This window comes from Eubalaena glacialis, chromosome 7, assembly GCF_028564815.1.
Source record: "Eubalaena glacialis isolate mEubGla1 chromosome 7, mEubGla1.1.hap2.+ XY, whole genome shotgun sequence".
Lineage (NCBI taxonomy): Eukaryota > Metazoa > Chordata > Mammalia > Artiodactyla > Balaenidae > Eubalaena > Eubalaena glacialis.
The window spans coordinates 23,513,859-23,654,594 of NC_083722.1; the positions used below are offsets into that span (position 1 = coordinate 23,513,859).

General features: G+C 48.2%; 4 protein-coding genes, 1 long non-coding RNA gene and 1 pseudogene across 13 annotated transcripts; 4 read left to right on the plus strand and 2 right to left on the minus strand.

Moving 5' to 3' along the window:
* Nucleotides 1-4,522: 4,522 nt before the first annotated feature.
* On the minus strand, nt 4,523-74,162 carry LOC133095087 (uncharacterized). Its single transcript, XR_009701548.1, has 4 exons — nt 74,081-74,162; nt 71,097-71,140; nt 51,876-51,952; nt 4,523-4,580 (listed from the first exon to the last, which is right to left on the minus strand). It is a non-coding gene; the product is annotated as an uncharacterized LOC133095087 (long non-coding RNA).
* On the plus strand, nt 5,869-8,601 carry LOC133094887 (NADH dehydrogenase [ubiquinone] 1 beta subcomplex subunit 9-like; annotated as a pseudogene).
* On the plus strand, nt 73,409-88,898 carry DDR1 (discoidin domain receptor tyrosine kinase 1). Of its 6 annotated transcripts, none has more exons than XM_061195944.1 (19): nt 73,409-73,461; nt 74,967-75,135; nt 77,892-78,027; nt 78,118-78,220; nt 78,421-78,649; nt 79,978-80,125; nt 80,385-80,493; nt 80,986-81,172; nt 81,282-81,528; nt 82,075-82,170; nt 82,288-82,439; nt 83,326-83,491; nt 84,211-84,321; nt 85,398-85,642; nt 85,811-85,938; nt 86,152-86,367; nt 86,834-87,068; nt 87,643-87,792; nt 87,905-88,898. In XM_061195944.1, exons 3-19 carry the CDS (start codon nt 77,934-77,936, stop codon nt 88,043-88,045), a joined length of 2,757 nt encoding a protein of 918 aa, XP_061051927.1. In that variant the 5' UTR covers nt 73,409-73,461; nt 74,967-75,135; nt 77,892-77,933; the 3' UTR covers nt 88,046-88,898. The 6 variants fall into 6 exon arrangements, with proteins under 6 accessions (XP_061051927.1, XP_061051931.1, XP_061051926.1 ...); XM_061195943.1 differs by lacking the exon at nt 73,409-73,461 and adding an exon at nt 73,557-73,728; XM_061195946.1 differs by lacking the exon at nt 73,409-73,461 and adding an exon at nt 73,784-73,808.
* A 4,638-nt stretch (nt 88,899-93,536) lies between these two features.
* Nucleotides 93,537-99,121, plus strand: GTF2H4 (general transcription factor IIH subunit 4). 2 transcript variants are annotated; one of them, XM_061195953.1, is made up of 14 exons: nt 93,537-93,766; nt 94,401-94,543; nt 94,799-94,903; nt 95,263-95,394; nt 95,668-95,764; nt 95,861-95,949; nt 96,164-96,275; nt 96,425-96,493; nt 96,683-96,766; nt 97,005-97,137; nt 97,318-97,448; nt 98,068-98,115; nt 98,289-98,367; nt 98,837-99,121. In XM_061195953.1, exons 2-14 carry the CDS (start codon nt 94,404-94,406, stop codon nt 99,007-99,009), a joined length of 1,392 nt encoding a protein of 463 aa, XP_061051936.1. In that variant the 5' UTR covers nt 93,537-93,766; nt 94,401-94,403; the 3' UTR covers nt 99,010-99,121. The 2 variants fall into 2 exon arrangements, with proteins under 2 accessions (XP_061051936.1, XP_061051937.1); XM_061195954.1 differs by having other exon boundaries at nt 96,470-96,493.
* A 150-nt stretch (nt 99,122-99,271) lies between these two features.
* VARS2 (valyl-tRNA synthetase 2, mitochondrial) lies at nt 99,272-111,757 on the plus strand. 3 transcript variants are annotated; one of them, XM_061195950.1, is made up of 30 exons: nt 99,273-99,398; nt 99,872-100,099; nt 100,234-100,315; nt 100,432-100,532; nt 100,824-100,945; nt 101,309-101,375; nt 101,468-101,565; nt 102,110-102,191; nt 102,362-102,481; nt 102,939-103,050; nt 103,764-103,852; nt 104,368-104,458; nt 104,602-104,729; nt 104,847-104,950; nt 105,137-105,218; nt 105,537-105,613; nt 105,694-105,769; nt 106,059-106,164; nt 106,431-106,501; nt 106,630-106,755; nt 106,974-107,078; nt 107,236-107,304; nt 107,429-107,507; nt 107,628-107,755; nt 107,888-108,040; nt 108,817-109,023; nt 109,712-109,823; nt 109,969-110,144; nt 110,306-110,434; nt 110,551-111,757. In XM_061195950.1, the coding sequence occupies exons 2-30, from the start codon at nt 99,899-99,901 to the stop codon at nt 110,644-110,646; spliced, it is 3,189 nt and encodes a 1,062-aa protein (XP_061051933.1). In that variant the 5' UTR covers nt 99,273-99,398; nt 99,872-99,898; the 3' UTR covers nt 110,647-111,757. The 3 variants fall into 3 exon arrangements, with proteins under 3 accessions (XP_061051934.1, XP_061051933.1, XP_061051935.1); XM_061195951.1 differs by lacking the exons at nt 105,537-105,613; nt 105,694-105,769 and having other exon boundaries at nt 99,272-99,398; XM_061195952.1 differs by lacking the exons at nt 109,712-109,823; nt 109,969-110,144; nt 110,306-110,434; nt 110,551-111,757 and having other exon boundaries at nt 108,682-108,910.
* Nucleotides 111,758-114,821: 3,064 nt separating this feature from the next.
* On the minus strand, nt 114,822-116,090 carry SFTA2 (surfactant associated 2). The gene is made up of 3 exons (XM_061195955.1): nt 115,703-116,090; nt 115,366-115,454; nt 114,822-115,227 (listed from the first exon to the last, which is right to left on the minus strand). The coding sequence occupies exons 1-3, from the start codon at nt 115,761-115,763 to the stop codon at nt 115,141-115,143; spliced, it is 237 nt and encodes a 78-aa protein (XP_061051938.1). The 5' UTR covers nt 115,764-116,090; the 3' UTR covers nt 114,822-115,140.
* Between the last annotated feature and the right edge of the window lie 24,646 nt (nt 116,091-140,736).

The following is a 140,736-nucleotide window of genomic DNA, read 5'->3' on the forward strand; positions in this document are numbered from 1 at the left end:
CTTGACTTGTAGGTGGCCACCATCTCCCTGTGTGCTCATATGGCCTCTTTCTTCTCTGTGCACACATGGGCAGAGAGAGCTCTCTTATGTCTTTTATAAGGACACCCATCCCATCAGTTTAGGGCCCCACCCTTAGGACCTCATTTAACCTTAATTACCTCCTAGAGACCCTATCTCCAAATATAGTCACATTGGGGTTTAGGGCTTCAACATATGAATTTTGAGGAGCACAATTCAGTCCATAGCATATGGCCTACCAGGTCTTTCTTGATTAGCCCATCTCACCAGCATCCTCTAAGCCCCACTCTTCTCTCTGCCCCCATGCTTCTGTAACTTGAATTTCTCTTGGTTCCTCAAACTTGTCCAGATCTCTTGCAAATCTAACCCCTCTATCACCTTCCTTTCGTCCTCTGCCTGCCCCACTGTTATTGGGTCTTTGTAAGAAAAAAATCTATCTAGCTTTAGAATAAGCAGACATGGTTTTGCCCCCTTTTGACCCGAGTCCATCGAGGCATCACAGTACCTGTCTTGGACCTCTTTGAGAATCACCTACTCTTTTGAGAACTGAGAACTGAAGATGGTAGAGTGTACAACCCCCTTTGTGAGCCAGAGACCAGAACTCAATTCCTGCTTTATTGGTGAGCTTCCTCCTTTTGGATCTATATTTTGGCCTTTCAGTTTCTTCTTAGGGAGACCCACTGGACTCATTTCTTGAGGGACATGGCTCTCCCTTGCCTGTTAAGCAATAAACTCAGCTTCCCCTCCCCCAGCCCTGATGTCTTTCTATTTTGGTTTGTCACTTGCAAGTCTCAGTTTAAAGGTCTGTCTCCAAGGGAGGTCTTCCCTGATACCCCATCCTGTGTTTAGTTCTCTGGCTCTGCATTCCTATGGCAGCCTGTACTCTCCCTTTTTTAAGAGTTACCACCTCGTTTCTATATGTTTCATGTCTGTCCTTCTGAGCTCTGTAGGGCAGGAAGCATCTCCATCTGGTTGGTTGTGGTATCCTGAGGGCTAGTACGGTGCCTGGCACCTAGTAGGCTATCAGCAAATATTACCTTTTATTAGTAGATGCTCCATAAGTATCCATTGGCCTGCATTGTCCTCAAAGAGTTTCTCAGATAGTGTATGCATTTTGTTTTCTAAAGTGGACTAAAATTTCTCAGAAGAATCTTCTTTTCCTTTCTTTAAATCTCCCACACTATGACCATTATGGGTTTCTTCATCCAAGAAACATTTCATCAATGATTATTAATTGATCTCCCTATAATAACTTTCCCAACAGGCATCATATTTGAAGAAATAAGAAAATTTAAACAATATGTTATATAGCAGGACCATTTATTATGAATTTATTGTAACAATAATCTATTGAGAATTAACAAGGAATAAAGGAATTCTTCTCTTCCTCTTCTGCGTAGTCAGGACTTTGTGTCCTTGAAGTTGTGGGTTTCCTGACCCTTGAGCGGTTTGGCTTTTTTGTGTGTTTTAGAAAGAAAGGTAAGAATCAGACTGGGTGGGGGTTTATAGGAAGCCCACACCAACGTAGGCCTTGGTTTTGGAAGGTGCTGGATGTCTGGTCTGAAAGGGAAGGATGAAGAGGCAGGCAGTAACCTACCTCTTGGATGGCGGTTGGACCTCTGGGGACTCAGAGAAAAAAGAGGGGATCCAGTTTCTCCAGGACATGTGGAGAGCTGGGCCTTTTCAAGAGCAGCCTCTCGGATGGGGTTGGCTGCCAGCATCCGTGAGAACTGCGCCCAGGTGCTCTGTACTGGGTATTTTCAGAACTTCAACAACTGCCCCCAGGTAAGGCCAGATCAAGATTATAGAGAAAAACAGAAAATGTTATGTTGCCTCCCCAGTGTAATTAAAAATAAAAGAACTACATAAAACCAAAAACAGCTTTAAGGATGTACTATAGATTTGTGATTTTTCCTAGATGCCTGACTACTTTGATGCCCTCCTGCTCTCTCCATCTCCTCCTCCTCTTTCTTCTTCTTCTTGAACATCAAATTTCCAAAGTTGATGTTTTTTTTCCCTCTCTCCTAGCTTTGCTGATGCTATGCTTGGGCGATTAGGAATTGCCCACGCCAGCCTAGTGGTCTGTTTCTGTTGGACCCCCGAGGCCTGGATGAGGAGCAAGGCAATGCTGACCAGGTGGTCAAAGGAGCAGACTCTCATCTGTTTCTTCAGGACTGCAGAAGCCTCGACTTCCTTGTTTGATCCAAGGGAGGGAGTCTGAAAACTGTCAGACAATAGAATACCATCAGTGATGGGCAGGGTGGAAGCCAGATTTGATACGAGTGATTCTGTAGAGAAACAGGACATTACATGTGCCCCAAGAGCTGTGGATCAATTTATTCATATCTATTACATATATAGGGATATACATGCTTATTTACACATAAATGTTTCTAGATAGACAGAGAAGGAACTAGTTACAATTATGGCTTCTGGGAAATAAGGTGGGGTCTACTTTTTTTTTTTGAGACAGTTTTTTTTTAAACAGTGAACAAATGTTATTTTTACAATAAAAATGTACTTCAAAAATTAAAATGACTCATCAGATTGCTAATATCTACAAATTTCAAACTACAGGACAGCTGGAGACTCTGCTTTCCAGGAGGGAGATCTTGTGACCCAGGCCTGGGTTGTGAAGGGGGACTAGTGATGCCTTCCAGCTCTGGCGTGTCCATAGGCAGCCGGAGAGGTAGCTAAATATAGACTAGCCTGCAAAGTGTGCCAAGATGAATCAGGGCTGGAGCAAGAACACTCCTTCACTGTGTCCATGAGCACGCACCTCGTACCTAAGATCCAGGCACTGAGAGTGTAGGAGTGAACAAAGCAGATGGGGCTCCTTGGCCCCCGGATTTGGAGTCTAATCACAACTACAATCAAGATATAGAACAGGTCTACTGCCCCCAAGACTCCCCTATGCTATTCCTCTGTATTCACATCTTCCCTCCCGCCCCCCCCCCACCAAACCTCTTGCTATTTTGATCTATTCTCTGTCACTTTAGCCTTGTCTTTTTAAAATGTCACATAAATGGAATCATATAGCATGTAACATTTTTGAGACCAGATTTTTTCACTCAGCATAATGCCTTTGAGATTCATCCAAGCTGTTGCATGAATAATTTGTTTCTTTTTGTTTGTGTGGATTGTGTGCCATGGCATGGATAAGCCAAGTAATGCGTTTACCCATTTTAACTAGTTTTTGGTAATTACAAATGCCGGCTGCTATGAGCATACAGTGTATAGGTTTTTGTGTGAACATGTTTTTATTTCTCTCAGGTAAATACCTAGGGGATTATTGACTTGTACGTAAATGTATTAACTTTATAAGAAATTGCCAAACTATGTTCCAGAGGATGATTTTGCATTTCACCAGTAATGAACGAGAGTTCCTGTTGCTGCCTTTTTGCCAACACTTGGTAGCACTGTCAACATTTAAAAAATTTTTTTGCTACTCTAACAGATTTGTAGTGGTAATTCGTCCTGTTTTTATTTAAAATAAATTTATTTATTTATTTACTTATGGCTGCGTTGGGTCTTCGTTGCTGCTCGCCGGGCTTTCTCTAGTTGCGGCAAGCGGGGGCTACTCTTTGTTGCGGTGCGTGGGCTGCTCATTGTGGTGGCTTCTCTTTGCTATGGAGCACGGTCTCTAGGCACTCGGGTTTCAGTAGTTGTGACTCGCGGGCTCTAGAGCGCAGTCTCAGTAGTTGTCGCGCATTGGCTTAGTTGCTCCGTGGCATCTCCCCGGACCAGGGCTCGAACCCGTGTGCCCTGCGTTGGCAGGCAGATTCTTAACCATTGCGCCACCAAGGAAGTCCCTTATGCTGGTTTTAATTTGCATTTCCCTAATGGCCAATAACGTTGAACAACTTTTTGTATGCTTATTTGCTTTCCTTTTATCCTCTTTGGTGAAGTGTCCCTTCAAGTCTTTTGCCTACTTTTTAAATTGGGTTGTCTGTTTACTTGCTGTTGAGTTTTGAGAGTTCTTTATATATTCTGGATACATATCCATTGTTGAATACATAACTTGCAAATATTTTCTCGCACTCGGTACCTTGTCTTTTCATCCTCTTAATAGGATCTTTGGCACAGTAAATATTTTTATTTTGATGAAGAATATTTCTTTTTATTACTCATTTTTATTGAGATATAAATGACATATAGCAAAGTGTACAAATCTTAAGTGTACAGCTTGATAAATTTTTGCGTTTGTATTCACCCATTTAACCACCATCCAGATCGAGATAGTATCACCCCAGAAGGTTCCTTTAAACATCTATCTAGTCAATATGCAAAAGCCCTTTCTTGCCCACCTCTGAAATAACCGCTATTCTGACTTCTATCACCACAGATAATTTTGTCTAGAAGGTTTCTAATGATTGTGCTCCAAGTTTTGTGACCTACCTGGTTTTGTCTTGGAAATTAGAAGTCTCCCAAACCCCACCTTGGGGAGAGACTCCAACGCCCCTCACCAGATGTGATGCAGAAGTTGGTGAGCAAAGCTGGGCTTCTTACCATCTTGCCTCTGGCATACCAGCAAACCAGTCTTCACAGCAGAGTCCAAAACCCTGGTAGAAAAGGGTAGACAAGGCTTAGGCATCCTAAAACTCCAGTGAAGTGACAAGGGCACTGTCCCAGGAATCAAAAGGCATGGGTTCAGCTCCCCCTACCCCTGACACTTACTGCATGTCCTTGAACAAACTACATAACCTTCTTGTGCCTCAGCTACCTCATCTGTAAAATGGGAACAGTAATATCTACCATGGTTATCAGACCTGTTCACCAATATTTGAGTCTCTCTTTCCTTCCAGATACCTAGGAAGATTGTACTTTGCCACCTCATTTAACTCCTACCAATTAACCCAGAAGTGGCTATGTGACTTATTTTGACCAATTAAAACGTGTCTCTTCTACATGGAAGTGTTAAAAGCCAGTGTGTGCTGTGCTTTTTCACATTCTCTCTTTCTTCTACTATGGCAAATGGCGATGTTCTAGGTAGTGACTGCTCTGTCAACCTAGGTCCTGAGGTTAGGACAATGATGGTTCAGAGCAAAGCCTCAGTCAACCCACCATTGATAAGTGGCAGGGGTAATAAATAAATCTTTGCTGCATAAAGCCCCTGAGATTTTGAGGTTGTTTGTTACAGAAGCATAACCTAGCTTGCTTGGATGATATACCATACTATAAGTTTATTACTAAGATTATATGAAATAAAATGTATGGAACTTCTGGACACATAATAAGGATTGATTTCCTGCCTTTCAAAATCTCCTTCTTTTTTTCTGAGGAGTCATGAACCCAGGGGTACTCTAACCACCTAAAACCCTTGATAAGAGGAGGCAAGAGAACAGACAACCACCACTCAAGCACAAAAGAAGGATGAAAGGAAAAGGATACAAAGCAACAAAGGGTATAGCAATATGACACAGAGCAAGGAAGAGAAACAAAGTTTTAAGGAAGGAGAGAAAAAAGCATAAGAGCAGGGAAAAGAGAGAGGAACAGAGGATGCCTGAGACACAGACAGAGGTGATTCTGAGGAAAACAATGGCTGAGGCAAATGGAAACTGTATCTGTTTTGAGATGTTCATCCCAATCCCAGGCAAACAACATCATCTGTTAAAGTAGCTGAACAAGGGAATTCCCTGGAGGTCCAGTGGTTAGGACTCCACGCTCCCACTGCCAAGGGCCCGGGTTTAATCCCTCGTCAGGGAACTAAGATCCCACAAGCCACACGGCGTGGCCAAAACAAGCTAGGGCTCTATTAGTTCCTGGTCATCCACTCATCAGTCTTTCCACTCAACCATTACTGATCACCTACTGTGTGCCTGGCACTGTGCTCGTGCTGAGTTTACCGAGATGCGCAAGACCCAGTGCTGGCCTTTCCCTTCAAGGATCCCCCAGTCTGGTGTGAAGCAGTCAGCTGAACAGCTAGGATACAGTTTGGCCTGTGCAATGATGGAGGTGCCCACAAGGGATATAGGAGAGGGGAACCAGGTTCTGCTCAGGGGAGTCAGAAAGTGCTTTCTGGGAGACATGAGTCTAAGGGTCCTGAAGGGTATTAGGAGTTAGCAAAGGCAGGGTTGGTGAGGGCATGCTGGGCAGAGGGGCAGCAGGAGCCAGCTGGTGCAGGTGAGAAGCGACAGGCAGTTTGGTGTTGCTGGAGCCTTGATGAGAGGCAGTGGGCATCAGGAGAGGCTGGAGAGGGACTCAAGGGCCTATCACAGGGGTTTGATGTCTTTACCTGGGGGTGGGAGTGGGACTGGGGCAGATTTGGGTGGTTAAGCAGAGAAGTGACATGGTCAGATTTTAGCTAAATAGCTCTGCCTGCTGTGTGGACTGTGGGTGGGGGCAGGATCTGTCTTTTTTTTTTTTTTTTTTTGGGTTGTGCCGCGTGGCTTGCAGGATCTTGGTTCCCCGAACTGGGCCCTTGGCAATGAAAACATGGAGTCCTAACCACTGGACCGCCAGGGAATTCCCAGAATCTCTTTTCACGAGATCTCTTGGGATTGGGCTGAATGCCCAGCCCAGGGCCTGCAGGTGTACAAGATGGCCTTGGGAATAATCATCCCAGCCAAGTCTTAGTAAGTGCTGCCACGAGCCGGGCAGTGTTCTATGTGCTCCAAGTGGAGTAACTACTTCACCCTCCCGAGAACCCTGTGATGAGGATGGTATTCTTATCATCCCCCACTATGACCGCGAGGTGACTGGGCACAGAGAGGTTAAGTTATGTGTCCCAGCTGCACATTCCGGTGCAGGCTGCCTGGCTCCAGGATCAGCCTGTAATCACCCTCCATCTTGCCTCCTCCAGGTCCACTGCCCTCTGGAAGGCTCTCACAGAGGCAGAATATTGTATTGTCATCCTGCTTCAAGTTTATGAAATCTTTCACATGAATGACCTCATTCCAGCATGCAACAGTAGCTTCTGTGAGTAGGTATTATTACTCATAGCTAAGGAAACCAACCAAAGTGATGTTAAAGGTTAGGATTTAGGTGGCAGAGACCCAGACTTGTGTCTTCTGACCCCGAGTCTAGTGTCGGGTCTTACGTTCATTTGTCAGTTGATGCCACGGCCAGACTCATGGTCAGCCTCCCGGTCAACATGCCATGTGGTTCAAAGGCCAGGGCATTTTCCACTCCTACCCAACTGCCTCCTGTCGAGGAAAATGCTTCTCTGAACTGAGTAAGAGAGTCATAGAGAAGTGCGTTGCTGGCATCAATTTCCTCTGATTGGGCAATGGCTTCCGCCATCTGCACCAGGTGACGTCAGCCATCTGGATTTCCGCCAGTGTTCTCCCACCCAGGAAACTGACTTCCGGCCAGGCTCCCAGCAGTCTCTGGCCTCCTTGAAAGGCAGACCTTTCAGTTTGCAAGGTGAGAGACTTTAAATTAGATCTCAGGGAGGGTTTTGCTATAGGGAAGGAGGTAAAAATGGGGAAGAGGAGTTCAGAGGACACCGGCTAGGAATGAGCAGGAGCCCCTCTGTGTGGGGTCTGGGGTCTTTCTTGGGGCAAGATGGGGAGGATCCAGGGCTACAACTGGGAGGTTTAAAATTTTGTGACTAATAGACTTAAGTAAATTGAGGGGCAGTGGGGGAGAAAGGTAAGCAAAGCTGAGGAAATCTGGAAAAAGTTACACATAAAAACACAAACACAGGTCAAACATAAGCCAAGAAGAGAATGTGGTTCTCAATCCTCATGCACTTTTCTGTGGACACTAAGTCTCAATAAATCAGTAACACAGGAATAAGTAGCTCTTTACTGCTTTACTTTTTGAATTATAAAGATATACCAGTTTTTAAATCTAAACAATAGATAAATAAATTAAAGTAGAAAGTTTGTGTCCCTCCCCCATCCTGAACCCCACTCTCCAGGCCTGGTTCATAAATGATGTTGTTTACTTTAGCTATTCCATTAGCCAAAATTCATCTCATTTAACCTTCACAATGACCCTATGAGGTAAGAGCTATTATGCTTTTATTTTTTTTAATTGTGGTAAAATATACATAACATAGGATTTACCATTTTAGGGAGCCCTGGTGGCCGCCAGAGGTGAGTGGGCCACCATGGAGCTCTGGCCCACCTGACCCACCAGCAGGAGTGTTGCAGCTTTATAAGCAGGTGCTGTGCTACCTTGAGTTAGGGTGCATCACAGGGACAAACACTGGTCCTGTACTTGTTTGATAAAAGCCCCATTTGAAGAACATAAGAATAAAAGGATTTGGTAAAGGTCGCCCAGCTGCTGAAGGAGGTAGAGGAAGAATTCTGCCACAATCAGTGTCCACGGCTGTTGATCTTCCCTGACTCTAGTGGGGACACCTCTTAGGAGAGATATGAGTGTTACAAGGTTCCTGCATGGTGCTTAGATGACTGGCATCCTTTTGAGAAGGCGATGTATCCTAATTTCTTTGCTGAGAGAGAGCAGTTGGAAGAAACTGCAGAGGGAAAGCTGGGAGTGAGAGGTTAAGTGGCTACAGGGGGACACCCGCTTGGTGGTCCTTAGACTGAAGCTTTGCTCCCTGCCTGAAAGGAGGGTGACTTGCCCCCACTGTGGTGGCATATTGTGACCAGACCCTGGGAGCAGCCCAGGTAGAGAAAGAGAGAGGAAGATCCCTTACCATTCGCACTTGCAAGGAAATAAGTTACAGAACATACATACACCTGGTCTCATGAAAATAACTAGATAAGGGGAAATTTTACCATTTTAACCATTTTAAGTATCCAGTTCAGTGGTATCAAGTACATTCACACTGTTGTACAGCCACCACCACCATCCATCTCCAGAGCTTTTACATCTTCCCCAACTGAAACTCTGTATGCAGTAAGCAGTATCTTCCCATTCACCCCTCCCACCACCCCCTGGCAACCACCATTCTGCTTCGTTTCTATGAATTTAACTACTCTAGGTACCTCATATAAGTAGAATCATTTAGTATTTATCATTTTGTGACTGGCTTTTATTTCACTTAGCATAATGTCTTTGAGGTTCATTCATGTTGTAGCAGGTGTCAGAATTTTCTTCCTTTTTAAGGCTGAATAATATTCCATTGTATGTATATACCACACTTTGTTTATCCATTCATCCATCGATGGACACTTGGGTTGCTTTTACCTTTTGGCTATTGTGAATAATGTTGCTATGAATGTGTATGTATACATATCTGTTCAAGTTATGCCTTTATTTTTAATAATAGCTGTATTGAGATATAATTCATATATCATACAATTCACCATTTTAAAGTAAACAGCTGAATGGTTTTTAGCATGTTCATGGAGTTGTGTAACCAACACTACAATAGATTTTAGAACATTTTCATCACCGCCAAAAGAAATCCCAAAGCCACTAATAGTCACTCCCAATTTCCCCTCAATTCCTCCCCTCTTCAGTCCTAGACAACCACTAATCAACTTTTTATCTCTATAGATTGGTCTCATCTGGACGCTTCATGTAAGTGAAATCATACAATATGTGGCCTTTTGTATCTGGCTTCTTTCACTTAGCATAATGTTTTCGAGGTTCATCCACATTGTAGCAAGTATCAGCAGTCTGTTTTTCTTTATTGCCTAATGCTATTCCATTGTGTGGATATATGTAGAACAATTTATTTATTCATTCATCAGCTGATGGACATTCGCGTTGTTTCTGTTTTGGCTATTATGAATAATGCTGGTAGGAATATTTATGAACAAGGATGTGTGTGGATATATGTTTTCATTTCTCTTGGATATGTATCTAGGACTGGAATTTCTCATCATATGGAAACTCTGTTTAAACTTTTGAGGAACTGCCAAGGCTGTTTTTTAAAGTGACTACACCATTGACATTCCCACCAGCAGTGTATGAGGGTTCCAATTTCTCTGATCTGTTTTTTGATTCTAACCATTTTAGTGGGTATGAAGTGGTATTTCATTGTGGTTTATATACGCATTTCTCTGATGGCTAATGATGTTGAGAATCTTTTTATGTGCTTATTGGCCATTTGTATATCTTTGGAGAAATGTTTATACAGATCCTTTGCCTATTTTTAAATTGGTTTGTCTTTTTATTACTGAGTTGTAAGAATTCTTTGTATATTCTACTAGATACAAGCCCCTTAACAGGTTAATGACTTACCAGTATTTCATCCCATTCTGAGGGTCATCTTTTCACTTTTTTTTAAAGGTTATACTCCATTTATAGTTATTATAAAATATTGGCTATGTGCCCTGTGCTGTACAATATATCTTTGTAGCTTATTTTATACATAATAGTGTGTACCTCTTAATCCCCTACCCCTATATTGCCTCTCCCCACTTCCTCTCCCAATGGGTAACCACTAGTTTGTTCTCTATATCTGTGAGTCTGCTTCTTTTTTTGTTATAGTCACTAGTTTGTTGTATTTTTTAGATTTCACATGTGATATTGTACAGTATTTGTCTTTCTCTGTCTGACTTATTTCACTTAGCATAATGCCCTCCAAGTCCATCCATGTTGCTGTAAATGGCAAAATTTCACTCTTTTTATGGCTGAGTAATATTCCATTGCATATATATACCATATCTTCTTTATCCATTCATCTGTTGATGGACACTTAGGTTGCTTCCATATCTTGGCATCTTTTCACTTTCTTTCTTTTTTTTAATATTTATTTGTTTATTTATTTATTTATTTGGCTGTGTTGCAGCATGCGGGATCTTCACTGCCGTGTGTGGGATCTTCATTGTGGCATGCGGGATCTTTAGTTGCGGCATGCGGGATCTTTAGTTGCGGCATGTGGGATCTTTAGTTGCGGCATGCAGGATCTAGTTCCCTGACCAGGGATTGAACCTGGGCCCCCTGCAATGGGACCATGGAGTCTCAACCACTGGACCACCAGGGAGGTCCCTCTTTTCACTTTCTTGATGGTGTCCTTCGAAGCACAAAAGTTTTAAATTTTGATGAAGTCCAATTTATCTATTTTTTCTTTTGTTACTTATGAGTTTGGTTTCATAGCCAAGAAACCATTACCTAATCCACAGTCACAAAGATTTGAGCCTGTTTTCTTCCAGGAACTTAATAGATTTGGTTTCACATTTAGGTCTTTCATCCATTCTGAGTTAATTTTCTTATATGGTGTGAGATAGGGATCCAACTTCATTCTTTTGCATGTGGATATCCAGTTGTCCCAGCATTAGTATGTCTTTTGTGTTTTGTTTTGTTTTGTTTGGCCGAGCTGCGTGGCTTGTGGGATCTTAATTCCCTGACCAGGGATTGAATCTGGGTCCTCAGCAGTGAGAGCACAGAGTCCTAACCACTGGACAGCCAGGGAATTCCCAGTATGCCTTTTTACAGATGAATAAATTGCAAGCTCCATGAGAAAAAGGACAGTGCCTGGTTTTGGCCACCATTGTCTCCTCAGGATTCACTTAACCCCATACCTGATACATACAAGATGCTCAATAAATAATACGCTGAGTGAATAAATATATGAGTGATTGAATCTCAGAGAGGTTAAATAACTTGTATAGGTCGGTCAGCTGGAAAGTGGCCACACACTGTTCAAACCCAAGGCTTTTCATTCATTTCAAATGAAGCGATTTCGTTTGTCTAAGTTTCTGAAACTTTCTCAGGTTACCAAAAGCTCTTTATCACAAGAAACCAGATTTTCTCAAAGTTTCCTTTGCTGCCTCTCCCTGTAGCATTCCAATAATTCCACTGTTTGTGAGCAGCCAAACTTCTCAAATCTAGCAAGCTTCATGTCCCTTCTGCCTCTGCCTCCCTTCCCCCAGCCACAGAGCCAAAGACTCCACTTCCTTCTACAGTCGTTTTTCTAGATATCTAACTACAGCCTCCTGCTGCACAGTGTTAACATAAATCCTCATGAGTGATTGGTTAATTGTATATTATGGGACCTGCTTTGATGTGGGAGGCATGTTGGGTGCGCGGGAAGCTTTGAGTGCTCTGGACTGTGCGAAGCACAGCCTTAGGGAAGCCCAGTGTCCTTGTTCTGGTCCTGACATGGCGCCCCCTTTGTGGAATGTGGTTTCTGATTCTGGGTGTAGCTTGCCGTCTTAGAGGAGAATGAAGCCAGGCGGCATAAGCACCAGTTATGGAACATTTAGATGGACTCATATCTTTTGGGATGGGGACAAGGGAGAGCCCTAAAGAGAGAGAAAGAGCTGTGCCCTTCAAAGTTTCCGAAGTTTAGCTCTAAACTGGGATGAGAGTTGGGTTGAATTACCAGCGCCCACCCTGACAGTGTTGAGTTTGAGCTCCCCCTGTTGGACCCTTTGAAAAATAATTATTTGAACTAGTACAGGAAAAATTAAGACAAAGATGGGGGGGCAAAAGAAAGGACATTTATCGAGACTTGCTATATACTAAGCATTTTATTTAGGCATTTCATTTCACCCTCAAAGCAATCCTACAGGTAGGTTTTATCAATCCTAATTTGCAGAGTTGGAAGCTGAAACTTGCCCAAAGTCACACAAGGATTCGAACCCAGACGTCTCCTGACTCCCTAAAGTCATACTCTTTCCAGGGCTCTGAGCCAAGGGAGCCAGTGGGTAGAGATGGCACACGAGGGCCCCTCTCTCCCTTCACTTCACTTTGTCAAGATATCGTAGGGGCCCAGAGACGCTCTGGGAATCCTCCTGAATTGGTGTTATGCTGGAGCCAGCTCAGACTGGCTAGTGAGAGTAATTGTTAAATATTTAGGAATTTTCCAAGCTGGTTGTGAAACTGTTGATAGTTGGAAATCAGTCATGGTAGGAGAGAGCGTTTACACTGTGGAAACTGGTAACCCCTACAAATCAGGGATTTCCCCCCCACCCCAAGCCCGCCATACGGATTTACCAGCACACCAATGTAACCGAACTCTCCTCTCCCTAACAGAGCATTAACTTTGAGGCCCAGACTGAGGGCTGAGGACAACAGGGTCTGCCCTCAGTGGTCACAAATTTCAGGGGCAGATTGAGGAAGGATTGACGATGGGTTGGAAAATGAGGAAGTGTGGGCACATGGGAGAGAGAAATATCTGTATTTATAGAATATTGGTAGAATATTGTAGAATATTGGTTATTCACATGTGAGCAAAGTACCACTTTTTTTTTTTTAACTGAAGCTGTAACTTTACTTTTATTTATTTATTTTTTATTTATTATACTTTTAAAAAATGAAGTATAATTGACTTACAACATTATATTAATTTCAGGTGAACCAACATAGGGATTCAATATTTTTATACATTACAAAATGATCACCACAAAGTACCACTGTTTATAGTCACATGGATTTGGGGGGAGGGGTTGTAGCTTGTCATTAAGAGTCATTTTCTTTCAGAGCAGTGGAAGAGGAGATCCATTTCATCCAGAAACTAGAAAAGGGCCTTGGATTGAGAGTGGGGGTGCTCTACACAACACAGAGGAGGGGAGATCTCTTCTGTGGAAGGAAAGATGACTTTGAGCCTTGAGATGAGGCCTTGGGTAGGAGGCAATTGATGAACTATATTCCTGACCATGAGACTACAGTGGGATCATTTTGCCTGCCCAGCAGTGACCTTCCTCTGGCAGGCCCCCCAGATTACCCAGGGTTACAGAGATCTGTGATGAGCAGAATATCACTAAGCACCAGGGAACTGTATCTCCAGCGCCCGCTCTGGGTGCTTTGGGCTACTATTTGAGGACTCTCTCCATGTGAGGGCTCGAGTCAGGGGACTTCCTCAGCTGGTTCAGATGCTGCAAAGAAACAGCCACCTCCCGTAATAAGATGAGGTACATCCTCTGAGGGGAGGCAGTGGAAGGGAGCAACTCCATGGGGAGAGGAAGGGAATTCCCAGCCCTGCCACATCCCAGAGGTCCCCCTGTCCCTGTCCCTTTATATGCTTATGAACAACCACAGCTGAAGTAATCAGCACTGCAGAGACCTGGAACAATTAAATAGGACTCCCCTAAAGGCTTAGAGTTAAGTAAGAGAAGGGAAAGCAAAGAATTGAGCAGAAGGTAACCCGATAATCTGGTTGACAAGACAGATGCAGCTGATTTATCTTCAGCCCACAACCGATGGCAGGGATTGCTCCTTCCTGGCTCCTGACTTGCTGCCTCCCTCTCAAAGAAATTCCCTGAGTCTTGAGAGAAACATGGAAGTTCCCACCCCTGCCTGCTCAAGTCTCCCTTTCTGAGTTCCAAGTCCCACTCTGAGGCCCCCCTCACCTATGCCTGCCTGATGCCAGAATGTCTATCTCTTTTAGAGACCACGTTACTGCCAGGTGTGTAACCTGATCCTACAGGGCACAGAAAGCCACGGTCTCGAAGAAAAACTACAATCCTGCAGCCCATGGAACAAAAACCACATTCACAGAAAGATAGGCAAGATGAAAAGGCAGAGGGCTATATACCAGATGAAGGAACAAGAAAAAACCTCAGAAAAACAACTAAATGAAGTGGAGATAGGCAAACTTCCAGAAAAAGAATTCAGAATAATGATAGTGAAGATGATTCAGGACCTCAGAATAAGAATGGAGGCAAAGATCGAGAAGATGGAAGAAATGATTAACAAAGACCTAGAAGAATTAAAGAACAAACAAACAGAGATGACCAATACAATAACTGAAATGAAAACTACACTAGAAGGAATCAATAGCAGAATAACTGAGGCAGAAGAACGGATAAGTGACCTGGAAGACAGAATGGTGGAATTCACTGCTGCGGGACAGACTAAAGAAAAAAGAATGAAAAGAAATGAAGACAGCCTAAGAGACCTCTGGGACAACATTAAACACAAAAACATTCGCATTATAGGGGTCCCAGAAGGAGAAGAGAGAAAGGACCAGAGAAAATATTTGAAGAGATTATAGTCGAAAACTTCCCTAACATGGGAAAGGAAATAGCCACCCAAGTCCAGGAAGCACAGAGAGTCACATACAGGATAAACCCAAGGAGAAACACGCCTAGACACATAGTAATCAAATTGGCAAAAATTAAAGACAGAAAAATTATTGAAAGCAGCAAGGGCAAAACGACAAATAACATACAAGGGAACTCCCATAAGGTTAACAGCTGATTTCTCAGCAGAAACTCTACAAGCCAGAAGGGAGTGGCATGATATACTTAAAGTGATGAAAGGGAAGAACCTACAACCAAGATTACTCTACCCGGCAAGGATCTCATTTAGATTTGATGGAGAAATCAAAAGCTTTACAGACAAGCAAAAGCTAAGAGAATTCAGCACCACCAAACCAGCTCTACAACAAATGCTAAAGGAACTTCTCTAAGTGGGAAACACAAGAGAAGAGAAGGACCTACAAAAACAAACCCAAAACAATTAAGAAAATGGTCATAGGAACATACATATCGATAATTACCTTAAACGTGAATGGATTAAATGCTCCAACCAAAAGACACAGGCTTGCTGAATGGATACAAAAACAAGACCCATATATATGGTGTCTACAAGAGACCCACTTTAGACCTAGGGACACATACAGACTGAAAGTGAGAGGATGGAAAAAGATATTCCATGCAAATGGAAATCAAAAGAAAGCTGGAGTAGCTATACTCATATCAGATAAAATAGACTTTAAAATAAAGAATGTTACAAGAGACAAGGAAGGACACTACATAATGATCAAGGGATCAATCCAAGAAGAAGATATAACAATTATAATATATATGCACCCAACATAGGAGCACCTCAATACATAAGGCAACTGCTAACAGCTATAAAAGAGGAAATCGACAGTAACACAATAATAGTGGGGGACTTTAACACCTCACTTACACCAATGGACAGATCATCCAAAATGAAAATAAATAAGGAAACAGAAGCTTTAAATGACACAATAGACCAGATAGATTTAATTGATATTTATAGGACATTTCATCCAAAAAGAGCAGATTACACTTTCTTCTCAAGTGTGTATGGAACATTCTCCAGGATAGATCACATCTTGGGTCACAAATCAAGCCTCAGTAAATTTAAGAAAATTGAAATCATATCAAGCATCTTTTCTGACCACAACGCTATGAGATTAGAAATGAATTACAGGGAAAAAAACATAAAAAACACAAACACATGGAGGCTAAACAATACGTTACTAAATAACCAAGAGATCGCTGAAGAAATCAAAGAGGAAATCAAAAAATACCTAGAGACAAATGACAATGCAAACACGACGACCCAAAACCTATGGGATGCAGCAAAAGCAGTTCTAAGAGGGAAGTTTATAGCTATACAAGCCTACCTAAAGAAACAAGAAAAATCTCAAGTAAACAGTCTAACCTTACACCTAAAGAAACTAGAGAAAGAAGAACAAACAAAACCCAAAGTTAGCAGAAGGAAAGAAATCATAAAGATAAGAGCGGAAATAAATGAAATAGAAACAAAGAAAACAATAGCAAAGATCAATAAAACTAAAAGCTGGTTCTTTGAGAAGATAAACAAAATTGATAAGCCATTAGCCAGACTCATCAAGAAAAAGAGGGAGAGGACTCAAATCAATAAAATCAGAAATGAAAAAGGAGAAGTTACAACAGACACCGCAGAAATACAAAGCATCCTAAGAGACTACTACAAACAACTCTATGCCATAAAATGGACAACCTCGAAGAAATGGACAAATTCTTAGAAAGGTATAAACTTCCAAGACTGAACCAGGAAGAAACAGAAAATATGAACAGACCAATCACAAGTAATGAAATTGAAACTGTGATTAAAAATCTTCCAACAAACAAAAGTCCAGGACCAGATGGCTTCACAGGTGAATTCTATCAAACATTTGGAGAAGAGCTAACACCCATCCTTCTCAAACTCTTCCAAAAAATTGCAGAGGAAGGAACACTCCCAAACTCATTCTATGAGGCCACCATCACCCTGATACCAAAACCAGACAAGGATACTACAAAAAAAGAAAATTACAGACCAATATCACTGATGAATATAGATGCAAAAATCCTCAACAAAATACTAGCAAACAGAATCCAACAACACATTAAAAGGATCATACACCATGATCAAGTGGGATTTATCCCAGGGATGCAAGGATTCTTCAATATACGCAAATCAATCAATGTGATACACCATATTAACAAACTGAAGAATAAAAACCATATGATCATCTCAATAGATGCAGAAAACGCTTTTGACAAAATTCAACACCCATTTATGATAAAAACTCTCCAGAAAGTGGGCATAGAGGGAACCTACCTCTACATAATAAAGGCCATATACGACAAACCCACAGCAAACATCATTCTCAACGGTGAAAAACTGAAAGCATTTCCTCTAAGATCAGGAACGAGACAATGATGTCCACTCTCACCACTATTGTTCAACATAGTTTTGGAAGTCCTAGCCACGGCAATCAGAGAAGAAAAAGAAATAAAAGGAATACAAATTGGAACAGAAGAAGTAAAACTGTCACTGTTTGCAGATGACACGATACTATACATAGAGAATCCTAAAACTGCCATCAGAAAACTACTAGAGCTAATTAATGAATTTGGTAAAGTTGCAGGATACAAAATTAATGCACAGAAATCTCTTGCATTCCTATACACTAATAATGAAAAATCTAAAAGAGAAACTATGGAAACACTCCCATTTACCATTGCAACAAAAAGAATAAAATACCTAGGAATAAACCTACCTAGGGAGACAAAAGACCTGTATGCAGAAAACTATAAGACACTGATGAAAGAAATTAAAGATGATACCAACAGATGGACAGATATACCATGTTCTTGGATTGGAAGAATCAATATTGTGAAAATGACTATACTACCCAAAGCGATCTACAGATTCAATGCAATCCCTATCAAATTACCAATGGCATTTTTTACGGAACTAGAACAAATCATCTTAAAATTTGTATGGAGACACAAAAGACCCCAAATAGCCAAAGCAGTCTTGAGGGAAAAAAACGGAGCTGGAAGAATCAGACTCCCTGACTTCAGACTATACTACAAAGCTACAGTAATCAAGACAATATGGTACTGGCACAAAAACAGAAACATAGATCAATGGAACAAGATAGAAAGCCCAGAGATAAACCCACGCACCTATGGTCAACTAATCTATGACAAAGGAGGCAAAGATATACAATGGAGAAAGACAGTCTCTTCAATAAGTGGTGCTGGGAAAACTGGACAGCTACATGTAAAAGAATGAAATTAGAATACTCCCTAACACCATACACAAAAATAAACTCAAAATGGATTAGAGACCTAAATGTAAGACTGGACACTATAAAACTCTTAGAGGAAAACATAGGAAGAACACTCTTTGACATAAATCACAGCAAGATCTTTTTTGATCCACCTCCTAGAGTAATGGAAATAAAAACAAAAATAAACAAATGGGACCTAATGAAACTGCAAAGCTTTTGCACAGCAAAGGAAACCATAAACAAGACGAAAAGACAACCCTCAGAATGGGAGAAAATATTTGCAAACAAATCAACGGACAAAGGATTAATCTCCAAAATATATAAACAGCTCATGCAGCTCAATATTAAAGAAACAAACAACCCAATTCAAAAATGGGCAGAAGACCTAAATAGACATTTCTCCAAAGAAGACATACAGACGGCCAAGAAGCACATGAAAAGATGCTCAACATCACTAATTATTAGAGAAATGCAAATCAAAACTACAATGAGGTATCACCTCACACCAGTTAGAATGGGCATCATCAGAAAATCTACAAACAACAAATGCTGGAGAGGGTGTGGAGAAAAGGGAACCCTCTTGCACTGTTGGTGGGAATGTAAATTGATACAGCCACTATGGAGAACAATATGGAAGTTCCTTAAAAAACTAAAAATAGAATTACCATATGACCCAGCAATCCCACTACTGGGCATATACCCAGAGAAAACCGTAATTCAAAAAGACACATGCACCCCAATGTTCATTGCAGCACTATTTACAATAGCCAGGTCATGGAAGCAACCTAAATGCCCATCGACAGACGAATGGATAAAGAAGGTGTGGTACATATATACAATGGAATATTACTCAGCCATAAAAAGGAACGAAATTGAGTCATTTGTTGAGACGTGGATGGATCTAGAGACTGTCATACAGAGTGAAGTAAGTCAGAAAGAGAAAAACAAATATCGTATATTAACGCATGTATGTGGAACCTAGAAAAATGGTACAGATGAACGGGGTTGCAGGGCAGAAGTTGAGACACAGATGTAGAGAACAAACGTATGGACACCAAGGGGGGAAAACTGCAGTGGGGTGGGGATGGTGGTGTGCTGAATTGGGCGATTGGGATTGACATGTATACAGTGATGTGTATAAAATTGATGACTGATTAATATTAAAAAAAATCCAAAAAAAGAAAGCCACGGTCTCCAGGTAATCCCCACATAGCCAGGGGTGGAGTGAGGGTGTAGTCATTCATTCCAGGTGTTGTTGACTCTCTTGAGGTTCAACCCAGGACTAGAGATTGTGATCAAAGGGACACACAGATTGGATGGGTGTGCACAGGGCAAGAGCTGTGAGACCGACGTGACAGTTAGGATTAATTAGTCCTTTCTGCAGGACAGGCTTCCACCTGCTGGTACAGCTCCCAGGCAAGGCGGGCCTGGGCAGACCTCACTGGCAAGGTGGACACCGGAACGGGTGTGCGTTGGGAGGGAGACTACTAGTTTCTGTTAAGGAGAGGTTGGCACCCATGGAAACTGATAGTCAGCTAACTATTGGCTGGTGCACCACCTTCCCTAACCTCTGAGAGAGCCTGCTCCCACTGCTTGTTCACATCCATTCATTCAACAAATATTTACTAAGTTTCTCTTAGGTGCCCAGTGCTACTGGATAGAGCAGGAACAGGACAGCCATCTCGCCCCCATGGAGGTCACAGGACAGAGGGATGAAAGACAGTGAACAAGTAATTAAAGGGAGACAGGTGTTATGAAGGAAAAGTCCAGGAAAAGTACCATGAGGTACCTAATTAAGTCTGGGGTGACAAGGGATGCCTACTGAAGAGGATATCATTTAAGATATACCTGAGGAATTAGTAGGACTGAAAATGGAAGCTCCAGAGGGCAGGGACCATGCCTGACTTGTGTACTAGTGCCCGTGTCTGGCATGGAATAGGCATGGATACCTTTGGTTGAGAGGATGAAGGAATCTAACTGAATAAAGGGAGTGTGTGTGTGTATGTGTGTGTGTGTGTGTATGTGTAGTTAACCCTGCTTTAGCTCAGCTTAGAAAACAGCTTTTATAAAACTGCTGATGCTCTGTCTGATTAATGATAGGTCAGAGAGGGATACTAATGAGATGCACCATTAGAGGCAACTTAATAATAGAACAAGCCCTGACATAGATTCCTTGCCACTTGAGTTTGAACCCTGAATCTACCACTTACTAGCTATGACAACATGAACTAGTTGCCCGCCACTCTGGTGCCTTGTTTTATGTAAATTCTATCTTCCAACATTGTGAGGATAAAAGATGATGTATATGAATTGGAATGTTATAGTATATTATAACATTAATACTATATAACTGTTACTATAGTATAACTATTATAGATATTATACTATAGATCATATATAGTATATTATATATATTATAGTATAGTATATATTTTATATATAGTATGGTATAATGACAACTATTAATATAATAACTATAATACTTGGTAGTCACTGTTATTATTTATATACACCAAGCTCATATCCAAAGGGACTTTGATAGTTATGAGACATAAACATGATAAATCTGGATATCGTTAAACAAGAGTAAAATAATAAATCAAGTAGGAAGGGAAGGGAGGATGGGTATGGAGTGCTAGATAATATCTGTGTAGAAAGAGGATGAGCCCTTGGAAGATAAATCAGAAGCCTGTCCTACTGGGGAGGGGCTGCTACGCTAGGCATGCTGGCTGCTTCACCAACCTCCCTCCCCACAAGACAATCTTGTTTCAGGGAGTTCATAATTTTTCAACCTCCAAGGCACATTTGTAGCAAGTTTTGGGTGAGGGATACTGAAATGAAAGGGAGATTGATGTGTATTCATCCATTGGCCATGCTTACACAAAGGAGAGCAGACCCTTTTGGACTTTACAGAGATCTTTGTGTATCTCCAAATTAGATGATCCATAAGTATTTATCCAGATTTTCTGGGACTTTCTTAATCATATTTACGTGGAGAGGCTGCTGCTTCCTGCTATATTCTCTTACCACAAGTTAACCACTGTTCTTACTTTCACTTTGTATCTTAACTCTGTGAGAAATTTTTGAGCTTCCTGAAAACATTTCCTGAAATGGTTTCTCAAGTCTCTTTTCAAAGAGCCACATTTATTGTGGATTAAGAAAGCTGAACCGCCATCAAGATCAAAACACCCATCTTTAATTTACCACAAATTACAATTCCTAAAAACCATTACTTTTCCACAACTCTTCACATTTTCATTACGTCCATCACCAGTGTTAATGACTGGATTTCTCTTGCGGGGGGGTGGAGGCAATTTATGCAAAGAAACAAAGTTTTTTGTTTTGTTTTTGTTTTTCTATTTTGTTTGTTTGGTTTTTGGCCGCACCTCGCAGCATGTGGGATCTTAGTTCCCCAACCAGGGATTGAACCCAGGTCCCTGGCAGTGAGAGCGCCAAGTCCTAACCACTGGACTGCCAGGGAATTCCCAGAAACCGAGTTTTTAGAACAGTTTTTTTTCTGGTAGGTTTCTGCCTACTCGACCGCTTGCTGAGAAACACAAAGCTGCTTTGGGAAGCTGGGTGGTCAGCTCTCATCTCCCACCCTGAGCTGGGCAGCACCATTCTTGCCCGTGCCTCAGCAAAACTGTGTGTTCCCACACATCAGGGGTCTTCACCGACAACTGAAGCAGCCGGAATGTCAAATTTGCAGATGCCACGTGTTTACTGGGCTGAATGTCCATATCGAGGAAACACAAACAAGTAATAAAGCCAAGTGCTCCATTATTGCTTCATTGATTCACTGAAATAATTCTAGATATGATTAGTTGTATTATAGCTACAGAGTTAAGCCCTATTGTTAATTATGTTCTGGTGGTTTTGGGGGGACAAATTAATAGGAACACAATTCAAATGTTGCTCCTTCACTGAGGAGAGACAGAACCCATGTAACATACTGTGCATCTTTGCCTCTTGTGTAAATTCCTCTCCCTTTTCTGTCATTATCATTATGTCATTATTGAATCTTCAGGGCATGACCCTTGTTAGGAAATGATGGAAAAAAATGCAATGGCTCTATAATCACCAATTACATTGTGACTTCTTGCATGTAAATGCACCCAACTTTCAGTCTCATTTACTTATGATAAAACTGTAAGAGGTCCAACAGCCTTTGTTCAGCTGGATTTCCTGGAAAAGGATCCAAAATAGTGGATGGCCAGATGACTCGCTGTGAAGGGAGCAATGGCTTTCCATTGCTCACGTCAAAGACAAAGCCCTGACTGGAAGAGCTTGGCATTTTTTGGACATTTTTTGCAAAGATGACAAATTTCTTTAGATAGGCCTCTGTTTAAACATTGCATGGAAGAAGCTTTGTTGATTGTGTCATGGAGGTCTTTCGCCCTCCAGTGACCTCAGACCCCCCAAGTTGAACTGAGACTGCCCCTCCAGCATCTTTGCTACACGTATGAAACTGCAGCTATTCCATATAACTGCCAGTTGTTGAAATAGGAAATAGGCAAGAGATGTATGTGTTCCTGAGAAGAGGGAGTGAGGTTGCCCTTGAGAGCAGGAGGTTGAGAGCATTACCTATTAGGTTTTTGAGCATATGAAAAGGGATGATGCATGAAAAGGACCTAGCCCAGAGTTGCCATATGATCCAGCAATCCCACTGCTGGCCATATATCCAGACAAAACTATAATTTGAAAAGACACATGCACCCTAGTGTTCGTAGTGGCACTATTTACAATAGCCAAGACATGGAAACAACCTACATGTCCATCGACAGAGGAATGGATAAAGACGATGTGGTATATGTACACAATGGAATATTACTCAGCTGTAAGAAAGAATGAAATAATGCCATTTGCAGCAACATGGATGAACCTAGAGATTATCATACTAAGCGAAGTAAGTCAGAAAGAGAAAGACAAATACCATATGATATCACTTATATTTGGAATCTAAAATATGACACAAATGAATATATCTATGAGACAGAAACAGACTCACAGATATAGAGAACAGACTTGTGGTTGCCAGGGGTTGGGGGGAGGGAGAGGGAAGGACTGGGAGTTTGGGATTAGCAGAAGCAAACTATTATATATAGGATGGATAAACAACAAGGTCCTACTGTATAGCACAAGGAACTATATTCAATATCCTGTGATAAACCATAATGGAAAAGAATATGAAAAAAGAATATATATATATATTCAGTTGTATATATATCACTGAATCATGTTGCTGTACAGAAGAAATTAACACATTATAAATCAACTATACTTCAATAAAATTTTTTTAAAAAGAGAAAAGGACCTAGTCCAGCACATGGCAGGTAGTAAGAACTCAATAAATATTAAATTATTATTATCTACTTAGCAGTTGTAGCACTGTTGGCTTCATGTGTCAGCAACACTTCCTGACTTGTTCATTTCTTGCCCTTCTTGGTGTCCTTTTGTTTATCTTAAAAGTTCTTCTCTCCCCTGAAATAATGAGTGTCCTCTCCACATCACATCTAGGGTTAAAGAGCTCGGAGCTGAAGGACCTCAAGTGTAGGTGTAGTAATAGATAGGGATAGTGGCTAATTCCCAGGTCTTTTGACTTAAGAACATTCAGGCCCTGGGGACAGGGTTTACCTTTTTCGAAATGGAATCCCATATTGCATAGTTTCCAGTTACTCCCGTCCGTGGTGTGGCTGGTGGTGGTATTTGATGGAGCATCACAACCACCTCCCTTCCCAAATCGCAGGCCCAGTTGGGATCAGGGACATCAACTCACTGCACACAAGCAGAACTCGTTCGTTTGGCACATCCTGAATGATGTCAAAAGCTGTGCTCCAGATGGGCAAGAGCCTGAATGAGAAGCACCTCAACAAAATCGCCTGCCTGGAGCCTCATTCTGAGTAGCTGAATGTTCTACCCTCTGCGGTGGGTTGGCCTGGGAGCAGGGAAGTCTGCGGGGCTGGGAGAGAATGGGAGAGGTGGCCTTGTCCGTTAGACTCTTCTGACACATAAAGAGCCAACTGGAGGAGTTGTCCCAACCCCGTGGTTCTGGGCTCTGAAGTGGTTTTTACTTATAATAGCAGCAATGCCCAGGCTCAGGCCAGTGGGAAAATAGCCTGGAATCTAGGAGCCTCAGATTTTTTTTTCAGATTCCCTCAAGTGTCTCATATCCTTTTTATGAGTTTACTTTTTCTGAATCAGGATTAAAATAAAGTCCATACATTATATTGGTCGATATTTTTTTCTTATGTTTCTTTTAACGTGGAGGTTCTCTTTCCCATTCCACTTTTCTTTTCCCCTTGAAATGTATTTGTTGAGGAAACTGTGTGTGCGCATGTGTGTAGGGCGTGGTTTCCTGTAGAGTCTCCCACAGTCTGGCTTTGGTTGATTATATGCTTGAGGTGCTATGTAACACGCTCCTCTGTCCAACGAATTCCCTGTAAATTGGTAATTTCATTGGTAATTTCCTGGTTCAGTGTTTATATTTGCAGGACTCCTTCTCAGAGAGTGCTGTGAACTTCCAACAGAATGTGCATAATGTCTGCTTGTCTCTCTTTTGGTGATGTTATCAGTCCTTAGTCATTATTGACTAATCCATGATTTCATTAGGGGTTGCAAAATGGTGATATTGAAATTCTATCATTCTGCTCATTTACTACTGGATTACTTCTGTAAGAGAAATTCCCTCATCAACCACATGGTCAGGTATGGTTCCTACAGGAAAGGCAGGATAAATGTTGATTTCTCTTTATTAGCAGTTTTCAAATTATTGAGTTCGCTACCTAGAACCCTCCAAAAGTGACCAATTAAAAAAAATCATTATAAAGTCACGGGTTTAAACATATTTGATGTACTTTAGTTCACTGTAGTCCGTTGTAGTTATTATTCTTATGAATGCTTAAATTGTCCCATCTTTGGCAACATCACCTCCTTTTGATGTAGTCTTAAGAGCTTTTGATAGTCTCTGAATTTCTGATATGACGAGATATCCAAGCACACCTTGTACATTTCCTTTTCCAGGCTGAGAACCAAACATTTCTTCAAGGTTTCTATTGATCGGAATGCCAATTAGAGACTATAGTCAGGGTGCTAGAGATGTTCATTGTTACTGGGTTAGTCCTTGTTTCTACAGCCTTCTAATGGAAAGGAATATATACACATATATTTAAAGATATCATCCTTTGTTTATACTAATACTTTCAATTCCAAATAGAGACTCTCAGTGTTTTATGTAACTTCATATATCTTACATCTGTTCTTTCTCCCAACCAAATATCTCAGTCCCCAAACACACCAACATTTGTTTTATGTCTCAGTATTGTCACCATTAGTTGATTACGTATATCTCACTATGGATATACAGTCAAGTTACTGTGGTTTAAAGTTGTTTGAAATAGTTCTCTCTGTGATTATACCACTAAATCACTGTGCAGATAGATTCTTTTGTTTTATCTTGCTTTTGATTTTTAGGAAATGCTTTTCCAAGTTAATTTTGTTTGTACTTCTGTAAAATATTTACATAGTTCTAAATTCATATCTACAAAACAAGGTGTATCAGAGAAACCTAGTTTCTATCCCTATCTCCTCCACCCTATTTCCTCCTTTTCCCATGGGTAGCTATTTAAAAATCTTTTTGGCTTATCCTTCCATTGTTAAAAAATATATATGTATTTATTTGTTCTTGGATACATAGTAGCGTACTATGTGGTTCCTCCCATTTTTCATTTTTAAATGTATTTTTTAAGTTGAGATATTTACATACAGTTTCACTTTGCTTTTTCTACTTCAAAATGTATGCTGGCGGGGCTTCCCTAGTGGCGCAGTGGTTGAGAATCTGCCTGCCAATGCCGGGGACATGGGTTCGAGCCCTGGTCTGGGAAGATCCCACATGCCGCAGAGCGGCTGGGCCCATGAGCCACAACTACTGAGCCTGCGCGTCTGGAGCCTGTGCTCCGCAATGGGAGAGGCCGCGGCAGTGAGAGGCCCGCGCACCGCGATGAAGAGTGGCCCCCGCTCGCCAGAACTGGAGAAAGCCCTCACACAGAAACGAAGACCCAACACAGCCAAAAATAAATAAATAAATAAATTTATTAAAAAAAAAAAAAAAGTATGCTGGTCATCACTCCATGGCAGTATATAGCGATATTTTTTCATTCTTTTTTTTTTTTTTTTATGCTCCATAGTGCTTCATATTTAATTTAACCAGCCTCTTATTGTTGGACATTTGGGTGTTTCTAGTCTTTTGCCATTACAAACAGGGCTGCAATAAATAACCTTATGCAAACACTTTTCCATATTTTTGTCAGTGATTTTTTGGGATAGCTTCCAAGAAGTGACATTGCTGGATCAAAAAGGAAATGTATATGTAACTTTGCTAGTTATTGCCAACCAAATTCCCTTCCATAGTGGTTCTCATTTTGCATTCCCACTAACAGTGTACTTGAATGCCTGTTTCCCCACAGCTTTGCCAACAAAGTGTGTTGACAAGCTTTTGGATTTTTGCCAATCTGAGAGGTAAAAAATTACTACCTTAGTACAGTTTTGATTTATATTTTTCTTTTTTTTATTATTATTTATTTTTGGCTGCGTTGGGTCTTTGTTGCTGCGTGCGGGCTTTTCTCTAGTTGTGGCGAGCGGGGCCTACTCTTCATTGCGGTGCACGGGCTTCTCACTGCGGTGGCTTCTCTTGCTGCGGAGCACGGGCTCTAGGCGCACGGGCTTCAGTAGTTGTGGCTCGCGGGCTCTAGAGTGCAGGCTCAGTAGTTGTGGCACACGGGCTTAGTTGCTCCGCGGCATGTGGGATCTTCCTGGACCAGGGCTTGAACCCGCGTCCCCTGCATTGGCAGGCGGATTCTCAACCACTGCGCCACCAGGGAAGCCCTGATTTATATTTTTCTTACTAGATGCAAGGTTGAACATCTTTTTATACATTATGGAGTCCTTTACATTTCTTTCTGGAACTGTTTGTTCATGTCTCTTGCAGTTTTTAAGTTGAGTTTGTGGGAGTGGAAAAAAATTTCCCTTCTAGGCTCTTTGGCTGGTCTAATAGTTAAATTGACATAAGACAGAGTAACAAGGGGAAAAAATTTTTGGACATATAAGAGCCCCATAAAAATAAGAAACTCAAAGGCAGTCATGCAATTGAGGTTTATATGCCATCCGGAGCTAAGGAATGAGATAGGGGCCTGGGGCTTGAAGGGGAGGTGTGTAATTCACAGGAGGATGAGAAGAGCAGATGTTTGGTGATTAGATGTTTGCCTGCCAAGCAGGTAAGTCAGATGAAACAGCTGTCTCTGGTTATAGCTCTCTCTCTGGGCCCGGCCCCCTACCTAAATTATTTAGGCAGTTAAGGGAGAGGTAAAAACCTGTTCCTGAGCCTGCTGGATCTTGATTGCCTTCAGCTCAATGGTCCATATGCCAAAGTGGCACATTTTGGGGTGGCCTATTTTGCTCCCCTTCAAGTTGTTGGTTCTTTTCCCTCTACTTTTAGAAGCTCTTTATATATTAAGGATGTTAGCCATCCGTATGTGATATGTTTGTCATTTTACTTTGCTTATGATAATGTTTTTTCTTGTAAAAGTTTTTGCTTTTAAATTTTTATGTGGTCAAATGTATCAATCTTTTCCCTCAATGGCAGCTGGATTTTTAGTCATAGTTATGAAAGTATTCTCCACTCCCAAGTAATAGAAAATTCACTCATTCCACCCCACACCCCATACTTATATGGTTTCACTTAAAAAAAATTCTATATGGAATTTATCCTTTTGTATGATAAATGAACACAATTTTTTTTTTCATATAGAGTTTCAAATCTGATATTATTAGGTCCTTCCCCCAGCCTCCCTTCAGCTTGTCTTTTCCTGGACATTTTATTCTTTTCGAGGTTTTCCAAAACTGGACATGGATCAAAATAAACGTCTTTTCAACTCCCTGCATTTGTTTTCATTTTGCTGTCTGTTTTTCTTTCCTGGACTCTGTGATTTCTGCACAGTGTTTTTCCAGCAATTCAAGGAAGTTATGACCTTTCGGGCTTCAGGAAGAGTGGACTAAAGACCTGTCCAGAGAGTGATTCAAGCTGGAGCAGGTTGTGCAGACACCCAGGAGGGCCTCCTCTGCTTGGGGGTGGGGTAGAAAATGGTTTCATGGAGTGGGGGCTGGGTGGAGGGGTGCTCGCAGGTGTGAAGCACGTGGTAGCTCAGTTTTTGTTGATGATCCATGTTTCTTGTTTCCACCATCTTTGGTCTTTTCTTTTCCATCTCCCCCGCTTCCTTACCTACTTTCAGACAGCTCCTTGCTTTCCCCCTACTTTTCTTTGCAACAGCTTCGTATCCCAACCATTCAGCATACGAGAGGGTGCAAACTGACGGACTGCTGCCTGAATATCTGCAGAAACGTGTAATTTGCTAACGGAATGTTTATAAAAACTATTGAATGCATTCCAAACATTTTAAAATGGGAGATTACACATAAAAATCCAGATTTCTAGATTTTAAAAATTCAGACTATCTGGTATCAAGGGGCCCACAGTCATTGTTGGTAACAATGGAGCTGGATGGTAGCTGCCCCTCTCAGGTCACTAGAGTCTACTCGGTCGGTGTCTCCTGGCTTCCCTAACACTGAGGGAAAATGTCAATTGGCATTTATCATTTAGCTTGAGCAGCTGTTTTTCCTCTAGCAGAAAAATTTTAGTCCCTACCCACATGTTTACTCCAAAGTTGGAACACAAAGAAACAGCAAGAGCCTTGTTTTTCTCACCCGCCACGTGCTATGACGTCATTCACATTTCCTGCTCTGACCCTGTGGGGGCTGAGTTTATAACCTTTGCTAGAGACAAAGGCTCAGGTCTCCCTCCCGCTTTCTCTCCCTCTCACCCCTTCTTTCTCCCTCCTCCCACCTTTTGTTCATATGAAGATTAGTATTTAATGCACTGCTGTAAGGTTAAATAACTTCAGGACCACTACTGAAACTGTAGTCTTCAGAAACAGTCTGTGGAAAGTCACATTTTTGCAATAGTATTTCGTGTGTGTATGTAGAAGATGAGAGAAGTTACTTTATCAAGAATCTGTCTGGCACAACATTGTAAATCAAGTATACTTCAAAAAAAAAAAAAAAAGAATCTATCACTTGTCTTGCTGTTTGTGTCATCAGCTAACAACCTATTCATATGGATGAAATCTGAGAAACTCATGGAGCCTGGCCAAACACAGCTTTCTTTCAGGGTCATTATCATCAGCTGGGGGATGGCATTCAGAAGGTAGTATTAGAAACCTGAAAAACAGTGACATAAACAAATTAAGGGTTCAATTTTTCTGCATTTAAAATAACTCTCAAGGTGAGAACAGGGCTCCTAATGGCTCCCTCTAGCCTCCTGAGCCATCATCTATAGGGCTGACTCTGTCCTGCATCTAGTACCTCATTAATTTATTTTCCTCCTTGACATTTACCACATTCTGACATACTATGTATCTATTTGTTTATGATCTGTAAGCTCCTTGAGCTAGGGATCATTGTCTGTTTTCTTCACCCTGAATCCCCAGCATGGAAAATAGCACGTATTTGTTGAGTAAATGAATCAATGCTCTCAGGGTGACTGCTAGAACTCAGACTACCATGTTTATGTTTCTGGCAGGAAGAAATGGGATAGTGAAGGGCAAAAGGGGACCCAAGCCCAGAGAGTTGGCTCCAGAAAAGAACTCTTCTGCAAGTCTATTTAGTGACTTAGGCAGACACCCCCTTAGCCAGAACTGTGTCATGCTGTCACTCCTACCTGGACGGGATGTTGAGAAAAAAAATTTGTTTAAAGCAGAGGAATATGGATAAGTGAAATAAAACTGGGGCTCTGTTAGAAGGAGGAATGGGAGAATGCATATCAGGTCTCTGCAAGCTGCCCTCTCTGAATGCCTGGAGCTCCAGAGATCATCCACGGGGCTCTCCACCGTGACCCTAGGCCCCGGACTTTCTACTTTATTTACTCTTATGAGTAACATCAGCTTCCTTGAACTTCACCACACTGTGATTCCTTAATTCTATACTTACTGATTATTTGTTGGGTTTCTAAGACGTAATTACACATAATTCCAGGAACTGTGAGTAGTAAGAACCCCCTCCCCCAAATCTGTCAACTATTCTATTTTTTAGGCACCATTATTCTTACTGAAACATTCAGTGGCTTAAGCGCTACCCTACAGGTCCCTGACTGCATACGTGTGCACAAGTGTGCATGTGTGTGTACATGAACCTGTGTCCACACATCACAAAAAAGAAGAGGGTGGCAGCCTCTCCACACCCCTTCCTCCTCCCTTCCAAGGCTGCTGATGTCTGGAACTGAAAATGCTTTCATGTGTAGAATGCAGGCTTATGCACCCCAACAGGTAACTGGAGGAGCAGGGAGAGTTGGCACCTAGGGCCCTGCCTATGAGCTCACAAAGGTGATGAGGAGGGCTGAATTCCAGTTTGTGCTCAGCTCCCTTGGCCTCTCACCACGGCATAGTGCCAGGGCTGTTTGCCCAGAGGAAGGGGGCTTTTTTTTCTAGTTTATGAAAAATGTGCTCTTCGTTGCCAAGCGTGTATGCTTATCATCTGCTTGTGCCCAGAGGAAGTGCCTTTTCCTATTTAATTCACTCAGAGGAGGAGTCTTTAAAATGCACCCTAAGGCTCCCTCTGGGCTGGCTTCAGCATCCTCTCCTGTATGGAGGTCAGTAGATTTTGCCCCTGCTTATTCTGAAAGCCAGAGATCTGTGACCACTGCCGTCACCCCCTTCCTTCTTTCCTCCATCCAGTCAATGTCGGACTACTGAATGAAGGTAATCTGAAGACAGACACATTCTATTCTTCTCTTCAGACCAACACCTTCTGTTAAAAAACCATCTCCCCGTGTGCTGCCATGAGTGAGATCCAGCTGAGCTCACATGGGGTACAGCCTATGCTGTGCTCCATTGAGTGGTGAGGAATATCCCAGCCTAGTTCACACTCATTTCCAAATCGCCTCTGCAGGTGTCTGACCTCAGCCTCCCTCATCTTAGTTCTGTTTTAGAGAGTGGCATCTTCTGATGCTAGCACCAAACTGGGATGAGATGTTTCTGGAGCCCCTGTGTACCGGCCACAACTTCCAACTTGGAGAACCTGTGAATGTATGAAATAATCTGATCGTAAAATGCTCAATAAATAAGGAAAGTACAGAATAGTTATAGAGCAGACTGGTTTTTAAAAAAATGACAGGTTAACCTGTGTATCAAATTAAGTCTCATAGAGAAGCTCGCTGTATAACAAAAACGTGAAGGCGGAGCTTCTCTGGGTGAAGAGGGTGAAGGAGATGAGCCCTCCGCACAGTGCACCCGCCCAGATCCTCGTCAGAGCCCCTCAGGTGCCTCTGTGGCTCTCCAAGGATCTGTTGAGCATGATTTGCAAATGTATAGGTAGTGGAAAGAACCCAGGCTTGGAGTTAGGAAATGGCATGAGTTCTTGCTTTGTGGCCTAGGGTAAGTGAAACAGCCCAGTCTCTCATGTCAGCCTCATGTGACCCACGGGAACAGAACAAGTCATGCAGGTGCCTGAAGCTCAAATGGAGAATTACTCAGAAATACCTCCTCCTCGTCTAAGTCTACTCGGAACGTCCTTTCTCAGCAGCTTCCTCCATCTCATCATTTGGCCGTGGATCTTGACATACTCTGCGAGGCAGAGCTGATTGCCGCTTCAAACTCCATTATCCCCCTCTCCCCCAGCAATGGAACCTCAATCTGGTCTGGGTGTCTGTCCTGTGGGAGTCTGATGACAACTGGAGTTGATCCCTGATTATTAGGCTGTCCCTTTAGTTGCATCTGTATATACTTTGGCGCTTGTGGGGTATGGAGTCCGAGGTAAGGGGTGCCCAAGAGTCTGCTGTGGGTTTTTGAAGCTGAGGAGGTGGGAGGAGGAGACGTGAGAGCGGTTATGACAAGAGGGAACTGAGAAAAGTAAGAACATTCAGTGCTTGTTTTGTGCTTCTGTACACTTTTGACCCTGGAGAATTTTAAAGGACTTTTTCTAATATTTATCTTAGATGGATGGAGTCATTTGATAAGTATCCCAGGCACTATGTAGGGGTTGGGAATAAACAGTAAATGCTACAGAGTTCCAGCCTTCAGGGAGTTTTTTTGTTTGTTTCTGTTTTAAATTTTTTTTTTTATTTGGCCGCACTGCGCAGCATTTGGGATCTTAGTTCCCCGACCAGGGACCGAACCTGGGCCCCAGCAGTGAAAGCACCGAGTCCTAATCACTAGACCGCAGGGAATTCCCCTTCAAGGAGCTTTCTAAGTTTGTTTTTTAGCCCCACAAGGACAAGGTGGAAAACCCAGGAAGGTGTTTTGACTGAGGCCCCAGAACACCCAATGCCCAGATGTGTGGACAGAGACACAACTCCCAGCAAAAGCAGAAATCCTTTAGAACGCTGCTGATTGTGAGGAATAAGTCAAAATGGCAAACCTGCAGGATAACATCCTGGCTCATTTCTTTCTTTTTCTTTTTCTTTTTAAATTTTAGCCACGCCACACGGCTTGTGGGATCTCAGATCCCCGACCAGGGATTGAACCTGGGCCATAGCAGTGAAAGCACCAGATCCTAACTGCTAGACCACCAGGGAACTCCCATTGGCTCATTTCTAAATTTATTTATTTATTTATTTATTTTTGGCCGTGTTGGGGCTTCGTTTCTGTGGGAGGGCTTTCTCTAGTTGTGGCAAGCGGGGGCCACTCTTCATCGCGGTGCGCGGTCCTCTCACTGTCGCGGCCTCTCTTGTTACGGAGCACAGGCTCCAGACGCGCAGGCTCAGTAGTTGTGGCTCACGGGCCTAGTTGCTCCGCGGCATGTGGGATCTTCCCAGACCAGGGCTCGAACCCGTGTCCCCTGCATTAGGAGGCAGATTCTCAACCACTGCGCCACCAGGGAAGCCCCCATTGGCTCATTTCTTATACAAAGGAAAACACTGAGGGTTTGCTGAAGAAAGGAGAAGAAAGCAGCATATTGGGAACAATGTCGCAAAAATGTAAATTGCTCCCTGGCGATTGCTAAGATCTTGATGACCTGATAAAATGGTGTATAAGGCAGAGCAAACACACCCTTGTGATGAAGCCAGAAATTTCATCCACAGTGAAAGATGCTACCAGAGGCAGTGCCAGTGTGGGTTGGGGAGGATCAAGATTGTTACCGTGTATAAACAACAAGGTCCTACTGTATAACACAGGGAACTATATTCAATATCCTGTGATAAACCATAATGGAAAAGAATAAAAAAAGAATGTCTCCATGTGTATAACTGAGTCACTTTACTGTACAGCAGAGTCTGGCACAGCATTGTAAATCAACTATACTTCAACAACAACAACAACAAAAGATTGTTACCTAGTCCAAGCTCCTACTGCTTGCTGCACAACAGGCTAATAAATCGAGAGATGAGTTGCTGGGGCAAGGAATAGCGACTTTATGAAGAAAGCCAGCAGACAGAGAAGATGGCGGACTGGTGTCCCAAAGAACTATCTTACCAGACTTAGAATTCAGGCTTCTTTCATACTAAAAGGGGAGGGAGTTAAGTCCTGGTTCCAGCCAGACTTGGGGGGTGGAGTGGGGGATAGAGAGGGTGGGGATGTGTTATCTTCTTCCCTCCTGCAGCCATTCACAGGTGGATCAGATCAGGATGTTTCCTATGAGCTAAACAAAGGTATTTTAAGGTATTTTAGCTTACCTGGGAGGCAGAGTTCCCAAAGATGGGCCATTGTGTATAATTTAAGCTCATAGGCAACATCCCTTTAGTGATTAACTTGTAAGAATACAAAGGTTCTTTCCTATTACAAGATTGGTGTCTGGAAAAATAGCTGGGAGGCTATTGAAACTGTCTCAGTGAGCGGTGATGAATGTTTGAATGAAGACAGCTGCCAAGGGCAGGTGGGGACAGATAGGAGACAGATTTCCAGGCAGGAAGGACTGATGTAAGGGTGAGGGAGTGGAAGATGACTCTGGAGAGAATACCTAAGGCCTGTGTTCTTTCCTCACATACCATGTTGCCTTCCCATGGAATGGGGACCCCACCTCAGTCCAACTCTTCCACTTTATAACAAAAGGAGGACATTAAAACCCAGGAAATGGGGACCTCCCTGGTGGCGCAGTTGTTAAGAATCCACCTGCCAATGCAGGGGACATGGGTTCGATCCCTGGTCCGGGAAGATCCCACATGCTGCGGAGCAACTAAGCCCGTGTGCCACAACTACTGAGCCTGCGCTCTAGAGCCCATGAGCCACAACTACTGAGCCCGTGTGCCACAACTACTGAAGCCCAAGTGCCTAGAGCCCGTGCTCCGCAGCAAAGAGAAGCCACCTCGACGAGAAGCCCGCTCGCGGCAACTAGAGAAAACCCACACACAGCAACGAAGACCCAACGCAGCCAAAAATAAAAGAATTAATTAATTAATTAATTATTTTAAAACCCAGGAAATGGAAACCCTCATCTATGGCTGAACTGAAAGTTGGGGGAGGAGCCCAAGTAGAAGCCAAGTCTCCCTTTCCTGATCCTACCCCTTCCACAGGTGCTTGTTAGAGCCAGCCAGGCCCTTTCCACACACCTGGGCCTAGGCCACACCCCCTCCAGTGAATCAGAATCCCAGGGCTGGGACCATGAGCTATTCCAGGGCAGTGCACGTTTCTCTTCCTGCCGTGACCATGATAGCACGTTCTGCCTGGACCACACTTTTTCTCTGATTCATAACTGCATTACATAATTGCAATACATTACGTATTACTACCGATAATTGGAGAGGTGCTGAGTGCTTGGATAGAGAACGATATGCAAACAAAATCCTTCTTCATAGGCCCATTAGTGGTAATAAACTAGAACTAATTTGTAAACATCTCATTGCAACTGCAGGAGAGGGAAGACTTTGGAGGCTGCTCTCCAGTAAAAAAGGGTTAATGGACAATCAATCATTGTTCAGTCAGCAGTTACCAATCTAAGTTTTGTAAAATTGATCATCTCTTTATGAGTTTATTTTAGTAAAAATAAAGAATATTTTTATAAATTTATTTATTTAGTTAGTTAGTTATTTAGTTTTGGCTGCATTGGGTCTTCATTGTTGTGCACGGGCTTTCTCTTGTTGCGGAGCACAGGCTCTAGGCGCACAGGCTTCAGTAGCTGTGGTTCACGGGCTCCAGAGCGCAGGCTCAGCAGTTGTGGCGCACGGGCCCAGTTGCTCCGCGGCACGTGGGATCCTCCCGGACCAGGGCTCGAACCTGTGTTCCCTGCATTAGCAGGCGGATTCCCAACCACTGCGCCACCAGGGAAGTCCCAAGAATATTTTTAACATAAAAAACAAAATCTTAAAATTAAAAAAAATTGTGGTAAAATGAAATAACGTAACATGAAATTTACCATCTTTACTATTTTTAAGTGTACAGTTCAGTAGTGTTAAGGACGTTCACATTGCTGTGTGACCATCACCACCATCCATCTCCAGAACTCTTTTCATCTTGCATGACTGAAGCTCTGTACCCATGAAACAACTCCCCATTCCCACTTCACCTAGCCCCTGGCAATCACCATCCTACTTTCTGTCTCTGCAAATTTGCCTACTTCTTATAAGTGGAATCTTACAGTATTTGTCTTTTTGTGGCAGCTTATTTCACGGAACATAGTATCCTCAAGGTTCATCCATGTTGTAGCATGTATTAGAATTTTCTTTTCTTTTAAGGCTGAATAATATTTCATTGTATATGTAGACCATGTTTTAGTTACTCATTCATTCATTGATGGACACTTGGGTTGCTTTCACCTTTTAGCTATTGTGAATTGTGCTGCTATGAACATGGGTGTATAAATATCTCTTTGAAATTCTGCTTTCAGTTATTTTGGGTATATCCCTAAAAGTGGAATTGCTGGATCATATGGTAATTCTGTTTTTAATTTCTTAAGGAACCACCACACTCTTTTGCTCCACTACTTTACATTCCCACCAACAGTGCACAAGCGTTCTAATTGCTTCATATCTTCACCAACACTTATTTTCTGTTTTGATAGTAGCCATCCTAATGGTGAGGTGACATAAAACCTTTCTAAAACACAGGTTTGCTAATGATTTTGATCTCCCAAACCCTTAACTTTTCATGAAGTCCTAAGTTCCTTAATCACAATATTTTCATTCATGAATATTTTTAGGAAATGACCCCCCATGGCTAGAGAAGGAATACTGTATAGTCATTTTATCAGTCTTTACCAACTAGAAAGGTAAAAATTTTAATTTATTTTAATTTTCTTTCATTATTAGTGAAGTTGAACTTTTCACTATAATTGTTAATTAGTTATAGTTTCTCTGCTGTGAATTGTGTCTGAATTTCTTACATGGTACAATATAAAAATAGAAATAACTATTGAGTGCTTTCTATGTGCCAGCTAGTGTTCTAAGAGTTTTACATGTAGTAACTCAGTTAATCCTGACCCACCACCATGAGGCGGGTGCAATGATTAGTCTCATTTTATGGAGGAAACAGAAACACGGAGAGGTCAGTGAACTTATCCAAGGTCCTACCCAGGAAGTCTGGATTCAGAGCCTGTGCCCTTAAATACAAAATGGCCAATATTTTCCTAACCTATTTGTTTGATTTTTTTTTCTATTAACTATAAAAATTTTTTAAAATTTATCAGTCTACTCCTTTCTTTTGTTGGCACTTTTTTTTTTTTTTGGCCATGCCGCATGGCTTGTGGGATTCCCCGACCAGGAATTGAAACTGCACCCTTTGCAATGAGCGCAGTGTCCTAACCACTGGATCGCCAGGGAATTCCCGGCACATTTTTTTTTTTCTTTCAGCCAGTCTAGAACATCCTGTCCTTTTCAGATAATAGAAAAACAAATTTTTTTAATATTAGATGTTTTACATATGTATGTATTTTCCAAATAATCATTTATCCCAAACTATTTATTGAATTATATTTTTTGTTCCATTGTTTTGTGATGGTATCTTTCTGCTGGTCTTTATTTCCTAATTGCTTGTTTTTTTAATGAACATTATATGTTCAATCATCTCTTTGAGGATGCTGAAGTCTCTTTCTGGTTTTCACATTCTTTTCACTTCACCTGGCATGAATCTGTCTCTGGAGAGTTGATGTTGCTGACTCCCCTCCTCAGTGTTAGTTTTTGTGTATTTTGGAATTTTAGTTTCCAGGTCATTTCCAGGTTTTCTATCTCTCTTCTCCGGTTCCTCACTCCACCCTGTCCAGTGACTGAGCAGTTGCCCTCCTCGGAGCCCTGTCCAGAGTGAGGTCTTATATGGCAGCCAGGGCCCCTGCCCTGGCCTGACCCTGAGGATGACTTAGGTCCAGCCCCATGACAGAAGAGGCTGGGTTAAGGTCATGTGTTGCGCCATTTGCTCCATAGGCCGCAGTCCCAGGCAAAGTAAGTAGCAACTTATTTCAATCTATTTTCTTGAAGAAGGTGGGGAGAGGCCAGTCACAGCTCCTGGATTTTTTACCTGAATTGATGACTCTGTTCCCCCACCTCAAGCGGGCAATTCAATTCTTTCTCATCATTCAACAGGACTTGAATTAGCAGCTGCCTTTGACTGTATCCAGACTCCAAAAGGCCACAGCATCAGCCCTGTTCATCTTTTGCATTTATATTCAATTTCTGGGAATACCCATGGGGATATTCTCCACTTGTTGAATATGGATTTTGTATTTTCTCTAATAGTTTATCCACCATTGCTTTGTGCGGGAAGCCTTGGGCTGTCTATTCTGTTTCACTCGTGTGCTTGTGTCTTTATGTACAAGCATTCATTGTAGCTCTCTGCTATGAGTTAGGAAGCCACTCTCACAAGTTCCTCCAATCATGTCCTGATAGATTTCTCGAGGCTGGATCAGGTAGGAGGCTCTACAGCAGTTACCTGAGATGAGAGTGGAGGAAGTGCTACTGTCCCCCACCCAATGTGAGGATGCATCAGAGGAGCCCTGGGGTAGCTGCTCTGGGACAGGAAGAAGGTTTCTCTTTGAGAGCTCCATGCCAACATGTCATCAGGGGTCTCAAGCCAGGGTAGATCCAGTACCAGGGAGTATATGAGAGCAAACATTGGTGGCTTGACATGGTCCCTAGATGGACAACCAGAAGTTTCAGCTGTGGTAGGATCCCTGCAGAACATAATGGTGTATATGGCAGCCAGGATGCATCTGGGGCATTATGCACCGTGTCCTTATGACCCCATGAGTAATTTGTCCAACATTCCACACGCACCCCTGCCTGCAGGCAGGGCAAATACATGGCCCCAGCTCCTGCCCCCTCTCCTGCTGCACCAGGATATTTCTCAGTGCCATGGGCACAGTGATCTAAACACAGAGCTGCATACAAAGTGGTGCCTCTTTTGCAATATAAACAGAACCAGATCTCCGGCTTGAGTGCCCTCTTGGCTATGAATTCAGGGGCAGGGAGAAGCAGCCTCTGCCCCACCCAGAGGTCCTGGCTCCCTTTCCAAAGGCTTGGCCTGTGATCAGGCCCAGTGGGGCTGAGGAGCAGACACAGGCAGGCTTCCCAACACCAGACACACTGGGATCCCCACTTGGCCAGACCGTCTCCTGAGGTGCCCGTGCGAGTTTGCCCCAGAAACCCGTTCTTCCTGGGACTGGGTGTCACCTCAGGACAGAGAATGCCAGGAGTCATAACTTGGCCCTGCAGCAACTGAAGTCTGCCAATCCAGCCTGAGACAGCAGGTTTTGCTTGGCCTTTGGGCCTGAGCTGGGACTTGCAGCTCCGTGGGGAACCTCTGGGAGTGCCACTAGGGGGAGCCCTTTCTACATCTTGGGTGTCTGGGTCTGCGTTCAGCCTCCACAATGTTGGTGTCTACACACATGACTTAGTTTACGGATTGAATCATGCCTCCATTTTCGCAATTTATGTAGTCAACCTCATCTCCTGCCACGGTTCAGGTTCTGTCTTGCTTCAGATGTAGTTATGTAACACTGTAGTCACAAGCACAGTGTGGGGTCGGGGAGAAACAGGAGGGGTAATGTGTGTCTTCACTCCCCAGATGCCACTCTGTCCACCTCACCTGGCAACCAAGGTCCTGAGATTGTGCTGAAGCCTTAGAGGCCCAGGCAGCGGGCGGAGAGGGGCACAGAGGTGGCGTCTGTGTGGGGGGCGTCTAGATTGGCTGCACCGTCCTCCAGCAGGTACCTCCACTAGGATGGAGAGGCCTGGCTGCCAGCAAATCCTTCCTGTTTCCTTTGGGTGTTCTGGACATGGCAGGTGGGGCTGCAAGTGGTTCAAGGAGGCTCAGGGAAGACACTGCCGGGTAAGGAGAGAGTGTGGCCACATCTGCGGAGGGCGGTGCTGACCAAGCTTCAGGTGCACAGGAGGGAGACTGGGGAGCGGGGTGAGGCAGAGAGGCTGAGGGGGAAAGGTGAAGCCAAGGGGGCCTTTCCAGCTTGAATGCCACAAACACCACTGTAAAGCTCCCTGTAAAGCACCTCACGCTCCCTGCCTGGGTCACAACCCTGGAGAGTGTTGTCATTAGAGGCCATCAAGTAAGTTGGAAGGAATTTCAGGGTCTTGGGGGCCTTATTATTCTCTGGTGCAGGCTGAGAAAATGCCAGGCCCTTATAGAAAAAGAACTATGTTCAACATAGTGCTGCCCACGTTGTAGGTAAGAGATGGGAGAAAGGAGGGATCGAAGTGGAGAGAGAGGGTGAGAGGTAGGGCCTGCTGATCCTCTCTGACACCTAAGTTTCAAACCCTAGTCCCCTGAGGGAAATGAATGGATTCATGACATAAGCCCGGCATCTAGAGACTAAGAGCCACCTCCTCACCCCTGATGCGAAGGGATTCCCTTGGACTGGAGGGCAGAGGGGACTCGCTGAGGCTGTGGACATCTGTGGGTCCTAGAGGATGGGGATCCTTGGGCTGAGCCCTGGGGAAGGGGCAGAAATGGCAGAAAGGTTTGTGGCGTCGGAGGGAGACCTCTGTCGTGCTTCTTTGAGCCTGCAGCCCGAGGAGGAAGCACCATGTGGAGCTGTCAGCAGAGCGGGGCCTCAGTCACCTCACAGCGGAGTCCTGTGCCTCAGCCAGAGGCAGGAGATGGGGGGCGTCTAGATTGCACCCCACACAGATGCACCATGTCCCCCAGGGAGCATGCTGCAGCCTACACTGGAAACCACCCCAATACCCTTCCACAGGAGAGCGGGAGGGAAAGTTGTAGCAGATTCATGCAGTGGGACACTTCTCAGTGAAGAAAACAAATCATCCTACAGCCCCATGTGACAATGCAGTGAATCTGCAGACAAAAAGTTGAGTGGAAGAAGCCAGATCCACAAGGGCACATAGTGTACCATTACATCTATAAAAAGCTCAACTCCAGGCAAAACTGTAGAGGTCAGGAGAGTGGTTACCCTTAGGGGAGGGTAGCGACTAAAAGGGGACATGAGGGAGGCCCCTGGCATCCTGAGAATGTTCTATTCCTTAATCTAGGTGCTGTTTGCACAGATGTGTTCTGTGTGAAAGTTCATTGGGATTTGTGTGCCTTTCTGTATGGATGTTATATTTGTGTAAAACAGTTTTTGAGATTTAAGTGCAAAAAATGAGACTACAGAATGGAGTGAGGAGATGGGAATGGTCTACTATTATTTCAGTGCCCACTGTGCTCCATGCCTCCTTCATAGGATCCTTGCTCTTGTCTTATCAAGAGGAGGGAAGGCGGGGCAGAATTTAAATCATGAAGGACTTTCAGCTCTTTCATTCCTGACATCTTCTGTGAATCAATATTCTTTTTGATCAACTGTTTAATGGCATCCTAAATTTATCTCATGCCTTTTTCAGCTCCTGCAAAAACTAAAAGGGATTAGATGGGGTTTGTGTTATTGTGACCCCCCAGTTTGCTGCCTCCTTCATAAAATACTAGCTGGACTCTTGTATATGAGCATCAGCATCTGTAAATCCAGCAGCAAGACCTGTGGGCTGCTCACATCAACCTGGCAGACACTGCTGATCAAGTTTGAGGTCTTCTTGGTATCATCTCCAGAGCCCCCAGTTTCACTGGTGCCATTGCTGCGGCAGGTCTCAACTCACCTGGATTCACCTGGAGGAAGGGGACTAATTCTATCCACTGCTAGAGATTAAAGATGGCCACAAAACCTTTTGGTCACTTCTCCCATTGAGAAGTGGGGTCTCCTTGAATCTGGGTGGGTTCTGTGGCTTTTTGATCAACAGAAACTGGTGGAGGTGATGCTGAGTCAGTTTCCAGACCTAGGCAACTTCCACTTCCTGTCTCTTGGAACACTCTCTGGGAGCCCTGAGCCGCCATGCAGGAAGTCCAAATTCCCTTGAGGCTGCATGCTGGAGCAGCCATGCCCAGCACTATGGTCACCATAAGCAGAGCCCAGCTGTCCCCACCAAGGAGACAGAAATGTGAGGAAAGCTGTCTTGGACACTTTGGACCAGCCCATCTGCCAACTGAGAGTGACCCCGGTAGACATTGATAGGAGTAGAACTGCTGAAATGACAGATAAAATCATGAGATATGAGGCAATGGTTGCTGTTTTAAGCCACTAGATTTGGAGCAGTTATGAAGCAATAGGTAACTGGAACATTTGAATTTCTACCTGGACCACAGCCTTCGTGTCCTTGGCTCTGTAAGAATCCATCTCCTTAACTCACTTTGCCAGTGTGGCTATAGCATTTGCCAACTCTTCATTCCATTAGAATTATTTTAGTTGCCAGGCTTGTGGCAAGATAATTTATTGTGGAATTATTTTTTTGTTCTGTTCTTGTTGCTCTATGTATATTTCCCTCACTGAGAAAGTTATGAAGCTCCTGTTCTCAATTCTGAGCTTGTTTTGGGTATGGAGAGAGTGGGTGAGTGTTGGCATTTGGATTATGTGCAAACACCTAGGCTAAGAGAGACAGAAGTGGGCTGTGAGCATGTGCTGAGCAGAGACTGAGAATCTCTGGGATCTGGAAATTTGGTGCCCTCGCCCCAGTGAGTAGTAGAGACCCAGGCCCCTAATTTTTGCCCAGAGCACACCCAGGCTGAACGACTGCTGGCAAATGCCCAGAGAGGATAGGCATGGTTTCTCCCAGGCTGGGCCATATAGGCCAGGGTCCCCAGGGGAGACTCTGCAGTCAGTGATATGGACATCTGTAAGGGGCAGTGCTGGGCCTGACCCAGAGGACTCCAGGTTGACAGCAGCCTCTGATTTCAGAGGCAGCAACAGAAACAATGGCTGCTGCTATGGACTGAATGTTTGTGTCACCCTCAAAGTCATATATTGAAACCCGAAACCCCAATGCAATGGTATTGTAATGGATGGGAGGTAATTAAGTTTAGATGAGGTCACGAGGGTGGAGCCCTTATAAGAAGAGGAAGAGACCAGAGGTGTGTCCCCCCCCCCACCATCTTATGAGGACACAGTGAGAAGGGGGCCATCTGCAAACCATGAAGAGAACTCTTACCAGACACTGAATCTACCAGCACCCGATCTTGGACTTCCCAGCCTCCAGAACTGTCATAAAGAGATGTTTGTGTTGAAGCCACCTAGTCTGTGGTATTCTGTTACAGCAGCCTGAGCTGACAGCTACCACTAGTTAGTAAGGACCTGGTCTTGCTCTCAGCTTTTCTGGCACTGCATAAACCCCTGAGAGTTTATAGTCTCACGAAGGGAGGAGGGAACCCCACTAATGACCAGGGTTCAATTTCCTTCCAGTCTGGCAGTTTGGGACACAGAACAGATTCCATTTAATTGAGAAAAAAATAAGGAATGTGATATTTCATGCACATTTTATAACCAAAAATAATAAATGTAACATGCTTCTCAAGCCATCCAGAACATTTAATGGCTTTCTCTTTATTGCATTGTGGGCTCCCGTGCCCATTGAACTGTTGGTATTTTCCTTGGCAGGATTTTCGTGAAATATCGCCAAGGTTTGGATTTTTTTTTCTTTTTAAATAAAAAGAAGGGCATGGAAACAGAGGAGGGGCTTGCTCAGAAAAATTAAACCCAAATATTGTTGACGCATATTCTTTATTTCTCACTTACTGAATATCTGCTCTCTGTATTCTTTGATTTTAACAAATCATGTATGGATTTTTAAAATTTCTAATCTTTTTAGTAGTTATTACATTTATATAGTTTAAAATGAAAATTACATTAAAAGGTACATGAGAACTATCACTCTCACTCCGTTCCCACCCTCTGTTTTCTCTCACTTTGCCCCTGTAAGTAACCATTTTTATTATAATAGTGACGTATTTATCCTTCTGACGTTTCTTTATGCAAATGTACCTTTATTTTTTCCTCTCTTACTCAAAAAAGCATATGATACATATTCTGCTCCTTCCTCTTAAAATTTTAACTACTTACTCTGGAAATCCTTCCATGCCAGAGCACATAAAACTCTTCCTCTGTTTTTTTTGACAGTATTCCATTGGTAGATATACCAGAGTTGGCTGTTTAATCAGTCCCCCATTGCTGAACACTTGGGTTGTTTTTGGTTAGTTATTATTACAGATAATGCCACAATGAATAATCTTATACCTAAGCAAGTTTACGTTTGTGTGGGCAAATCTATGGGATGGATTCCCAGAAGGGGTCTTCTGGGTCGAAGGGTAAATGCATTTCTAATTCTGGTACATACTGTAGGTTCTGCCGCCCAGGATTGCGCTGTTTGCACTGTTGCCAGCAAAATATGGAGCCGTCTGTTTCTTCCTGGCCTCACTCACACAGTGGGATGTCAAACTTTTGAATTTTTCCCAACCGATGAAAGATTCATGTAAGCTTAACGTGGATGCACTTGGACTAATTCTCCTTCTTGCATTTCCCTAAGAACATCCTCAGACTTTTCTTTCACATCAGACACCTTAATTAGCGCCATCTTTTCAAGGGGTTGGCCGTTTTTATATTTCCTTCACTATCATCACAGTTATGAAAGATTTCTGCCAGGGGTGGTAGGTTGAGTAACCATGGTCTCTGTTGGTTATTGCAATAAAATCAATAGCTACAGGTGGCTTGAATTGTTTTAGATGGAATTGACCTCAGGTTAAAAAAAAAAATGTTATTTTATCACTCTTTGTATCATGACTTTCTAAGCTTAAATATCTTTTATGAGATATTTGTATAAATATTTGCATTTATTTAATATTTAATAAAACAAAATTAAAATATTTTGTCCACAGAAAGTCCAAGCCTTCTTGAATAGAAGTTGAAATATTAAAAGGAAAAGAAAGGCCTCCACCGCAGCCATGTCTTTGGTAAACTCTACCCCCCTCCAGTAGTCTCTCTGTTGTATTGTTTAGGATACAAATGACCCCCTATTATGCTGGGGTACCTTTCAGCCAAGGCATTGGCAGTAGAGAGGCTGCTTCCTCTCTTGTTTTGCCTACTCCTCCGACTGGTCATAAGATTTGTTCATTTAAATGAATTCCTTATTGTAAAAAAAAAAAAAAAAAAGTTGGGGCTTCCCTGGTGGCGCAGTGGTTGAGAGTCTGCCTGCCGATTCAGGGAACACGGGTTCGAGCCCTGGTCTGGGAAGATCCTACATGCCGCGGAGCAACTAGGCCCGTGAGCCACAATTACTGAGCCTGCGCGTCTGGAGCCTGTGCTCCGCAACAAGAGAGGCCGCGATATTGAGAGGCCCGCGCACCGCGATGAAGAGTGGCTCCCACTTGCCGCAACTAGAGAAAGCCCACGCACTGAAACGAAGACTCAACACAGCCATAAATAAATAAATAAACCCAAAAGTTAAAAAAAAAAAAAAAGTTGTCTTATATACGATATAAAGAACTCTAATCAATTAGCGTTAAAATACAAGGCAGATTGCCCACAGCAGTTTATGCGCGGCTGGGGGTGGGGGGTGAGCCCGAAGCGGCTGGAGCAGGAGGATCTGGAGGCCGGGAGGTGGTTAGCAGGAGAAGGCTCACCTGTCCGGAACGGAGGAGCGGTTTTCACTTTGGAGATGAGATGCCATATATATATTAAAGGAGCCTTTTATAGCAGATTAATAAGTCTGAATTTCCATCTTTTCCTCCAGAGTGACAGGAGTTTCTGATGATTGCGCAGGGGTGTGGGTGTGTGGTGGGCATTAAGATAACATGACCTGATTCAGGAGTGTAGTAGTCAGGATTCTCTGTTCCAGAGAAACAGAAATATATATATTCTCTCTCTATATTCTGTATTGGTATATATATATGGCACAATTATGGAGGCTGAGATGTCCGATGATTTGCTGTCTGCAGCTGGAGAACCAGGAAAGCTGGTGATGTAATTTGGTCTGAGTCCGGAGGCCCAAGAACCAGGAGTGCAGATGTCTAAGGGCAGGAGAAGATGGACGTCCCAGCTCAAACAGAGAATGAATTTGCCCCTCCTCCTTCTTTTCATTCTATTCAGGCCCTCAATAGATTGGATAATGCCTACCCATATTGGGGAGGGCAATTTGCTTTACTGAGTCTACTGATTCAAATGCTAATATCTCCTAGAAACGCCCTCCCAGACACACCCAGAAATGTAGCAGCTATCTGGGCATCTCTTATCCCAGTCAAGTTGACATACAAAATTAACACAAAGGGTAATAGCCAGGGTGTAAAAACCCCATCAGAGGACTCAGGTGAGAATGCCTGGGTCAGCCTCTCTTGCTGATGCATCAGACCTAGAGTCCACTTAGATAAACTTTTTCTTTCTCGGAATTAATGATTATTTTGAAAACTTAGATTAAAGACAATGTTTTCATTTTGGTCTGATACTCAATATCTATAGGAGGAGTTGGAGGGTCTGGGAGCGAACAGGATGTCTGAGGCCACACTGTACACCAGGCAAATAGAAGAAATGCAGGAGGGATGGAGTTGCTATGAAGCCATATGCCAATGACAAGAGTCCCTGGTGTCAGCACCATCCTCTGCCATCCTGGGGGAGCAGAATTACTCAGCAAGTTTCCATCAGAGGAAGCCCCTCGAAGTAAGATTCCAGGATATAAACAGATTCTTTCCTTTTTCATGTAATGCAGATAATTATACAGTAGCAGAGGGTGGGTGGCCTTCAATTCTGATCAGGAGGACATAGATCAGATCTGGCTCCTTTTCATGAACATTTCCATAAAATTAAATAAGGAAGTTAAAACCTCCCACTAAGAGCTGGAGGTTATGATCGCTTTGCTCCTGAACAAGCTAAAATAAAACTGGAAATGTGGCTGATAATTGCATCATTGCACTGTCCTGGCTGGTGGGTGGCAAGAAGCCAGCAGTCAACTAAAGCCACGGTGAGAATCAACTGAAGGACATCTATGAGGCGAGAAAGGAAGCCCTACTGAGAAAGGAACTATCTCAGGCTGTGACGATTGCTGAGAAGTACTGCAGTGCGTGAAAGAGACAGGATGTCCCAGTGATAACAAGAATCCCCAGAGCAACGAAAATCTGTTGGTAGGTGGGTAGCACTAGGCATTTGTAGCTCAGTTCAATACAGCCTAGGGGAGGAGCAGTTTTTCCCAGCACAAAATAAAAATGGGAAAGTAGAATGTTCTCTCCAATTCAGAGCATTTAGCAATGTATATTTGAGCCTGTAGCAAGGATCTGTATTGTACAATAGTCACTTGCTTATTTGTTACGCAGAATCCATTCATTGTTTTGTTCATGGTAAAGGAAACATCAAGATGGCAAACTTCTGATGAAAACTCAGGTTAATGAATATCACACACACACAATGGAGGAAGTTCCGGAAAAAAATGGAGGCAGTAGGAAATGTATCCTGAAGGCATATAGGTTAAACTTATGCAATCATACTGTTAGCATTTGCCAAAATCTAGATAATCTAGTAAAATCAGAGAAACAAAAATCAGAGAATTGATAAGCAAGAAATTGTAAAAATGTAGGAATGTGTAACAAAAAGCATTGGAGTTTGTTTCTTTGGGTAAATCTGCCTTCCCTTTGTCTTTATGAGATCACACAGATGGGGGCATCCCAGCAAGGCCCTGACAAGGAAATAACACAAATGACTGGAATACTGCAGCACAATTCTGACACGAGTCACCTGGAGTTAGCATTAGACTCCCAGGTTAAGGGCACAGTCCCCAACAAGACAACCCTCACTTCAGATGCCAGTCACAAGTTTGGGGGTCCCCAGGCCACTTGCTCCAAATGGCTACAAATCTGGGGAGTTCCAATGACACCCCCTCAGGTTTGATAATTTGCTAGAACAACTCACAGAACTCAGGAAAATGTCATACTTGCAATTACAGTAAAGGATACAAATCAGGAGGACCAGCCAAATGAAAAGACACATAGGGCAAAGCCTGGGAGGGTCCTAAACACAGAGCTGCCATGTGCTCTCCCTGTGGAATCAGAGGGCATCACCTTCCCCACACATCCTTGTGCTCACCAACCAGGAAGCTCCACCAAACTTCAGTGTCCAGGGTTTTCTTCTGTAGGCATGATTGATTGAATCATTGGCCACATGATTGAATTCAATATCCAGGTCCCCTTCCATCCCTGGAGGTTGGCATGGCTCAAAGCCCCAACCCTTTAATCACATGGTTGATTTTTCTGATCCGAAGTCATCTCATTAGCATGAACTCAGGTGTGATCCAAGGGACTCATGAATAATAAAGATACTCCTATTACTCAAGAAATGCCAAGGAATTGGGGTCTTTTCCAGGACCCAGGGACAAAGGGCAGTCAAATTCTTTATTGTACAATAGGGACATATAATATAGTTGGCCCTCCATATCTTCGAGTTCTGCATCCACAGATTCAGCCAACTGCGGATCGTGTGCTATGTTTACCGCCAGAGGTTGGTTGAATTTGCGGATGTGGAACTGGCAAATAGAGAGCTGACTATGGGATTTGAGCATCACCAAATTTTGGTATTCCTTGTGGGTCCTGGAACCAATCCCCTGCAGCTACTGAGATATGACTGTATTATAAAATAGAGATGAGAAATCCTGACATATCTTGAGAAGTCTATCACAAGAGCTTAAGTATTTAGCAAGTGCATTATGAAAAGAAATCAGCCAAGTGCAGTGTCTTATCATGGAAGCATAGGATCCAAGCATCCAGTTATTGTAGGAATTGAAACTGGATGTAATAAAGGCTCAGACATTGTAAAGGAATTAGTATTACAAAAGATGAGAGAAGTTGAGGACTATGGCAAGATGCAAAAATGAAAGATTTGTCACAATTTACTTATCCTTTGCTTTCTCTTAGGAATGGAACAAGACTAAAGATTAACCCAGGAAGCATACAGTAAAGTTGGCTTCCTCCCCCGCACAATTCCACATTAAACATATTCCACATTTATATTCATATGGAATTGATTTTGAGTAGAGAGAGACAATTCTAATCATTAATGTATTTCATATGGTTAGAACCAATATACCATTTATGTAATGTAATAAAGCTTTCTTTTCCCTCTAGTTTGAAATGCATATTTTACCATATACCTGTTGACCTAAAACAAACAGACTGCCAGGTACTTCTCCAGCAAAGTAAGTTTACTCTGGATCAGCAAAAAATTGCAATTCAGAGCCAGTAACCACAGCAAGCGGAGAGCAAGTCCCTGCGCAGGAAGGAGAGGAAAACCTCTTTTAAAAAGGGGAAAAGGAAGTTGGGAGGGCTATAGTAAACAGTCCACTGGAGGAATTGAGAGTTCAAAGTATAGTGGCTTGTCATTGGTTGAGTTGTGACAGCCTCTCATTGGCTGAGCTCTTGCCAGGAAGAAGAGGAAGTCTCTCTTTTTCCTGTTGGGCTTTGCTATTGTCATAGGGTGTGAGAGCTCCCCCTTCTGGCCTCCTGACTATTTTAATTGAAGTTTCCGTTTATCGATTTTTATATACCAAATTCTTATATACAACTTAGGTCTCTTTCTGGGCTGTACGTTCTGTTTCATTGATTAAGCTGTTTTAGTACCAGCAACACTTGATTTTAATTATTGGGTCTTTCCATTATATTTTAACATCTAGTAGGTCTGATACCCTTTCATTCTTTTTTTTTTTCCCCAAAAAATCTCTTGAAAATTTATTACATTAAAAATCCTATTATTAGTGTAATTACCTTATATTCATAGATAACTTGGGGAAATTGGTATATTTACAATAATGAGGATTCACAATCAAGAACTAGGGGTATTTGCATTAATGTTTATGGTCCTTCAAAAACATTTGTAATCTTCTTTCCAGGGATGTGAATGGATGTGTTTCTTTTGAGTATGTTTCTTAAGTATTTTATATATCAATATTGGGAATGAGAATTTTCTAATTATATATTCCAACAGGCTGTTGCTGATAAATAGAAAATCTATTGCTTTTATATATTATTTTGCAACTGTCCACATATCTGCCCTTAATAGTTTTACAGTTGATACTCTTTGATTTTTTAGGAAGATAATCAAGTCTGCAAGTAAGAATACTTCGATCTTTCCCTCCTTTCCAATATATGATTGTCTAGGAAATGTAAATAATAGTTAATGATATTGGCCATAGTGGGAAATTTGCCTAATCATAGGAATGCTTCAGTATGTGTTATGTTGTTTGTTGATTCTTTAGCATGATAAGGAAGTATCTTTCTATTCTTAGGTTCTAAGAATTCTTTTTTTATATACTTATAGGATTAATTGTTCAATTTTATTAACTATCAATAATCTAGATGATCATGTGGTTTATCTCCTTTGGCTTACCGGTGTGACAAATTTGTATATATTTAAAAATATTAAGCTATCTTTGCACTCTTGGTTAAAATATCTCATACTAAAATTTCATCTTCTGGATTGAGACTCTGGAAACCTTAAAATTTCTTCCAGAAATTCTATATATCCAGTCAGCTCCCAGAATACCTCCTATAACTAACCTCTCAAAAAGAAGACATTTTTTCCCCTTTGTTCTTTGTGCAATATCAAAGGAAACCTCCAAATTCCAAGTAGGTCAGGCTACTAATACACACAAATCAATTCTGATAAAATCATCATAAAATAAATGACTGTTGTTTACTAAGTGATTACTTGGTGCTAGGCATTGGATTAAAATAAATATTTTATTTAAGCCTTAAAATTACCCTTAGTTTCTCATCGAAAGTATACTGTAGTTGAGACAGGAGGGAAGGGGACAGAGCACAACCTTTAAAAGAATGACATAGCCATTGAAGATATGACAAAAATTGGTTAGAACCTATTAGGCCCAAGATGGCAGCAAGATTCAACTTCCAGTAGACCTTGAGCCTCATTATAGGCTCACTGTAATACACTAGGATGCTAAATGGAGTAGGACCCTATGGCCCTTCCCCCACACGCACTCCTACCCCATGTCCTCAGTCTGCCTTTTGTCTGTAGAAAAACTTTACCCAAAGAATAAGTTTAATCAGAGAAGTGAGAAAAATGCAGAAGCAAAGGAAAGCAGTCAAACAGGACAAAATAATAATAATTTAGTCATTAAGCAAAGTCAAGGACTTTTAGTTCCTCCTCAAGGGCTATAGGTAATATTCTGAGCCATATTCTTTGAGCTGTCTTGTAGATACTGAAAACCCCACCAGGTAGAAGAATTTAACTACATAATGACCAGACTGTAGCCATGACATAAGTGGCCACAATTCCGAGAACTGGCCTCAAAGAAATGGGAACAAACCCACCCTGGAACTGAAGGCTAACTGTATTTAAAACAAATCAAGATGACGCTGATTAGACCACTGCATGACCAATTTCAAGATGACTGTCAGAGCTGACTGTGCTGTTTCTGCATGTAGCCCCCCTCCTTCCGCCTATAAAAGCTCTTGCCGGGACTTCCCTGGCGGTGCAGCAGTTAAGACTCTGAGCTCCCAATGCAGGGGGCCTGGGTTCGATCCCTGGTCAGGGAACTAGATCCCACATGCATGCTGCAACTAAGAGTTCACATGCCGCAACTAAGACCCAGCACGACCAAATAAATAAATGAAAAGAAAAAAAAAAAAGATACTGAAAACCGACTGATAATGAAAACACAACAGGTTGAAATTGGACATGGCTAAAACAATACTTAGACCAACAGAACAAACTCAAAGAAGCAAGAAAGAATGAAACACTAAGATGAAATAGAGAACAACAACTTATATAATAGAGAATATTAACAAAATCCAAAAGCTGGTTTGTTGAAAAGTTTCTTAAGATAGACCATTACCTAACCAACAAGAAAAAAAGAGAAAAGTTACCAAAAAAGTAAAGCTTAAAAAGAAAAAAAGCTCTTGTCCACTGATGGGGGAGGGGGTTGGCCTTTGGGCAGGAGTCTCCCCCTCAACCCCCTGCCCTCGTTGTCAGCCTCTGAAATAAAGCAAACTTTCCTTTTCACCAACATTGCCCCTCTAGTATTGGCTTTAGAGAGGCAAGCAGCCCAGCCGGACCCCACTTTTGGCAACAAAATGACACACCCAGAGGTGCCATGACAGTTCCAAAGCCGACCATAAAAGGCCAAAAAGTGGCCCAATTCCTGGAAATCCCCGCCCCTTCTCCAAATAGTTGGAATAATCCTCCCACTCATTAGCCAATGAAATTACCCAGCCCATAAAAACTAAGCACCCCATGTTTCCGGGCCATGCGCACCTTCTGAGTCAGACCGCATTCTGTCTATGGAATGTGTACCTCTGCTTTCACTTTACGATGGCTCTGTTCTTGAATTCTTTCCTGCCCGAAGCCAAGGACCCTCACTTGGCAGCCCTTCCCAGGAACTTGCCCAAGACCTGGGACATGACCATCCTCTCGAGCCCCATTTTCCTGCAGATGCTTTACAAAAAATATTAATAAATCTACTTACCTATCACTTTGCCTCTCGCTGAATTCCTTCTGTGCCAAGACATAAAGAACCTGAGCTTCATTAAGTCCTGAGACGAGCTGTGTTAAAAAAAAAAAAACTCTGCTTACAATGATAATTTTCAAACCTACACAAAAGTAATGAGAAGAGCATAGTGAGTCTTCTTGCATCTGTCGCAAAGCTTCAACAACTGACAAAATTTGGTCATACTCATTTAATCTACCCATACCACATTTTCCCCCCTGGGGATCTTTTAAAACAAATTCCAAACATTGTACCATCTCATTTATAAATTCTTCAACATTATACCCAACTCATATTGAGTCCCTGCAAGCTGACAGCATAATGCTAATGCGCAATTCATTATAAGAGATTCTTTTTTTTAAAAAATAAATAAATTTATTTATTTATTTTTGGCTGCATGCGGGCTTTCTCTAGTTGCGGCGAGTGGGGGCTACTCTTGGTTGTAGTGCTGGGGCTTCTCATTGTGGGGGCTTCTCTTGTTACCGAGCACGGGCTCTAGGCTCGCGGGCTTCAGTAGTTGTGGCTCGCGGGCTCTAGAGCGCAGGCTCAGTAGTTGTGGCACAGGGGCTTAGTTGCTCCGCGGCATGTGGGATCTTTCCAGACCAGGGATCAAACCCGTGTCCCCTGCACCGCCAGGGAAGTTCCTATAAGAGATTCTATAAAGGTTTAAAGCAATGCAATCCAAATTCACAGGGCAGTGAATGTAATTACACAATCTACAGAAATGGAGGAACTACATACTCTTCGAGGAATCCTACGTGGACTTTGTTTCACTTAACTGAGTTTCTGGTAAGAATTGGGAGGGAGGGAGTGATGTTCAAGGTTATGTATTCTGGCAAAAACTTAAGAGTGCAAATTATTCTTGTTGGTTAAGAGAGATCCATTAAGCAGAAAGTAGACTTGGTATCCTTGTAGAGAAATTATATAGCCTAACCAGAATTCATAACACCTAGTCACTGCACAGGCAAGTGGCTTGAGCTCTTGGCAGGATTCTCTGAGATGAACTGTCTTTCATCAGAATGGTGTCTCTTAAAAGTGGACAGCCAGAGTGAAAGAAGTCACATCCCATCTACCCCCAAAGTACCTTCTTATGATTTCATTTATATCAAAGTCTAGAAAATGCTTATTAATCTATAGCGACAGTAAGTAGAACAGTGGTTGTTTAGCAATGGGGGTGGGGAGGGGGAGGAGAAAGGGAATTACATAGAACAAGAGAAAACTTTGTGGGATTGTGATGATGGTTTCACGGGTGTATACATTTGACAAAACTGACTGAAGTCCACCCTTTAAATCTGTGCAGTTTATTTTTTGTCAATTATACCTTCATAAATATATATATATATATTTTTTCATAAATATATTTTTTAAAAAGAAAAGCCAAGGGATTTCCCTGGTGGTCCAGTGGTTAAGACTCCGCGCTCCCAATGCTGGGGACCCAGGTTCTATCCCTGGTCAGGGAACTAGATCCCGCATGCCGCAACTAAGACCCGGCGCAGCCAAAAAAAAAAAAAAGAAAAAAAAAAGAAAACAAAAGAATAGGGACTTCCCTGGTGGTCCAGTGGTTAAGAATCTGACTGCCACTGCAGGGGATACGGGTTTGAGCCCTGGTCCGGGAAGATCCCACATGCCGCGGAGCAACTAAGCCCGTGCGCCACAACTACTGAGCCTGTGCTCTAGAGCCCGCGAGCCACAACTACTGGAGCCCGAGTGCCTAGAGCCTGTGCTCCACAACAAGAGAAGCCACCGCAATGAGAAGCCCGTGCACCGCAACGAAGAGTAGCCCCCGCTCGCCGCAACTAGAGAAAGCCCGCGCAGCAACGAAGACCCAATGCAGCCAAAAATAAATAATAAATAAATAAAAAATATATACATATTAAAAAAAAAAAAGAATAGCCAAAGGGCAGAGTAGTGGCAAGTAAATGCCGTTTCAGAGATGCTCCAGGTCCGGATCACAAGTGTAACTCACAATAGGAAGAGACAGGAGTCTGAGAGCTGACATCTATGAGCCCACAAATTAAGGAAATTATGCACTCTTTGGGTTCATAAACTGCTCTTTGGTTATAGAGTCCTAAGCAGCCAGTTGGTTGAGTCAAGGGTGGAGATGAGAGCCCTGCTGGCTCAAAAGACTACCCTGGAGATATAGTCCTTGCCTCCAAGGCTTTCCCAGGTGTTCCTCAAGCAGTCTGATAAAGCTTCCAGCTTCTTAAAGCAACAGGACACTTTTTGTGTACCTGGACCTTGTCATGCTCAGATGAAGCTGAGAACATGGTGTGTTTGTTTCTGGTTTGGTATCTAAATATAGAAGCTAAATAAAAACCCAAAATGGGCATGGGAATTATCTGGTACCAAAATCCCACCAAGAATTGCGTTGGGTGTCTAGTGGAATTTAGCCATCAGGCAGGAGAAGATGCCAGCCAGTCACTATGATCTAGAATTTTGACTGTCAGCTTGGGACTCCAACCTGGACAACTGAAATTTCAGGAAGGATTGACCAATTCTTGTATGACAAATTGGTCCGAGTGGTGGCTCAATGCACGTGGGTAGAGGGAAGGTTGCTCTTGCTGGTTTCTACCTACTTACCTAACAGGCTGCTTCAGAGGAAGCACACCCCATGGACAAGGCCAGGTGTTTCCATTACTAGAGTCTTGCCCCTTCACGCTTTGGAGTCCCATCTCAAGTCCTTCATTTCTCCCACTGGGAAACATTGGGGTTGCCCAGGGTTGGCATGGGTTGCCCAATCCTACCTGCCTTGAGCTTTTTCCTTATGCCTGAGGGGCTTGAGGCTGCCCTGAGAAATGCAGAAGACTAGTGCTGCATCCTCCACCTTTGGAGGATGGTTGAAGTACCAGTCTAGACTTGATCCAGTCCTCAGGGGCTGACTAGAAGGGGTATCTTACCCTAGACAATGGAAGTTGGAAGAGCTGAAAGGATGGGCCCCAGATAAGGCCTGGGAGAGAGCTGAGCGCCAAGCCAGGGAGCCCGAGTTCCCAGGCAAGTCTAGGATAGTAGAAGGAGCTCAGTCAGGACCAACCAGGAAGAGGAGCAGGTTGGGAACAAAATGGAATATGGGAGATGGTTGCTCTGAAGAGTCTGGGGCTTGTGCCACTATATCTACAGGCCATTGGAGCATCATTCATGAGGGGGGAAAGCTGGTTTGGAGCTACAGAGGCAGGGTGAACCCCACTCACACTCCTGCTGCTGGGCTGTGGCTCCCTTAGAGTCGCCAGGGGAAGACTCTGAAGAGTTCTGGGCACTTAGGGTGGGGGGCTGTTTCATAAAACCCATATCATTGGGTCACAATTTCCCACGCCCCTAGTATTTGGTGATGGCCATGATGCTTGATCCTAAAAAGATCCTGGTGGCTCCTACTAATGGCCGCCTGGTATCTCCGTATCTCTCAGCAGATCATTATTTTCTCTGTCACTGGGAGTTGTTCATGGCATTGTTTCACTTTGCCAGGAAAAGCCTGACCACAACAGTAATTAGACAGTGGGTCCAGTGCTCCCCTAGTGGGGCTGATGCCCCATTAGTCATGGCAGACTTTTTTTTCTTCCATGACATAGATTTTTACTTATTTTTCTTTTTATTGGGATATAGTTGCTTTACAATATTGTGTTAGTTTCTACTGTACAGCAAAGTGAATCAGCTATACGTATACATATATCCCCTCTTTTTGGATTTCCTTCTCATTTAGGTCACCACAGAGCACTGAATAGAGTTCCCTGTGCTATGCAGTAAGTGGCAGACTTTAAAGCCACTGCCTGGATGCTGCTCTGAGGGTCCTCAGCCTTACTGAGCACTACACCCCTGGCCCAAGTTCCTGATCATTCTTGCAAATGTTCTAGGCCTCCTCTTTTTGTTCTCTCTTCCTTGGTGTCACTAATCATGGGAGATGGGTGGACTCCTCCTGTCCACTGCTCCTGACTTGAGGGTGTGAGCCAGAACTGCCGTCTTTTCATGTGACCCCCTGAGGGAGATCTCTAACATCTACACATGGATATTCTCCTTTGCATTCTAACATTTGCTATGAAACTTACTGGCATGGTTCTGGAGCTCTCCACAATTCTAAACCCTATGTAGGTGCCACCCCAAGCATTCTGCCCCAGAGCCCAGTCTGCATGGATGCCAGGGATATTGCTGGTGCAGGACCTATAAGCTTTGTACCAGCCTCCTTCTCTTTCTCCTTTCATGACTCTGTTACTCCTTCAGTGTATTAGAGGAAAGTTCCAGCCAACATATTAAATGGTTAATTCTCTAGACCTGGCACAAGACTACGAGAAATCATCTTTGGTCCAAAGGCTCTGGATTTTTGGTGACTCGTTATAACCATTACATTGGTACAACTATACACTGAGTAAGAAAAATCATGGGGCATAATGGTGGAGACCACCAGCTACACACCAAACTCCTCTCTTCTTGGGGTACACATACTACATTTCCCAGACACCCTTCCAAACAGGTTTGGTCACATGACCAAGGTATCTCCAACGGAGACCAAGTTACCTCCAGTGGAATGTGAGCAGAAGTGTACATACCAAACTCCAGGCCTGATCTATTAAAAACCTCCCACGTTCCTCCTCCTTTCTCTTCCCCTTTCTTCTGGCTGATTGGCAGCTTGACACCAAAGGTGACCTTGGAAGCCATAAACCGAAATTGGCAGAGCCACTATCAATCCAAGTTCCTGATAGACCATGAGGAGGAGAGCTGCTCTTGGAATGCAAACCTTCTCAGCACTGTTATATAAGAAATAAACTTGTATTATGTGAAGCCCTGAAACTTTGTGTGTGTGTGTGTGTGTGTGTGTGTGTGTGTGTGTGTTTTAATTACCACAGCCTAGCCTACTCTAACTAATAGAAGGTGAGATCAGGAAGCAATTTTATTTTCATTTCTCTTTGTCCCTTTAAACCCATTTTGTGGGACCCATTCTCCTTCTGCTCCTTGATGGACATTTAAAACAGGTTCCATGACCTTTCTGGTCATTGTATGTAATCAAAGGTCACCTGGTCTAATTTCCCCAAAAGTTTAGTAATTAAATGGTCTGGTTTCATGTAATGGTAAAACTTCAAACTTTATTTAAACTCAAGGCTTCTTCCCTTTCTTTGTGCCATATACAGACCAGCTGCCTTCACTGGGAATTGAAGTGTGCAGTGATCTCTCATTTCCCATTTCTTGCTTTGTGGCAGAAACTGCTATTGTCCCCCAATATTCATTCACCTCTTCTTCCTTACTAATAAAACTCCCAAATTTTTGGTGGACTTGTAGCCACCCTGAATAAAGACTACATTTCCCAGCATCCCTTGAAGCTATGTGTGACCATGTGACTAACTTCTGGGCAAAAGGGTCTGAGTGAAGTGAGTGAGGAACTTTTTGATAATGCTCTGGATGGCCGGCATGGTGCTCCACTTCCCCTTTCCCTCTTCCTGCTGGCTGGAATAAGGACCCAGAGGATGTGGTGATGGGTCATTTCAACCTTTCAGGTGAGAGCAGCATTCCAGGGAAGGGCAAAACAGCAAGACAGAAGGACCCAGGGTCCCCAACATGGTGGAATTACCATATCCAGCCCAGGAGTCCTTATGCTGGAACTATTCCATGAGAAATACTTTAACTTTTGTCTCTTTTTAACATAGAGTTTTTTTCCCCCAGCAGCTGCTCCTGTATACTTACTATACAGGTCATCCTTTATGCATGCTTCTGTCTTTCCTCCATCATCTTGCTAACTCACCTTGGACCTTGGACCCCAACAGGGTTGGAGTGGTGAGAGGGAGAGGCCGAAAGGTGCCACGAGAGGATTTATTTGGCTAGAACTCCTGTGAGATGGCATAAGTCATCCCTGGGTTTTTAGGCATAGGTGATCCTTCCTTTCATTAGGCACTTCTGTGGATACTTTTGGAGACAACTCCTTCCCTTCGCTAAGATTTCTCACTCCCTGATTGTTGGATGTGGTCAAATGCCCTGCTTAGGCTAGTCAACTATATTTCTTTCTCCAGCCTCTACAAGTCTGGCAGGACTCTATCAAGCTCACCAATCCCTCCAGGTGACACTTTTGGACAGGATCTAACATCACCCTGCATCAGGCCCCACATCTGGTCCACAGGAAACGTCATAAATCCAGTGGTGGTATCTGGGAAGGCTGGCAGCCTCTCAGCCCAGCAGCCTCTCTTGTTCCACCATCAGGGCAGCTAGCCAATTTGTTTTTTTGATTTTCAGAATGAGCCAGCCACCAGCTCACCCAGTCCTCCACACTGCAGGGAACACACATTAAACTCTCTGAAGGATACTATGAAGCCCCTTTCCCTGGGCTTGAAGGGAAAGAAATGCCTGTCTCAGATTTCCTCAAGAGGCTGAATAGCTACCCCGTTCCTACTCCCATCTATGGTCCCACCTTTATGGGGACATTCCCAGGCTTGGCACTGTAAAAGTGCTCTGGCCCCTTCCCTCATGATTCTCCTCTTATTGAGGAAGAGATTCAAACTCTTTAGAAGCTCATTTCTCTTGAATAAGAACTCATTTGTCTTGTCTGTTTGCTTTCCAAATACCAACCTCACCCACTTACCTCATATCTTCCAGGGCATCACAGAGGAATTAACATGCCCAGAAGCTCTAGTGAAACTGCATTCTGTTCTCCTTCTGTTTGAACTTCCAGTCTACCTTACGCAAGGTCACCTGCAGTGACTCCACCAGAGCCACTGTCACTGCCACTATCCCCAACAGAACAAGGGGCTCTCACCCCAGCGGTAGTAATTAGTCTGTGGTGCAAGTAGTATTTCAAGGTTGAGTTCAAAAATGTAACCTGAGTTTCTCTGGGTCTCACTAGCCTGCAAGGATATGCAAATGGCGTCATCTTAAGGTAATAACCCAAATATTAGCATCTCTTCCCAACCCCTACAAAGTCCCCTTCTCTGCCGAAGTATTTCTGGGGATCTGAGGTAAGTCTCACATGTGCTCATAAATCTAGCCATCCAGGTATATTGTAACTGTCTCCATCTCCTTCTGAGCATCACACCCACTGAACTGGAACCCTCGAGACACCAAATCTGCAGGGTGTGGGGGGTGTCTATGCCCAGTGGTCAGATGCCTTTCCTGTCTTTTGTGATCCACTTCATTAGTGGGGCATCCAAGCAATGCCTGTAGGCCCCAGGGTCTTGCAGAGCTTGTAGGACCACAGCTTCCGGATTGACATTCAGCCTTCTTCCTGACTGGGATGGAGGCAGGACTGGACTAGGGATGGTGGCAAACAACATCCACTTACTCTTTTAGTCAACAGATATTTCCTGAATTCCTCTTCCATGCTAGTCACATGGTGAACAAGATAAATGTGGTCTCTGCAACCAAGGAGTTTACAGCCTGATGCAAGACCAAAAACCAAACACACACACGCACACACACACACACACACTCACAGAGCAAAAAAAGGCACTTAAAATTTAATGTTCAAGACTTTGTTATTATTGGGTCAAGTTCATTGTACTTGGCTGCTGCTTCTGCCTGGGTGAGTTCTGTGCATGAAGCCTGTCAACCTTCAGGCAAATAGACGCTGACAGCCGGACAGCCGGCCTTACCTAGGGCAGCACCACCCCTCCTCACCCTGCTGCTACAGGGATCCACTGGGGCCCAGGGCTGGAGGTTAACCCTTACTGTGCTGCAAGTGTCTGATTTTTTTTTTTTTTTTTTTTACACTCAGTGACAACCAAAGGAAAACACTTATGATACCTCCCCCAGAGCTTTCTTCCTCCCCCATCCAACACCATGGTTTCCAAACTTTCCATTCCCTGCAGCAAAACTGGTTAAGAGACTGGACAGGCCACTGTGATAACTTCAAAAATATAAGAGGAGGCCAGGGATCTGTCAATCCTGGGGTAAGAGGGGTCAGGCCAGTGCAGACCAGACATGGGGAGGTGAAAAACTTTGAGAGAAGGTAAAGGGAAGGGCTATTTGTGGAGAGGGAGGGGTTGGGTTGAAGAAGGAGGTATTGGAGGAATGGAGGGCAGTCTTGGAAGCCCATCTTCTGCTGGTCTAGGGAACCAGATATGAGAGAGAGAAAACCTGGAAATGAACCTGGAAACTAAAATTCCAAAATACACAAAAATTAACACTGAAGAAAGCAGCTAGCAACACCAACACTCCAGAGACAGATTCATGCCGGATGAAGTGAAAAGAACAGAACAACCAGAAAGAGACTTCAGTATCCTCCAAGAGATGACTGAACATATAATGTTCATTAAAAGAAAACAGCAATTAGGAAATAAAAACCAGCAGAAAGGTGCCATCACTAAACAATGGAAGAAAAATATAATTCAATAAATAGTTTGGAAGAAATGATTATTTGGGAAAATACATATATGTGAAACATCTAATGTAACAAAAATCCAAATATTTTCTATTATCTGAAAAGAAGAGGATGTTCTAAGCTGGCTAAAAGAATAAAATGGTCCAATAAAAGAAAGGAGTAGACTGATAAATTTAACCACAGTTTTGTTTTCATTTTTATAGTTAATGGAAAAAAATTAAAAGCAAACAAATAAATTAAGAAAATATTGGCCATTTTGTACGTAAGGACACAGGCTCTGAATCCAGACTCCTTGGGTAGGACCTTGGGCAAGTTCATTGACCTCTCCATGCTTCTGTTTCTTCTATAAAATAATAATTGCACCTGCCTCATGGTGGGTCAGGATTAACCGAGTAACTACACGTAAAGCTCTTAGAACAGTAGTTGACACATAGAAAGCAGTCAATAGCTATTTCTATTTTATTTTGTACCATGTAAGAAATTCAGACACAAACAATTCACAACAGAGAAACCATAAATAACAATTTAGTGAAAAGTTCAACTTCACTAATAATGAAAGAAAATTAAAACAATTCAAATTTTACCTTTCTAGTTGGTAAAGACTTTAAGATGACAATAGAGTATTCCTTCTCTAGCAATGGGGGTTATGTTCCAAAAAATCTCCTTGGATGAAAACATTGTGATTAAGGAATTTAGGACTTTATGCAAAGTTAGGGGTAGGAGAGATCAAAACCTTTAGTAAACCTATGTCCTAAAAAGGTTTTATGCCACCTCACCATTATGATAGCTACTATCAAAACAGAAAATAACAAGTGTTGGCAAAGATATGAAGCAATTAGAACCCTTGTGCACTTTTGGCGGGAATGTAAAATAGTGGAGCCGCTATGGAAAACAGTGTAGTGGTTCCTTAAGAAATTAAAAACAGAATTACTATATGATCCAGCAATTCCACTTTTGGGGATATACCCAAAATAATTGAAAGCAGAGTCTCAGAGAGATATTTATACACCCATGTTCATAGCAGCATTATTCACAATAGCAAAAAGATGAAAGCAACCCAAGAGTCCATCAGTGAATGAATGAATAATCAGAATGTGGTCTATACATAAAATGAAATATTATTCAACTTAAAAGGAAAGGAAATTCTAATGCATGCTACAACATGGATGAACCTTGAGTATATTATGTTCAGTGAAATAAGCCGCCACAAAAAGGTAAGATTCCACTTATAAGAAGTAGTCAAGGGCTTCCCAGGTGGTGCAGTGGTTAAGAATCCACCTGCCAGTTCAGGGGACACGTGTTCGAGCCCTGGTCCGAGAACATCTTACATGCTGCAGAGCAGCCAGGCCCATGCGCCACAACTACTGAGCCTGTGCTCTAGAGCCTGCGAACCACAACTACTGAGCCCGTGTGCCTAGAGCCCGAGCTCCGCAACAAGAGAAGCCACCACAATGGGAAGCCTGTGCACTGCAACGAAGAGTAGCCCCTGCTCGCCACAACTAGAGAAAGCCCACGCACAGCAACGAAGACCCAACAGAGCCAAAAAGAAAGGAAGGAAGAAAGAAAGAAAGTCAAGGGACTTCCCTGGCGGTCCAGTGGTTAAGACTCCGTGCTTCCACTGCAGGGGGCACGGGTTTGATCCCTGGTCAGGGAACTAAGATCTTACACGTTGCATGGCACAGCCAAAAAAATAAATAAAAATAAAAAAAGAAAATTAGAAAAGAAAAATAGTCAAATTTGTAGAGACAGAAAGTAGGATGGTGGTTACCAGGGGCTAGCGGAAGTGGGAATGGGGAGTTGTTGTTTCATGGGTACAGAGCTTGTCATGTAAGATGAAAAGAGTTCTGGAGATGGATGGTGGTGATGGTTGCACAACAACGTGAATGTACTTAACACTACTGAACTGTACCCTTAAAAATGGTAAAAATGGTAAATTTCATACTATGTGCATTTTACCACAATTTTTTTTTAATTTTAAGATTTGTGTTTTATGTTAAAAAATATTTTATTTTTACTAAAATAAACTCATAAAGAGATGATCAATTTTACAAAACTTAGATTGGTAACTGCTGACTGAACAATGATTGTCCATTAACCCTTCTTTACTGGAGAGCAGCCTCCAAAGGCATCCCTCTCCTGCAGTTTCAATGAAATGTTTGCAAATTAGTTCTAGTTTATTACCGCTAATGGGCCTATGAAGAAGGATTTTGTTTGCACATAGTTCTCCATCCAACACTCAGCGCCTTTCCAATTATCAGTAGGAATACGTAATGTACTGCAATTATGTAACGCAGTTATGAAACAGAGAAAAAGTGTGGTCTAGACAGGATGTGCTATCATGGTCACGGCAGGAACAGAAGCTTGTGCACTGCCCTGGAATAGCTCATGGTCACAGCCATGGGATTCTGATTCACTGGAGGGGGTGTGGCCCAGGCCTAGGTGTGTGGAAAGGGCCTGGCTGGCTCTAACAAGCACCTGTGGAAGGGGTGGGACCAGGGAAGGGAGACTTGGCTTCTACTTGGGCTCCTCCCCCAACTTTCAGTTCAGCCATAGATGAGGGTTTCCATTTCCTGGGTTTTAATGTCTTCCTTTTTTTTTTTTTTTTTTAATGTCTTCCTTTTGCTATAAAGTGAAAGAGTTGGACTGAAGTGGGGTCTTCATCCCATGGCAAGGTAACATGGTATGTGAGGAAAGATCACAGTCATCTTCCTCACTTTCCCCTTACATCAGTCCTTCCTGCTTTGAAATCTGTGTCCCGTCTGTCCCTACCTGCCCCTTGGTGGCTGTCTTCATTCAAACGTTCAACACTGCTCACTGAAACAGTTTCAACAGCCTCCCAACTAATTTTCCAGACACCAATCTTGATCCTCCCCAACCCACCCTGACCCTGCCTCTGGTAGCATCCTTCACTGTGGATGAAATTTCTGGCTTCATCACAAGGGTGTGTTTGCTCTGCCTTATACACCATTTTATCAGGTCATCAAGATCTTAGCAATCACCAGGGAGCAATTTACATTTTTGCCACATGGTTCCCATTATGCTGCTTTCTCCTCCTTTCTTCAGCAAACCCTCCGTGTTTTCCTTTGTATAAGAAATGAGCCAATGGGAGTTCCCTGGTGGTCTAGTGGTTAGGATTCAGTGCTTTCACTGCTATGGCCCAGGTTCAATCCCTGGTCGGGGAACTGAGATCCCCAAGCAGTGTGGCGAGGCTAAAATAAAAAAAGAAATGAGCCAGGATGTTATCCTGCAGGTTTGCCATTTTGACTTATTCCTCACAATCAGCAGCGTTCTAAAGGATTTCTGCTTTTGCTGGGAGTTTTGTCTCTGTCCACACATCTGGGCATTGGGTGTTCCCTGGGGCCTCAGTCAAAGTGCCTCTCTTGGGATTTCCACCTTGTCCTTGTGGGGCTAAAAAACAAACTTAGAAAGCTCCTTGAAGGCTGGAACTTCGTCTCATTTACCGTTTATTTCCAACCCCTACATAGTGCCTGGGATATTTATTGAATGAATGACTCCTCCATCTAAGATAAATATTAGAAAAAGTCCTTTAAAATTCCCCAGGGTCAAAAATGTTAGAAGCACAAAACAAGCACTGAATGTTCTTACTTTTCTCAGTTCCCTCTTGTCATAACCGCTCTCATGTCTCCTCCTCCCACCTCCTCAGCTTCAAAAACCCACAGCAGACTCTTGGGCACCCCTTACCTCAGACTCCATACCCCACAAGTGCCAAATCACATCCAGATGCAACCAAAAGGGACAGCCTAATACTCAGGGATCAACTCTACTCGTCTTCAGACTCCCACAGAACACTTAGCAATTCTCATCACAGAATGGGATGCATATTTTAGTCCAATAATGTTAATATTAGCACTAATTCCTCATCGATCTCTTCATCCACTCAGAAATTCAACGGCTCAATAGCGAGGAGTTTGGAGCAAAGGTAAGTACATGTTAGATGTGGGTAAAGACAACCCACTTCCAATTCTTACTCCCAGGGAGCTTTCTATACACAAACAGGGAAGAAAAATCCAGAACTAAATAGGGTCAGGAGGTCCATCTTAGGAATTTTAAGATTGAGAAAGGGATTTAAAAAAAAATAAAGAAAGGGATTTGCCTGTATCTTGATGATGTGAAAACCATATCAAAATATCATCTGTCACTTAGAACAGAGATAGCCCCAAGTCCTGGGCGGCAGGTGTCTGGCAGGGGGTAACTAGTGCACACCCAGAGACTTGGTACTGTTTATATTTGGCCTTGAAAACCTTCAGAACCAACCTTCCTCGGGGTTTTCTGTGAAGGTAAAAAGTCTCCTCAACTCCCAAATGGCACCTAAAGGAGATGTGTTCTTGCTCCAGGTGAGGAAAGGATCTCGTGAAGAACACCCCAGTGAACAAACAGCAAGACCCGGCCCCTTGCCTGCCTCTCACCCTGTCCTGGGCCTTCCCCACTGCACACCCCCCTCCAGCTGTGCAGCCCAGAGACACCCAGCTGAGGCTCCTGCTTGGTTTGAAGGTCATCCAGAGTTGAATACCAGCCCAGAATTTTAGCTTCCTGTCCAGGAAAACCAGCTACATAACTTTTTTTTTTAATTTTAAACTATCAGAATTTCAGATTTCCATTTTCATTTGCTTACTTTCTAATTGTTCCGTTGTTTGGAAGACAGAAATTTTCAGTCCCTCCCTCTGTTAAGTCTCTAATTTTTTTTCTTCTTTTTTTAAATGGAGATATAATTTATGTATCGTGAAATGCTCAAATCTTTTTTTTAATTTATTTTATTTATTTTTGGCTGTGTTGGGTCTTCATTGCTGCGCATGGGCTTTCTCTAGTTGCGGTGAGTGGGGGCTATTCTTCGTTGCAGTGTGCGGGCTTCTCACTGCGGTGGCTTCTCTTTTTGCGGAGCATGGGCTCTAGGCATGCGGGCTTCAGTAGTTGTGGCACGCGGGCTCAGTAGTTGTGGCTCGCAGGCTCTAGAGCTCAGGCTCAGTAGATGCGGCACACGGGCTCAGTTGCTCCGCGGCATGTGGGATCTTCCCAGAGCAGGGCTCGAACCCATGTCCCCTGCATTGGCAGGCGGATTCTTAACCACTGCGCCACCAGGGAAGCCCAAGGCTCTATTTTTTAAAAATATTTATTTATTTATTTATCCATTTGGTTATGCTGGGTCTTAGTTGCAGCAGGTGGGCTCCTCAGTTGTGGCTCACTGGCTCCTCACTTGTGGTAGGCAGGCGCCTTAGTTGCAGCTCGCCGGTTCCTTAGTTGTGGCATGTGAACTCTTAGTTGCCACATGCATGTGGGAATCTAGTTCCCTGACCAGGGACTGAACCCCGGGCCCCCTGCATTGGGAGCGTGGAGTCTTAACCTCTGCACCACCAGGGAAGTCCCTGTTAAGTGTCTATTGATGTGAACACACACACTATGGAAACATTAAGATAAGATGCTACTTAATGGGATCAGGTGATTCTTTTCTTTTTAAAATTAATTTATTAATTTATTTATCTTTGGCTGCGTAGGGTCTTCGTTGCTGTGCACGGGCTTTCTCTAGTTGCGGCGAGCTGGGGCTACTCTTCGTTGCAGTGCGCAGGGTTCTCATTGTGGTGGCTTCTCTTTGTTGCGGAGGATGGCCTCTAGGCACATGGGCTTCAGTAGTTGTGGCTCATGGGCTCTAGAGCCCAGGCTCAGTAGTTGTGGTGCACGGGCTTAGTTGCTCCGTGGCACGTGGGATCTTCCTGGACCAGGGCTCGAACCTGTGTTCTTAACCACTGCGCCACCAGGGAAGTCCCTCATGTGATCTTTTATCAAGTGAGAGATTCTTTCACAATTTGAAAAATTTCACTCTGTATGTAGAATGTTTTGGAACTCATGTTATGACGTCAGTTCAATAAATTAAAAGGCTGATTCCATGATGGGGAGGATAGATCTCTGCAGAAAAGTTTCTTCCTCCACCTCCCACCTCCAACCCCTACTCCTCAGACCAGGGTTTTCATGAAGCACAAGCCTCACTCCAGGTGGGAGCCCTGCTGAGGCTGGAGGAAAGCCTCCAGAAGGTGACTAATACACTGCATTTGGCCCCTGGCTGTGGGCAGTGGCAAGTGGACAGGCGAAGTTTGAAGGCTATTTTCCAGAGACATGATGTGAACTTCAAGCCTCAGCTGACAGTCACGTGGTTGTGTGGTGGTGGCAGACTATTTATTTCATGAATGGAAGGACTCAGGCAGTGCAGAGGATGACATGGGCCACGTTGTCTGTATCACTATTGCCCTCGGGTCAGGGGGCAGGTCATTATGAAGCCCTTGCCAGTGGGTTCCCCGGAGTCTAGGTGAGAGACACATGAGATGTCCCACACCCATGGATGTGTCATAGATGGGAGTATAGTTTATAGCATGATGCTTAAAATGATCAAAAATATCACTTTTGGCACCCTAAATGGGACACAGTGGTCTGTTTCAGGAGCATAGTGGCAGAATTTAGCACTTGTGTGAACCTCCTTTGATTAAAACATTATCAGCCCCCTCCCACCCCGACCTCTGATCGCCCCCCCCCCCACACACACACGGTGGTTCTGGGTCCTAGGCAGGCACTAAGAGTCTGCTGTTTGTACTCAGCTTAGCTCCACCCATGGCTGAAGAGCTGTGAAGTTCACGGTGGAAGATCTCCAAGAGGGGCGGTCTTTGCTGCCCCTGTGATCCAGCGGGCATGATAAGTTATCCATCCATCTGCCAGTTCTGGTTTCCTAGTATGTATATGATTTAGAATTAGAAGCACATAAAAAATAGCCTTATTACTGGGACCTCTGCCTCGAATTCCACTTTGCCTTCATATAATTCTTTATAGCATTATGCAAATCTAATCATGCCCAGATTCAATTTTTAAAAACACTTTCCAGAACCTACTGGATAAGACCCAAACCCCTCGACACAGCGGGCAAGTCCCTGCACGAAAGCCTGTCCAATCTCATGAAAGCATTTTGTAGAGGACACTTTTGGCATTCACAAAACGGCCATCCCTACTTCCTTTCTGGTAAAGCTTTTACAAATTTTATTTGTTTATTGTTTCAGTGCTGCCCTCCCATATATTCAGAGAAGACACTCCCTTCACGGCCGAAAGAGATATATTACTATGATTGCTCTAAATCAGCCACACCATTTCCATTCCTTTTCCCATGATGGATTTAGGAGTGGGGCTCTGGGCCCAGTGAGACATGGGGGGGAGAGTTGGGGGGGGTCGGCGGGGGTACTTTTGGGAAAAGCTTTCCACCTCTGTACATTGCTGTTGAGGATGTGGGATGTGGTGTCTGCAGCTGAGGCGGCCAACCAAAGTCTATGAGGCTGAGTCCTGACACACTGAGGATGGGAGAGCAGAAAGTTGGAAAGAAGCTGGTCCCTGATGACATAATAAAGCCACCAAATTAACCAAGAACCTTTCTTTCCCAGGAAACTTCTTCACCCAGAACTTTTTTTTTTCTTCTGTTTTTTTTCATTTATTTGTTTAAGCCTTTTCTGGTACTTGCAGCCACAAGCATTCTCACTGATAAATCTGCCCAACATCATCTTTTACAATTCACCTTTCCTTCTACTTAAAGCCTGCGGTGGTCTCTCTCACACCTTCACATTCTACACACTCTCACCTCAGTTTTCGGTTCTGTCATGTAAATTCTTCTTGGAGTTTTCCCCAGGTGCTGCCCTATGACCGCTTCACTTTGTGACCCCTCCTTCCCTCCCTCAGTCTCAGCAGCCCTGAGGTCCCCAGCTCTAACTTCCTTGCGCTGGATCTTTGTGGGAGGGTGGGGGTTTGGACTTTAACAGAGATTCCAACACTACAGGTTTCCTTTGGAGACTCCTGAAGGCCCAGGTCGAGTTTAGCCCTGCACTGTGGGCTAGAACTTGAGTAACGTATGGACCCTTTTGGAAGACATACAATTCTCATGGACTTGACTTAAATTATTTTTATAACAAATGTGTGCAAACACAGCTAACTATGAACTCTTCCTGCTTCGGTACTTAAGCAGTCATAAACCCAAAACAAAGTTGCAATAAATACAAACAAAAGTGGAAAGACAATTTAAACTAAAAGTAATTTGATGTGATGAATAGTGTCGTTTTTCTGAAATGAAGTTGGTGCTGGCAACCTGAACACATAATACCTAACTGGCTCTTTTGAAGTTGACACAATATTCCACTGTGTGCCCAGCATGATTCAGTTCTCCCCCTACTTGTGTCTGTACAAATAACGAAGAAATCTTTGTCAGTACGTGTCCCCTGGACTTCACTTGGTACGAACGCAACCCAGACAATTAACAAAGTGCTAACTTGACCACAAGTAGGTAAACACACAACACAAATGCAGGCACTCACATGCAGGGCCCTATGGATCAGTTATGTAGGATCCAGAGCATGCTTAAAATACTTTCCAAAAAATTACCAATGAAACAAAAACATGGAATTTAATAATTTTCACAGAGCATTCATGGAACCTCAGTTTGAGAAACACTATCCTAGCACTGACCTTGACTTCTGGTGTGACCTTGGGCAAACTGTTAGCCATCGTTCAATCTCTGTACATTGTGCACAAACAAGAATAATTTGGACCACTAGTATTCTTGGGAGATGAAGGAAGTTAGAGGAGTTAAGGACAATGTCCCAAGATCTTCAAGGACGATAAAGGAAGGGGTGAGGATTTATGACAGATCCCTAGAGTTGGACAAATAACGATAGCTCAGACACTCCAGTCCAGCTTTGACTTTGGAGCCAAAAGGACTTGTGTTTGAACTCCAGATCTGCCAGTTGCTGTGTATGTGTCTGTAGGCAAGTTACTTGATTTCTCTGACCCTCAGTTTCTGCCCCTGTAAAAGTGGAAGTATCTCAAAATGCCACCTCACAGAGCTGCAGTAAGGGCCAAATGCGATGACTTGGGCAAGTGCTGAGGGCAGAGCCTGGCACCTAGCAAGGCTCAGTAGTTAGCAGCCTTTATCAGGAAGAGGCCAAGGGTTGCTGAGAATGCCACAGGCTTTGGCAAAGAATGATAGAAAAGAGAAAGTGAAGATTCTAAGATTCTGTCCATAAATAACAGTATTTCTGCTATGTGACTGTCAGCATACTTCACACTAATGAGCCCCGCAGCTACCCTAAGCTTCCGCTCAGCCTTTCTCTTTTCTCCCTCCCTGGCTGCCTCTCCAGAGCTCTGCCCGCCCCGGTTCCACGTCCAGGCTTGAAGCTCCTTCCCTCCAGGTTTTCACTTTCTCCAGTAATTACCGTAGTGTTGGTCACCTGTGCAGCGAGCGCCCCCCAGTGGTCTTTCTGTTCATTACAGGGACCGTGGGGCCTACAAAAGACTGAAGAAAGGTGCGGTTTCCAAGGTGGCAGGACTCAAGAGGCTCAGGCCTTTGCCTAGTCCAGCCACTCAGGAAGCCGTTCTGGATCTCCTTCCTAGCCCCTGCCCCCTTTTGGAAGAGAGAGGCGGAGGAATCTAGAAGTCCTGGGTGGAAAGCAGCAACTTGCCACAGATCTAAGGCAAGTTACAACCTCTCCGGGCCTGATTCCCTTTTTAAGAAGAGCCCTGCCCCATCCACCTCAGAGGCCCCAAGGAAACAACCAAATGATAGGTGAAAACACCGGGAGAGAACCGAGCATGTGCTTTTCTATAGGATCTCACCATTTCCTCACGGCTTTGCTGGTTGGGGGGCGGGGGCGAGGGCGAACCCCGGGCGGATGTGGACGAGATAAAGGGGGAATGAACTCCTCCCTCCTCCTCAGCCATTGCTCTGCACTGTGTATCCAACGTGCTGCTGCCAGAAACCACTTTTAAAATAACACCCATCTAATCATGCGTTTCCCAGCTCAAAGGCCCAAGGCCCTTCCTCCTCACCTTCAGAATAAATGAAACTACTAATGAGATTACCCCACCTCACTCTGCCTCTCTGGGGTTAACACGTACAGGCTCTGTCTTCCAGCCACAGCTGCGTTTTCATAGAACCATGTTTACATCTCCCTGCTATTAGCCAGGAATGGCCTTGCTTCGTTTCTGCAAATCTTTGTCTGACTTAAAACCCAGTTCCAGCTCCAACTCTTCCATGATGCTGTCCTTGATCTTGCCTCGCCCCCACTCAGGAGGACCTGGCCTGCCCCTCCTCTGGGTTCCCACAGCCTCTTCCAGCTCTGACTATAGCATGGGTCAGGCTGTCTTCTGTGATTATATACATATACAAACACATACACACATACACATATGTGTATTTATATATATACATACATATTTATACACACATATACATATACATGCCTGGCTCCCCCTCTAGACTGTAAATGCCCAGAGTGGGTTATGTTCCTCTATGTATCCTTCATAGCTCTTACTGTCAGAACCCTGCCCTGCACAAACCCTTCATAACTGTGGAATGAATTGGGACATGGAACTCAGGGACCCAAGTGACACATGAGAAAGCCACAGATGGAGATCATGTTAGTGGGGTTTGGATGGTTGTTTCCATCAATGGGGCCTGTATGCCATCTCACATTATCATCCCAACAGACCCCCGGGGGTCTATTAGCTCCATCTTTCTGATGAGGGGACTGGCAGGCTGTAGGACTCAGCAAGAGGAGCTAGATGGTGAGTGGCAGTTTTGTTCCTTGCTTCTCAGCGGCAAAGCCTTGCTTTCTCTCCTCCCCTTTTGGTACTTTGCTTCCTCTCATGTGAGGCCTCGTTACTGCTCCCTCCTGGCCCTACTTTCTCCAAGCCTAATCAGTCCCCTTTGGCTTTGGGAAGCAAAGTACATTGGAGTACATTGTCTGACAATGACATTTGTACTGCAGAGGTGACAGGTCAGAATATGTTTGAATTGGGATTGTTCTGGAAAACTGAGGGTGCCTTTTGGCCTTGGGTACTTCCTATGTTTTGGTACAACTTGGGGGGGGGGCACTCACCGACTAGGAAACTGGTATTCTGGTTCTCCCCAGAGTGCAAAACCCTGACGGAAGAAATGAATTGTTAGGGACGCAGAAGGAGACCTCCTAAGGACCACTGTTAATCTCTTCTCCCACCTCCTGTCTGTTTGTCCCTCTTGCCTGGATTCTCCCCCTCAGCAGGACCTAATGCCTGCTGCCTAAGCTCTCAGCCACAGCCAGCTGCTGCTGCTTTCTCCCGCGCTTCTTCCCTTCATCTCCCTTTGTCTGGGGTCTTTGTCTGCGGTCTCCCTGCGGTTCACAGTCCTCCGCCTCCCCTCCCTTTCTCCCTGGCCTGGCTGCTCCCTCCCTCTCTGCAGGGGCCGGGAGGCTCGGCGAGGGGAGCGGGCTGGGTTGCCATGGTCACGTCGAAGCCCGCCGCAGCTGGCCAGGGCAGCTGCTCCCGGGGCTCCGGATGGGCGGACAAAGCCAGGCGGCCTTGGCAGCCCCAGAGCCGGAACCCTAAAGGCCTGAGACTGGGGGGACTGGGACCCAGGATAACCCTGAGCTGGAGGTGAGAGGGAGGAAGCGAGAGCCTAACAGGGAGGGCAGGAGTGGGGACTGGAGTTGGGCCCTCCCCTCTTGGGGAGGGACCGGGCGGTCCAGGCTGGAGGTGTGGTGGGAGGAGGGGAGTGTGCCTGAGCCAGAGGGGTGGGGAGGAGGGAAAGGATGGGGAATAGAGTTGGGGGCCGTGGTGTGGCAGATGGGCTGAGGACTAGGATGTATCCAAGTAACCAACCAAGAGGTCTGGGGCCTCTGTGTCCTGCCTTCAGAAGCAGGTTTGCTTCAATCTTTGGAGTTGGGGCCTCTGTCTTCCCTGGTCTGTCCCTCAGTTGTCCCTTCCCTTCTCAGCCCCTTACTCTTCTCTTCTCCCCAGTCCCTTCGTTTCAATCCCCGTGCCTCCATCTTCCTCTTCTCCCATCTCTGGGTTTCATTCCAACCGCTTCTTCTCCCCTTTGTCCTTGTTTGGCGTCCCCTTGGTGTATCACCTCTCGAGGCCCCTCTCTTTCCTGCCCTCCTCTCTGAGTGTCCCCCCACCCTTTCCCCATCACCTCCACTCCAGTTCACTTGCTCACCCAGCCCTTTTCCCCAAACTCCACTCTTCCCACCTTTTGCCATGTGCCCTCTCATCCCTTTCCTCTCTCTGATCCCCAGTTCCCCTCTGCCTCAGCCTCAGTTTATCTCCTGCCTCTCTGAGTTCCATCACCATGGCCCCATCTCTTTCCATCCCCCAGGCTGCCCACAGCTGAGCTCTGTCTCATCTTTCTCCCTGTGCTGTATCATCTCTTCCTCCTCCTGCTCCTGGGCCTCAGTTTCCCATGTGGACTTGGTGGTATCAAGGCCCAACTCACACCCAGGGCCTTGTCCACCCCCTCACTCTGCCCCCCACCCCCCAGTGGATTCTCACTCTCCCCAGCTGCTGACCCAGAGGCAGCTGCATCTCCCAGGAAGGGGACAGCGGCTTGTGTGTGGGGCCCATCTGGCCCATCCTCTCTCTCACTGGTCCTGCTGGGCTTCCCTGTAGTGGCCCAGTAGTCTGCAGGCCCGAAGCTGCTCTCTTCTACATGCCTCTCCTCACATTTTTTCAGCTGTTCCTCCTCCTCTCTTTCCTGGGCAGCAGGAGGCCATTGGCTTGAAGGGGAGGGAAGCCCTGAATTGGAGGACACGGATGGGGGAGGGGTAGAGGGTCCTTTGGGGGCTCAGGAGGACATGGGGGCCTCTGGAGCTGTGAGTGATTCAGGAGATGTGGGATGGGCTCTGGGGACCACGGATGGGTGGGTGGATACACTAGGTCTTTGGTACTACTCTGGGGGCCCCTGAATGGCTGGGATTTCCCTCTCTGGCCCCTGAGAGTCTCGGCTCAGAGCCTGGCATTCCAGCCGGCTCCAGCCCCCTTTCCGCTGTCACTTGACTCCACTGGGCCCCAGCCCTGCATCCCTCCCACTCCTCCAGCTCTGGGCTGGGTTGAGGTGGGCATCACCGACTAGGAATTTCTCCTGGGGGAGAAGAGGGAGCAAGGGTTTCAGGATTCTATGGTTTCTTATACTCTCCGCAGTCGACCCCTCTGTCTGGCACCGCCATGCCACCTGGCCGGGGTCAGCATGGGCCTGGGCTGTGGAATGTCCCACTGGGGTGTGAGGGGATGTTCCTCCTTCCCTGAGGGGTCTGGCTGCAGCTCAGCCGGGCCGCCTGCCCGGGGTTTCCCGGGAGCACGGCCCCTGGAAGGAGGGGCTGAGAGTCCGCCCAGGTGAGGTTACTTGGGAAACCTTGGCCCCACCCCCGGCCTGGCTCCACCCCCGGCCCAGCCTCTCCGGGCCCAGCTTCCCCAGCGGCCCTCTCCGGAGGGGTAGGTGCGCCGGGGGAACCCTGGGGGTTTGGTGGGAGGGGACGATGGGAAGAGGCAATTCTCAGGGTGGCAATGGGGCTGTCTGTTAGTGAGTCCCTTAGCAGTTGGGGCGCCCTAGGGTTTGTGTGTTGACCCGTGAGTTGGAGTACGTGCCCATATGTGCCTTGGCCTCTCCCAAGGGCCAGCCTCTTCCTGGCAGTGCTTTTGTGTACTTGTCTGGGACTTCGTGTTTCTTTCTTGGGACTGTTGTCTGGGACTGCACGTAGGGTGAGTTTATATCTATCTACTGTGAGGTGCAATGGGGCAGAGATCTGCAGTGGCGTGAGACCTTACCCTGCAGGTGATTGGTAGGTGTGGGGTGTGGAGAGAGGTGGTGGGGCCCCAGGTAGCGCTGAGCGGGGTGGCACAGTTCCCATCACAGCCCTTCTGTCCTGCCCACCTCACCCAGCAGCTCTCCCGCTCTTTCTCTCACATTGGGTTTGTACCTAGTCTCTCTGCACCCAACTTCTCTGGGTCTCGTGTACTGTTACTTTTTGTCTGTGCGTGATTTTCTCTTTGCCCCCCTATCCTCCTCCTCATCCCCACTGCCCTGGGGCTGCTCCCCTTCATCCCCACTCACCTTGTCCGGGCCTATCCTTGCCAGCGGTCAGACCCTCCGACCCCACCAGGGCAGAGCTGGCTGCCCTGAAGAGCACTCCCGGGCTTTGAGTAGGGAGCCCAGGGGAACCAGGACCTCGGAGTCTGGACCCCAGGGTCCTTGAGAGGACTGGGGAGGGCCTTGTGGAGTTATGGGGAGGAACTGGAGGTGGAAGTAGAGAGAGGAAGGGGCTGGGAGAGAGGGGGCTGGTCCTACGGCTGGATTGGGGTGTAGAGGACCAGAGGCTCAGAGGGTGCCAGACAGAAGCAAGGTTGGCGGTGTGAAGAGTAGGTCTAGGAGGCCAGGTTGGACAGGTGAGCCCTGCTCCCTTCCCCCATTCAAACTCCTGCTGCTGGACCGGGCGCCGGGCTTGTGGGAACGTGCTCCTTCCCTGTGCCCTGGGGCTGTTCCCCTTCACCTCCCTCTCCAGGAACTGAGCCCAGAAAAGGGGGAGTAGGGAGGCGGGCCATCCCCTCGTGGGGCCTGGGAGTGGGAGAGGCCCTGAGCGGTTAGCCGCTGGCCCCCTGCTTGGGCCGTTCTTCTTTGTGGGGATCCTGGGGGAGTGGGCCGTGGGTGGGTGGAGGGGGATGGGCACGCAGCGCCGAGCCGGCGGCGGGGACGGCGGCGCGGTTACCTGGGGGAGGCCGGGGCGCGCGGGGGAATGCGGGGTGGGCGTGGCGGGGCGGAGAGGAGCACGGGGCCGGGAGGGCGGCGCCGGGCGTGGGAGCGGCGGGGCCGGTTCAGCCCGGGAGGGGGAAGGGAGGGCAGCGGCCCGAGCGTGCGGCGAGCGGGCGGAGGGGGGAGCAGGGAGGGGGAGGCGGCGCCTGGGTCCGACCCGCCCCAGCCCTGGCTCCTCTCCCCGGAACAGGCCCCCGACAGCTGCTCTCGGGAGCCGCCTCCCGACACCCGAGCCCCGCCGGCGCCTCCCGCTCCCGGCTCTTGGCTCCCTCCGCCTCCCCCTCCCCGCGCCCCGCCGCCGCCGAGGAGGCCCCGCTTCGGGGTCGGACGCCGGGGTCTGCCGTGAAGAGCGATGAGAGGTAGGAAGAGCGGCGGGAGGACCCCTGCGGGACGGAGGGGCGGGGGCGGCGGCCTGGGGCTCCGGGGACGCGCGGTGGCCAAAGGATGAGGGCCTGGCCGGGAGGCAAGATGTTCCCGGGCTGGACTTCGTTGTCCAGCGCCGCTAAGTCTGTCCCTGCCCGCCTCCCAAGTGCTCTGGCTTACTGTCTGAAAATGGGGGGGGGACCCCCTGACCTCCGAGAAAGTGTGTTCCAGCCTTGAGGAAGGACCCCCTTTACCCAGTATGGAGGAACTGAACCCCAGGAAGACAGGTGCTCATATGTGGTCCTACTGAATCATCTCCCGGCCTCCTGGAGAAGTGGGCCTGTCCTCCTACTTGGCCAGTCTCTGCGGGCATCTACTAACTGTTAAGCCTCCATCCAGCCAGCTCCCAGTTGGGCAGCCTGGCCTCAGCCCAGCAGAGAGAGGGCCTGACACCATAACCTGCCAGTGACAGCCGCTCATCCAGGGTTGGATGGTCAGTTGGTTCTGCCAGGAGTTACTGTCATTGCCCAGTGAGCACCATCCTCAGTGTCCCTCCCCCACTCCCTCCTCTCCAGCCTTCACCCTACAGGTCCCCTGCTGGCTGGACATTCCTTTCCAGCACCTCTACCCCCAGCCAGAGTCTGGTGCTCAGACTCACTGTTGCTGAGGGCACATAGTGTGTCCAGAATTGAGTGGTACAGTGGAGATGAAAGCTGAGCATATGGGAAAATAGAGAAATGACTTTTTTTTTTTTGTCACTCCAGCCACCCAAGTTTCCTTCTGTTCCCCACTCTCTTGACTTCCCTCTGGCTTGGTCACCTTGAGTATTAGGGGGTGGGCCCCAGTTCTCTTGGGATCCTGTGCCTGAGGACCTGAGTGTGTGCCTCACACTGTCCTCTGATTGTAGGAGCATGTTTGTCATTTCATGTTCACAGGTGTCTGAAGATGACTATTAACTAAGTGATGGGATTGAACTTGAAAGAATGCCGAGGTGTGGATGGAGGTGATGTGTGCGTGAGTGTCCGTCCGTGTTTGCCTTGGCTGGGGTGTCTATGTGTGTAATGGATTTATGAGGATGTCACATGTGTCTGTCTCTGAAAGTCTGTAAGACAGTTGTGTGTGCGTGTGTGTGCGTGCACGTGTGTACAGAGCTGTGTGGGTGTTGTCTGGGGTGAGGGTTGGGGGTTGGGAGAAGAGGGTGAAGGGCTTGTGGCAGAGTGTTCCAGCCCCTGGCTTCCAGCCTCATGCTGCACCCAGGGGCGGCACATGGGGGGCCTGATTGACTGATTGATTGTAGTGGGGTTGGGGTAGGTCTTCTGGGCCTGTCCTTGGTGTTTGTGACCCAGTGGAGAGAAATGGGGTGACAGGGTGTCAGAGAACAGATTGCCCCAGACGTCTCTCTGTGTGTTTCTCTGCTTGGCTCTGTGCCCTGCGCTTCGAAGCCTGCTCTGTTTACCTCTTGCTTTGTGTTTCTCACCCTGTCTCCCCCTGCCTTCTATCTTCTGCCTGTCTTTGTATGTCTGCCCCGGGCTCCTCTTGCTTGCTCCGTCTGGCTCTGATGACTCATCTGGGATAGGCATGAAGGTTACCCAGGGGAACAAGGGCCCTGCTGTTCCCGAGAGAGGTGGGGGTGGAGAGCAGCACCCAGGAATTCCAGGCCGGCTGCCTGGGGCTCCGGCAGCTTGCTCCCCTGTGCCAGCTCCCAGACCCCAAGGGACCAGGCGTGATGCTTCCGGTTCCAGCTCTCCTTTGATACCTGGGTCCCCCCATAACTCAGTCAGCCCCCTCAGCTGCTGCTTTGGAGCTGTGGGGTCTCAGCTGCCTCTTACATTCCTGCCCTAGAGCATTGTGGGAGCAGCTGGAGGAGGACAAAGGGATGGGGGAGTATCCCCCCACTCCTCCTACCTCCTGGGGTGACCTGGCTTCCCTGTCTTTAGATCCGCCCTCATCTCCAAGGCAACTCAGCCTTTTCCTCAGCCCTGGGCTCTTCCTTCTGAGGCAGCCCCCTTCAGAAACTGGGAACTGGGGGGATAGGATGTCGAGGTCTTAGGAAGGGAAGGCAGAGCAGGGAGAGGGGATGGAATGCCTTGGACCTGATGGCAGAGAGGATCAGGGTTTGAGGGGTGGCACTAGGGGTCTCAAAGGATTCCAGGGCCTGGAGAACTCAGAGCAGACCTCTGCTGGGAAGAAGACAGGTCAGGATCGATTTTCCTGGGGCTGGGGCTGGGGTTGAGGCTGGGGAGGGTAGATACCTGGGTTCATAAGAAGTTGTAGTTGGAATGGTTTTCAGGCGGCAAGCTGCCAGGGGCCCAGTGAGGGGGAAAAAAGCAGGGATTCTCAAGCTTTAATAGGCACAGGTCACCTGGTGATTGTGTTAAAATGCAGACTCTGATTCTGCAGGTCTAGGTTGGGACCTGAGATTCTGCATTTCTCCCAAGCTCCCAGGTGTGGCTGAGGCTGCTGGGTCAGGGGCCAGCAGGGCTACAGAGGACACTGAGATTGGAAGGTTGCTGGGGTCCCCCGCTTCGCTTAGAATTCTGGTCTCCTAGGTGGGGAGGGGACCAGAATTTAGCTCAGTGTCTGGCACATGGGAAGCATTCTAAAAATATAGCTGATGCAGTTAAACAGTGACTGTTGTTGTCATTTCACTGCTGTTATCCCCAAAGCAGCCCATTCTGTCTCTTCATTATTGGCTGTGAGCCAGTCTTGATTGCCCTTTAACTAACCTCCCCCCTCATTATGTCCCCTGCAGAGATGTTGCCCCCACCCCCGTAGGCCCAAGGGATCAAGAGCAATGGGGCCAGGGGCCTTCTCATTTCTACTGCTGCTGCTGCTGCTGCTCTTGGTGGCAACAGGAGATGCTGACATGAAGGGACATTTTGACCCTGGTGAGGAGACTGGCTCTTGGGTCCCTGAGGGATGGGGCTTGGGAGACCGAGTTGGGAGCCTTGACCCTCCGTATGCCTGTGTTCACCCAGCCAAGTGCCGCTATGCCCTGGGCATGCAGGACCGGACCATCCCGGATGGTGACATCTCTGCTTCCAGCTCCTGGTCAGACTCCACTGCTGCTCGCCACAGCAGGTAGCTGGCACACCTGGGCTGCCCCGGAGGGAACCCCTGGGGACTCTACTTGCCCTTCCCACCCTCTGCCCAAGCCAAGAGGCTTCTGAGAGGGTCGATGCCAATGAAGCCCCCCACAGTACTGGGGGGGGGTGTTAAATACTGGAGAGAGAGGCAGACCTAGGGCCAGATGTTCCCTGTGACTTCCTGCCCCCTTCCAGGCTGGAAAGCAGCGATGGAGATGGGGCATGGTGCCCTGCGGGGCCGGTGTTTCCCAAGGAGGAGGAGTACCTGCAGGTGGACCTGCGGCGGCTGCACCTGGTGGCGCTGGTGGGCACCCAGGGGCGGCACGCAGGGGGCCTGGGCAAGGAGTTCTCCCCCAGCTACCGGCTGCGCTACTCCCGGGATGGCCACCGCTGGATGGACTGGAGGGACCGCTGGGGCCAGGAGGTGAGGCTGGCAGGGACAGTGCCCAGGGAAGGCTGGCCCTCCTCTGTCCCCCCGCTGTACCACCTATCCACTGATGACTCTGCAATGTACGCCCTCTCCAGCCCGGACATCTCCCCTGAGCTCCATCTAGTGTTGCAAACCTGACCACTTTCCACCTAGATGTATTATGGTCATCTCAAACTTACCATAAACTTCTCAAGCTGAACTTGAGCCCCATTCCCATCCCAAACCTGCTCCTCCCCCAGCATTCTCCAGCTCAGGAAATGGTACCACCATAAGCTAAGATGATATCCCTGATTCCTCTTTTTCTCCCACCTCCTACTTCCAAAGCATCAGCAAGGCCAGTCTGTTCCACCTCCATGATATTTCCTGAATCTGCCCACTTCTTACCACCTCCACCTCTACCCCTAGGCCAGGCCCCCACCATCCCCAGCTTAGATGAATGCAGTAGTCTCCAAACTGTTCTCCTTGCTTCTTTCTCTCCTGAAGTCAAATCTCCACCTGGAGGCTACATCCAGGGTACTTGAGAAAAATGCAAAGCAGATGCCTCACACCTGGCTCACAGCCCTCTGCTGGCTTTCCTCGCTGCCAGAACAAAAGCTGAGATCCTTCGTGGGTGCAGAAGCTTAGCCTGTGCTGGCTCCTGTCCACATCCCTTACCGCTCTCCCCATTCTCACTCCACCCAGGCCATGCTGGTTTTCTTGCTGTTCTTGGTAAATGCTAGGGCTCACCCCACAGCCTCAGGACACCTTCACTTGCTGTTCTCTGTGCCTGGAAAGCTCCTCCCCCAGCTGTCCACAGGCTCTCCTCCCTCCATTCAGTTCTCCCCGAAGATATCACCTCCTCATAGAGCCTTTTCTGACTCCCCACCTCCAGCTGCCTCTTGTTTGTCACAGCTGTTTCTCCTACTGGACTGTCAGTCCTACAGGAGAGGGACTGATACTCACCCCCAGGAATGTGCCTGGCTGGTGCAGAGTGGGTGCTTAGCCAGCATCTGCTGAGTGAACAGAGGGAATGGGTGAAGGAAGAGGGGAAGCCAGAGCAGGGGTGCAGAGCCGCGAGGGACTGGGTAGAATCTGGGTACAACAGGATGAGAGACTTAGAGGTCAGGACAGACCATCAGGCCCAGAGAGGTGTCAGAGGGCTCTGCTGCAGCCCCTTGTCTTACAAATGCCTGGCTGTACTCCATGCCTTGGGTGCTCAGTGCCACCCTTCATGGGTCTCTTTGTGGCCATTGTGGGCTGGGCCAGGGAGCAGCTGGTGGCTGGGAAATCAGATCCGATCTGGAGCCTTCCTCCCCCATCCACCCCTGCGTCCTGGCCCACAGGTGATCTTAGGTAATGAGGATCCTGGGGGAGTGGTGCTGAAGGACCTTGGGCCCCCCATGGTGGCCCGACTGGTTCGCTTCTATCCCCGGGCGGACCGAGTCATGAGCGTCTGTCTACGGGTGGAGCTCTATGGCTGCCTCTGGAAGGGTGAGTCATTCAGACCCCTGAGGATTCATTCCTGTCCTGGGGACTGGGGAGTGGGAATGGGGGAGAGGGGCATCTAGGATCCTCTCTCCTGTTGGGAATCTGTCACTCTGAGTGAGGAGGGGACTGGCCAGCATTGCCTCCTCCATGCCAGCGGCCTGTGGAGGGATACGAGAGAGGGACCTGAAACCTGCCCAGGCCTGATGCAGGGGTGGGGGATGGAGGCTCTGTGCCCCTAACACCCCTCCTCCCCCTGCCCCAGATGGACTCCTGTCTTACATGGCCCCTGTGGGGCAGACGATGTACTTATCTGAGGCCGTGCACCTCAACGACTCCACCTACGATGGACACACCACACACACCGTTGGCGGGTGAAAGAAGCGGGCCCCGCAGGACATGGAGCCTGGGGTGGGAGAGTGGATGGAGTGGGTGGGGGAGGGGGTTGTCTGGGCAGTGAGAGGGAAGAACTGCAGAGAGGGATGACTTAGGTGGGGCTCAAGGGACAGGACCAGGATTTAGGGATAGCAAGGTGACCACTAGCTAATGTGACACTTTGTGCGAATTAGAGAAAGGCCTGCCTCTGCTAAGACACTTAAATCTGTTGCAAATTGTCACAATAAATACACACATCATAGGTTGAGCGGTGTCCCTTAGAGGCGGTGCCTTTGTGTAGCATGTGACTTCAAGGTGCCCTAGAGAGTCCTGGGTGGGGGTAAGAGAGAGCTGTGTGAGGTTGGGGCAGGGGTGGGGGGTTGCTGGGCTACGCTGGCCAGGCCACTGGAGGATGGGGGTTGTAGAGCACCCAGATAGGTGACACTTTCTTCTCTTCCAACCTCTTCTTCCTCGGCTCCCCTCGTCTCCAGGCTGCAGTACGGAGGTCTGGGCCAGCTGGCAGATGGCGTGGTGGGGCTGGATGACTTTAGGAAGAGCCAGGAGCTGCGGGTCTGGCCAGGCTATGACTATGTGGGATGGAGCAATCACAGCTTTCCCAGCGGCTATGTGGAGATGGAGTTTGAGTTTGACCGGCTGAGGACCTTCCATGCCATGCAGGTAAGTGTGGCCAACTCCCAGGGAGGGCTCTAAGACCAGGGTGAGTGCTCTGAGGTGCTCGCTCGGGCTCTCCTGGGCTTGACCTTGTGTCCTTCCTTCCTTCCCCCAGGTCCACTGTAACAACATGCACACGCTGGGAGCCCGCCTGCCTGGCGGGGTGGAGTGTCGCTTCAAGAGGGGCCCTGCCATGGCCTGGGAGGGGGAGCCCGTGCGCCATGCCCTGGGGGGCAGCCTGGGGGACCCCAGAGCCCGGACTGTGTCAGTGCCCCTGGGTGGCCGAGTGGGCCGCTTTCTGCAGTGTCGCTTCCTCTTTGCTGGGCCGTGGTTACTCTTCAGCGAAATCTCCTTCATCTCTGGTAAGCCCCTGGTCTCTGCCCAGTTCCCAGCCTCTGGTATTACTAACCCATAGTGCCCTCGAATAACCACTCCCGGCACCAATGAGACTTTACAAGTAAGGCTGCCCTAAATAATTTGAACACTTCCCTCCCCCTTTCCCCCTGCCTGTCTCAGTCTTTCGTTTATGAGCCCCTCACTCACGACTGATGTTGAGCAGTATGACAGTGTGGTGGTTAAAATATTGAAATATTCTGTGCTGGTTGAGAAATAGCCTCTTCTCTAAGCCTCCTGACAGCCAGGATCCCCACCCTGGGCTCTCCTCAGGAGTCCCACTTCTCCCCACAATCCAGCAACTAAAAGATTAACATCCAGCACGGCCACAACCATCCAGGACCCTCCAGGATCCTGTTCCACCGCCTATCCTGGTTGGTTGGTACATATATTGAGTATCAGCCCTGCTCCTACTCCTCACCGAATAATAGAATTCCCTCGGTCTCATGCATGTGTGCCTCCCTTTGGTCGCCTCCTCCCTATCTGACCGCCCCTTTTTTCTTCCTTCTCCCCAGATGTCGTGAATGACTCCTCCCTGGCTTTGGGGGGCACCTTCGCACCAGCCCCCTGGTGGCCACCCGGCCCACCTCCCACCAACTTCAGCAGCTTGGGTGAGCTGCCCTGGGGCCCCCGCCAGGGCGTGTGGGTCCTGTGTCACCAGTCCTCCTTGGGCCCCCTCAGCCTAAGTGGGAAGCCTCCTGTGGTCCTGACCCTTCTGCCTCCACCAGAGCTGGAGCCCAGGGGCCAGCAGCCTGTGGCCAAGGCCGAGGGGAGCCCGACTGCCATCCTCATTGGCTGCCTGGTGGCCATCATCCTGCTGCTGCTGCTCATCATCGCCCTCATGCTGTGGCGGCTGCACTGGCGCAAGCTCCTCAGCAAGGTGGGCAGAGTGGGGTGGGCACCCTTGGGCTACTGGGGGTGGGGCAGCCTGGGGAGGGATGGGCAGGATGTGGGTGTGGAGAGTGAGGCCAGTGTGCGTCGGGACTCCTGCGTTAGTTAGGATCCAGCAGGGACCATAGAGCACAGTCGGATGAGAATAATTTGAGGGAGGCTTAGTAAGGAGACCCCGTAGAAAGATGTGGGCAGGGTGTACGTAAATCACGAGAAGCAGTGCAGTTCCCCAGGCCTGGTCACCGCAGAGCTGCTACCATCCCTGGGTCTGTGGGGTGAGCGAAGGAGGCAGTCACTGGAACGCGGGAGGAATCTAGGAGGAGTGTGTGGAGAGGGCGCCTGAGAGGGGCGATGGACTTTGGTTCCAGGATGCAGCTCACCTGGGTCCATCCCTTAGGGAGGGGCTGGGAGAATAAATACCCTGACCTCACTTCCTGTCTGCCCTCCAAACTCCTGCTGGGGCTCCTATCTGGCCAGCCCAGACCCAGCCCGTTGATGCAGTCCACACTGATCGACCTCTTGGGGCAGAAGCCCAGCGGGAGAAGGTGGCGAGTGGAGCTAGAGGAGCAACTGGAAGAAGTGCGGCACACCCTAAGCCCACGTCTTCCAGGCCAGAGTCTAGTGGTGGTGATATGCGTTAAAGTTAATAGTTATGGACTGGTAGGATTTGGGTTGGAATCCCATTGCGGGACATCAGGGAACCCACTTAAATGCCCTTGAGTCCTTCTTTACCTATGAGATGAGTTAGTAATACATACGACTACAGGACTTTGTGAGCACTGAAGGAGGGAACACGGGTGTAGGATTTAACCAGGAGCTGGGAAGGGCGCGCTGAGCGGTAGCTGCGCTTAATATTTCCCATTCCCCATGACAAGGCCGAGCGTCGGGTGTTAGAAGAGGAGCTGACGGTTCACCTCTCTGTCCCTGGGGATACCATCCTCATCAACAACCGCCCCGGCCCTCGAGAACCACCCCCTTACCAGGAGCCCCGGCCTCGTGGGAATCCGCCCCACTCTGCTCCCAGTGTCCCCAACGGCTCTGGTAAGACCTTCCTTGTTCCAGTCCCACCTCCGTCCTCTGCCTGTCTTCTTAGTGTATCCTTTTTCCTCTCCTTTACCATTCCTTTCTTTTACTGTCTTCCCCAGCTTCAACTCATTTTCTTATTTCTGTGTGTCCCTGGTCACAGCCTTCTGTGTTACTCCACGTCCTTTACCATATCATCTTCCTCAGGAAGTTTCCATGCATTACTCACAGTCCCCAGTGCTCTCATCCTGTTTCTGTGTCCCCCACACATCCCTCTCTCGTCTCTGTTGTGCCCTCTCATTGTGTCTTTCTGGCTTCTCTCCTCTCTCCTAGACTCACCATGTTCATTCCATCCATCCACCTATATTTATATATCCATTCATCATTCATCCATCTGTTTGTTCATCCATCCATATATATTCATACGTCCATTCGTCCATCCATCATCCATTCATCAACCATGCATCCATCCATCATCTATTTGTCCATCCATCATCTATCCATGCATTCACTATCTATCCATCCAGTCATTCATCATCCATCCATCATCTGTTCGTCCATCCATCACCTATCCATCCAGTTATCCAGCACTTTCCAGATGCTTGTTTTATTCCATTTCTGTCTCTTAGTACATTTGTTCTCATCAGCCCTAGTCTTGCCCTATTCTGTGTCTCCCTGTCTGTCTAGCCTTGAGTCTCATCCCTTCCCCGTGTTTCCCCCCCTCCTTCTCCCGACAGCGTTGCTGCTCTCCAATCCAGCCTACCGTCTCCTTCTGGCCACTTACGCCCGCCCCCCTCGAGGCCCGGGCCCCCCCACACCCGCCTGGGCCAAACCCACCAACACCCAGGGTAAGCCCCTCTGCCCCTAGTCTCTGCCAGGCTCCCCATACCTCTACTGGGGCAGGGAAAAGTCCTCACACCTTGCACTCCCTCCTCTCCCCACTGTGGCCTCTTCTGCTCTCCTGAGCTCCCAAGGAGGAAGCTCCTGTGCCCTTAGCTGTCCTCTGCTGCTGCTTGCTCCTTTTTAAGGCCTCCCCCTTGAGCTGAGTAGAAATCTCCCTGGTTCTCAGCTCTTTTCCCCTCCTCCTGTTCCACCCCATCTCTTGAGCTCTCCAGAGCCAGACAGGAGGTTGCTATGGTGGCTCCAGGCTCTCTTACAACCCTTCCTTCACGCTCCCCTCTCTCTAGAGCTGCAAGGAGGGCCTCTCCCCCAGTGCTTGCCCTCTCCCCCCACACGTCCTCTCTCTGCTCACGCCCCCGCCCTTCCTGTCTGCTCTTCTCTTCTGTGTTACCTTCTTCTCGTCACCCCTTCCCCAGGGCCAAGGGGGGACAGCTCTGCTTCCTCTCCTCTGTCTGTAGACTCCATGTTGTGCGGGCTGTGAGGAACTGTTCTCCTTTCCCTCTGTGTGCCCCTGTCTCTGCTTGTCTTTGAGCTTGGTGTGTTGGGTCAGGGAGGGCTTGGGTAACCATGGCAGGGAGGATGAAAGGATGAAAGCAACCGGTAGAATGGCTACGTGAATGGCAGTGGCTGGCGGTGAGTGGGTCATGGGTTTGGAAATTGGAGGGTGACCGGATGGCTGGGACCATCCTTCTTCCAATGGTGGGTAGAGGAATTCCAGTTGCAGCCAAGACTTCTTTCATGGTCTTGTACTGTGCTGGGATTCCTAGAGAACAAGACTTTATGACATTCTTTGCTCAACCATTTCCACTGCCTTGAAAGCTCTGTAGCAGCTAACTCTTATCCCATGCCAGCGCCTTCTCTGTTTTGAGGCTGGCGGGTGGAATACCAAGAAGAGGAGGGTAGACCCAGTCTCTCACCCACCTGGGAGATGGGGCGCCTCTGGGAGACGGGGTTGTGGAGGACCGTGGCTCTCGGGGGCTGTTCCTGATGCCTCGTCCTGTCTTCTTTTCCCTCATCCCTCCAGCCTGCAGTGGGGACTATATGGAGCCTGAGAAGCCGGGTGCCCCACTTCTGCCCCCACCTCCCCAGAACAGCGTCCCCCATTATGCCGAGGCTGACATTGTCACCCTGCAGGGTGTCACTGGAGGCAATACCTATGCTGTGCCTGCACTGCCCCCAGGGGCAGCTGGGGATGGGCCCCCCAGAGTGGATTTCCCTCGGTCGAGGCTCCGCTTCAAGGAGAAGCTTGGCGAGGGCCAGTTTGGGGAGGTAAGTAGGATTCCTGCCCAGCCATCAGCAGTGTCTGCCTCTCTGCCTCTCTTGATGCCATGCCCAAACATCCCCCCTGGCTGGGAAACCGTCATCTGTGTTGTCCCAATTGACCATGTCTCCTTGGTGAACCTTGTGACCCCGTAGCAAATCACCTTCTTTCTCCAGGTGCACCTGTGTGAGGTAGAGAACCCTCAAGATCTGGTCAGTCTTGATTTCCCCCTTAGTGTGTGCAAGGAACACCCTTTACTGGTAGCTGTCAAGATCCTACGGCCAGATGCCACCAAGAATGCCAGGTGAGGACCAGGGATGGCATCTGGAAGAAGGGAGGGGGGAGGCCATGAAGAGAGGGGAGTGATCTAGAGAGAAACATGGTGGAGACCAACAGTGGGGGAGTGTCTGGGGACTAGTGAGTAGAGGTGGGGGAGTGGGGCACTGGTTTGTGGGAGCTGGAGGGAAGCTGCAGGTCAGCCCCTCGGCATCCCGCCACCTTCTCCCTGCTTCTCCAGGAATGATTTCCTGAAGGAGGTGAAGATCATGTCGAGGCTAAAGGACCCAAACATCATCCGGCTCCTGGGCGTGTGTGTGCAGGACGACCCCCTCTGCATGATAACTGATTACATGGAGAATGGCGACCTCAACCAGTTCCTCAGTGCCCACCAGCTAGAGGACAAGGCGGTGGAGGAGGACAGAGATGGGGAGGCGGCCCAGGGGCCCACCATCAGGTACACAAGGGGGTCTCCTCCGCTCTCCTCACTCCAGCTTAGAGGGAAAGGGGGAACATGGGATGGGCAGGCAGGTAGAGGTTCCGGGAGGGGGCCTGGCATGAGACACATGTGGCCATGTTCATCTAGAACTTGAGAGGCAGAAAGGCTGGAGATTACGACAGTGAGGGTGGTGAAGGGACTTGGACCCTGTGAGGAACTTCCCTGTGCTCTCTCACCCTCACTGTCCCTGAGTCCAGATTGTGGAGCATAACAAAAGCGGTAGCTCCCTGGGGTCGGATGAGCTAAAGAAAGGTTGAGTGGGCACCTACCTGCTGGCCTCCACCAGGGCTTTCCATCTCCGCACCAGGAGGAGGGGTAACCCAGTCCTGGGGAGAGGGCTCTCCTTCATCTCCCAGGAATCTGTGAGGTGGGGATGAGTCTAGGGCTGCCCCTATAACCCGCTGTGGTCGGCTTCCATACTCAGCTACCCGATGCTGCTGCATGTGGCGGCCCAGATTGCCTCGGGCATGCGCTATCTGGCCACACTCAACTTTGTGCATCGGGACTTGGCCACAAGGAACTGCCTGGTTGGGGAAAATTTCACCATCAAAATCGCCGACTTTGGCATGAGCCGGAACCTCTACGCCGGGGACTATTACCGTGTGCAGGGCCGGGCGGTGCTGCCCATCCGGTGGATGGCCTGGGAGTGCATCCTCATGGTGAGAGGCCCTGAGAGAGGCGGGAAGGGAGGGGCGGTTAGGGGAGCACTGGCTGCCACTTAAGCTCTGGGATCTCGTTCAGTCACTTGCCTTCCCTGGACTGCAGTTTTCCTCATCTCTGAAGTGGGGGTTTGGACCAATGCTCTATAAGGTTCCCTCTGGCTCAAGGGACTGGAGAAAGCAGAGAGTTATGGTATGATTGGAAAGGGTCCAGGAGCCAAGAGCGAGTGTGAGAGATGGAGTCAGGGTAGCAGAGAGAAAGAGAGATAAGGAGGCTAGAGATAGAAGGCAATGAGTTGGGAGAGTCAGGATCAGAAAATGGGGGGAAGGATGGGTAGAAACGGGAAGAGGTGAGGAGAGGACTAGAGCACAAGAAAGAAGGCAGAGCCAGAGGAGAGGAGCAGGCTTAGTGGGAAAGAGGGCCAGCTAAGGAGGGTGGAGCGCCGGGGGTTGGGAGGGAGTCAGGTGGGTGTGAGGATGATGCTGAGTGGATGTGGGGTCCCATTGGGGAGAGGAGGAGGGTCTCTGTTGACTGATGCCTTTCTCTGCCTCTGTTGCCTTATCCATGCACCAGGGGAAGTTCACGACTGCCAGTGACGTGTGGGCCTTTGGGGTGACCCTGTGGGAGGTGCTGATGCTCTGCAGGGCCCAGCCCTTTGGGCAGCTCACCGATGAGCAAGTCATCGAGAACGCGGGGGAGTTCTTCCGGGACCAGGGCCGGCAGGTCAGAGCAGAGGGGAGGGAAGATGGGTCTGGGGGTCCGGGAGGGCCAGAGCCTGTCATCTTGGGGACTAAAGAACATTTGCCTGCCTTTCATCCACGCTGCCACAATGCAGGTGTACCTGTCCCGGCCCCCGGCCTGCCCGCTGGGCCTGTATGAGCTGATGCTTCGGTGTTGGAGCCGGGAGCCTGAGCAGCGACCACCCTTTTCCCAACTGCATCGGTTCCTGGCAGAAGATGCACTCAACACAGTGTGAATCACCACACCCAGCCGCCCCTCCCTCAGGGAGGATTCAGGGGAGGCCAGCGGCACTAAACAAGAGGAGCTAAGCGCACCCCACTCCATTCCCCCTCCTGACCGCCCTTTACCTCTGAGAGAGGCAGTGTGGCTTAAGGTGGGCTGGGCCTGCCGGGGAGCTGACGCCCTCCCTTCCCCAGATATGCTCTCATGCCCCCTTCCTGCTCCTCTCTTAGAAGCCCCTGCCACCCACCCAGCTGGCCCTGTGGATGGGATCCTCTTTGACCTCCTCTAGCCATCTCTTGGGGGAGGTGGGAGAAAATATAGGGCAGACACTGGACCTGGCCCATTGGAGCACCTGGGCCCCCCTGGGCAACACTGGTACCTAGAGAGAAGGCTGTTGCCCCCAGCCTCTCTCTCTCTCCGTCACACACTGGACCCCACTGGGTGAGAATCTGGGGAGTGAGGAGGACAAGAAAGGGAGAAAGGGGTTCCCTTGTGCCTCCTCCTGGGATTGCCCTCAGCTTTGGCCTCTCCCTCCTCCATCCTCTGAAACACTGGACTTGGGGGTGATCCCTACCCCCCCAGCCTCCCCACTTCCCACCTGCCCTGTTGTAGGTAGAACTTCTCTAAGCCTGTATGTTTCTGTGGAATAAGTATTGGGATTAGGGGGGAAAGAGAGAAATGGCCCGTGGCCCTGGGGTTGGACATCTCTATGGTAGCTGCCACATTGGTTTTTCTATAATCACTTGGGGTTTGTACATTTTTGGGGGGGGAGAGACACAGATTTTTACACTAATATATGGATCTAGCGCAATGCTATTTTAATCCCCTGCACTAGGCAGGTAATAATAAAGGTTGAGTTTTCCACAGCTACGAGTGGGTTTCTTGGGGTTTTGGTGAAATCTGCCTCCTGCCCCCCCAAACCCATTTCCTTTCTTCCTTCCCCTCTTTTTCCCTCTTCTTCCCATTCCATTTCCTAACATGTGTTTTTCCCAGCATAGCGTTCTGTTTCTGCATAAGCCAGGCCCTCGCCTGTGGGACCTAAGGTCCCACATGAATATGGAGCTCTGCAGGAGGCCTGGAGGGAGGTGGATTAGGCCAGCGGTCCTAACCTTGTCTGACCCATGGACCCCTTTGGCAGTGTGGAGAGGTCTACTGATTCCTCCTCAGAATTATGTTTTAAAACCCGTTTAAAAATATTTCATATATATATAAACTATACAATTATGATTACATATATATAACAGGAAATCAAAGCATTTACCAAAATGTTAAAAAAATAATATAGTAACATATGTGCTTCTTTTAAATATATTTAATAATAAGACCTAGTAGCAGGTGTAATAATTATTGATATTTTCAAAAAGTAATGAGCATAAATGATATTGAGATTTCTACAGCTATAGTGGGATATGAGAATAGCTGTGGTGTCTATTAGTGACAAGTCACAGGTACTGCTAATATACTGGGGGTTTTGCTCATAGTCATATTTGGAGGAAACGCTAAATTTCAGTTAGAGGTTAATAAAAATAGAGATGTAATTCTTTTCTTGCCCAAATTCTAGGAAACCCTCTCCCACTGCCTGCACCCCAGGGTCTGGAAGTCCCAGGAGGAGAATCCCTGTATTAGACTGATCAAGTGTTCAAATTACAAATAGGTTTGAATTGTTTGAGAGCCAAGCCAAGACCCTAAATTATCTCAGAGGCTTGGAAGGATGAGCCACAGCTGCCAAGAAAACATTTAACAGAGTGCAAATTTGGTTGGAATAAAAAAAAAAAAAAAAATCAGTTGCAAGTATGGGAAAAGGCAGACCCATCTTGATGGCAGTTCATGTGAAATAAAGACCCTGGGGTCTCAGTTGATGACATTTACAAAATGAGCCAACTGGATAATAAGGATGACAAAGATAATTTAATCTTCAGTTGTACTGATAGGCCCTTGGGGTTCCAGGTCACAGGTCTGAGTCCTGCTGGAACCTACAAAGGTCAGACCACTGTGACCCACAATTTAAGACAAGCACTGACAAGACAATAGTTTAGAGGCCAGAACCCAGAATGGTGAGCAAAAGAAGCCATGGCAGTGAGCCGAGAACTCCCAAATTTCTGAGCTTAGAACTCTTAAGCTCTAGACCTGCACAACCACCTAGGGTTCATTTGAATTTCAGTCTCAGCATGTTCAAACCTGCTGCTCCTCCATGGTTCTCTGACTCAGTGAATGGCAGCTCAGCTGCGCAAGCCAGAAACCTGGGCATCATCGTTGACACCCCTTCTCCCTTACTCTCACCTCCCAAGTCCAGTCTATCAAGAAGCTCTGTTGCCTTTGATTCCATATTTCCCTTAAATTCATCATTTCTGTCTCCATCCCGATCGGAGCACACGCCACCTCCATCTTGCTTGGACCACTGCAGTAGTCTCCCAGGATCTGTTTCTGTTCCTGTCTGGTTTGTTTACAGGCCTACAGCCAGTGTGATCTTTAAACACACAAATCTGACCCCACTCCTTTATTCTAAACCCTTTAATAGCTTCCCATTGACCTTAAAATAAAGAACAAAATCTTCTTGGCCAAGTTTGCCCCTCCTCCTGCTTTGTGCACCACTGGCCTTCTTTCAGTCCCTCCAATGGACTCAGTCCTTCTTGCCACATGTCATTTATAGCTTGCTGTTCCTCCACCTGGAACATAATTCCCTGCTGTTTTTGCCTTGTTAACTCCTGCTGGTCCTTCAGCAACCTTCCCTGACTTGCCTGACCAGGTCAAATGCCCTTGATGCTCTCTGAGCACATGCCTCTCTTCTTTGTAGGACCTACTACAGATGTGAATTTACATGTTTTTTGTTTGGCTGGTTTTTTAGTAATGATGATGCTATTTACTGAGCACCCTCTCTGTGCCAGGTACCATACTTATTACATATTGTATCTTATTTAATACAACACAGGAAGTATTTAAACTTACTGCCATTTCACAGAGAAGAAAACCTCTCGTTAGGTTAGCAACATGCCCAAGGCAGCACAGCTGGGAAATGGAGAAGCTGGTGGAAAACAGGCCCGTCAGCTCCTGGCTCTGTTCTTTCTCTCCAGGATGCTACCCGAGGGGAGGAGGGCATGAGCTCTCCATTACCCAACATAGGACGTTTTCAAGCACAGGGTGGATAGCCCTATGTCAGGGAGCTCTTTCCACAATCTCAGCTCCTAGGAGCCCAGGCTGATTTTCTTTCTGAAGGCCAGTTCCAGGAACTCAGCCTGTGCTCAGCCTGACATCAGACACCTTGCATCCCTTAGGGCAGGGCTCTCCAAGAGAACTCTGTGATCATGGAAATGGTCTATATCTGCACTGTCCAATAGGTAGCCACTAGCCACATGTAGCTGTTGAGTATTTGAAATGGGGCTAATGTGACCAAGGAACTGAATTGAAAATTTTATTTCAGTTAATTTAAATTTAAATAGGGCTTCCCTGGTGGCGCAGTGGTTGAGAATCCGCCTGCCAACGCAGGGGACACGGGTTCGAGCCCTGGTCTGGGAAGATCCCACATGCCGCCGAGCAACTAGGCCTGTGAGCCACAGCTACTGAGCCTGCGCGTCTGGAGCCTGTGCCCCGCAACAAGAGAGGCCGCGCGACAGTGAAAGGCCCGTGCACCGCGATTAAGAGTGGCCCCCGCTTGCCGCAACTAGAGAAAGCCCTTGCACAGAAACGAAGACCCAACACAGCCAAAAATAAATAAATAAATAAATTTATGGGAAAAAAAAATTTAAATAGCCACAGGTGACTAGCAGCTCCTGTTCTGGACAGTGTAGCTCTAGTTTTCCCTACACTGTAAGGAACTGTGACCAGTCTGCCCAGCTCCCCCTTGCTTGCTCTAGTCAAAATGAAGCATATGGCCTATTTGAGTTTAACACACACATAAAAGCTTCTTTTACAGAGATGGCACTGGATTAGGTATGCCATTTTGTAATCTGCTCTTGTCCCCGTCATGATAGGTGGTACATAGCTCAGGCCAGTATGCAGACAGTGACCTCCTCTGCAAGCGCTGCCCAGTATTCTACATTGCAATGACCCACATTTTATCTAACCAGCTCCCAATGATGGACATTTGGACTGTTTCCATTGTTTTCGTGCTACAACAACAAACACACTTCAGTAAACATCTTTGCATGTATATCTTTGTACCTATGTGGCAGAATTCCAGTATGCTACTTTCCTAATGGGGGAGTTGCTAGGTCAAAGGGTAATTACATTAAAATCACTGGTACATACCGCCAAATTACCCTTAGAAAGGTGTGCCTATGTCAACCCTCCACAAAAATATGAGTATGAAAAAAAAAAAATGAGTATGGTTAAGTGCTCATGTATACTCATGCCAACAATGAGGTTGTCTATCCTTTTTTTTTTTCTAATTGGACTTTTTATTATTTCTTTAATTTACTTTTCCTTAATTAAGAGTGAAGTTGAGAGTTTCTTCATTTGGTTACAAGGCACTTGTATTTCTTCTGTTTATTGCCTGTTATTTCTTAATATTTCTACTGTGTTGTTTCTTTTTCTTATTGCTTTACAAGAGTTCTTTGTATTTTGTCTATTTTATCAAATATTTCTTCCCAGATTGTAATTTGTCTTTTAACCTTACTCAACGTTTGCCATAAGGAAGCTTTGTCAGTTTTGTGTCATTCTTTGAGGATTTTAAACATTGCTAAAGAAACGGAACAACAAAACAAGCATGGGTGGGCTACAAGGTGTAACAAAGTCTTAGTTCTTACCATTTTGATTCCTGGTCACTCGCAAATGAACTTCAACTCCCAGTTCGGGCACTTTCTAGCTGTCTGACCGTGGGCAAACTTCTTAATCTCATTGAGCTTCCGTCTTCTAGTCTGCAAAGTGGGAATAACAAAACTTGCCTTATAGGAATGTGGGGAAACGTGTAGCTCTGGCTTTGGCTGAAGACGTTCCCTTCCCTTACCCGGCAGTAGTTTCATAAATCAAATCAGACCAAACAATTGGTTTCTTTTTAAAACTGCATTTATTAGGATCTTCTAATTAAACGGGAGGTGCGGAGGTGGGTAGAAGCATGGAGGACGTGACAATTAAGATTTATTGAGTACTTACGTGCCGAGGAAGGCGCACTGGATCGAATTAACTCCTAATTCGAGAAAATGCTCTGGATAGTGCATTATTCAAAATTCACGGGGAGCAACTGAGCTCAAAGAACCCAGTTTCGTGCGTCTCCAAACCCAAGCGCCTCACCACCATGTCTTTTCTGCGCCTCCGCCAGGAAGCTCTCAGGGCATTTCTACTCCCAGCGTCCCCACTCCAGCTCAGGTCGGTTAGATTTGCCGTTGGCCGAGAGGGTGGAGAGCGACGCGGAACAAAGCGGCCCAACCTCTGGTGCCCCCGACTCTCTCAAGTAAAAGCCAGCCTCTCCCCTCTAGGCTTCCCCGCGATGCCTTTTGGGAGTTGTAGTCAGACGCGCTTCAGCTTGCTCCTGGGTGGGGAAAGACAAGACTCCAATTCCCAGTATGCCCTGCGGCGGGCGAGCGCAGCGCCGATTCTTGTCCTCCCTGCTTCTCCACTCCTTCCCTTCTTTTCTGAATCCTCCACTCTGGTCTCCTGTCGGTGAAATCCTTCGACCCTCTCCCATTTTTTTCTTTCATTTTCCGCCATCCTTTTCCCTATTCCCCGGAGCCAATGAGAGACATTGGCTCCGTTTAAGCGACGAGACTTGGAGTGCCCGAGGGGGGATCGACACTGAGTGGTAAGGGGGCTGGGAGAGAAGCGGTGGCGGAGGTATAAGAGGAAGAGAGTTGAATGAGGCGAGGACTGGGAGGAAAGTAGGGGACAAGTTAGGAGATCAAGCGGTGTGGGTCAGGCTGAATGGGGTGAAGTAGTCTTGGGGGCGGGAAGAGGAAAAGAGGTGGAATTGGATTTGGGAGACATGGAGGGGTAAGGTAGTTATTGCCGTGCCCAGCACGAGAAATGGGGCCAAGAAATAGATGGGAAGAACGGACAGATTTGGAGCTTATAGGCTGCTCAGACCAGGCGAGGTAGGAGGGAGAGAGGGTTGGGCTCCAACAAGTCTCTTTGTCACCGCTTTGGTAAAGATGAGACAAGTCATTGAAATACGAAGTTTGCAAATATGGGACAGTTAACAATTCTGCCATCTAGAAATTTAGAGAAGACTGGAGTTGAGGCCAGCAGTGGGGCAAGGAGGCAGGAAAAGAGGGGAGGCTGGTCAGGTTTGGGAGAAACAAGAGATGAGTGACATGAAAAAGGAAACCATAGAAAAGATGCATTTTTGTGGGGGCCAGTGGCTCTGGAGCCGGAGTGAGAAAGGTGAGGGGCAACACTGGCATGGACTGTGGCGGAACACTAACACTTGCACCTCTCAGGTGATGGAGAGCACCCCTTCCAGGGGTGGACTGAATCGAGTACACCTACAATGCAGGAACCTGCAGGAATTCCTAGGGAGCCTGAGCCCTGGGGTATTGGACCGATTGTATGGGCACCCTGCCACCTGTCTGGCTGTCTTCAGGTGAGGACCCCCTTCATGGCAGGGACCATGGTGGGGAAATGTAATGAGGCCTGCAGACTGGAATAAGTTCTCGTGGGTAGAAGCTTAGCCCTCGTGGGCTTGGAGATTGAAGTGTGCCAAACCAGATGGAGGTAGTGGGGGCAGCAAGACTGGTAAGAGTGTGGGGGGTGAGGTGAGGTGTTTGAGGCCATTGAGAGCAGGGATGCAGTTCTCAGGCAGCTCTGATATTAACATTTTCCCTCTCCTGTCTTACAGGGAGCTCCCATCTTTGGCTAAGAACTGGGTGATGCGGATGCTCTTTCTGGAGCAGCCTTTGCCGCAAGCTGCTGTAGCCCTGTGGGTGAAGAAGGAATTCAGCAAGTGAGTGTCTCCTGCATTCTCAGCCAGATACAAATTTCTCAATAGCCAGGTTTACCAAACTGCTGTTCTTGGGACACTTCCAGGAAATATTGATGGGAACACCACAAAACTTGTAATTAAGCAAGTTTTGGGAAATTCCGTTTACTGTATTTTGCCTCTTGGAGAGTTGTGAGGTCTGTAAGAAGGCTCTGGTAGGTGTTACAGTAAAGAAATTTGCCTTAAGAAGACACTGATCTTACTCTCACGTGAAACAGTGTTCCAAGGATCACCAGTTCAGAACAGGCAGAAATGGAAGGCTTTATGGGCCTCCTTCTTTCTGTTCTCCAGACATCCCCCTCACCTCTCTGCTTCTGTTCCAGAGCTCAGGAGGAAAGCACGGGGCTGCTGAGCGGCCTCCGTATCTGGCACACCCAGCTGCTCCCTGGTGGTCTCCAGGGCCTCATCCTCAACCCCATATTCCGCCAAAACCTCCGCATTGCCCTTCTGGGTGGGTATGTCACTTTCACCTTTTCCTAAGCTAGGCAGGGGAAATAGTGATTAAACTGCTCATTAAACTGCTGGAGGGGAAGCTCCTGAGGGGGCCTCTCTGGAAGCTTGTGGGCTGCACTTTGGAAGCTCCTTTAGGAATAAGTTGGACCAGACATAGCTACATGGTGTAGGAAATGTCTCCCACTCATGGCCCCTGGGGACGAAGGTGGAAAGAGGGCAGAAGGGTGGGTGGGGAACACAGGCAGGGTTCCTTACTCTTGGCCATCCTGGCATAGGGGCAAGGCCTGGTCTGATGACACAAGTCAGCTGGGACCAGACAAGCACGCCCGGGATGTCCCCTCACTTGACAAGTATGCCGAGGAGCGATGGGAGGTGAGGACTTGGGACTGTGTGTGTGTCTCTGCTTGTGCTCCTACTTCCCACGGCCTTTAGAGGCATCCGACCCTTGTGTTCTCTTCCGTTCCTCAGGTGGTCCTGCACTTCATGGTGGGATCCCCCAGCGCAGCCGTCAGCCAGGACTTGGCTCAGCTCCTTAGCCAGGCTGGGCTCATGAAGAGGTGAGGAAGCCAGAGGTACAGCAGCTCTGTTTTGCCATCTCCTTGGGTCCCTGCTAAATTGAGTGTCCACATCGGGTCAGGATTGCAGAGGGTTGACTGTAAAAGGAGAGCTGAGCAGAGTACGGCCAGAGATAAACCAAAAAAACTGTGATCACACAGGTGGGATGGTGGCCTTTCTCTGCACACCTCTGCCATGGGCCCTCTCTGTCTCTAGTGCTGAACCTGGAGAGCCGCCCTGCATTACCTCTGCCGGCTTCCAGTTCCTGTTGCTGGACACCCCGGCCCAGCTCTGGTACTTTATGTTGCAGTATCTGCAGACAGCGCAGGTGAGCAGGTCAGGGGCTGCCTGCCGGCATGCTCTGCTCTTCCCAGGACCCACTGAGAGACTGCTGCCCGTAGACTCTGTTCCCTGATTTTTTCTCCTCATTTCCTCCCTCCCATCCCTCCCCCTTTGTCTCTGCCCATTCCTCCCTAGAGTCGGGGCATGGACCTAGTGGAGATTCTCTCCTTTCTCTTCCAGCTCAGCTTCTCTACTCTGGGCAAGGTAAGCTGGGGGCTTGGGTGGGCAAGATGGGAAAAGAGTAGAGAGATGGGAAAGGGAAATGAGGTTATGGGGCAATACAGTGAAAGATAAGAATGAACAAAGATGGGAAAAGAGGGAGTGAGTGTATGGGGTTGGGAAAGGGAGGATGAGATGTGTTTTGGACCCCAGCTGGCCATCTCTCTTCCCTAGGATTACTCTGTGGAAGGTATGAGTGATTCTCTGTTGAACTTCCTGCAACATCTGCGTGAGTTTGGGCTTGTTTTCCAGAGGAAGGTATGAGCACCCAGATACATGGCTTCTAGGGAAGAGGCAGGGTGGTATGGTGCCTTGGCCCTAAAAAGGAGTGGGGTCTCAGGAGGCAGGTTGCCAGGACTGAATGCTTGGGTCCCTCGGGAGAGAAATTGGGAGTTGAGGTTCTGTGCACTGGAAGGAATCTATAATGTCTGAGGAGGAAGATGAAGGGCAGTGACGCCGGAGAGAGGGCCTATTACCTTTCCCTTCTCCTTTCCAGAGGAAATCTCGGCGTTACTACCCCACGCGACTGGCCATCAATCTCTCGTCAGGTGTTTCTGGGGCTGGGGGCACTGCGCATCAGCCAGGGTTCATTGTCGTGGAAACCAATTACCGGCTGTATGCCTACACGGGTGAGGCTGGACAGAGGGTCCCTGGGAGAGCAGGCTGGGGAGGGGAGTGGGGAAGGGGAAAGAAGGAGGAGGGACTGCCAGTTTCTGGTTATGTAAACTTGGTGGTTTACAGAGCTCTCTGAGGCTTGAGCTCTGGGTGTGGAGGAGCCTCCTAATCCTCTCTTCCTATCCTCGGGTCAGAGTCGGAGCTACAGATCGCCCTCATTGCCCTTTTCTCTGAGATGCTCTATCGCTTCCCCAACATGGTGGTGGCACAGGTGACCCGGGAGAGTGTGCAGCAGGCCATTGCTAGTGGCATCACAGCCCAACAGGTATCGCCTCTTGGGGAAGGTGCAGGTGGGAAGAAAGGCTGCACCTGGCCTGTGGGGTACAGGGTGGTCACCTCATGGAAGGCTAGCATGGGGTCTGTTACAGTAGGTGGTGGTGACGAGAAATCAAGGCTCTAGGTGTGGGAATAGGTAGACCGTCTAGGGGAAAAGACATGGAAGAAGGACACCACCACTTCCTAGCTGCAGAGATGGCCTAGTTGTTTCTCTTCTCTGAGTCTCAGTTTCCTCATCTGGAAAATGGAAATAATGAGAGTTCTCACCTCATAGAGCTATTGGAAGGATTCAGTGAAATAAAGGTAAAGCATTTAGCTCAGAGCCTGCCATGCAGTAAGTGCTCAAAAATAATAGTTGCTATTATTTTAAAGATAAAAAAACGAAAAACGAGACTATGGAAAGGACAGACGTGTCAAAGAAGGAGTAGCAGACATCACCAGTGGGAACAGCACCTTGGGACAACAGCTAAACTGGGATGGGTTGAACTGTTGACAGGCATGTGCCCATGAGTTTTTAAACAGTTGATGTTCAGTGACATTAGGTGACAGCTTAGGTAGCTTTCCTGCTTTCTTAAGCCCTTGATCTCAGTTCTTGTCTGTTTTCCTAGATCATCCATTTCCTAAGGACAAGGGCCCACCCAGTGATGCTTAAACAGGTACAAACAGGAGACTGGAGGTACAGACAGTTGCTAGAGGCTGACAGCCCTTGGCACCTGGTGATGAAGTGATGGAAAAGAGAAAGGGGCACCCAAATCTGGGGGATGAGTGGAGGGCTAGGGTTGTCTGGAGTAGCATTCCTGAATCTTACAGCCATCCCTTGCCCCTGCAGACACCTGTGCTGCCCCCCACCATCACGGACCAGATTCGGCTGTGGGAGCTGGAAAGGGACAGACTCCGGTTCACCGAAGGTGAGTGGCTTTTGCGGTTGATTCTTGGTCATTGGCCAGAGGAAGGACAATTCAGTCTTGATGAACTGAAAAAGCTATTCATGCATTTTATTTTTTGTTTACTGCATGGGCTGGTAAACGCATGCACTTTTTATTTTGGGGTGAGTCGGTGGCAGTAAATAAATTGTCTCAAATCAGTGCAATTTGGATTTAGCTAGAAGAGGGAAATTGGGAGGGATAATTCATAGTAATTTCTCTGGTTTTGGTAAGCGTTAATGGGTTTTCTTATTGTATTATACTGCTTTCCTGAATATGGCTGGATCACACTAGTGTTAGGATGAGCCCTGGAAGAGGCAAACATAGAAGATTAGTATTTAAACGTGGTGGATGGCAAGCCCAGACCGCTGCCCTGAGGCTGCCACCCAGGGGCTCCGCGCCTCAGGTTCTCACCTCCTCTCTCTCCCCGTCGCTCCTGACCTGCGGACCTCAGGCGTCCTGTATAACCAGTTCCTGTCGCAAGTGGACTTTGAGCTGCTGCTGGCCCATGCTCGGGAGCTGGGCGTCCTGGTGTTCGAGAACTCGGCCAAGCGGCTCATGGTGGTGACCCCGGCCGGGCACGGCGACGTCAAGCGCTTCTGGAAGCGGCAGAAGCACAACTCCTGAGAGTGGGGGACCGGACCCGGGAGGGCGGGCCGCGTGGAGGCGGGTGCGGCCTTGGAAATCAGGAGTTTTTTTATTCACACGTCGGGACTCTCCTTGTTTAATAAAGTTGTGAAAGTGAACCATGCAGCCCCCGGCGCCTCCCCGAGAGGCCACCCCGCTCCGCGGAGAACGACCTCCTCTCCGCGTCGACAGCCATTGGATCTGGAGGGGAAGGAGGTGGGGCCGAGGCCAGTTACCGCGCATGCGCCCGGGCGGAGACCCGCCTCCCAGCGCCGCGGTGACCGCGAGTCAAGTTCTGGGGTCCAGTTAGCTGGTGCTCGAGCGCCTGACGCCGCCGCCCCAATCGCCCGCAGCCGCAGGGCGCCCTGGGATAGCGGCGGGCTCACCGGGTGAGCGCGCGGCGGGCAGGCTTTCGGGGAGTGGGAGGTGCTGCGGGGTCAGGACCCACGCGGCGGGACGGGCGGGAAGGCCTGGCACGCGCTGGCTGGGGGCAATGCGGACGGCCTCTGGGGCAGGCGGACAAGTAGTAACCCTGGCGGGACTCCTTGCTGGCTCTCGGGAGCGCTAATGTCCATCATCTGCCAGAATCCCTGAGTCCTTTCCCCGCCTCTGTGTCCGCGGTCACCCCCACGTCGCAGATGAGTAGGTTGAGGGCCTGAGAGTCCTACCCTGTCCTGGAAGAGCCCTGTCGACACCGTGCACTCTAGTCCTCACAGAGGAAGGGTTGTGAGGAATGGGATAGATACTTAAAATAACAGACCAGTGCTTGGAGGGAGGCAGAGAATAAGGAGGAGGATGTGATTTTGGGAGGTGTGACCCTCCCTCACCCCCCTAACTTCCTAATGTGCTCTCTCTGGAACAGACCTTGGCCCCTTTCCAAGTACTCCCGATGCCTCATTTGCCTCTGGCCTCTTTTCGACCACCACTCTGGGGGTTGAGGCCCTCAAGGGGACTCCCTAGGTCCCATGCCCTTTCCACCCAGTCAGAGCCCAATGGATCAGCCATCTCGCAGAGGAACCGTGAAGCCAAACAGAAGCGCCTGCGACAGAAGCAGGCGGCGCTGGAGGCTGGAATCGTCCAGAAGACCAAGGTTAGGGGTCAGACAGCTTGTCCTTGGTTCTCTGAGAAATCTTGGGAGGGAGCTGGAGGAGGAGACTGGCTGGATTCCAGATACCTGGGGTATATTCGAATTGCATCCCCCCTTCTGGTTCCTCCTCTCCGCAGTCACCTGCAGAATCCAGTAAGGCCTGGACTCCTAAGGAGATAGTGTTGTATGAAATCCCCACGGAACATGGTGAAAAGAAAGGTAACTAGGACACTGGAGGGCCTTTTCCCTCACATTCTGGTTGCCCATTTGGTCTGCTGAAATGCAACCTGGGAACAAAACTCAGGAGTTAGTGGAGCTCTCCTCTTCCTCCATAGATGTCTCCCGGCCCCTGCCTCCTGCATACAGTCCCCAGTATGTTGAGGCTGCCTGGTACCCTTGGTGGGTGCGAGAGGGCTTCTTCAAACCAGAATATCAGGTTAGTACCTGGTAGGGAGGGGTGCTAAATGGTCCTCAGGGCAGAATGGCCCATGAGGTTGGTGGGCATGAGTCTGGAGCTCGCAACCAGCCACATTGCAGAGGCTGCCAAAAGCAAGGAGAGCTTGCCTTCTCCCTCTGGTGTCTCCAAGGTGTCCACAGGTTTTCCCCTTCCCTGTTATTTGCCCGACTGTTTTTCCTGCAGTTCTTTCTGCCTTGGAGACACCAGAGTGTGCTATTTCCCCAGGGAACATGCAGCCCTCTCTTGCCCTTTGACTTTCCCTTCCTCTAGGCCAGGCTGCCCCAGGCCACACGGGAGACCTTTTCCATGTGTATCCCACCCCCCAATGTCACGGGCTCCCTGCATATTGGGCATGCGCTGACCGTAGCCATACAGGACGCCCTCGTGCGCTGGTGAGACGGGAATGGGGCTGCTTGAGTTCTTGGAGGGGAAGGAGAAAGTGGGAAGGAGTGAGGATAAACAAACATGTAAGACCAGGGATTCCTGTGAGGGTTTTTCTTTTCTTTTCTCTTTAAAAATATTTATTTGGTTGCTCCGGGTCTTAGTTGCGGCAGGTGGGCTCCTTAGTTGCGGCTCGCGGGCTCCTTAGTTGCACTCGCCAGCTCCTTAGTTGCGGCACACGAACTTTTAGTTGTGGCATGCATGTGGGATCTAGTTCCCTGACCAGGGATCAAACCCTGGCCCCCTGCATTGGGAGCGCAGAGTCTTAACCACTGCACCACCAGGGAAGTCCCATGACGGTATTTCTTTTGCAGGCACCGGATGCGTGGGGATCAGGTGCTGTGGGTCCCTGGATCAGATCATGCAGGGATTGCTACTCAAGTATGTCTTTCGCCACTTTTCCTTTTCTTGGGTGAGAGAGTTCTTCCCCCAAAGCGACCTGATTCTCTGTTTGCCCCCGCATCTTGCTGTAGGCTGTGGTGGAGAAACAGCTGTGGAAGGAGCGAGGAGTGAGGAGACACGAGCTGAGCCGGGAAGACTTCCTTAGGGAGGTGTGGAAGTGGAAGGAAGAGTGAGTATGGTGGGCAGGACTGGAGGGGCCGAGACAGCAGGTTTGGGTCCTGGCTTCCCCGCCCCTCTCTCCTAACATGTAGTCAAGGCTTTTTCCATTCAGTCCTAACTTCCTGTGGTGACTTAAGCTCTGAAGCCCCTTAGCATTTGGTGGGGTCTCCAAGCTTTGTGTGTGTGTGTGTGTGTGTGTGTGTGTGTGTGTATTGTATATGTTAAAATGTAGATACTTGTGTATATGTATGTATATATATGTATGTATATATGTATATTTTTCCCTCTATTTATCCCATTTTCCCTTGCTTAGATTTCATCATCTCTCCTCAGCCATTCCCACTTTCCATCCACTTGAAATTACCCTCTTTCTTCCAGGTCTGTTAACAAATGCCATCTTCTCTGTAAAGCTTCTTTGGGTTTCTCACAAATCAGCTGCCCCTTCCCGTTACTGTAGAACTTTACGCTTCTTTCAGTGTCATAGAAGGCCCCATATTGGGTTTGTCTGTGTCCATTAGCTTCTAGAGGCTAAACCAATGCCGTACTCACTCCAGGAAAGGTGGAGAGATCTGTGAGCAGCTCCGAGTGCTGGGGGCCTCCCTGGACTGGGACCGAGAGTGTTTTACCATGGATGCCGTGAGTGTTCCGTGCCGTGGTCCCTGTGGGTGTTGGGGAGGTGTTTAGAGCTCTGTGCAGGGAGGCGGGTTGCTGTGTGTGTTGGGGTAGCAGGGTGGGATGCCCGGGTCCCTGAGTGGGGTGATGGGCTGAGAAGAGGCTGTTGGATGTGGACACTCAGATCATTCTAGGGCTCCTCAGTGGCTGTGACAGAAGCTTTCGTGCGGCTCTACAAGGCTGGGTTGTTGTACCGGAGCCGGCAGCTTGTCAACTGGTCGTGTGCTTTACGCTCTGCCATCTCGGATATTGAGGTGAGGCAGAGAAGGAGAGGCGGGTTTGTGAGAGCTCTGAGGCAGGGGGAGAGCTTGGACTTGGGAGCCAGACTGCCTGGATTCACATCTGAGTCTGGCCACCTCCCAGCTGTGTGGCTCCTGGCAGGCTGTTAGCTTCTGTCAGCCTCAGTTTCCTCAGTCTGTAAATTAGGGGTGATGGAAATGCCTGTGTCATGGGGGTGTTGTGAGAATTCAGTGAGAACTCCTGGAAGGTGCTCGGCACAACACCTGTGCGTGGTTTAAGTGCTTGGTGAATATTTTCTGTAACTGTGGCTGCACAAGGATTAGGTGAGGGAAGGGAGGTGGCTCCTGAATCCTCCAAGTGGCTTTTAGATGGGTTGCAGGGAGGCGGGGCCGTGGATGAATGGAGGTGGGAAGCCGGGTGCAAGCCTTGCAGAAAGGCTGCTCTCTGACCCTGCTTTTTCCACGCCTCCAGGTGGAGAGCCGGCCCCTCCCTGGCTGCACGGAGCTTCGGTTGCCTGACTCCCCCACCCCTGTGTCTTTTGGCCTCCTCTTTTCCGTGGCCTTCCCCGTGGATGGAGAGCCTGGTGAGGGTAGTCCTCGGAAAGGTCACCCACTTGTCTCTGCTTCCCCTGTTTTCTCAAGCCCATGTTGGGCTGATGGAGGGAACCCACCAGCCTATCTCCCACATGACATAAGGAACCTTGGTAGTGTTGCGTCCTCATGGGCACTCACCCTGGGTATCCTGGGCCATGTAAGAAAAGTGCACGTGGTCACTGCCCTGTGGGAGTTTAGCATAATTCTGCAAGGGGCTGCTACCCCCGGAAGAGACAAAAGATCAGTTCTGCAGTGTGGTTTGAACAATAAGTGTTCCCAAGAGTTTGGAGAAGGGGAAGATAGATGAGCTGGAATAGTCAGAGGAGGTTTCTTGTAGGAGAGGCTGCTACTTGCCCCAAAGAATGCACAGCATTTATGATCAGGGCACCGAGAACCCCCAGTGTCCTCTGTGCACCAAGCAAGGATTCTAGTTGTATTTATTAACATTCTGTCCTTGTCTCACAAGCAAGTTATTGAGGAATTCCGCAGCACCAGACACCCACTCAGGCCTCTGGTCATTAGCTTGGGGGAAACCTCAGGCTCCTGTAGACACTGGTCCTAGTTTTCTCTAGTTACTCCTGGGGGCCTGCTCAACTTTGACCATCCCTGTCCCCTCCCTTTGCCAGTTCTCCTGGCTTTAGCTTTGTCAGGAGTATGGGATGAGGGCGAGGACCAACTTTAAGTGCTTGAATTTTGTCTTCAGATGCAGAAGTTGTGGTAGGAACCACGAGGCCAGAGACGTTGCCTGGAGACGTGGCTGTGGCCGTCCATCCCGATGACTCCCGATACACAGTAATACACAGCGCATTCTCTGCCACCTGGCCTTCCCACCCCCATCCTCTTCCCTTCCTTTTAGAATGGCAGCTCCTCCTCTCTGCTTTCTCTTCCTTTTCCTAAGATTTCCCTCATCTCAGTTGTCCAGTGGCTCTGAGTCTACTCCCTTCTCTTCCTGATGTTACACTTCAGCTCAGGGGCTGACAAACTATGGCCCGTGGGCCAGATCCACCTACTGCCTGTTTTTGTACGAGCCACCCTCGTTCCCTCTGTATCATCTGCAGCTACATCATGTGTTATCTAACTCGGCCATGGTGGCGGAGTGGAGTTGTGGTACAGAGACTGAATTTGCCTCTTGGCCTGTAAAGCTTAAAATATTTATACTCTGGCCCCTTCAGGAAAAGTTTACCGAGCCCTGCTCTGGCTCTTTACCTTCTGGTTTTCACCCTCATATTCTCAGGGTTCTCATGCCCACCCCAGACCCTTCCATCCCACACACATGCCTGTCCTTGATCCCTCTCCCTTCCCTTCAGCATCTACATAGGCGACAACTTCGTCATCCCTTGACGGGGCAGCTTCTCCCCCTTATCACAGACTGTGCTGTTCAGCCACACCTGGGCACAGGTGAGTAGGGGCAGGGGAGAGAGAGGAAGTCAGGGCTTCTGGGGGACGAGAGGGAGAGATAGGGTAGCGTGGGCGATGACGATACATACATCTGGAAAAGCCAAGGTCAGGGTTCAGTGCTTACATCAGTTCTGCTCCCCTAGGGGCAGTGAAGGTGACTCCAGCTCACAGCCCTGCCGATGCTGAGCTGGGGGCCCGACACGGCTTGAGCCCCCTGAGTGTCATTGCGGAGGATGGGACCATGACCTCCCTCTGCGGGGACTGGCTGCAGGTAGTACCAGCTCAGTGATACCCCGTCCTTTGGGGGCACCCTCTGCCCCATCTCCCCTCTCCCACTTTCTTGTTTTCCTAGCAGCCTTTAAGCTTTCCTGTTGCTGCTTTTCCCCAGGGTCTTCACCGATTTGTGGCCCGGGAAAAGATTCTGTCGGCACTGAGGGAACGGGGCCTGTTCCGGGGATTCCAGGACCACCCTATGGTGCTGCCCATTTGCAGGTAACCCCATTTTCACTCCTTTCCGTAGGGACCACCCCAGATGGGAATGGATGAAGCTTAAGAGTGACCGCAGGATGGGCTGTGCACCCCTTATGCTAGAATACGAGCTCTGTGTCAGTGTTGTTTGCTGCTGTATCCTCAGCGCTTGAGGGCCTGGCACGTAGTCGGGTCCTGTGTCCCTTTCAGCCGTTCCGGGGATGTGGTAGAATACCTACCGAAGAGCCAGTGGTTTGTCCGCTGCCAGGAAATGGGGGACAGAGCTGCCAAGGTGAGGCTGCAGTGTGAGGAGGGCCTGGGGCCTGGGCCGGGGGACTCCCTGAGCAGTGGAATGAAGAAACAGGGAGGCTGGGGGCCCTTCTGCCCCCAAGACCTCTCTAGCTGTGCTCGTTGAGAGGAGAGCTGTGGGGATGGAGGCCTGGTGCCCAGAAAGGGCTGGCTTGCATCCTCACTCAAGCCCAGAATCTTCTCAGGAGGCTTGGAAGGTTCTTCCTGATTTTTAGAACCACTTCAGAGACCACTTGTCCCATTCATGGGGGGTTGAGGGGTGCAGGTAGGGAAGCACCGTCTAAAGGTCCTTTCCCTCCAGGCTGTGGAGTCAGGGGCCCTGGAGCTCAGTCCCTCCTTCCACCAGAAGAACTGGCAGCACTGGTTTTCCCACACTGGGTAAGGAGAAGGGGGGCTCTCAGGAGATGGGGAGGGGGCCCACTGGTTATGCTAGGAAATCACTTGTGTCCTCCCGACAGGGACTGGTGTGTCTCCCGGCAGCTGTGGTGGGGTCATCAGATTCCAGCCTACCTGGTTGTAGAGGAGCACACACAGGTTGGTAGGAAGAAGCGGAAGGGAGGGCTGGGTGTGGCTGAAAGAGCCTTAGCACAGGAGTCCGAGGACTTCCAGTGCTGGTCCCAGCTCCCTGCCTTTGCTGTGCTTTCTGGTCTTGGTCTCGTAAACATCTGTTGTGTGATCAGAGCTCCTGAGCTGGCGATTCTTCATCCCACCACCGGAGGGTGCCGGCCATTCTCAGACCACCTGAGAACATGAAAACTCAGTGGTGTTTCACACCTGTCAGGTGCTGTTCTTCCTCACTCTTCCCTACCCCTTACTTCTGCAGGGCGACACGAAGGACTGTTGGGTGGTCGGGCGGACAGAGGCTGAGGCCAGAGAAGTAGCTGCAGAATTGACAGGGAGACCAGGGGCGGAGCTGATCCTGGAGAGGGGTGGGTACTAAAGCTGGGGAGGGCAGGGGAGGGCGTCTGGGTGTTTGAGGGAGCAGGTAGTGAGGTAGAGAAGGTAGGGTCGGGAAAGCTGGGAATGGGGCAGAGGGCTCGACCCCTGGTCTCTGTGGGTGGGGCTTGGGCTGGAAAGGTGGGTAGCAGTGGGCTGAGGTTTGTGGGTGGGGCTTGGGCTGGAAAGGTGGGTAGCAGTGGGCTGAGGTTCTGAAGCTGAGGTTCCAATTGTTCCCATTCCCCATTCTGTTTCCCAGACCCCGATGTCCTGGATACCTGGTTCTCCTCGGCTCTTTTCCCCTTTTCTGCCCTGGGCTGGCCCCAAGAGGTGAGGTGGGTTGAGAGGAAGAGAGTGAAGGTGGGGATGAGGAAGTGGCCCCCAGGGCCCCCAGAGAGTCTTGAGAAGAGCTGGAGGCCCTGGGCTTAGGCCTCTCACTGCTTATCTTTTTCTCCTAGACCCCAGACCTGGCTCATTTCTACCCCCTGTCACTTTTGGAAACGGGCAGTGACCTCTTGCTGTTCTGGGTGGGCCGCATGGTCATGTTGGGGACCCAGCTTACAGGGCAGCTCCCCTTCAGCAAGGTAACGGCCCTTTGATGCCCTGCCCCTCTCTGTGACTCCCCAGTCTTCCCCAAGCCTTGTTGTCCATTCTGACCCCTAATGTGGGGTTTTCTGTGTTCCCAGTTCCTTTGTCCTGATTCACTTCCCAGCCTAACCCCTAAAGCCTGGAGGACAGCCAGGGGATCCTCCAGGGGAAAGTTCTCCAGGCCCCCCTCTGCTGACCCCCGCCATGCCCCCAGGTGTTGCTGCACTCCATGGTTCGGGACAGGCAGGGCCGGAAGATGAGCAAGTCGCTGGGGAATGTGCTGGACCCACGGGACATCATCAGTGGGGTGGAACTGCAGGTCAGGATGAAGGGCCTGAAGAGGGATGGGGTTTTCAGGAGAGAGGAAGGCAGGGGAGGGGCCGGCAGGGAGGGCTGGAGCTGGGAGGGTCAGTAGGCGGGACCCTTGTAGGGGCAGGGTCTTCCACTGAGGCCAGTGAATTACTCACCCACCCCAGGTGCTGCAGGAGAAGCTGAGGGATGGGAACTTGGACCCCGCAGAGCTGGTGATCGCGGCCTCAGCACAGGTGAGTCGCCAGTGTCTGACCCATCCCAGCCTCTAGCTCGTGGCCACCAGGTTCCTCTGCAACCCAGCTTCTGGCCCTGCAGCCTCATAGGCAGCTACCACCCTTCTTCTCTTTCTGGTTGCAGAGAAAGGACTTCCCTCATGGGATCCCCGAGTGTGGGACAGATGCCCTGAGATTCGCCCTGTGCTCCCATGGGGCCCTGGGTAAGCCCGGGCGAGGGCAGCTGGCAGTGGCCCCTGTGCGGTGGGGCAGGGCAGGGCAGGGCCAAGGACTCCCCGTGCAGCCACCACCAGTGCACGCTCCCTCCTGTCTCTCCCTCCCAGGGGGCGACTTGCACCTGTCTGTCTCTGAGGTCCTGAGCTTCAGACATTTCTGCAATAAGATCTGGAATGCCCTGCGCTTTGTCCTGAATGCTCTTGGGGAGAAATTCATACCCCAGCCTGCAGAGGAGGTAAGAGAGAAAGAAGGGGTGCTTGGGAGCTGGGTAGTCTGACATCTGAGGCTTGGTGGAGGCATCTAGAAGGAGAGGAGGCAGCGGAGTGGGAGTCAAGCTGTCCCACCCTGAAGCCCCTTCTGCCCGCAGCTGTCCCCCGCCTCCCCCATGGACGCCTGGATCCTCAGCTGCCTGGCCCGCACTGCCCGGGACTGCGAGCGGGGCTTCCTCACCTGCGAGCTCGCGCTCGTCACCCACGCCCTGCACCACTTCTGGCTTCACAACCTCTGTGATGTCTACTTGGTGAGTGAGGCGAGGGCATTCCTCCTGCAGACCTGCTTCCTCTCCCCTAGCGGAGAGCTCTGAACTGGGTTCCTAATTCTTCCCTCCGGACAGGAAGACAGATGAGATGGGGAAATCCTCATTCCCCTCTTCCCTGGGACTGGCCCGGGCGCTGTTCCCTGCCTGTCACCAGAAGAGAGAGGAGGAGGAGGGGAGATTTCTACAAAACCCAGTCTGACAAAGCAGGATTGGGAGGCAGATGGAGATTTTTTTTAGTCCCTGTGATTGCTCAGTTTGGACCCTGGGCAGGCTGGGAGCTGGGAGCGGACAGGGAGGAAGAGTAGGGGTCTTTAGACCAAGGGCTTCTCTCAGAGGGAGGGCTTGTTAACCGCGGAGTGTCAGTCCCACCCCCAGAGCAGCTCAGCCAGCAGGTTGGCAAGAATGTTCATTTCTTGTCCCAGGTGATGCTGACACTGATGGCCCAGGACCACTGCCCTAGATTTCTGTTTCTCAACTTTTTAAAAAATTTATTTTTGATTAAAAAAAACTCAGTGCTTTTCATCCTAAACAACACAAACCTCCCTAACAATTTAATTCCCCACCCATCCCTGAGAGTCCCTGCCCTAGATTTCCCATTGTCACACGCTCCACACTGTGTCCAGGGACAGTTGATGGTCTCAGAGATGCTGGGTGCTCCTGCCCGTGTTTACCCACAGCATCCCCACTGGTTGGGCGGCGAGCGTGTGGAGGAAGGACATGGCCATGGACGTCCCCTGACCCGTTGGCCTCCTTCCTAGGAGGCTGTGAAGCCGGTGCTGTTGCACTTGCCCCACCCCCCGGGGCCTCTTCAGGTCCTGTTCTCCTGCGCTGACGTCGGTCTCCGCCTCCTCGCCCCGCTGATGCCCTTCCTGGCTGAAGAGCTCTGGCAGAGGCTGCCACCCAGGCCTGGTGGCGCCCCTGCCCCCAGCATCTGTGTTGCCCCCTACCCCAGTGCCCGCAGCTTGGTGAGTCACGTCCATGGAGTCTTGGAGTGGGACTTCTGGTAAAGGCTTGGGGAGCAGTCTTCTAGAAGGGCTTGCTGCTGTGGGGTCATTGACAGTGGTGGTCTGTATTTTGCTGTGGAGTCTTTGGGAGGATGGATTGTTCCTGTAGGGCTGGGTGTTGGGGGCAGTATTAGCAAGTGGTTAGAGTAGGACGTTGTCACCAGACTGACACTAGCTGTGTGACTGTGTATCGGTTAGTAATAGTACATGTCATGGTTGTGATGAGATTAGTTGTTAGTGATAGGATATCCCAAAAATCTTAGTGCAGTTTTAAGCTTTAATAACTTGAGAAGGATAAAATGTTACAAACTCACCCAAAAAATAATTCTAAAGTTTAACTCAATTTCTTTTTTACTTACTTGGTTTTGTGAGTTTTGAATAATATCTTTTAAATTCTGATTTTTGGTTGTTTGTCACCTCCAGTCATAGCGACTAAACAGACATTAACCAGCGATCATCTAAGACCTTCTTAGATGACACCCCGGTTTTTGCCATGTTCCATTCCTTGAGGTGGTGAATTATGTGTGTGGTGGAGAGAGCAGATCGTTGCTCTAAGGAGATAGGGGTGGGCGGGTGGAGGTTAGAGCCAGGAGAGTTGAGACTGAGTCTCCCAGGTGCCCGCTTATCGACTCTGGGTGCCCATCTCCAGGAGCACTGGCACCAGCCCGAGCTGGAGCGGCACTTCTCCCGGGTCCAGGAGGCTGTGCAGGCGCTGAGGGCTCTCCGCGCCACGTACCAGCTCACCAAGGCCCGGCCCCGAGGTGAGGCGGGCCCTGGGCTCCTGAGTCTCTGCAGACAGGAGGGGCTGGTGGGGAAGAGGGGGAGCCTGGAGGACAGAGCCCAGAGTTAGGAGGTGCAGGATGAGGAGCTGATCTCTTGACCCTGACAGTTTCCTTTCCTCCCCAGTGCTGCTGCAGAGCTCAGAGCCAGGAGACCAGGGCCTCTTTGAGGCCTTCCTGGAGCCCCTGGGCACCCTGGGCCACTGTGGGGCCGTGGGCCTTCTACCCCCAGCTGCAGCAGCTCCCTCGGGCTGGGCCCAGGCCCCTCTCAGTGACACCGTTCAGGTCTACATGGAGCTGCAGGTGACCAGAGGAGACTGGAGGAGGGAGGGGTGGGGTTGAAAAGGATGTTGGGAGGAGGGCAAGGGGCGGGTTCTATAAAAGTGAGGAGGGATCTTAGAATGGGGGGAAGGGCATGCTGGGTGGACTGCAGATGTCTGAGCCTTCTCTCTGTTCTTCCGCAGGGCCTGGTGGACCCCCAGACCCACCTACCTCGGCTAGCTGCCCGAAGACACAAGTTGCAGAAGCAGCTTGATGGACTCATAGCCCGGACCCCGTCAGAGGGAGAGGCAGAGACTCAGAGGCAGCAGAGGGTGAGGCTGGGGCAGGCGACCCAGGATGCCCGACTCCCTAAGGGAACGTGGGCTGGGGACAGGGGTGGTGGGGGGAGGCTATAGCTCGATCCTCACCTACTTCCCTCCTTGCCCAGCTTTCTTCCCTCCAGTTGGAATTGTCAAAACTGGACAAGGCGGCCTCTCACCTCCGGCACTTGATGGATGTGTCTCCCAGCCCTGGGGAGCTTTGAGCTCTAACCATCCCTGGTAGCTTTCCTGCCTCCCAGACCCGCCTTTGAGGACAGATTCGGCAACTGTCATGGTGCCGTGGAGCCTCAGAGACCATGTGGTCCAGTTCCCTCCTTCGTCAATGAGGAAACAGACTGGTTTGGTCAGAGTGACTGGGTGTCCTCGAGACGCTCATGTTTTTGCCGCAGCCTCCCTCCTATGCAGTCCCACCTGGAAGTTTAGGAATGAGGAAATTCAGATAAACTTAAGAACCCAAACATGTCTGCTTGTGGTCCTTTTGTCCCTCTTTCCCCCAGTGGTGACTTTCTGCCTCTTGGTTGTTCCCTGACACTTTGGTCTGGGAGAGAGGCGGGTGGCCTCTTAGCGCTGGGTTCTGGGCCACAGTGGGAGTGTGGGTGCTGGGTGGGGCCGCCCTCATTGGAGGAAGGAGGAGCTCTCGGTAGGGCCTGGGAGCAGTGACCTGGCTTCCACCTACTTCCTGCACTTACTGACAATGGCCCGACTTCTGCAGGCCCTCCCTCTTCTGCTTCTCACCGGAAGGAAGCTTCCCTGCTTCTTGGCCTTATCGCCAAGGGCGCTGAGAGGATCAGGGACTTCCTGCAGGCCTAAGGGGAGCTGTAGGTTGTGCTGGGGATTGAGTTCCCCCCTGCTTCTGTGTACCTGAAACCAGAGTGCCAGGGACACACCGCCCAGCCCCAGGCAGGGATATACACATGCACAGATGCCCACCTAGCCACCTCCACCTCCAACACCTTGTCTCATTGGTGGAATTCAGGGGCCTGGCCCTTCCACACCCAAGTGACATTCTGTCCAGCAGCTCTGAGAAGCTACTGTATGTGGCGGGCCTATACTGGGCTGAGTCCTCTGTGGTGCCATTTAACCCTCCCAAGAACCTCATGAGGTGGATATTTGCTCCATTTTAGAGTTGAAGAAACATGCTCAGGGAATAAAAGTAACTAGTCCAAAGTGTCAACTGGGATTCAACCCAGTAAGTTAGGTGCAAGTTTTCTAACTGCTGTAACCAAGCTTCAAAGATAATGGTGGCTAACCTATAAAAATACTGAATCACTGTGTTGTACACTTGAAACTGATATTGTAAATCAACTATACTTCAACTCAAAAATAAAAAATAAAAGTTATTTACAAAAAAACAACAACAAAGGTAATGGCTCAGACGAGATGGGTGTTTCTTTTGCTTGGCAGAAGCAGTGCAGGACTCTGCGATAGAGGGTCCCATACCCCTTTTGATCTTACTTTCCTGACATTTTGATACACTCTTCCCAACTCTGGGTCTAAGATCTTCTCCCACCACTATATCCACATCCCACCCAGAGGGAAAGGAAAAGGAGGGAGTGAGCACCTTGCTTTTTCCCTTCCCCCAGTTCAACAAGTATTTCTTGAGCACCTATTATATGCTGGGCCCTATTCTGGACCGTTGGATTCATCAATGAATGAAACAAATCTCTCTGCCATTGTAGTTCTTTCATTCTAGCAGGGAGAGTCAGAAATAACACATGTAAATAAATAAACCAGTGTGTGTGAAGGTCATAAATGCCAGGGGGGAAAAGGGTGGAATAAGGTAGGGGGCTCGGGTGCATATGTGTGTTGGGGGGAGGCAGGTTGTAATATGAAATGGGTCAGGGCAGAACTCATTGTAAAGGTGAGATTTAAGTAAAGACTTGCAGGAGGTACACGAATTAGCCAAGTGGATGTCTGGGAGAAGAGTGTTCCAGGTAGAGGGAAGAGCCAGAGCAAAACACTAAGATGGGAGTACACCTGCAGAGCTCAAAGAGTAGCAAGGAGGTGGTAGGGGGCGGCGGGGAGAGTGAGAGGTGAACTCAGGAAGGTAAGGGATGTGGTAGGGGTCAGGGAAGGCTCAAGGCAATCATCTAGACCTGTGCTGTCCAAAATGGTAGCCACAAAATGGTAGCCACTTGATTATCTAAATTAAATAAAACCAAACATTCAGTTTTTCAGTCACACTAGCCACGTTTCAAGTATTTGATAGCCACGTGTGGCTAGTGGCTACCATAGTGGTCAGTGCAGGTTATAAAATAAAACATTTCCATCATCATGAGAAGTTCTATTGGAAAGTGCTGGTCTAGGACCTTGTAGGCCTTTGTAAAGACTTTGTTTTCTTCCCTCTGGGAGAAGGGAAAGGAAAGGAAGTGACTTTCCTGTCAAGGATATTACCAGGAAGTTGTATACATACTTCCTTTCTACTTGCAACCCGTTGGACAGAACCTGATCACAAAGCCATTCCTAGCTGCAAGGGAGGCTGGGAAATGTAACATAGCCACGTGCTCAGCTAATATTTACATCACTATCCAAAAGGAGGGGAATGACTATTAGGGGAAAGTTAGCAGCCTCTGCCACCCCTAGGTCTACTGAACCCCAAAGCATTCTTTTTACTGCCCCGCTCTGCCTTGAGTCTGGGAAGAGAATTCTTTGAGAAAAGAATCTGGAAATCACAGCCCTGTGATCCCAGGCCCTGAGATTCGAGAACCAGGTTAAGAAGCAGTTAGCTTGGGAGTTCGGGACTGACATGTACACACTGCTATATTTAAAATAGATAACCAACAAGGACCTACTGTATAGCACAGGAAACTCTGCTCAATATTCTCTGATAACCTAAATGGGAAAAGAATTTGAAAAAGAATAGATACGTGTATATGTATGGCTGAATCACTTTGCTTTACACCTGAAACTAATACAACATTGTTAATCAACTATACTCCAATATAAAATAAAAACTAAAAAAAAAAAAGAAGCAGTTAGCTGTCTGCTCCTCCAGCCTTTTGGATATCCAGACATTTAATCCCTTGACTTGTTTGGGGCCTATTCACTTGACCCATGGGTGTCACCTGCCCACCAGTGCAGGCTAGGGGCCAGTCATGAAATACTGGGGCCCTTTGGAGCCCCCAGGTACCTCTCCTCCAGGCCCATAGTCTCAGGACAATTGTCAAGGAAACTAAAGGAATTTTGTTTTACTATGCTTTCTCATTTTCAGGGATACTCCATATGGAACTGTTGTCTTCCCCTCCCTCCGAAGGAGTCAGTCTCTAGTTTCATATGGTGGTGATGGTGTGCGGGGGAGTGGGGGACGGGGTTGGTAGGACAGGTATTGTGGAGAACAGGAGGCAATCCTACCAATGCCCTCCACATGGTCAAGTCTGGGCTGCATGCTTGCATTTTGAGACAGCCGGTAAGAAGTCAAGATCATCTTGAGTGTGGAGTCAGATGTGTACCTGCCTCAAGAAAAGCAGGAGATGGGAATTCCCTGGTGGCCCAGTGGTTGGGAGTCTGCGCTTCTACTGCAGGGAGCATGGGTTCAATCCCTGGTCGGGGAACTGGGATCCTGCAAGCTGCGCAGCCAAAAAAAAAAAAAAAAAAAGGCAGGAGAAGGAGGACCCCTGGGGGACTAGGATTTATATGCTGGGACCAGGTTTCCACCCTAATAACGATCCTTACCTCCCAGGTCCACTATCTGACAGGTACCATGGCAAGTGCCCTAGGTAACTTATCCATGTAATCCTCAGACCAATCCTAGGAAGCAGGTACTATCATTATCCTCATCTGGCAGGTAAAGAAATGGAGGCTCTAAGAGAATAAGAAACTCACCTAGGATTTAAGAGTGGGCCTGTGGGACTACACGTTCCCATAGTTACCAGCACAAGAACACCCATCCTCTTCTCCCCACCACTCTGCCAGGCTGGCCATCCTCTCACAAGCTGAACCCCTCATCTCTCACCTGAACTGCCCCCCACGCCACGTCCTACCCAGACTGACCTGTGTGGATCCCTTGATAAGGGGGCCCATATCCTGGGGGTGTTCTGCTCACATCCCTGTCTGAGGTTCCTGAGCCCCCAGCCCCAAAGCTTAAGCAGGGGGAGATGAAATTAAAACCTTGCTTAAGCCAAGGCATTTGCCTGGTGTCAGATCTCTCCACTGCTAATGGACCTCAGTGAGTGACTTATGCTCGCTAAGCCTCAATTTCCTCATCTGTAAAATTGGATAATGAGACCTATTATGCTACATGCAAGATTGTTGCAAGCATTGAAATGGGAAAGCCTCACGCCTGGAACAAAGCAGGAATTCAATAAATGTTCCTTTTCTTTATTCCCAGGTGTTCTGAAGAACTCAGCTTGAAGTGTGTGTGTATATGCACATGTGTATGTGTGTGTGGCGTGTGTGTGTGTGTGTGTCCAAGCAGTTAATTCCCCACATTCCTTCCGGCCTTTGACACTGGTGTTAGGAGAGAGAGCGTCCACCCTGGAAACCCTCTGCTTAACAAGGGAGAGTCAGAGACTTGAGTGTCCAATTCCATTTTCCTGCCGACCCCTCTGCTCATGAACCCACAAAGTCAAGTCATTGAGCTCAGCATATTTACTGCCACTCAGCAGGGTGAGGGCCTGCTGGAAGACGGGGTCAGGCATTGCACCTGCACCCCGGGGACGGGATGCCCCAGCCAAGAAGGGCACAGGCTTCGACTGCTCTCAGACTTTGCAGGTGACGTGGTGTGGGGATCCTGCATGATGCAGGGTGACATTGGTCCCTGATGGGAGGTGGAGGAGGGAGCAGAGCTGAGGGAGAGAAAGAGTTAGAGGGCGAGGTGTAAGATGGCTGTCACTCACACCCCGGAGACAGCCAGAGGCCCAAGTTGACTCAGAAATGCACTCCAAGTTCACACAGCCCCATCCTTTTCCCTCCCCAAGGACTACCTTCTCAAGCAGTCCCAGGAAGCTGGAATCATAGGAGGAATTTGCCAGAAAAGAGTCCTTCATCTTCAGTTGCAAAGTCATTTCTGACCCTAGGGATCCAAAAGCACAGCTTAGGACCCAGCCACCAGGGCCGGATTCCCTCGGAGATGCGGGCACCCCCTCCTGCCCCACACCCACCCGCGTTCCTCTTCCCTGACAAGGCCCTTCCAGACCCTCTCGTTGCAGGAGTTCAGCCCTGAACACTCAGGAGCTCAGGACTAGGGTGCCTCCATCTCTCTCATTCCCTTTCTCGGACCCTTGTCTTGGGCACCCAGGTGTCTAGCCTTCCAGACCTTACCTGTTCCCTGTGAGCTGGCGAGGAGGGTCAGGAGGATGAAGAGGGACAGCCCAGCCCCCATCGCGGCTCTATCGCTTCTTGCTTCTCAGATGGACAGAAGAGATGTCTGAAGGCCTGCTGGCCTCTCCTTAACTGGCCTGCCTTCCTACTCGCCACTCAATCCTTAGCACAGGTGTGTGTGGGGAGATGGGAGGGGGAAGCTGGGGAACTGGACTTTCCGGTTCTCTCAGTTTGGCTCTGAGGACCCAGGAGAGGGCCATTCACTGGGCTGCTGGGGAAATAGAGGGCAGTCCCCTTTCCTCGATCCTGCGCCCCACTTCTCCCCCATGTCTCGAGGCTTGAGGGGGTGGGTCCCTGGTCTCACAGAGAGGGAAGCTGAGGAGGTATCCCTCTGTGCAGGTGTCTGGGCCCCACCCAAGCCTGGGCCTCTCATTGCTCTTTAGGGATTAATTATTAACTGCAATTAATTTCTATCATCCCTGGCACCGAAGGGCTCAGGAATGTGGGCCCAAAAGGGAGGGGTGGGTTAGGACAAGTTCTTCCCAAACCCAGGTGTTCTGCTCCCCCAGCCACAGTGGCTTTCTAGGTGAGAAATCTGGGTAAGGGGGAACTTTCGTCTTTGAATATTTTGTTTTAGTTGCTCTAAAATATCCTAGCTACTCAGGAAGGGACACGAATTTCATCAAATATCCGCCCCACCCCCCTGCCTTGTGCACTCATGGCAAAAGGGATTCCCTCATCCTCCCAGCCAACACCCTTTCACAAGGCACTCAGAATGGCAAACACAAGGACAGATTTGTAGAGGGAATTTGGAGCCCATCTAGTTTACCTTCTTTCTTTAAAAACTGCGAAACAAAGGCTCAGAGAGGGTAAATGACTTATTAAGGTCACACAGTCAGTAGCAGAGAGATTAGAACCCATCCGTCATTCTGCCAGACACAGGGGTAAGCTCAACAGACTGACAAACTTGTCACGTAAACCCCCTAGAATGCACAAAGGCACATGCCCTTTGTCTTCTTAGCTGCCTCCCTTTTCATCTTCTCCCTCTTCCCCCCAAAACCAGTGGGCCCCTGTACATGGAGGCAGAGAGGACCCTGAGCAGAGTCAGGGAGAAAAGCCAAAAGCAGGACCAGGCACCTTATCTTTGATAAAGGAGGCAAGAATATACAGTGGAGAAAAGACAGCCTCTTCAATAAGTGGTGCTGGGAAAACTGGACAGGTACATGTAAAAGTATGAAATTAGAACACTCCTTAACACCATACACAAAAATAAACTCAAAATGGATTAAAGACCTAAATGTAAGGCCAGACACTATCAAACTCTTAGAGGAAAACATAGGCAGAACACTCTATGACATAAATCACAGCAAGATCCTTTTTGACCCACCTCCTAGAGAAATGGAAATAAAAAGAAAAATAAACAAATGGGACCTAATGAAACTTAAAAGCTTTTGCACAGCAAAGGAAACCACAAACAAGATGAAAAGACAACCCTCAGAATGGGAGAAAATATTTGCAAATGAAGCAACTGACAAAGGATTAATCTCCAAAATTTACAAGCAGATCATGCAGCTCAATATCACAAAAACAAACAACCCAATCCAAAAATGGGCAGAAGACCTAAATAGACATTTCTCCAAAGAAGATATACCGATTGCCAACAAACACATGAAAGAATGCTCAATATCATTAATCATTAGAGAAATGCAAATCAAAACTACAATGAGATATCTCACACCAGTCAGAATGGCCATCATCAAAAAATCTACAAACAATAAATGCTGGAGAGGGTGTGGAGAAAAGGGAACCCTCTTGCACTGTTGGTGGGAATGTAAATTGATACAGCCACTATGGAGAACAGTATGGAGGTTGCTTAAAAAACTAAAAATAGAACTACCATATGACCCAGCAATCCCACTACTGGGCATATACCCTGGGAAAACCATAATTCAAAAAGAGTCATGTACCACAATGTTCATTGCAGCTCTATTTACAATAGCCAGGACACGGAAGCAACCTAAGTGTCCATCAACAGATGAATGGATAAAGAAGATGTGGCACATATATACAATGGAATATTAGTCAGCCATAAAAAGAAACGAAATTGAGTTATTTGTAGTGAGGTGGATGGACCTAGATAGAGTCTGTCATACAGAGTGAGGTAAGTCAGAAAGAGAAAAACAAATACCGTATGCTAACACATATGTATGGAATCTAAAAAACAAACAAACAAAATGGTCATGAAGAACCTAGGGGCAAGACGGGAATAAAGACGCAGACCTGCTAGAGAATGGACTTGAGGATACGGGGAGGGGGAAGGGTAAGCTGGGACAAGGTGAGAGAGTGGCATGGACATATATACACTACCAAATGTAAAACTGATAGGTAGTGGGAAGCAGCCGCATAGCACAGGGAGATCAGCTCTGTGCTTTGTGACCACCTGGAGGGGTGGGATAGGGAGGGTGGGAGGGAGGGAGACGCAAGAGGGAAGAGATATGGGGTTATATGTATATGTATAACTGATTCACTTTGTTATAAAGCAGAAACCAACACACCATTGTAAAGCAATTATACGCCAATAAAAATGTTAAAAAAAAAAAAAAAAGCAGGACCAGGGAAATGGAGAGATGGAGGGAGACACTGTCTATCCCATAAAAGTAAACAAAGTGCGATCCCAGGGCTCCCAGACTTGTACTGGAGAGCAGGAAGCCCAGAGTGGGAAGAATGAATAGACAAAAAGATCATCAGATATAGGAGGTAACAGCAGGGGTGAGAAGGTGAGAACATAGAGAGATGCCTTGGGGCATCTGGGTCCTCTTAAGAGGAGAGTGGGAGCATGCCCATGTCTTTCTCAGCTGGCCCTCTTCTTTCCATGTAATCATAGCCGAGGCTTCTGTGTGCTAGGCACCTTAGAAACATTATTTCCTTTAATGTTTATTATGGCCCTTTGAAGTAGGTACTACATTACCCCAGTTTTAGGGGTGAAGAAACGAAGACTTCGATAGGTCGTGTGACTTGCCCAAGCCCGCAGAGCTTAGAAGTGGTGGAATCCGGTGCGGTGGATTTAGAGCTGGGTTCTGAACTTGCTCATTGCACTGTCCCTGAACATGATGATTGTCTTACCAGGTGTCTCTCTTCTCCCGTCACCCCTTCTCAGCCAAAGGAATGGAAAGCTCTGTGGGCTGCAGCCATTGGGAACGACGGCTCAGGTGTTCACCCTCCTGCCCTGCCTTGGGCTCTCCTAAGGGTCAGATGCAGTCCCCAGATAGTGACGTTCTCCACCCACACCCAGCTCCCAAATCCTGCTTCCACAAGGGACCCATATATCCTCACCCCCAATGGTTATACTTCTAGGAGCAAGAGGACCTTGGGAATAGGACACCTGCGTCTCTTCCCTTTGAAGAGGGCCTGGGCTGGGGACTGACTTGGGCCTGGGGGTTAGATCCCTAATCCGGAAAGAGCCTGAGAGCCTGGTAGGGGAGTCCTCAGGATCTTACTCACTCTCCCCCTCACCCATGGCTTCCTGGGATCAGGCTGGGACAGGTTAGCCCCCTGGGGACAGCTTGGTGGCCTCTCCCTGGGAATGGAGATCCTGGTGTTGATGGAGGCCCCGGCACACCTGGCTCTCCCGAGACTTGTAATAAGGCCTCAAAGCCTTTAAAGAGCCGGGGAGACAGTCCTGGATACGCACCTCAGTGGGCATCATGGACGCTGCACTGGTGCTACTCTTGGGCCTGCAGGCCTTGGCTGGCTACGGTGAGCATCCGGGCTCTGACGTGAGGCACTGGGGTCAAGATGTGGACTCTGGACCCAGGGAGATGGCCAACTCTTCTAACACCATCTTATCATCTTTCTTCTTCTTCCAACAGCTCAGCTGATCCCATTGGGGACCTCTAACTCTGGAGGCATCTCCATCACCTCTGGGGATGTCTCTGCTGGTCTCCCAACTGCCTCTGGGGATATCTCTGCAGGTCTCCCCACCATCTCTGTGAGTTTCTCAAGTTTCTTCAACATCTGGGGCTTTGCCCAGCAGTCCTCAGACTTTAGATCTGACCATTTTGGGGAGCACGTCAGGAGTGGTATCAACTTTGTCAGGTGATACTTCTGTTGCTCAGTCCATCTCTGAAGAACTCTTTGGCTTGGCCCATAGCTTTGGGTGGGGGCTTCCTGTGTTCAGCCCTGAGTAAGTTGTTAGTTCCCCGGAACCTCACTGAAGCAGTATCCTGGCCTTGGTGGCTATACAAAGGCTCCCCTTCTGCTTTTCAACTTATCAACTTTTTCTCTTAGTGCCTTTTGTATCCTGCCTAAGACATTTTTTTGCCTACTTCGAGGTCATGAAGATATTCTCCTACACGTTCTTCCAGAAACTTTATTATTTTTGCTTTCAAATTTAAGCCTATTATGCATCTCAGATTAATTTCTGTGTATGGAGTGAGGTAGGGGTCAAGATTCCTTTTCTCCCCTTACAGATAACCAGTTGCCCCATAACAATTCATTTCAAAGACCCTCCCTCTCTCCCCACCATTGAAATGTGTGAGTCCCTTTATCAAAAGTCAAGTGACCATGTATGTGTGGGTCTATTTCTGGACTCTATTCTGTTCTGTCTGTTCTTACTCCAGTGCCACAGTCCTTAATGTCTGCAGCTTTGCAGCAAGACTTGAGGTCTGCTAGTGTAAGTCTTCCACTTTTGTTTTTCTTTAAGACTGTCTTAGCTATTCTCAGTCCTTTCATTTTCATTGAATCAGTTTATCAATTTCTACCAAAAACTCGCTAGGATTTCAATTGAGGGGGCACTGGATGGAATTTCTGCTTTTGTTCTCGCTCAGATCTCCTCTAGCTGTTTTCCCCTCTGCCTTTCTGGGATCTTTCTCGGCCACAACAGCCCCTGGGACTGCTTCACCTGTGCCTGGGACTTCCACACCAAGTGGGGCTGTCTCAGGAAGTTCCACTGCCACCACAGCTGGGGCGGCCACCACATCCCCTGAGCTCAGCGTCCCGACCTGTAAGGTGCTCTTGTTTGCATTGGGTCATTGACCTGCAGGCAGCTCGGCTCCTGGAGAGGAGTGTAGGGACAGGCATTAGGACCTGCTTTAAACTGTGTTTTGAGTATGTCTGAGGATGTCTCCAATACTTAAAAGGGTTTCGGTTCCCCCTCAAGCCTCTGGTCCGACCAGCAGCCAGATGTCTGGTTACCTGATTGCTTCCTCAAAAGGTTTTCAACTTTATTCCTCATGGCCCAATCTGTCTCTCCAGGGCAACAAGCATCCCCTCCACAGATCCTGTCCTCCCTCCTCCCTCTGTCTCCCTCCTCCCCTCCCCTTCAATCCTAGTCTCCCCACCAGGCAGTCTGAGGGCAGGAAATGAGTGGAGGGAAAACACACAACTGACTCTGGCTCCCCTTAGAGATCAGAGTTAGGGTGGGGCGGTGGGAGGACAGGGGAGCTCAGAAGAAGGAGAGAGACCCACCCAGGGACCCTCACAGTGCAGAGACATCACAGATGGAGAGAGATGCGGACAATAGAGCCTGCGATATGGAGGAAGGTTCAGAAAGACGGAGAGACGTGGATGTCAGTGAGGACTTTAGAGACTCACAGACACGTCCACAGGTGTCGGGAAGAGGTGACTGGGGCTTGGAGTGAAGCCCTTTAAAACCCCCTCCACTGAGATTCTGTTCCCGAGATGACAAGACAGAACTCCACAGAGAAACGTGGTCTTAGAGTTACATAGATGTCAGAGTCACAGACGGAAAGATGGAAAGTCACAGAGGGCAGTGGGGATCAGGGGGTTGAGGTCTCCCTGTGTTCCTCAGGCCCAAAGCCACAGGAGAAGGGCTCTGTCCCTGACTGGGCCATTGTGTTGATCACTCTCACTTTGGTGGCAGCAACTGTCAGCCTACTGTATGGTATCAAAAAGGTGAGTGGGGACTTCCCTGGCAGTCCAGTGGTTAAGACTTCGCCTTCCAATGCAGGGGGTGCAGGTTCAATCCCTGGTAGGGGAGCTAAGATCCCACATGCCTCACAGCCAAAAAACCAAAACATAAAACAGAAGCAGTATTGTAAACAATTCAATAAAGACTTTAAAAATGGTCCACATCAAAAAAATCTTAAAAAAAAAAAAAGGTGAGTGAAGCTATGGTCCAAATGTGTGGGTCCCTGAGGCCAGTGGAGCTGGGACCTGGTGCCCCAGAACTCTGAGAAGAACAGGGGCTTCAGGGTAAAAGATGACAGCTTGCCACACTTAGGGAGGGATGAGGGGAAAAGGGAACCGCAGTCTGGGTGGCTGAGAGGAAACACTGACCGGGCAGGAATGCGGGTTTGGGGCCACTGAAAAAGAGGCTTGGGAGCGCTGCAGGCTGACCAGCCCATGGAGGTGCTAAATTCAGCTCTAGGTAGTGAAGAATCAACTCTGTGAAGTTAGTTTATAACCTGGGTTTTGAATCCTGGCTTTGCCATTATAGCTGTGTGACCTTGTGCAAGTTACTTAACCTTTCTGTGCTCCATATTCCTCATTAATAATAATAACTAATAATATATAATATGGGCTTCCCTGGTGGCGCAGTGGTTGAGAATCTGCCTGCCAATGCAGGGGACACGGGTTCGAGCCCTGGTCTGGGAAGATCCCACATGCCACGGAGCAACTAGGCCCGTGAGCCACAACTACTGAGCCTGCGCATCTGGAGCCTGTGCCCCGCAACAAGAGAGGCCACGACAGTGAAAGGCCCGCGCACCGCGATGAAGAGTGGCCCCCACTTGCCGCAACTAGAGAAAGCCCTCGCACAGAAACGAAGACCCAACACAGCCAAAAAATAAATATAAATAAATAAATAAATTTTTAAAAAAAATTTAGAGGAAGTGAACATATTCCAATAATGAGTTTAGGGAAATAAATGGACTAGTCCTACAAGCATTACATTAAAAAATATATATATATATTTATATATAATAATAACTAACACTTAAATAACACATTATGTGCCAGGTACTGTACATATTTTAGTTCACAGCAGCCCTGTGATGTAAGCAGTATTACTGTCCCTTATTCTACTGAGGCCTGGGTCCCTGGGGGAAAGTGTGGGGTAGCAGACTAGTGGAAACAGGAGTTGTCAGTCAGCCCTGCGTCTAGATGAAGCCGCAGGGGAGGGGTCTGCCTCTGCTTCAGTCTCCCCATCCTTCAGGACGCATTGCCTGGGAGGAAGGCTGCCCAGTTCTGAGCAGTCGGTCTTTGGCATGACTCCATGGAGCTTAATTAATCTCCCATTAATTGCATTAATGAGCAGTTGGCCGCTCCTCTTCCCTCCCATTCCAGCCCTGCCTAGGGCTTAGGGACCAGTCATGCCAAGTACTGAGACGGATTCACATATTGGCCCTCTAGTCCTCCCGTGAGCCCTGCTGCCCCAGGGCCCTGGCCTCCTGTCCTCTGGGTCCAGCCCTCTCCACCCCCTCTGCCTGTTCCACGTCCCCCTAGAGGCAGTAGCCAGCCCTGGCTTCCGCTCCATTCGGCCGAGTCAACACTATTGATTGTCTCCTGTGTGCCAGGCCCTGTCCCAGGTGCTGGGGATGCAGCAGCGATCATGGCAAAGACCTCGCCTGCAGGGTGCTGATTTTCCAGTAGCGGAGACCCACAGTGAACAAATTAAGTGGGCGATAGAGGCAGTGACTTAGACACCTGGACCCATGGCTTTCTCTCTCCTTAGAGTCCCAGGTAGCCTGTCCTCCCCTTACTCCAGCCTCAGCCACTGTCTCTTGGGAACGCAGTGTATGAATTTTGACAGTCTCTGAGCTAATGTTTGCTTCAGGCAAGGAATCAGGACAAAGGGGAGAGAGAGACTCCAGGGAGCTCCTAGAAATGAGAGGTCTGCTTTTCTGTTTAGGGGTGGATGGGGGCTTGCAGGCAAAGAGACTGCCGCTGGGCTGAGGTGGGAGAGGAAGCGGGGGAGAGGGAAGGCAGAGCCCCTGTCCGCTGAGCATCTCTGCCAAATATCTTGGCTTCAGTGCCTCCGGGTGGCCTGGACCTGCTGGCATCCCTGGTGAGGGATGTCAGTCCCTGGGGTTCCATAGCTGTCTTGTCTCTGCCACTGCCCCCACTGTCCCCACTTCTTCTGTCATCTCTGGACACCTGGAAGCACCTGTCTCTGCAGCAGTGGGCTATGTGAGGGCTTTCCCCCTTCTCTGCTCTTTCACCTGATACTCATGGACAGCTCCACCCAGGGCAAAAAGAGTGACCTTGTGTGAGTAAGGGGTGTGGAGAGCTGGGCTGACGCGAGAGAAGTGGGAGGGTGAATGTGCAGCTGGAGAAGAACCAGAATTTGAATCTCCTCCCAGAATCCAGGCATCCAACCAGCCCCCTCCCCATCCAGCCCCAGGCAGAACTCAGTCCTTCTGGAACCCATCATCTGCTCCCCACCTGCCCAGAACCCTGGAGGCTGCCCACCCAACCCCCCACCTTCCACTGGGGCTGGGGCAGGAGTCTGTCCCTCCCAGTTGCCTTTCCCTGCCCCCAGATCCCACCCTTTCAGTAGGCACCCACGTTCCTCGCTCCATGACGAAGCAGCTGCGGTCTCCCGTTATCAGGGCACCTCTGTGGGGTGGGGCAGTTCCATTTGTTTAAGATTTAGGCCTGAGGGGCCCCAGCCCCAATGACGTCAAACCTGGGCCCATATAAGCTGAGGGGACCCCAGCCCATGGCCTCAAGCAGCCATCCAGCTCCAACATGGCCCAGCCGGCCCACGGCATCCATTCCATCTTTGGCCTCCAGTGCTGCTTCCTCTTCCTTCTAGCTTCCCAGGAGGCAGGTAAGGTGCCCTCAGAGGCGAAGGGGTCACCATCACATGGGGGGATAGAAAATAGAGAGGGGTTGTTTCTTAGCATTCATATGGTTGAACGACCAATCACAGAAATGAACAGCAAGTGACTATGTGGTGGGAAAGGGGGTGGGTTCGGAGCTACTGCATACAGTTGTCTAGGGTGTATGTACACTGCTCAAGTTTGCCAGCTAAGGGGCATGTCGGAGATGAATTACAGCCTATGCTCTGCTCCTCAAGACGTGGCCTGCAAGGCTGCAGCCACCAGAGGGGGGCTTCTTTTAGTCTGGATAAAGACACTGGCTGGGTTGGCAGTCCTGGGTAGGCAGCGGCAGGGACCTTACACTCCCTGAGCCCCTGCTCTGTGCAGGGAATTCACAGGCACTCGAGGTACTTCATCTCATTTCATGTCCTCAAATCCCCTGAGGTGGTTAGTAATGTCCCATTTTATAGTGAGGAGAATGAGACTCAGAGAGGTAAAGGGCTTGTCCAAAGTCACAGAGGCAAGCAGGGGTTCCACCACGCCACCCCCGCCGCTGTCCTCAGGGGGCATAAGGTGCATTTCTTTCCCAAGAGCCCTGCTCAGTTCTGATCTGGGTTCCAGCCCTGACTCTGGCCCATGTACTTAGTCTGGGCTTCTGTAAAATGGGAAGGATGCTGCCTGGCTGACATCAACAGTTACTATGTGCTTGGCGTTGTTCTAGGCACTTCATCTGTGTTTACTTATCTAATCCGCATGACAACTCGATAAGGTGTGTATGGTTTTATCCCCATTTTACAGTTGGGAAACATCCCAAGGCTTTGGTAGGAAAGTGAATATAGAAAAGTTTGACGGTGGCCTATATGGGGAAAAACTTTTTTAAAAAGGTGGATATACATATATGTATAACTGATTCACTTTGCTGTACAGCTGAAACGAACACAACATTGTAAATCAACTATACTCCAATAAAAATTTAAAAAAGAAAAGAGGGCTTCCCTGGTGGCGCAGTGGTTAAGAGTCCGCCTGCCGATGCAAGGGACGTGGGTTCGGGCCCTGGTCCAGGAAGATCCCACATGCCGCGGAGCAACTGGGCCCACGCACCACAGCTGCTGAGCCTGCGCTCTAGAGCCTGCGAGCCACGGCTGCTGGGGTGCCCGGGCCTAGGGCTCGTGCTCCGCAGCTAGAGAGGCCACCGCAATGAGAGGCCCGCACACCGCAGTGAAGGGTGACCCCCACTCACTGCAGCTGGAGAGGGCCCTAGTGCAGCAACAAAGACACAACGCAGCCAAAAATAAATAAAATAAAATAAATTTAAAAAAAAAAGAGGTGCTGAATCATTAAAAAAAAAAAAAAGAAAGATAGAAAAGTTTGACAAGCAAAATAGACCCTACAAGATAAAGTGAAATTGCAAAATTAGTTCACTTAGTTAAGAGAGTTTTGTGACTGAACCTGGGGAGCAGAGATGCCCAAACACAGGGGCAGCTTGGAGGGGCCTGGGCGATTCAGAGGAGGGTCTTACAAGGTAGACACTTGGCAAAAATAGATTCAGAGAGACTCTCTAGGTACTGCATAGGGTCATCCATGGTAACAGCGTTGATGATCCCAAACCAGGCCCGGGAAGGTCGTGAGTCTGGATGCTCTGGGCAGCACTGTGGGCAGGGGAAGCAGCAGATTTTCCTTCCAATGGTATTTGATCGAGGGTGATGTTAGAGCAAGTTTCTCCTTCCCTGAGCTCAGGGTCATGCTGGGGCCGGAGGGGATGCAAGCTGGTGACTGGGCAGATGGTGGACGGCAGGGGCAGGGGCAGGGGCTGAGGCATCTCTAAGTTGTCTCTGCTGGGTCTCAGCAGTGCCTTGATTTGATGCCCTTCCCCCCACCTCGAGGGTCTGGGGACAGAGGCATCAGAGCCGCCCTGAGCCGCCCACCACCCAGTCCCACGCACCTTCTCTTCCCCTTCCTGTCAGGCTGATGGTCCCACCTGCCGCTCTCCATCCCCTCCTGTCCTGCTGCTGCCCAGGAAGAGGAACCTGTAGGGGGCAGAAGGGAATGAGTCCCGAATCATCTCCACACACATTCACTTTTTTTCCTCACATTCACTTTATTTTTTACAGTTTATTTTATTTTTATTTTTTAAAATTTATTTATTTTATTTATTTTTGGCTGTGTCGGGTCTTCGTTGCTGCATGTGAGCTTTTCTCTAGTTGCAGCGAGCAGGGGCTGCTCTTCGCTGCAGTGTGCAGGCTTCTCATTGTGGTGGCTTCTCTTGTTGCGGAGCACAGGCCCTAGAGTGCGTGGGTTTCAGTAGCTGTGGCACGCAGTCTCAGTAGTTGTTGCTCCCGGGCTCTAGAGTTCAGGCTCAGTAGTTGTGGCGCAGGGGCTTAGTTGCTCCGAGGCATGTGGGATCTTCCCAGACCAGGGATCGAACATGTGTCCCCTGCATTGGCAGGCGGATTCTCAACCACTGTGCCACCAGGGAAGTCCCTCCTCACATTCACTTTTGAGGGAGATTTTCTCTGAGGCACAGGACAGGCACAGGGCACACTCAAAATCCGAATTCTGGAGCAGGACACTCTGGGCTCTGTGTGTGTGGTCTGGGAGACAGCCACGCTAGAGCTTGGCTGGCTGGGATGGAGGGCACGGGTGGGGAGGGAAGAGCCGCTGGGCGCTCATATTCTGCAGAGAAGAGCAAGGGGGTGATAGGTAGGGGAGGGCTTGAGTCTGGGGTGGGGTTGGGATGGAGTCAGGGTGGAAGTGGAGTGTAAGTCAGGGCTGACACATAACTGTGTCCAGCAGACAGTGCGGCCAGGCTAGGGAGGGAAGAGTGACAAGAGGAGTGGATGAAGACCTTTAGCCCACAGGTCTGGGGTACGCCCTGTCACTTATCCACAGGACCAGTCAATACCCAGACGCAGATAACTAGATCCTAGAACCCCAGAGTCTGCATCATGCAGCCACAGAACCACAGGTGCAGCATCTAGATTAAATCATCACTGAAGAAAGCACAGATGGGGCTGAGGTCCTGCCTGAGGAGAATCTAAAAAAGACATTTTCCTATAGTAAATGTTATTTGATTTAATTTCTATGACAAAAATAATATATGCTCAATCTAGAAGCTGAAAAATGGAAAAAATTAGAAAGAAAAAGAAAATCTTTTCTAATACTCTGTAGTTGTCCATGCAAACATTTGAGTGTTTTTCTCTTTCATCTTTTTTACTATGTCTGTGTTTTAGGTCACATATTGAACTTAAACTGTATAGACACTTTAACAAACATTTACGCACGTTATTGCAAATGGAGTAAGCCATTTTTGAGGGATGGGACACCAAGAAACATCAGAAATACTCTTTTGCGTGAGGCTGCTCTGACAGAGACTCCATAGCACGAGTCACTTAGTAGGATGTCCATCTTCTTTTCAAACCAGTGAATGAAGCAGATAGAACAGACCCTTGGAACTGTACATAGTTTTAATGCTGTGGGATTTGTTTTTACTCTTTTATCCAGGCTGAGTATCTACCACCAGTGTCTTGTGCTAAAGCCAGGTTTTGCTCTCTACCTATACCTCAGTGACCAAAACAGTTCTTTTCTGACCATTATTGTAGTCAGTGAAATGAATATCTCATGGTGGAAACTTCCTAGGAAAAGAAAGTTGCTACCAATGATAGATCTACTGGGGAGAAGAGGTGGTCATCTCAACCTGGGGGTTAGGTCACTGATTTGCCTCAAGACTCAGGACCAAGGAATCCCTTGAGCTTCAACTCCAGATTTTATAATCAATGGTTCCACAACTATGTGATGTAGATCTGGAATTCTAAAATCTAGTTATCTGAGTCTAGTTATTGACTATGTGGCTCCTGTGGTTAAATAACGACCAATATCCCAAAACGGGTGGGCGAGAGACCTTCTTTCAACATCTTTTCATCTCAGGGCTCAATTACTTAACATAGCAGAAGTTACCCTTGGTCTCCCAACCTTTGAGGCCACAATTATGTTTGTTTTCTTACTTAATATGCATAATGAAAGGTTGTTGGCATGGCTTCTGAAGAGTTTTCATCAGTCTTAAAATATTCTCTCATTCATCCATTCAACAAATACTTATGAAGTGCCTCCTATGGGCCAAACATTGCTCTGGGCTGGAGGACCTAGGCAATGAATAAAACACATAAAAGTCCCTGCCGCTGTGGGAAGTAAACCGCACTTGTAATACATTAGAAACTGGTGAGTGCAATGTTGATAAAACACAGCACGGGGAAGCGGCTCAGGAATGTGTGTGTGCAGGGGTGGGGGGGGTTGAAGGTGTGGTCAAGGTAGACGCAGAAGTGTATGGGGTGGCGGGGGGTAGGGGGGAAAGCCAGGAGAGACACCTGGAGCTGCAGAAGACAGGAGGGCAAGGCCACAGGCTCAGGCTCCCCTTACTACCAGGAGAAGAGCAGAGCAAAGTATGAGATTGTTTCAAAGACTACAACTTGAATTCAGCAAACACTTTAAAGAGTCTTCTACGCTCCAGAGTCTTCTATGCTCCATACTTCCTTTAGTCTTCACACTAAACTGGTAGGTTGACATCATCGTTATTTACTGTTGAGGACATGGGGCTTCGGAGCATTTAAGTGACCTGAGGAAGGATGCAAACCTAGTGAGAGATAGTGCCTGGACTCTATCCTCTCCTCTGATTCTTTAAGGCCAGTGGAATTTGCCACTCCGGGCTGCTGCCTGCACATTTATTCACTCCATGGATATTTAGTCATCTCCTATCACATTTAAAAGCATCTGGGGTGTAGTGAAAAGCCTCTTTGCCAATTACTCACCCTCTTTGAACTTCCTTTCCTCACCTGCAAAAGAGTAAGATCGTACACTTGCCTCACAAGTTCGTGGTGAAGATTAAATAAAGAAATATATGTTTTTGGTCTTTTTTTTTTTTTTTTTAAACCCACTGAGTTGTACACTTTATTTATTTATTTATTTGGTTGCACCGGGTCTTAGTTGCGGCTCACAGGCTCCTTAGTTGCGGCATGAGAACTCTTAGTTGTGGCATGCATGTGGGATCTAGTTCCCTGACTAAGGATCGAACCCGGGCCCCCTGCATTGGGAGCGCCGAGTCTTATCCACTGAGCCACCAGGGAAGTCCCTAAACAAATATATGAGCATCATCCTTCAGAGGTTCCACAAATGTCAGTGTTCTTCCTTCCCCAAGAGACTGGGCTGACCTATAGGCTGTATAGTGTGGTCTTAACCAGTTAAAGCCTGGGCCTGGGAGCCCAGAATGTATGTTCCTGTTCTGGCTCAACCTCTTACTTGCTGAGTGTCCTTGGGGAGATTACTTAACCTCTCTGAACCTTGTTTCCTCATCTATAAAAAGGGAGAATAACAAATAGTTCTCAACCTCAAATGGCTGTTGTAAAAAGTAAATGAGTTAATACCCCCTCCTTCGTAGGACCTGCCTGTCTCCCAGTAAGTGTTCCAGAAAGGTTGGCCATTGCTCTGGCTGTGGGATTGTGTGCAAGTCACCATTGCTCCAAGAAATTCAAGTTTCTTGGCTGTAAAATAGGGACATTGACAGATTCTAAGATGCCTTGTGGGGAGCTGGGAGATCAATCACCTTAGAAGACAACCCAGAAAGAGAATGACTATGAGGCAATTAGCCGAGCTCCTGGCCCCAAGAAGGGGCCCAATAAACAAGGGTCACAGTCGGTATTGCTGCCGAGGGAATCAGAGAATGGACCCGGCCCGGTGAAGTGAGGGCCTGGCAGTTCAGCCCTCCTCTCTCTCCCCAACCTTGAATCCCATCAGGGACTGGGGCTTACCTCCTACCCTCACCCCCTTCTCGTCCACCCGTATTTCTTTCAAGGACTAAGTTCCCCAACCCTCAACCCTCTTAAGGAGTCAGCAGGGAGGTGGGTGGATTGTGGTTTCCTGTGACTGGGACTGTGTCCAGGTTCTGGTTGCCACCTTGAACTAACAGAGTCTAGAAAGCTCAGTTATGTAACGACGCTATCTCTCTCACTTTTCCCGCTCTCCTGGCTCTTACTGTCCTGGTTAGATATCAGAGACATCTCCTCTGTTCCCACTGGTTGTTCTTCCATGGAATTAAGGCCCACATCTGTTCATTGATAGGGGTGTTTTCCCTCACACACTGTCCATAAACATAGTCGGTCCCTGCCAGAATCCAGCTGCCTTGTTCACACCTCCCAGGACCCCCAAGTCGATATCCTTTTCTTTCAAAAGGGTCACCTTCATCTATCTCAGATGGCTTCAGGTGTGTGAAGAGGGGGAGACAGTGGGGAACCATAAGGGTTGAGTCATCTCATCCGCTTCCCTGCATCCAGGTCAACCTTCATCACCAAAATGAAAGGTTCCCATCCCCCTCCTCTACCTACCGTCCATCCCTCTTCTTATCTTCTCACGCATCACCTGTGTCTACTTACTAATCTCTGTGGGAAGTTTTGCCAGAGGTCTCACCTCAGTCTCTCACACAGTCACATTTGTGATGGAGCTGGACTATTATGGAAAGATAGAGATTCTGACATTTATTCCCTTTCCTCTCAGCTCTGCAGTGGAAAGGCAGCTCCATTCCATAAGTATATAAACTCTAAAACAGCACTTGTGGAGCAAAAGGCCAATCAATATCTCCTCTCAAAATCTTACAGTGTGATAAGCCAGACAGGGAGTAGAGGTTGACAGGCACACAAACAACTGTAATGTCACGTTGAAGGTAGCAGGAAAGAGTAACTAACAAAAAATTTTTTGAGCACTGAGATGAAGCTGGATCTTATCTGCTTAGAAAGGTCAGGAAAGATGCCATACAGCTAGAAAGATCTGAAATTGAGAACTGAAGAGTAGAAGTGGAGAGGAGAGAGGTGGCATTGCTGCTGAAAGGACAGCCTCAACAAAGGTCCAGAGACTGGAGGTGAGAATGGGGATTAGATACCAGAGTATTCTGAAGAGACTGGCTGGGGAGATGATACATCTTGGGTAACAAAGGGACCCCCAGAGATAAGGTGAGAAGGGAAGCAGGGAAGAGCATGGAGGAAGTTTCTTATTTGCCTCTCTCCCTTCACAGGTGCTGCCACACTTCAAGAACTCCAGAAAACTCGTGAACACCCAACATCTGATCATTTGTTCTCTCTGGCTCCAGGCCCTGTTTCTATTACCCGCTCTGACCACACTCCTCTTCATTCAGAACACAGCTCCCCAGACCGCTCAAAATCTACAGAAACCCATAAGCGAAAACACCAATGCAATACCACACACCACTCCAAGCTGACTCACCATGTTGTAGATAACTCCAAAAGCTCTGCAACTCAAGATGCTCCTCCCACTTCTGAACAAAACCCCAGCAATCAAGGAAAAGACCCAATTATCCAGAACAAACACGACATCTATACTAATGACTCCACTAACACAGATAAAGGATTGGTTCACGAAAAACATCCAACCCCAGCACCCAAGAGCAAGACAACTTGTCTTAAGTGCACAACAAAGAGATCAACAGTAACAAGTAACACAGCTAAAACTGTAACACCAAGTACCACCTCAGACAAGACCACTGAAAAGACCACACAAAAGCCAGGAAAACCTAATGAACAAAAACAACCAACCAGGTCAAGTCATGAGAGGACCACAGGAGCCCCAGAAAATCCCACGAGACATGGAGGAAAGACCACATCAGGCCACGAAAAAATCACAGGAGCCCCTGCAAAGCCTGTGGAACATGGAGGAAAGACCACATTGGGCCACGAGAGGACCGTGGGGGCCCCAGAAATGCCCACGGGACATGGGGGAAGCACCGCATTGGGCCATGAGAGGACCACGGGGCCCCTAGAAACAGCCACGGGACATGGAGGAAGCACCACGTCGGGCCACGAGTGGACTGCGGGGCCCCCAGAAACACCCACGGGGCACGGAGGAAAGACCACATCGGGCCACAAGAGGACTACGGGGGCTCCAGAAACACCCACGGGACACAGGGGAAGCACCGTGTCAGGCCACGAGAGGACCGTGGGGGCCCCAGAAATGCCCACGGGACATGGGGGAAGCACCGCATTGGGCCATGAGAGGACCACGGGGCCCCTAGAAACAGCCACGGGACATGGAGGAAGCACCACGTCGGGCCACAAGTGGACTGCGGGGCCCCCAGAAACACCCACGGGGCACGGGGGAAGCACCATGTCAGGCCACAAGAGGACCGTGGGGGCCCCAGAAATGCCCACGGGACATGGGGGAAGCACCGCATTGGGCCATGAGAGGACCACGGGGCCCCTAGAAACAGCCACGGGACATGGAGGAAGCACCACGTCGGGCCACAAGTGGACTGCGGGGCCCCCAGAAACACCCACGGGGCACGGGGGAAGCACCATGTCAGGCCACAAGAGGACCGTGGGGGCCCCAGAAATGCCCACGGGACATGGGGGAAGCACTGCGTTGGGCCACGAGAGGACCACAGGGCCCCAAGAAACACCCACGGGACATGGAGGAAGCACCACGTCAGGCCATGAGTGGACTGCGGGGCCCCCAGAAACACCCACGGGGCACGGAGGAAAGACCACATCGGGCCACAAGAGGACTACGGGGGCTCCAGAAACACCCACAGGACACAGGGGAAGCACCGTGTCAGGCCACAAGTGGACTGCGGGGCCCCCAGAAACACCCACAGGGCACGGGGGAAAGACCACATCGGGCCACGAGAGGACCACGGGGGCCCCAGAAACACCCACGGGACACAGGGGAAGCACCATGTCAGACCACAAGAGGACCGCGGGGGCCCCAGAAATGCCCACGGGACATGGGGGAAGCACCGCATTGGGCCATGAGAGGACCATGGGGCCCCTAGAAACAGCCACGGGACACGGAGGAAGCACCACATCGGGCCATGAGTGGACTGCGGGGCCCCCAGAAACACCCACAGGACATGGAGGAAAGACCACATCAGGCCATGAGAGGACAACGGGGGCCCCAGAAACACCCATGGGACACAGGGGAAGCACCGTGTCAGGCCACGAGAGGACCTCGGGGGCCCCAGAAATGCCCACGGGACACAGGGGAAGCACCGCGTTGGGCCATGAGAGGACCACGGGGCCCCTAGAAACAGCCACGGGACACGGAGGAAGCACCACATCGGGCCATGAGAGGACCACGGGGGCCCCAGAAACACCCATGGGACACGGGGGAAGCACCGTGTCAGGCCACGAGAGGACCTCGGGGGCCCCAGAAATGCCCACGGGACACAGGGGAAGCACCGCGTTGTGCCACGAGCGGACCTCGGGGCCCCCAGAAACGCCCACGGGACATGGAGGAAACACCACATCGGGCCACGAGTGGACTGCGGGGCCCCCAGAAACACCCACAGGACATGGAGGAAAGACCACATCGGGCCACGAGAACACCACGGGGCTCCCAGAAATGCCCACGAGACATGGAGGAAGCACCGTGTCGGGCCACGAGAGAACCATGGGGGCCCCAGAAAGGCCCACAGCACACGGAGGAAGCACCACATCAGGCCATGAAAGGACCAGTGGAGCCCCAGGAAAACCCATGGAACATGAAGAAAAGACCACATCGATCCATGAGGGAAGCACTGGAGCCCCTGCAAAGCCCACAGAACATGGAGGAAAGACCAAATGGACCCATTACAAGAACTCAGGAGCTCCAGCAGAATCTACTAGACATCAAGAAAAGACCACATTGGCCACTGAGACCATAAAATCCCCAATTAAACACACAGAAAATTCAACAAAAGTCACAGCAGCCACAGAGAGTATAAGACCTCCAGTGAAGGTCACAGGACACACATCTATCAGTACTACCTCTCCTTGTCCAAATAAAACTGAGGTTTCCCGTCATGTGCCAGTTGGTTCTTTTACAGCCACCAGGTCGATCATGTCGGAAGCCCCTGACAAGAGCCATCCACACCAGAACAAAGATGGCTCACAAGGAGATTTCCATGCTGGAGAGATGGGGGAGAATGATTCCTTCCCTGCATGGGCCATAGTTATCGTGGTCCTGTTGATTGTGATTCTCCTCCTGGTCTTCCTTGGCCTGATCTTCTTGGTAAGGGAGAGTGATGCCCAGGGGAGGGAACTCATGGGATAAGGAGTTGAGGAGATGTTATGGATCAGAACTGGAGGGACTAATAAGTCTAGGAAAAGAGGCATAGTGTGGAGGATGGTAATAGAGGGATTGTGGTGGTGGAAACTATGGAGAAAGAAAATAGATGCATGCGACATGAAAAGTGGAATTGGGAAGAAAGCAGTGGCTGAGAAAAAAAGGGTGTAAAGCAGGGAAAATTTTGGAGTTGGAGATAAAGTCTGGGGTGTGAGAATGGGGGATATTAGAATAAGGAAAATAAGACAGAGGAGGGAACTGGAGGTGAAGTCTGGAACTCAATGTACCGGATCTGGGGCTGGAATAAGGATTAGGGTTTGAACGGAATCTTGGGAAAGGAGGAAGCCAACGTCCAGGGTCAGGGAGAATAGAATCAAAGGACCTGAGATATGGGTGTCGAGGAAAGTAAATGGCATGGCAGATGGTACTCATTCCTCCTTTCTCTTCCCAATCACAGGTCTCCTATTTGGCACGAACACGCCGTGCACTGATCCAGAACACTGAGAACAATGACCCAGAGGATAATGGGGGCCCCAATTCCTACCCAGTCCACCTGATGGAGCAACAGACTCTCGGCATGGCCCAGATCTCTTCCCCATGATGATCTTTCAGAAATCGCCCACGCCCAGCTCTTCCATGCCCTACCCCTTTCCTGGATGGAAAATGAGACCCACAATTCCTATTTCCTGGACTCCAGGAAGGGCAAAGTACTGACGGTTAACACATCAACCCTTCAACTGCTGTGTTATTGAAACTGGTCAAGGGGTGAAGTGATAAGCAAAAAGGATATGAGTTTGGGGTATAGAAAAGAAAGAACGAATAATACAGGCAAGTGTTCTCTATAGAAGATGATGATCTGAAAATGAAAAGGTGTCTGATGGATGTACGAGGTGGGGATCAATATAGGACTCTGAGTTTTGGGAGGGACAGCACAGTGAAGGGAAGTTCGTGAGCCTTAGAAGGCAATGCTCCAGACTGACTGTGAGTCAGGGTTATGGGCAGGGGGAGTCGAAAGACAGAGCTTCTGGGTTTCAGGACCAACCTATATTATTTCCATCTACTATTACTTAGAGTTTGTGTGTAAACAGGCTTGTCTCTGAGTTCCCAGGGCCCTTGACTTTTTTTTTTTTTAATGAAAAAATGGGATCTGAGAAGAAAAGAGGATTTCCTTCTCCACCCTCTCCATTTGCAGAAAAATTCCAGAAAAGATCATAAATATCTGTCACCCAGATGGCTCTTCTCTCTCCCTCCTGAATCCCTTAGTTTTCCTAAATGTCTGCAGTGGGCATCCTGTTGGTTTGGCTTGCTGGGTTGTGTGTGGGCACACAGGGAGGGATTTTTGTTTGGCCTGCAGTCTCATCCATGGATCCCCACCCCAGACCTTCCTTGACGGTGTTCCCCACTCATCATTTATTTTCCTCTCTCCCCGCAAAGCCCCAAAGTCTTGGCTTTTTTCTGGAGTCATCCATCTTCTCTACTGCCCCTATTCTCTCCACACCTTCACCCCAGATTCTGATTTTTCTCCTTGCAGACATTTCATCTGTGTATGTTTTCTGGATTTTCTCTCCAATTTATTAAAGCCCTTTCACCTATTACTGATTGGGCAGAGGGAGTAAGGGAGAGTTAGCTGATGACAGATAACTTCTTTCTATCTATTGGTCTTTTTACAATAAAGTGTAAAATATTTATAAAGTAAGGCATCGTAATTACTGGACTATCAGTTGGGAGAAAGTCCTGACTGGTGTTCCTGGCTCTGGCTGTGACCTTACAGATGACCTTGAGCAGGAGTTGCTGGAAGACAGGAATTCTTCAGAGGGTCGAGGAAGAGGAGGCTGAATTTCCACTGTTCCTAAAATGGCTCATTCCTGGATTTCCAGAAGAGCCAGCCTGAGTTCATGCTTGGCTCATTTGCATGGTGACAAAATGAGGAGAAAATGGGTTAATTAATAAGCAAGTATTTCTAAGCACCTATTATACATTCTGTTGAGGATTACAAAGAAGTATAAGACATAGTTCTCATCTGGGACACAAATACAGGAAAATTAAAATTAAATAATTCAGTAAGAGTTATCACAAGGCAGTACTACACAGAATAAAACAAGACTCTAATGAATTAAGCCCAATATTTATGCACATCTGCCATGTTCCATACTCATGTTAGGAGAGCAGCCCTGCTCCAAAACCATTCCGTGCCCAAATGTCAGTCCCAACCGAACCACCGCCCATCATCCATGTAGCCTTGGGTCTCACTCTTACTGGAAGAGGATAGCATCAGCATCTCTGCTGACCAGAAAGGCACTCTAGTTTGCCACAGGCCTTCCAACCTTGACTCTATCCAGAATCAAACAGCAGGGCCACGAGCAGCTTTTTGCCACTTTTGGCATCCCCATTTGCAGGAAGCTGGAAGCCCATCATGGACAGTAATCCTAATCCGTACACTCATGTCAGTGGATTATCTGCCAGGACCCAGCCCTGGGCTGGGAGGGCCCTGAGGCCTGAGGGGCTCTCTAAATCTTCACCTGGAGATCTGCTCTGCTAAGGGCAGAATTGTAGCGTGAGTGCCAGAAAGGAGGCAAGCCAGGTGCCAGAGGGACCCCAGACTTAGGTCCCTGGAGAGAGCCTTGAGGCAGAGAGGGACACCTGGGTTCTGGAAGAGGGCTGGAGTGCCATAGGAAAAAGGAGGAAACTGCCCGGTTTTTAGTCTCTGGGTAGATGGTGACTCAGCATGTGGCAGCTGCCATGACAGGAGAGTCACTCCCTCTGGGAGGAAAGCAGATACCCCCTAACCCCAGCCTCTAACCATGAATTTCCCCAGCCTGGACCCTAATTAAAAAACCAAAACAAAATAAAGCAAAACATCCAACTCGACCAATGCCTCCCTGCCAAGGCACCAATATGGAGCATTGGGGGTCAAAGAGCGTGTGTTTGGGGGAGTGAGGGAGGTTCTACATCTCCCCAAAGCAAACAGGGACAGTGGGTGCCATGGGCCCCAGGGCACGGCCCTGAATGTCTCCCTTCCCACTTCTCTCTCCCAGGCTAATGATCACTTTGATATCTAAGGGGAAATCCTTTAACAAGCTCTGGAGCTGGGCTCTCATTAGGAAAAATTACTTAATGAGTGAGTGGCAAGGCAGGGAATGCTCCCCGGCCCCCTTCCTGGGGAAGGGAGAGCACGCCTTGGCAGCGAGCACCCAAGATCCCTAGGGCTAGAGCTCCTAGGGGGAGCCTGAGCAGGGCGGCCCGGGGCAGGGCAGCGCGGGCTCTGGGTTCCCCAGTCCGCGGCCTTCCTTCCCTGGAGGCTCCACTTGACCTGTGGCTCCCGAATCTCACTCCCTAACAGAGCGGAGTCTGGCAGAGGGCGACAGTAGGCTCATCTGAGGATCCCACCAGGTCCCCATCTCCCCCCGAGGAGCGGTCCACCTGGGCCCCGGCCGATGCCCTCCTCCCACCCTGAAGCCACTCTGATGGGGGGGTGGAGTTTTGGGCGAGTCCCCCGTCCTGGCCTCAGCCACAGTCTCTGAGAGCGCCACAACCTCCACGATAACATCCGTGCCCACAACACCCTCTACTTTGATCTCTGAATCCACCGAGGCCTCCACCAAAGCGTCTGAGACTACCCGTCCTCAGCAATAGCATCCGTGTCCACCACGGCGTCCACCACTGGCTCTAGGACCACGACAACATCTTCTGAGACCACCATGGCCTCCACCACCAACTCTGAGACCAGGACAGCCGCCAGCACAGCCTCTGATACAACAGTCTCCACTAAAATCTCTGTGACAGCTGCAGCTCTGTGCCCTCCACAGCTACCACAATGCCCGCTGAGACCACCACAGCCTCTGATAGCACCTCAGCCTCCATGATGACATCTGTGCCCACCACAGTCTCCACCAATGAAACCACCACAGGCTTTGAGACCACTCACCATAGCTTCTACCACAGCCTCAGGAACCACTGTGGAGTCTGTGCCCGCCAAGGCCTCTGAAACTACTGTGGCCTCAACATACTGACCCCTGGTCCAGGGGATGCAAACGATACTTCACAAGACAGCTCTGGCCTGTTATCTGTCTTTCCAAATAAAGTGCTGTTGGAACACAGTCACACCTATTTGTTTACATCTATAGCTGCTTTCCAGCTACTTTGCGTAACTGTAACAGAGACTGTGACCAAACAGCTTAAAAATTTACCATCTGGCCCTTTACAGGAAAAGTTTGCCAATCCTTGCTCTAGTCCAAGACCAAACTATTTTCTTTTTTCATACTCTGGCACTTGCTCTGAATAAAACCACCTCTGCACTTGCCATCAGCACTCGTACTGGAACTGATTCTACCCACTTTGTTCTGAGCCACCCTCTGCTATTCCAGTGACGGACACTGTTCTTGTATCAGTGTAGCCACGTCTCATCTAAACACAACCATTGCTGCCAACACCACCACCTCTACTGCCTCTCCTGTCCTCCCACCTTGTCTGAGTCCCCCGCCCCCACCCCGCCTCCATCCCTGGGGTCGCCAGCCTCTTCACGTGGGTCATCTGTTCCGAGCACACTCAGCTCGACTTTGTTGATCACCACGATTGTGTTCGCTTATGTCACCTCTGCTCCAAGCCATGAGCACTGCCTCATCCATGGAAAAATCTTATTCTGTCATCTCTTCCTCCAGCACCATCCTTATACCCAGTGACTACATCACAAGACTATCAGACCCTATTCCTTTCATCCCAACCCACCCTCTTCTCTGTGGGTGACCACTTCCGTAATTGAATAGATCTCCCACATCCACATGGGTCATGGTCACATTTCCTCAATCTTCTGCTTCCACCATCAGCAGCACCATCTATGCACGTATTCTACCTCCTCTTCTGTAAGACACTCACCTTTATTCTGGGGACCATGGCCTCAGGCGAATCACTTTCTACCATCTCTCATCCCACCACAACACCTCTCCTCAAACCACCAGCACTCCTCTGCTCTAAGGACACCTGCCTCCTTGTTAATTATCTCCACTACCAATGCATCATATCGTGTGACCTGTTTCCTAGACACTAGAATCACTGGAACCAAACCAACTACACCCATCTCTGTCTCCACAGCTCCTGGAATGGACTCCACATCCCCTGCTACCAGGAATACTGTCCCTGGGAGAGCCCCAAACACCTCTAGCCTGGGCACATCCATTATTGGCACATCATCCAACACATCAGTGCCAGGTACTAGGACCACCAGGACAGGATCTACCCATGAGCCAACCACCACTCCTGGAACCAGCACCATCTCCCATAAAACAAGCCCAGTCTCCATGGGCACAAGCACAGTTAGCGTGAGCCACATACCAGCACATGTGATTAAACCAAGTGGATATTTGCGGCTCTGAGGCATCATCCTCATCTCTTGGGCTGCAGTCATGGTTGGTGTTGGACTGTTAGTAGACTGAGTTTTCCCTGGTGAGTTACTGTACATGGAGATGGGGGGAACCCACCTAGAAGATGGATCATGAGTGGGAATAGAATAATGGGAATGGGACCAGCAAGATATTCAGAACGAGAAAGCAGTCAGTGTGTGGCGAGTCACACGTATGCTAACCCAATCAACATAAGAGTAGCAGGAGTAAAGTTGTAGTCTCACAAAGTCAGATTTATCGGCTTGTTGCACCAAAGGAGACTGTACACTAGAGGGACTAAGGAGCTTCTTACCAACTAAGGAAAAGAGTCATTACAGTATTGAGGGAAGCGTGGAGTTTGGGTGAAAGTTAAATGAAGCAGAGTTTCAATAAGCTCAAAACAAAGCAGGGCTGTGTGTACAAGGATCCACAGCAGCTCTAGACTGTGAAGTGGACCTGGTTTCCTTGGAAAGTACAAAGTTACAAGAGATGTGGAATGTTATTCAGAAACTCATCTGCCTCTGGGTAGGAAATCCAGGCTGCTTCTCTGTGCCAAGGTAACTTAGATTCTCCAGACAAGAATGGGATATTTCCTTCTTACTGATATAATTTCAAACAGCAAATTTGCTATATTCTATTATTTTAGAGAACTAAATTTTTCACTGACGAAATCATTGAAAGTGAGTAAGTCACTCAAAGAAGGGGGCTGTTTTGATGTTTTACAGCTCCAGCGTGTCCTTGGGAAAAATATTCTTTCCAGTAATCTTTGCATCTGGTTTGA

Coding starts and splice junctions, on each gene's coding strand:
- SFTA2 (XM_061195955.1), bottom strand. CDS start 115,763: ATGGGGGCTGGGCTGTCCCTCTTCATCCTCCTGACCCTCCTCGCCAGC. Junction 115,455..115,702: donor CGCCAGCTCACAGGGAACAG/GTAAGGTCTGGA, acceptor TTGGATCCCTAG/GGTCAGAAATGACTTTGCAA. Junction 115,228..115,365: donor TCCTGGGACTGCTTGAGAAG/GTAGTCCTTGGG, acceptor TCTCTCCCTCAG/CTCTGCTCCCTCCTCCACCT.
- DDR1 (XM_061195944.1), top strand. CDS start 77,934: ATGGGGCCAGGGGCCTTCTCATTTCTACTGCTGCTGCTGCTGCTGCTC. Junction 82,171..82,287: donor CACCAACTTCAGCAGCTTGG/GTGAGCTGCCCT, acceptor TGCCTCCACCAG/AGCTGGAGCCCAGGGGCCAG. Junction 82,440..83,325: donor GGCGCAAGCTCCTCAGCAAG/GTGGGCAGAGTG, acceptor CCCCATGACAAG/GCCGAGCGTCGGGTGTTAGA.
- GTF2H4 (XM_061195953.1), top strand. CDS start 94,404: ATGGAGAGCACCCCTTCCAGGGGTGGACTGAATCGAGTACACCTACAA. Junction 94,904..95,262: donor GTGAAGAAGGAATTCAGCAA/GTGAGTGTCTCC, acceptor CTTCTGTTCCAG/AGCTCAGGAGGAAAGCACGG. Junction 96,767..97,004: donor GGCTTGTTTTCCAGAGGAAG/GTATGAGCACCC, acceptor TCTCCTTTCCAG/AGGAAATCTCGGCGTTACTA.
- VARS2 (XM_061195950.1), top strand. CDS start 99,899: ATGCCTCATTTGCCTCTGGCCTCTTTTCGACCACCACTCTGGGGGTTG. Junction 100,316..100,431: donor GGAACATGGTGAAAAGAAAG/GTAACTAGGACA, acceptor CTTCCTCCATAG/ATGTCTCCCGGCCCCTGCCT. Junction 107,756..107,887: donor TACCCCAGCCTGCAGAGGAG/GTAAGAGAGAAA, acceptor TTCTGCCCGCAG/CTGTCCCCCGCCTCCCCCAT.